This window comes from Zingiber officinale, chromosome 4B (assembly GCF_018446385.1).
Source record: "Zingiber officinale cultivar Zhangliang chromosome 4B, Zo_v1.1, whole genome shotgun sequence".
In the NCBI taxonomy this organism is placed as follows: domain Eukaryota; kingdom Viridiplantae; phylum Streptophyta; class Magnoliopsida; order Zingiberales; family Zingiberaceae; genus Zingiber; species Zingiber officinale.
The window spans coordinates 6,052,292-6,192,064 of NC_055993.1; the positions used below are offsets into that span (position 1 = coordinate 6,052,292).

Sequence of the window (139,773 nt, forward strand, 5' to 3'; positions counted from 1 at the left end):
CCACCTTTTTCTTCCAGATCTTTTCCTCAACAAGTTTCATTGGCGTTGAGGTTCTCAACTACCGATGTCGATGTTCCGGCCATCTGAGTTCGTTGATAGGCATTCCTCCGGCGATAATTTTGTTCCGCGATTCTCTACTTCCACCACATTCCGATGGCATTCCTCTGGTGACAGTGGCTCCGTCTTCCATCAGAGAGCATTGGCGGCGTTCCTCCAGTGCTACTAAACCCCTTCCGATGATACTCCATCCATCATCATCCATCCAACAGATCCAAAGAGTCCAGATCACAAAATTACAGATTTTCTGAGTTTGGCAGCTCGATTCTTCATCAGCATCACTCAGAGAGGTTTCCTTTAGTGCTGGTGAAGGTCGAGTTGATGTATAGTGGTTGTGAGTATCTTCTTCGATTGTCGAAGTGAGGTTTCATTAAGCTTCCTTGTGTGACGGCAAAGAGAGACTAGTTTGAGAAGTGGTTTGGTTTAGAGATGGTTTAGATTTCATTTTTGTAATTTCAATTTCAATTTCTTTCATTTCTATTTAGTGTTCGTTGATAGCTTGTAGAATTTGATTTGGTAATTTGAGTTTCTCTTGTGCTTAGTTGTTCAAATTTCTAGTTACGTTTGTTAGTTTGTTTTATAGAGTTTCAATTAGATTTACCTGCAATTAATCTATTTTCATTTCATTTAATCATTCCGTTGATGATTTTTATATCGTAGGATGACAATACGGTATGGATTCATTGTTGACTATTAGTTAGGATTTCATTCAAGCGTTAAATTAGTTTCCTACTTGTTTTGTCTTTTAATTCATTAGGTTTAGAATAAAAAAATCAAACAAACCCCATTTTAATGATGAAACGCCCCAAAATAATTCTAAGTCTAAGACAAACATCCAATTGTTAGTTCCTCGAAAGATTTGATCTTGAGCTCTTTATTACGACATCATTGTGTAGTTAAGGGTTTATTGGAATTACATTGTTAATTTGATAAGTATACTCGTGACGCTAAAATTTGATACTTATCAAGGAGCTGTAGAATTCTTTCTGCAATATTTCTCATGCTTCTTTGGAAAATAGAGCAGTTCCAATTCTGGAAAAAAATTATCTCATGTACGGCTTGTTGAAGAATGAAAAGTGATTTTGAATCTTTTTTCTGTTCTCCTTGAATTGACCTTCATTGACATCCTCATCATCAAAACCTTTCTCTACTAAATCCCAAAAATCTTGAGAACTTCATTTTAATACTCCAAAATTCATGGCACCCTCTTTTGAGAAACTCCGTTGATTATCATTACAAACAAATTAGGACAAGCCAAACTTGACGCTCTGATGCAACTATTAGATAACAATCAGAGGATGTTAAGAGGACAAGATGGATAAATGGAACATAATAATTTTTCCACTTCATAATTCATAAAACATAATCTATTTATAAGTTATTTAGATAAGTCACGAAAAACCACTAATTCCATAATTCTACTTCACTAATTTAATTATTCTATCCCACTAACGCAACTAATAACGCAACTAATGAGGAAGAGTATTACTTCCACTAATTACCATTTCATCACCCCACTAAATCAAATATTAATTTTGAGTCAGAAATGGGGATCCAGCGATGAACTTCCTGAGTGCTCACCGCCTTCGAGCTCCTGCACGAGCTACTCGAGGACGGGCGACACGTCTAGGCCATCCACCTTTGCGACTGATCCTGTCTGAGACCGGGGACCCTTCTCTCTTCCCTCCGGATCAGATCTCCCGCTTCAACGCCCTCCGAGGTTTGATCCTCCTTTCACCTCGGGATCGATTGGTTTTGAAATGTGTGCAATTGAGTGACAAGTTGGTTGATTATTAGGGTTATTACTAGGGTAATATAGTAATTCTGATTATTAATTAGTCGGTTGCTTTGATCTTTCCAGCAAGAGATGTGAATGAAGTTTCCAAAATATCAAGAAAAAAAAATCTTTTGGGGTTCAAGCTTGCGTGTCCGATTACGAGCTTTACAATGTCGTTACTTTCTCTGATTTTTGGAATCCATTAGCTGGACCTCTTCATTCCTGTTTCAGTAGTTCATTGGTTTAAATATTCTAGACCATCCTAAACATTCTTGGTCTAGGGAAGAATTTTAACTAGAAATAAGTTTAGTCTCACTTGACTCCCATAAAGATTTAGATGCATATTTCTACCCCTAAAAAGTTTGCAGATCCTGTAAAAATTCATTGACTTAATTCAATCACAGTTTGAAATTGTTCCTACATTCAAATTGTTGCTAAACTATTTGCCAAGAATTTCTCTTTGTTGTTACTTTGTACAAACAAAATTAGAGATAGACAGAATCTCTTCACCTCTGCAATCAATATGATGGAAATTATAATGAACAACTACTATCTCTTCACCTCTGCAATCAATATGATGGAAATTAGAATGAACAACAACTATCTTTCCCATATAATTCTTTAATCTTAATGGACTATCTTATCTTGATGCTTGTTATGGGTGATAAAGGGAATATATCGCTCTATTATTAGCTTGGCATATGATAAACAATTATTTGTGCAACTCTTTTACAACATTATGACTTCACAAACATTTAAACAATATTTGTTTTCCAATATAATCTCACCACACAAAACATAATTAAGAAATTACTTTGATCACAGATTACATTCAAGCCAAATGTTGTATAGGCTTGATTTTGTTTTATTGTTCAGAATACTGTGGAAAAAAAAATAATATTACATCATTTAATAATCTTCAAATGGCACTCTAACTGAATTCTGGTTTTGGTGGCATTTGCAGGTCCATGATGCTTCCTTCCAACATGTTGATAACCATGCTAATTGAAGGTCTATTTTCTGGCTTTATCTGTATGCACCATAACCCCACTATCATCATCTTTTTTGCAATTTCTTTAGTCTTAGGATTAGCATCAGTCTCAGGACTAACAAGACTGGCATCAGGAGTGACTAAATCATAGTACTTATTGAAATTGTCATAAACCCAGTCTGGAAAATAAATTTCACTGCTATGGTCTGCCATTGCTTTGAAGTTCTTTCTCCCTCCAACCATTTCTAATATCATCATTCCGTAGCTATAAACATCCGACTTACTGGATATCACTCCAAAGCTTCTAGAGAAGAGTTCTGGAGCGATATACCCTGGCGTTCCCCTCATAGCCATTGTTGAGATAACACTATCCTTTCGTAGGCACATCTTGGCCAATCCAAAATCTGAAATTTTGGGATGAAAATCTTGGTCCAATAAGATATTATGGGGCTTTATATCAAAGTGAACGATGCGGGTGTTGCATCCTCTATGCAAGTACTCTAGACCTTGCGCTATGCCTTTCGCAATATTATATAACTTCTCCCAGCTTAGTTGGGTATTTTTCATATCTGATTTGTTGCTAAAGATGAACTTCTCCAGGGATCCATTCTGCATGAACTCGTAAACTAGAGCTCTCTTTGATCCCTCTAAGCAAAATCCAAGAAGTCCAACAATGTTGACATGGGAGGTTCGACTGATGCTCTCTACCTCGTTGATGAACTCTTGTCCATCGCCTTTGGATTCACTCAGGAGTTTCACAGCAACCAAATGGCCATCTTTGAGTGAACCTTTGAATACAGAACCATAACCTCCTTTCCCAAGCATGTCACTGAAAGAATTTGTCATTCTTTTTATTTCTGAATATGTGTATCTCTTTGGAGTTGACTCGTACTGAAGCACTATGGCTTCGATAGCTTGGTTTTCTTTCTCACCTTGCTTTCTAAATCGTAGAAGCCAAATTGAGAGAAAACTTGAAAGGGCAACCATTATACCTGCAGCTGCCATGCTCATTTCATGATTATTGAAAATGAAATAATGTGCATAATTTTATATAATTGTATTTACCATCTTGATTGATCTCTGTTAAATAATAATAATGAATATTATGTTTATATAATAAAGTTTTATAATATATTTTAGTGTATTATTTAATATTTCAAAATTTAATGTTTAAATATTTTATGACCAGAAATTAAACTTAAAACTATGTTATGATATGGTAAATTATATTATAATTTTTTTTAAAAAAAATCTATTTAGAAAATTAAAATATTACTATTTAGAATATAATTGATACCAATAAATAAATAAAGAATATTATTATGTGTAACTAAATCATTAAATAGGAAAATAAAGCAGTGCCAATGTATAAAAACTGTTTGAATAATAATAACAATCAATCAAAAGATATTTATATTTAAAAATATTATAATGCATTTTTTATTAATAAAAAAAGTAAAAAATGAAAAATCTGGTACAAATATACAATCAAATTTAAAATTCAATTGATTTGTTTTATTCTAATATATTATCATTATTTTATTAAAAGCAACAAAAAAAAGTTTTTTAAAAATATACATTATTCAAGCACTATACATTGTAAAATTATTCTGTAAAAACAATTTTTATATTTTGATTACCAAATACTAAATGACACTCACAATTCACGCAATCATTTTAGCTTAAAAGCATATTTTGTAAATCATCTTTTGACTTGTAATTAAGTTCTAAATTATGTTAACAAAGTGCATTTTAGTATAAAGTATTTTTTTTCAAATGTTCTTTTGAAATGTAAATTTAATCCTAAACTTAATCGAAGATGGTGAAAACAAGTGTTAATAATTACCTACAACAACTCCAATTATCAATACTTTATTAGGCTTCCTCCCACCACCTGCACCATATACAAATAATTTCCTTTACAATATGTATTACTCAGTGTAAACCAATAATTTATCACAAGAAAATGCAGTCTTTGACCCATTAACTTTAATTTATTCCTTAATTGAATCATTGTTTAATTTTTTTATATCTTGTGACGGGTTATATGGAGTTCAGAGTCCCAGGTCGTCTTCCCCTAGTTCTATCTTGTTCCCTTACACAATTTCGATATTATTTTTGGGATGAATTCACTAAATGAAACGGCGTCTAAATCATATAGGGGACTAGGATAGGACCAGGGGAAGGGCTTGATTATGTGTTGGACAAACTAATTTATTGCTGGAAATATTAGGAATTAGTTGAATTTAAATATATTAAATTAAATTTAATTTATCTGTATCTGAGTAGATAATCTCAGGTTGTCAGCAGGAGTTGTTTTTACTTAGTGCTAAGCGCAGATTGGTCGAGCAGACAAAGAGGTCGACCGGGTAGATCGGCTGAATGGATCGGACAATATAGCTGACCGTGCTATATAGCAGATCAGGCAAAGCGACTAAACGAGCGAACGGTCGTGCAGCCAAGCGGAGGAAGAGGCTGAGCAAGCGGTCGGCTAGACGAACTGACCAAGCGAGCGAGTGAGTGGCTGCTGTTAAAAGAAGAATAGAAAGAAGATAAAATAGGAGAGTAATAATTAATCTTATTGTTTGTTGATATTTGCCCTCAAGACAATACAATATATAGGAATTAAACAAGTACTTGGTCAATTAACCAATTAATAAATAACAGAATAATTCTATAAATTATTCTGAGAATTATTCTAATAATTATAATAGAATTATTAGAATAATCCTAAAAATTAATTTGATTTGATTTAATGATTTGATCCGGTCAATTCTGGTAATTCTCTTTTATCTCTTTTACCCCCCGACAAACTTAACGGGAGATCTTTGATGTTGAGTTTACTTGCTAACTTGTTGAAACGTTGTCTGGATAATGGCTTAGTAAAGATATCAGCAATTTGATCCTCAGCAGAGATATAAGAGACGGATAATTGTTGAGTTGTCTCACGTTCACGAACAAAATAAAAATCAATCTCCACATGTTTTGTACGAGCATGAAAGATTGGATTTGCTGTGAGATATGTTGCTCTAATATTGTCACACCAAATTTTTGGTGCAATATTTGATGCAAGATGAAGTTCAGAGAGAAGTTATTAAAGCCAAATAATTTCAGACGTTGTATTTGCTATAGCTTTATATTCTGCCTCAGTACTTGAACGAGATACCGTAGGTTGCTTCTTCGAATTCCATGAGATAAGATTTCGTCCAAGAAATATTGCATATCCACTAGTAGAGCGTCTATCTTCAGGAGAACTTGCCCAATCCGCATCACTATAGGCATGTAAATCTCGAGACGATTGACGATATAAAAGAAGACCATGTAGAATAGTACCTTTGAGATAGCGAAGTATTCTTTTTACATTATCCCAATTTTGTTCAGTTGGAACATGCATGAATTGACAAGCACGATTTACTGCAAAAGTAATATCAGGGCGTGTGATAGTGACATATTGTAAGGCTCCAACAATACTTCGATAAATCTGTGGATCAGACAGAGCAGGAGAGGATGCAAATGGAGAGTTGTTTATAGCAATTGGTGTAGAGACCGGACGTGCTCCATCCATTTTGGCTCTTTGAAGAAGTCTAGTAATGTATTTGCTCTGAGAGAGAAGATAGTCATCCTCATGTGGAATAAGCTCAATACCAAGAAAAAAACGAGCAATGCCCAAATCTCGGGTAGGAAATTCTTGATTGAGAAGACTTAATAAAGTTATGATGCCCTTGTGATCATTACCGGTTATCAGGATGTCATCCACATAAATAAGAAAAAATATCATAGACCCATCATTATATTTGTGAAATAGAGACGAGTCAGTCTTTGATCCAGAAAATCCTTGAGATTGTAACCAATTAGATAGTCGATGAAACCATGCACGAGGAGCTTGTCGAAGACCATATAAAGATTTCTTAAGTTGGCAAACATGAGATGGAAATTGTGGATGAATGAACCCAGGTGGTTGCTCCATAAATACAGTTTCCTCAAGATGACCATGGAGAAACGCATTTGAGATGTCCAATTGGCGTACAGACCAATTGGAACTAACAGCTATCGATAATAATAGTCTGACAGATGTAATCTTGATGACTGGACTAAAAGTGTCATTGAAGTCAATACCTGGTTACTGACTAAAACCTTTGGCTACAAGTTGAGCTTTGTATCGTTCAAGAGAGCCATCAGCTCGATACTTAAGACGGAATATCCATTTAGAGCCCACAACATTCATTGAGGAAGTGCGTGGAACTAGACTCCATGTTCCATTGCGAAGAAGTGCATCAAATTCTGTAGCCATTGCACTACGCCAATTTGGATCCTTGTTTGCTTGCGTAAAACAAGTTGGTTCAATAGATTTTGAAGAAACCACTAGAGCCCGTGGAAGAGGATATCGAGTTGCATTTGGTGGGCAACGTTCATAAATGTCACTAATGGGAAGCATGCGACGAGGAGCATTATCATCTGAATCACTTGTTGATGGTGATAAGGAAGTAGGCTGACATGGTGATGTAGATGACGGACTTGCATTATCCGAGGATTCAGAACTAGAGAGCATATTATCCTCAACCGGCGAGGCTTCCAAGATTGGAGTAGCATCCTGAGGTGATTCTGATGGTATAGGGGAGTTATTAGAGAGCGGAGCAGGACCTAGGATGCCATCATTTCTGACAATATTAGGTGGTATTAAGAAGGTGTCACCTGTATCTGGAGGAGAGATCGAAGAAGATACTGAAAAAGGGAATAGAGTCTCATCAAAAGTAACATGTCGTGAAATATAAATTCGACCTGTTGGTATATGTAAGCAACGATAACCATGGTGCAAATTGCTGTAACCAAGGAAAACACATTGTAGTGAACGAGAGTCAAGTTTGTGTTTAGAGTAGGGGCGTAACCATGGATAACATGCGCAACCAAAAATTCGAAGGGAAGTGTAATTAGGAGTTTGATTATAAAGTGTTTCAAAAGGACATTTATGATTGAGCAATGGAGTAGGGAGTCGATTTATGAGATATACAGCAGTGGTAACAGCTTCATTCCAAAATTTACGTGGAACTGATGCATGATGAAGAAGAGCTAAGGCAGTTTCGACTATGTGTCTATGTTTTCTCTCAGCAGAGCCATTTTGTTCCGGAGTGTGAGGACAAGAGACTCGATGAACAATTCCACAAGAGACAAGATGACGATGGAGAGCTTGATATTCACCTCCCCAATCAGAATGAAAAGAAAGTATTTTACGATTAAAATATCGTTCAACTTGATTTTGAAATTTACAGAATATATTCAATAAATCAGATTTTCTTTTCATAGGATAGAGCCAAGTATATTTACTAAAATGATCAATAAAGGTAACATAATATTGGAAACCTTGGTTAGATAAAACAGGTGCAGGGCCTCAAACATCAGAATGAATTAATTCAAGTGGGAAATTAGAAACATAATCGGATGAATAGAAAGGTAGCTTATGACTTTTAGATTCCATGCAGGCCCTACATGAATGAGATGGAGATGAGGTAATGGAAGTAGGTAAACCATACCTATTGATGATTGACTGGACAATATGAAGAGAAAGATGACCAAGTCGAGCATGCCAAGCTGGTTTATTTGTGCGTTCACCAACAAAAGCTTTGATTGAAAAACTTTGAAGATAGTAGAGGCCATTTTTGATTCTCCCATGAAACACAATAGCATTTGTTCCTTTATCTTTTATAAGATAATGATTATAATGAAACTCAAAAATGACATTGTTATCAAGACAAAACTGACGGGTAGAAAGTAAATTTTTAGTGATAGATGGAACATGAAAGATATTGCACATGTGAAAAGTTCGATTAGATAAATGAATATATGTGTTTCTAAGATTAGCAATTTGCAAACCTGAGCCATCGCCTACTTGAACCGTATCTGAGCCATAATATGACATTACGTCTGTAAGGATATTATAATCCGATGTGACATGATGAGTTGCTCCAGTGTCAATATACCAATCAGTAGATGAAAACTCTGGGGTTTTACCGCAAGTAGGCACAGATGAAAGAGCTTTAGGATATGCTTGTGAAATAGACGGTTGTCTTGAGACTGTAGAACCACCAATGAAATTTGAGGCAAATCTTTGAGAGCATAGATTTCCAGGATGACCAATGATGTGACAAATTTGACATTTTACCCGAGAGTAATCAAATCTTTTAGGGCATAAATTTCCAGTATGGCCAATGATGCGACAAATTTGACATCGGACTGAATTTTGTTTTTGGCCTCCTTGATAGTGTTGAGTATTTGACATCTAAAGTAAAATAACTTATCTTGTAGAGAGACTGGATCGCCGGAAAGGGGGCCTTTCTCCTGGAGAAACTCCCCTTGGAGGAAATAGAAGCCTTAGCTGGAGCAACCACTTGTTGTCGATGTCGAGGTTTGGTCGGCGTTCGGTGGACAGCGGCGGTAGCACAAAAGGAGAAGCCCTTTTGTCGTCTTGTTTTGCAGTTCCAAAAGAAACTCCTCTTTTGTCTTGGGCGGCGGTAGAAAAAGGAAGGGAAGAGGATTTGTGAGGGAGAATTAAGAGAAAGAAAAGGAACGAAGGATCATGGCTCTGATACCATGTTAAAAGAAGAATAGAAAGAAGATAAAATAGGAGAGTAATAATTAATCTTATTGTTTGTTGATATTTGCCCTCAAGACAATACAATATATAGGAATTAAACAAGTACTTGGTCAATTAACCAATTAATAAATAACAGAATAATTCTATAAATTATTCTGAGAATTATTCTAATAATTATAACAGAATTATTAGAATAATCCTAAAAACTAATTTGATTTGATTTAATGATTTGATCCGGTCGATTCTAGTAATTCTCTTTTATCTCTTTTAGTTGCAAGTGGTCGGCCTAGCAGACTGACAGAGCGGGCAACCGGGCAAACGAGCGAACGATTGAGCGAGCGTGCAAGCAACCGAGCAAACTGAGTGGTCAAATGGGCAAGTCGCAGACCAAGTGACCGAGCGGCCAGACAAGCATGCAGCCGATCGAGTGACTGCAGAATTCGAGCGAGCGGATGGACCAAGACCTGTGAGGGTGGCAGTTTCCTTGAAACAGATTCGCCTTATCTCGGGTCGTCTGTTTTTCAAGATACAATGGTGAACCGCGGGGTTTGTTTCCTAGGATACAATGGTGAATCATGATCCCCACGAATCACAGATGGTCATGGCGAATTGAGAGGTACTCGACTGCTAAGAGAAGCGAAATGTAGGTGGAGAGCTTCAACTTTTTGAACGTGTAACCTTTTGCGGGAAGAATGATGCGGGTTCAAAAGAGCAAATTTCTAAAGGCTATAATTTTTTACTCAAGTATCAGAACGAAGTATTGTTTGGCTTGAATCGAAGCTTGTTCAGAGACTTAGATTTGTTACTATATGGAATCCGTAATCGGCCAATTTTCAGATCCAAAAAATATTGTTTAGAGTCTTTTCGGAGGTTCCGAACATCTTTTTTACTATTTTTAGTAATTTTCATATTTTTTGTATTTAGAGTATTTTTGGTATTGTCGTCTTGCTATTAAGTTTCGTCCTATTTAGTTGTTTTGAAACAATTTTGATTATTACTACTTCTAACTGTCATCTCCTTCTTGGAACGTCGAGTTTTTCCTATTTCCTGGTATTTCCTTTCGAATCAACATGTTGTAGATGGTTGCTTCAGGTATTCGTGAGCGAATTAACGGATTCAATAACTTGCATTGCGGCAATAAACAACTAGTGCATCAACCAGAACCTCCCAACACCATCCTTCTCAAACTAGTATACATGTGTATACTGCATAGAAGTTAGAAACTAGCTTCAAACACCAATTATTTTCCAAAATTACACGCATAACCAAAAACGGATAACCAGTATTCTAAATCTGACCAAAGCCAAAATCTGGCTTTGGAAGAATGGTTGGGCATTGAAACCATTTTTGTATGTGCATGTAGTGTCACTTGTTTTAAATTCATACTTCCCCCATGATTTATCTACTTTTTAATCCCTCCCCCTGACCAAAGCCAACAGTATCACTTGTTTTAAATGCATACTCCCCATGATTTATTTACTTTTTAATATATATATTGCCTCTTATGGTTTACAAAAGACTCCATGAATTTAATGTCATTTCTTTCCCATACAAACAATAACTTCTCTGTCACATGCGTTGCACATGTGACAATAAGCTGAGGGTATATTCACAAAAGTTTAAATGGTCAGATTAATTGGGTAGACGATTAGAGTTTTGGTCTATAGAGATCTTGTTTCTTTTGTCCAACATCTTGCATTATTACCATTCGATAAGCGATGAGCAAGTGAAGTGTTTACAACTAAAATGCCTCTTCTGTTTGAATTAATGGAACATGAAATGAAAAATACTATGCAACCAAATCTTATATCAAGGAAGAAAAACAAAAGGGGTGTCATGCCGAGACCCACTCATGCTTTTTGGATTTACCTAGTGGTTGGTATGTGGGGCCGGGCAGTCCACCTCCAGGATTAGTCGAACCGAAAGCCTGGATACCTAGATTACCAAAGAAAAGAAGAAACGGAAAAAATAAAAAGAGTTAAAGGAACACTTTTAAGATTTTCTTATAGATGCTTGCTCGTTTTAGAAGAGGCCTAAACAGTTCAAGGAAAAAAATGTTGAAGAGTAGAAAAGTTAGGAAACACGTCGAACAATTCAACAAACGAATATAAGATGAAATCATAATTTTATTCTTTCAGTCTCCTACTCAGTCTTGTCCATGTGCACTGCACATAGATGCATACTGTTCTATCAGTTAGTGTTGATGGAGGAGGGAATATTTTCTATTTTGTAAACTATGAGAGGTAAAATATAATATTTTAAACTGTTCTATCAGTTAGTGTTGATGGAGGAGGTAATATTTTCTATTTTGTAAACTATGAGAGGTAAAATATAATATTTTAAACTAGGCAAAAATGAAAAAACATATGAACTACAAAGAGCAACATGAAAATTTCTCTAAAGACGGGAAGGACAGCACTAACTGTCTACGTATTACACAGGAACTGAAGTTACCGTCATATCATCAATTGAAACTGCCATCTCTAGTCATAGCGTCTTGGTGGAGTATTCAGATGAGCAGATGAGAAATTAGTTGTATGACTATATTTCACTAATTGAACAATAGCAGGGGAAATTTCTAAAACGATCACGCGGAAAAAAAGTAAAATAACAGGGCAAGATATGGAAACGTACATTGGAATTGTTCAATTTTTCCGTCCGAGCAGAAACAGGCGGGAACGAGGTCATAGTTCGTTTTATTATACCCACACCGGCCACCTGAGCTCTGGCAGTCAGTACAATCTCTGTTGGCGTCACCTGACCAATTTAGTTCGAACCCCCTTTTCAATGCTTGTGCGTACTCAATTCTGAGCTGACCCGGATCTGTTGGTAGATGTGATCGCAGGACCGGCGAAACGAAGATTTCATTGCAACGCTGAGTAAAGGATTCCGGAATTGATCGAAAAACATAATTTTCGCCGGGAGGAAGGCAAGAAATCGAGTTATTGGTCCATTCACCATCCTCGGTGCAGTCGTAGAGGAAGGTGAGATTGGCGTCGTTGTCAGTGTAGGACAAAGACAAATTGGAAAACCAGGTGACGCTATGATTGACTCTGGAACAAGACTCTGACTCGGTGGAGATGATGAAAGCGTCATCTGCGAGGATGATGACTCCGGTTCTGTAGTTGATGTCTAAGACCCTGTATCTGTCGTTCCCGAGGAGGAGGATTGGGGTGTAGTAAGGCGACTCGCAGGTCACATTGAAGCCTTGGTAGCCGCAGTAGGTATTGTTGTTCTGGAGAAAATCAGATGATTTCCAGAAGGGATAGGAGATGTTGACCCCGCCGCAGAGCGCCGGCATGGAGTTTGGGCAGGAGTACTCGCTGCGAGAGGGGACAGAGAAGAGCACGAGGAGGAGGCAATCAAGGAGGAGAAGAGGAAAAGATACGGCTTCGCCCAACATCTTGGGAATACTTTGCCGAGGAAGGAACTGCTAATCACGAGGTGTCGTCAAATGAGGTTCCTGATTTGCTTAGGAAAATTACCAAGGCGTGTTATTCGGGATGGACGACGACTCGTGAAGTTGCCTAGTTGGACTTGACTCGGGAGTGATGACATCAACAAGGTGGGGTCGGGAGGCTTGGAAATATCTTGGAAACGACATGTGTATTGACTTTGACTAATCCAAAGAGTCTCCCACAATAATAATTTAAAAGTTACTTTATAACCATGAGAATTATTAGAGTTAGTAAGTTATGAATAAAGACCTGAGGTTTATTCAGCAGGTATCGGTCACGTCATTACGTCAATAATGACCCAGAGCCAGAAGACTTTAGAGACCCAGATTTAATTAGTCGTGAGTCACGCAAATAATTAAGAAAGAAAATCTCTGAACTCATTGTAAATAACAAGAACACGCACTGCGCTCTTCCTACATAAAATTTTCGATTTACCGTTCATTGATTGATTTATTAAGGAATGATTTATGGGAAAATTTACCTGCAGTCTTCATCGGTAAACAAATTTTTACATACAATTCTCATTCATGAAAATTTTTATTTTCACTCCCCATTCAAATATATTTATCTAATTGTCATGATATTTTTAGATACAAAAAGTTTAAAAATCAGTATAAATTCTCTTAAATTCAATATATTAAATTAGAATCTAATATATTTTGCACAGAGGATTAGACTGAAATTGCCAACTATCAATATCATAAGAGAAGAAGAATCGTAGCGTAGCCATAGAAAAGAAAGGTTTTGATTCAAAGGAATAAGAAAAAAAAAGAAGATTGAATATTCATAAAGGAAAAGAACTTTAGGAGAATTCTCATTCTCAATTCAAATCGAAAATGTTAGAGGGTGCCGGAGCTGCTACAATTGCTTTAGCGGGAGCTGCTGTCGGTATTGGAAACATATTCAATTCTTTGATCCATTCCGTGGCGCGCAATCCTGGCTAAACAATTATTTGGTTATGCCTGGGCTTTGCTCTAACCGAAGCTATTGCCCTCTTTGCCCTAGGCCTTTCTGATCTTATTCGTTTTCTAATCTAATCCATTCCTTCTAAGAAGGAAGAGGGGGCTAGGAACTATCAAATTGAGTACGTTTTTTTTTCATCTCAAAATATATTCAATTTTAATTTAATGTGCTGAATTTAATAGGAATTATACTCATTTTTAGACTATTGTATCGAAAAATATGAGGATTAATTTCGATAGAAAATATACTAGATCCTAGTATAGAATACTAGATTATAGTGTAAAGTGCTAAATTTAACAAGAATTATATTTATTTTTAGACTTTTATACCTAAAAAATAAGAGGGACAATTTTAATAGAAAATATACTCGATTTTTAATATAAAGTACTGACTTTAAAAAGAATTATACAATTATACTCGTTTTTAGACTTTTTGTACCTAAAAAAAATCTGAGGGGCAATTTATGTATCAATATTTGCATGAGGGAGTTGAAAAAAGTAATACTTTATATGCAGGGAGTGAAAATAAAATTTTTTGGACATGAAAATTATATGTAAAATTATCATTATGATTATGAATTTTTCTCTAATTTACCGATAATTTATCTATCTTTTTTTTTAAAAAAAAACTTGCCGGGCCAAAAATCAAAGAGAAGGTAAAAAATCAAATTGCATTTGTTTTTTTTTTTAAAAAAAATGTAGCTACGGAATCAAAAAGCAGGACGCCGCGTTAAACTATAAAGTTGCCCAACTCGTACACAAGAGAAAACAAAGTCGCCTCTTTTTCCCCCAATTTCAGTCTCCTTCCTTCCTTCTAACCACCCACCCCAACAGCCGATGGCTGCTGGATTCCGGTCACGGTCGCCCCCTCCGCCGCGTCTGCTTTCCCTCCTCGTCCTCGTCCTTTGCCTCCTCGTGCTCTTCTCTGTCCCCTCTCGCGGCGAGTACTCCTGCCCAAACTCCACGCCGGCGCTCTGCGGCGGGGTCAACATCTCCTACCCCTTCTGGAAATCATCTGATTTTCTCCAGAACAACAATCCCTACTGCGGCTACCAAGGCTTCAACGTGACCTGCGAGCCTGACTCCCTCCCAATCCTCCGACTCGGGGACTACAACTACACTGTCTTAGGCATCGACTACAAAACCAGAGTAATCTCCCTTGCAGATGCCGAAATCTTCAACCCCGGATCAGATCATTGTCCCAGAGGCTTGCATAACGTCACCTTGTCTTCCGACGTATCTTTGTCCTACATTAACAACGACGTCAATATCACCTTCTTCTTCAACTGCGACTACGATGAATCACAAGACAACTTTATTTCTTGCGCTAATACCGGCAAAAATTATGTTTTTGGAGAAAATATGGAATACGTTCCTGAGAACTGCAATGAAATACTCGTTTTGCCGGTCCTGCGATCAAATCTAGCAGATCCGGGTCAGCTTGGAAGAGATTTTGCATCAGTATTGCGGCTGGGATTCCAACTAAATTGGTCATACGACACCAACGGAAATTGTGCTGACTGCCAGAGCTCAGGTGGCATGTGTGGGTATAATAAAACGAACTATGACCTCGTTCCCGCCTGTTTCTGCTCCGACGGAAAAATTGAACAATTCCAATGTACGTTTCCATATCTTGCCCTGTTATTTTACTTTTTCCGCTTGATCGTTTTAGAAATTTCCCCTGCTATTGTTCAATTAGTGAAATATAGTCATACAACTAATTTCTCATCTGCTCATCTGAATACTCACCAAGACACTATGGCTAGAGATTGCAGTTTCAATTGATGATATGACGGTAACTTCAGTTCCTGTGTAATACGTAGACAGTTAGTGCTGTCCTTCCCGTTTTTCATGTTGCTCTTTGTAGTTCATCTGCTTTTTCATTTTTGTCTATATAGTTTAAAATATTATATTTTACCTCTCATAGTTTACAAAATAGAAAATATTCTCCCCTCCATCAACACTAACTGATAGAACAGTAGGCATCTATGTGCAGTGCACATGGACAAGACTGAGTAGGAGACTGAAAGAATAAAATTATGATTTCATCTTATATTCGTTTGTTGAATGGTTCGTCGTGTTTCCTAACTTTTCTACTTTTCAACATTTTTTTCCTTAAAACTGTTTTAGTCCTCTTCTAAAACGAGCAAACATCTATAAGAAAATCTTAAAAGTGTTCCTTTAACTCTTTTTATTTTTTCTATTTCTTCTTTTCTTTGGTAATCTAGGTATCCAGACCTTCGGTTCGACTAATCCTGGAGGTGGACTGTCCGGCCCCACATACCAACCACTAGGTAAATCCAAAAAGCATGAGTGGGTCTCGGCATGACACCCCTTTTGTTTTTCTTCCTTGATATAAGATTTGGTTGCATAATATTTTTCATTGCATGTTCCATTAATTCGAACAGAAGAAGCATTTTAGTTGTAAACGCCTCACTTGCTCATCGCTTATCGAATGGTAATAATGCAAGATGTCGGATAAAAGAAACAAGATCTCTATAGACCAAAACTCTAATCGTCTACCCAATTAATCTGACCATTTAAACTTTTGTGAATATACCCTCAGCTTATTGTCACATGTGCAACGCATGTGACAGAGAAGTTATTGTTTGTATGGGAAAGAAATGACATTAAATTCATGGAGTCTTTTGTAAACCATAAGAGGCAATATATATATTAAAAGGTAAATAAATCATGGGGAGTATGCATTTAAAACAAGTGATACTGTTGGCTTTGGTCAGGGGGAGGGATTAAAAAGTAGATAAATCATGGGAAGTATGAATTTAAAACAAGTGGTACTACATGCACATAGAAAAATGGTCTCAATGCCCAACCATTCTTCCAAAGCCAGATTTTGGCTTTGGTCAGATTTAGAATACTGGTTATCAGTTTTTGGTTATACGTGTAATTTTGGAAAATAATTGGTGTTTGAAGCTAGGTTCTAACTTCTATGCAGTATACACATGTATACTAGTTTGAGAAGGATGGTGTTGGGAGGTTCTGGTTGATGCACTGTTTGTTTATTGCCGCAATGCAAGTTATTGAATCCGTTAATTCGCTCACGAATACCTGAAGCAATCATCTACAACATGTTGATTCGAAAGGGAATACCAGGGAATAGGAAAAACTCGACGTTCCAAGAAGGAGATGACAGTTAGAAGTAGTAATAATCAAAATTGTTTCAAAACAACTAAACAGGACGAAACTTAATAGCAAGACGACAATACCAAAAATACCCTAAATACCAAAAATATGAAAATTACTAAAAATAATAAAAAAGATGTTCGGAACCTCCGAAAAGACTCTAAACGATATTTTTGGATTCGAAAGTTGGCAGGTTACGGGTTCCACCGAGTAACAAATCTAGGTCTATGAACGAGCTTCGATTCAAGCCAAACAACTCCTCGTTCTGATACTCGAGTCAAAGTTAACTTCTTACTTCAGTTAAGGTCTTCAGTGTGGCCCAATCTTTTACTACTTGTATCTTAGCTTTGTTAACTTCCAAACCCTCTCCTGAAATCATATACCCCCAAAAACCACCTTGGGACCATAAACACACACTTCTTTATAGCAACATAGAACTTTTCCCTGTGCAACACACTAAAAACCTCCCTCACATGTTGTAGATGTTGCTCCGGAGTCGCACTATATATCAGAATATCATTAAAATGCACCACAACAAATTTACCAATAAACGGCCGCAACAATTGATTCATCACACGCATGAAGGTACTAGGGTTATTGGATAAACCAAAAAGCATCACAATCCACTCAAACAACCTCTCCCTAGTCTTAAAAGATGTTTTCCATTCATCCCTCTGCCTAATACGAATCTAATATCACCCACTCTTCAAATCCAATTTGGTGAACACAGCTGATCCACTAATCTAGTCAAGTAAATCATCTAGACGAGGAATGAGAAAATGGTACCTTGATTTTATTGATGGCCCTGCTATCCACACACATATGCCAAGATCCATCCTTTTTTTATACCAAAAGAGTAGGTACAACACAAGGACTTATGCTTTCCCTTATATGACCCTTAACCAGCAAATCTTCAATATATCATAATTCTTCATGCTCATTCGGGCTCATCTGGTAATGCAATCTATGTGGTAGAGATGCCTCCGACTCCAAATCAATATGATGTTGAATATCTCGAGGAGGCAACTCGTCAAGTAGCTCTTCAGGAAAAATATCACCAAAGTCCACAATTTGTGCGTCCACTAAATTTGGAATAGTGCTAGATTCAGACACTTCCTTGCCCAACCCCTTTTCTGTCTTCTGCAACTCTTGTCCAACTGAGCCATGGATAATAAATCTGGCACTTCACCGATTTTGGTTGCTCCATCGCCTATCGGCAAGGTAGAAGTACAATTTTGATTCCTGCAAATACAAAACTATAAGTATTAGCTTGTCCATTATGATGCACCTCTCTGTCATACTGGCAAGGTCTACCTAACAATTAGTGATATACATCCATCGCTATCACATTACACCAAACAATATCTTTATATTTCAGATAAAAAGAAAGAACTCTTCTAGACACTGATACCACACCTCCCTTCTTAAGTCTTACTAAGTTATAAGGCTTGGGATGATTTTCAGTTTGAATATTTAACTTTTGAACGGCTTCAGCAGATATAATATCTTCACAACTTCCTGCATCTATCACAAAATGACAAACCCTACCTAGAACGTACATGCCAACTAAAAAATATTACTACGCGACCAGACATCATCTATCGATTTCGGTGTCAAACAGGAACATCGCACCACCAATGTTGTCTCGATATCTCCTTCCAACAGCACTTCGTTACCGGCCTCCTCATCATACTCGAGGTCATGTGAACTCTGCTACGTCATCTTCACAATCTTCGTTGTCCATAAACAGTGCTTTCTTTCTTGGAGCCTTCTTACACTCTGACTTCCTGTGTCTAGTCTCTCCACAATTGAAACACTTTAGGCTATCAATTATGTCACTTCCTCTATTAAATTGTCAAATGCCTTTATTGACTCCACATCGTTGCTACTACCAATAGTCACTATCCTCAGAACCCTGCTAGCACTTTCGTACTGAAAATTCCACTATTTCGATGTGCATGTTTCTCCCAAACCAACGCCTTCTGATGTGCAACAGACACTTAAACATGGTCAAACATATTGACAATGTCTTGGATATGGTATTTCAAATCCCCGATATACCGCGCCACCCACTGATCTTTTGTCTCTTGTATTTTGTTCCTTGCAATGAGTTGAAAAAAATCTGAGGTACATTCTTCCACTGACTGGGTACCTTGCTTCAGATTCTACAACCGTTGATACACAATCACTAGAAATTGTATGGTAAAAAGGTTTCTCTCATGAACTTCTTCTTCTCCTAATTGGTAACTTTTGCCATACCCAATCTATTTTGTATCAATTGTAGTTGTTGCTGCCATCAATAGTGTTCTAAAAATCGGCCTAAGCAGTCACCTAGGCGCCGCCTAGGCGCTAGGCGGCCCGCCAGCCTCATCGAAAACATGCTAGTCGGCTAGCCTAGGTAGTTTGGCGCCTAGGCGGGATTAGACGGCCCTAGGCGCCGACTAATTGGTCGAATCGTCTAGGCGCCATGGAAATAGTGTAGGTTTTCATGATTTGTTTTAATTTGGATTTTTAAATTTAAAGCTCAATTAAAAAAACTGAAATATAATATTGAGTTTGTATCCGATGAAGAACAAATTGTTGAAAATTATGGAAAACAAGAAGAAGTAGAATACATTTGTGATATTTTATTAGTTGTGTAATTTTGAACTCATTTTAAATTTGATGTTATTGTGTTGGAGTTATAAAATGTGATTTATTACGTAATTTATGTTGATATCGTGGAATCTGCCTAACGACGCCTAGTCTCCGCCTAGACGGCCTGGGCGCTAATCACTAGTCTAGCGCTCTACTAGCGCCTAGCGAATTTTAAAACCTTGCCGCCATGCAGTCGCTCTTCCGCACAATCTGGTTGCAACCAAGGGCACACACTTGTCTTCAGGCATCTCTTTAAAATCCAGGATTTCCTTCGTAGAGGCCAGCCAAAGCAAGAACACCTCTGGTTGTATACTGCCATGAAACTCAGGAATTTCAGTTCTCATCCCCATCTCCCAACGCGTACGATCATCCTCTACTATTGTTCTGCATCGCCTGTGGGGACCACTTCTTCAAAAGCCTCCTCTCTGTCATCCGTTTCCACATTCGAGTTTGCCCAATGATGGCATTGGACTAGATTTCTTCTATTTAGGTTTTCAAACATCGCCTACCATCTGTTCCATCCATGCATCTATACCTCAACCTATTGCTCCATATCACGTTCGTACATGTTGTTGTCAACGCATTGTTGTCTCCTCAACGACATGACTTCACAAGATTAGTTCGCCTCTGATACCAACTGATTCAACGCAAGCTATTGAATTCGTTGATTCGCCCACGAATACGGGAAACAATCGTTTACAACCTGTTGATTCGAAGGGGAATATCAGAAAATAGGAAAAACTTGACGTTCCAAGAAGGACACGACCGCTAGAAGTAGTAATAATCAAAATTGTTTCAAAACAATTAAACAAGACGCTTATATAAACCTAAAAACCTAATAACAAGACGAAAATACCCTAAATTCCAAAAATACAAAAATTACTAAAAATAGTAAAAAGAATGTTCGGAGCCTCCAAAAAGGCTCTACACGATGTTTTTTGGATCTGAAAGTTGGCCGGTTACGGGTTCCTCTAGGTAATAAATCTCTGAACGAGCTTCGATTCAAGCCAAACAACGCGTCGTTCTAATACCTGAGTTAAAAGTTATGATCTTTGAAAGTTTGCTAGTCGAACCCATATCATTTATCTTTGTTGAGAATGCTTCTGTTGGTATTTTCTTGTAGAAGCTGTTTACTTTTTGTTTGTGCCAAAAAAAGAATCAATTATGTTTTTGTGTCTAATCACGCCACTCTTAACTCCAAGTTGGTGCAGAAAATACATTTTAGTCTTTCTTAGGCTTCCATTCACTTCGACCCTGCACTCCCTATCGTGAAGTTGAGTCGAAGGTTGGATATAAGGTTAACTCATGAAACAAGTTTTATTCGGAACTATCTCCTTTTCTTTATGGATTTTAAGGTGAATATGTTGTCTTGTAGCAAAAAGGACTGGCAGAAAAGATAAAGAAAAAAAACTACTCTTCTGGCTTTCTTATGAATATGGATAACAATTTTGATTTTATGGTTATCCTAGATGATGCAATGTTCCACTGGGCTGAGATGAAGGGTTGTATGTGAGCTAACACATAGGAAATAAGAAATTACTTCACCATGGAGATTTTGGAATGAACCAATCAACCTAAATTATATTCATTTGAATATAGTGACATTTATGTTGTTATCTGTCTATACTTTTAAATGATGCTTTCCAGTAATATATCGAAACAGAAAAAAAGTCCAGTTATTAGACTTTCAAAGTTGATCATTATTTCATTACTAAATTCAAATTTCCTTGAGCTTGGGATGTTGCTGTCTCCTGTAAAAGCTTGAAGTGTTGGACTCTCTAAATCGTGTACGGCCTTGGACTATCAAAATAGTTTAGTCTTGGAGTTTGTAGTGTCAAATACTTGAGCCTACTTGTCACTGTTAGTTATTTGAGAAGGATTTACCCTTCAAACTCAATTTGGACATCTACTTGAGAAGGATTTCTTGTTGTTCTTGTTGTTAGGTTATGCATATTAAAGATTTAGAATGATTTGCCAATCTTCTTAATCGACATTATTGTTTCTGACGTTCTCAAAGAAATTATCTACTTGTCACTTGCAGGTCGACGGCCGAAGCACCACACAGGATTGATAATTGGAATTGCAATAGGCAAGTAACAAGTTGACTTAAAACTAATTAATATTCTTATTTAAGTTTCTAGTAGCTGTGAAAATACCTTTATTGAATGAATATTAATGGATAAAATACAACTAGTAAATTTCATGCTTCATTTAAGATAACTGTTGACAGCATTACAAATTCAAACTTAAAGGATAAAGATTGATTAAAATTGATAACTCATCCTATTTTATTAATCTAAAAAAAAGTATAATTAAAGTTTCACATGAGCTCTTACTATCCTCCTTCCATTAAAGAAAAAGTTATTTTCTTTAGCAGTAGTAGGGGAGGAAGAGCCGTTTGATAATTCTAGAGAAGATGAATATGATCCTCTTTTTAATGGTGCATTAGTTAGTGATCTTATTCGGGGGCGCTGGGGGCGAACGTATTCGTCTTTTGCCACAATTTTTATAGAATGGCTTATTTCAGGAGATTTGTATAATTTGCAGTACTTAAAGCCTTGTCTTTTATTTCTTTTACGTAGTCGCTTCTAGCTCTATGTTGCTCAGCATTGCTTCTCATACTCATGATAAATAGCAGGTGCTTTTGTGGTAGTTGGACTGCTCTGTGCTGGCATTCTCTTCTACTACAAGAAGAAACGGAACTATTCCGCATCCATGAAAAGCTTCATTAGAAGTGCCTCTTCGGGGCCATCCTCCAGGGACCCTGAAAAGTATAGTGTCCATCTCCAGTCCTACATCTTCTCATACGATGAACTACAGGAGGCTACCAATGGCTTTGTTAATGAACTGGGAGATGGAGGCTTTGGCACAGTCTATAAAGGTATAGAAGAAAACAGATATCTTTAAACTTACACAAACTGTATACACAGCTCAAATGTTTCTCTCCAGGCAAGCTTCAAGATGGACGTGTCGTTGCAGTCAAACGTCTATACGAGAACAACTACAGACGGCTAGAGCAGTTCATGAATGAGATTGAAATTCTATCCCGTGTTCGTCATCAGAACCTTGTTGACCTATATGGCTGGACCTCGCGCAACAGTAAGGAGCTCCTGCTGGTTTACGAGTTTATGCCAAATGGCACGGTGGCCGATCACCTCCATGGATCCAGGGCTAGAGAGGGGATACTAACTCTGCCAATGCGCCTAAACATTGCCATTGAGACAGCAGAGGCCCTTGCCTACCTTCATGCAATTGACCCCCCGATCATTCACCGAGATGTCAAAACTAGCAACATTTTGCTTGACAGTAGTTTCCATGTAAAAGTTGCAGATTTTGGGCTTTCACGTTTGTTCCCAACCAATGCCACACATGTCTCTACTGCTCCGCAGGGCACGCCGGGATACTTGGACCCTGAGTATCATCAGTGTTACCAACTCACCGACAAGAGTGATGTGTACAGCTTCGGAGTTGTACTGGTAGAGCTTGTATCCTCCAAACCTGCAGTGGATATTACTCGGCCTAGGAAAGAGATCAACTTGGCGAACTGGGCACTAAATAGGATTCAAAATGGTGAACTTGACCAGTTGGTGGACGAATTCCTGGGATATCAATCGGATCAAGCTGCAAGAAAGACGGTTACGATGGTCTCTGAAGTGGCATTCAGGTGTCTGCAAGATGATGGGGACATGAGGCCGCCCATGAAGGAGGTCCTTGAGGCATTGCTAGCAATTCAGAGCGAGGTATGCAAAGTATCAAAGGGAGGAAAGGAGCCTGGTGACAATGAAGATGATGCGGGATTGTTAAAGAATGTTGTGCCAATGTCGCCGGATACTGTCATGAACCAGTGGGTCAGTAACTCCACTACACCGAACACTAGCAAGGATTAAGTCGTGTAATGTTTCTCACCAGATTTTCCACAACAACATATTCCTTTGTGGATGTGCAGCACTGCGTTGTGTTTGATGGAGGGAATGTACATAGTTAAAAGAGTTTTATCTATGTTCTACGTATTGACATATATTTCCTTGTGGCAAAGTTTGATCTATGTTCCAGTATTTACGTATGTGTTTCAGATTTTATAGAAGAATTTAAACAGTTTGGATAAGAACGAAACATATTGAAAATATCGAAACTCTCCATTGCAAAAGCTATAAAAATTTTATGCAATTGGTTGGATTGTAAAGGAAATAAACGTTTGTGTTTGAGAGTTTGTTTATGGTTGTTTAACATTCACAAGGTGAATAAAATCAGTAAGTTTGAATAATTAAATGAACATGAACAAAGATGATGAAATATTTTACCGATAAAATTTATGAATGGTATTTATCACCACGGAATTTGACCCCTAGATTTCATATGGTAAATTATCAATCATCTACCACCTTAATTAAGTCCATAGAATCTGTTAGTTGTCCTCTCGGGACGATCTAGTGGTTAGCGCATGAGGCGTTATCATCATGAAGTCTAGGGTTCAAATTTCGGTAAAGCTGAAGTAAATGTCTCCCTTATATGTTAGTCATTATTCCAAAAACTAGTAATTGTCTGTGATTTACCTCCTCCGTGTTGGCTCTGTGACGGACTTTTTATCACCATGGAAGCCGTTAGTTTATCAAACAAGTTGGCTCCTAGATTTCATATGGTAAACTATCAATCACCTACCACCTCAATTAAGTCCATGGAAGCCGTTAGTTTGTGTCCCCTCGGATGGGTTTAGTGGCTAGCACATGAGGTGTTGCGATAATGAGGTTTGGGGTTCGAATCTCGGCAAAGCCGAGGTAAATACCTCCCTTATGTGCTAATCACTATTCCAAAGGCTAGTAGCCGCCCGTGATTTACCTCCTCCGTGTTGGCCTTAGGACGGGTTAGCGGGGGCGCTGGGGGCGAGCGTATTCGCCTTTTGCCATAATGGAAGTCGTTAGTTTGTCCTCTCAGTACAGTCTAGTGGCTAGCACATAAGGTGTTGTCACCATGAGGTCTTGGGTTCAAATCTCGATAAAGCTGAGTTAAATGTCTCCCTTACGTGTTAGTCATTATTTCAAAGGCTAGTAGCCGCCCGTGATTTACCTGCTCCGTGTTTACCCTGGGACGGATTGACGGGCCCGTGATTTACCTGCTCCGTGCTTACCCTGGGACGGATTGACGGGGGTACTGGGAGCAAGCGTATTCATTTTTTGCCACCATGAAAACAGTTAATTTATTATGAAAATATTTATCTCGAGTTAGTTTATCAAATAAGTTTAAACTTCAGATAACCCGAGTTATTTTTTGATATTGAATTTGAAAAACTCTAAGCCCGAACCCGAAATCCATTTGAATAAAGATCCGAACTTGACAAATTCTATTTCCTCAAAACGCCTTTTTTTTTCCTTTCTCTCCGACGAGATTTCCTGTTTACTTATGGACACTGGAAGACAGATTGCCCGGTTATAGAAAATTCTAGCGAACTCCGGCGCCAGATCGAGACTGTGGCAGTTGTCCTCTTTCCGTCTCCGACGCCGATCTACTAGAGAACGGTGCTGAGCTTTCAAACCTGCTTTAAAGCTGCGATTCGGATAATTAGGGTCCTGAGACCGCCCCCTTGATCCCGGAGACATGTACCAGTGGCGGAAGTTTGAGTTCTTCGAGGAGAAATCCGCCGGAAAGGCTGCGATCCCGAGTGAGGTCAGCGGAAACATCCAGTGCTGCTCGAGCGGGAGAGGACGAATTGCCGTCGGCTGTGATGGCGGCATGGTCGCCCTCCTCGATCGAGGGTTCAAGCTTTCCTACGCGTTCCAAGCCCACGGGACCTCCGTCCTTTTCATCCAACAGCTCAAGGTTCGTTCAAATCTCGCGTATGCTTCCTTAAATCGTGAAATACGTCAGATTAGTTGCTAGTCGGATGATACCAAGGGGAAAAGATCGTTTTTTTCCCTTACTTTCTTGGTTGATAAAGATGAAGTATTTAGATGAACCAACTGAATTTCAGGCATCTGTATGGACACTCAATGCATTCGGGAAAATAAAGGTTTTATTTTCTGGAATGGTTGAAGATTTCTCTATACCTTGATTAGAAAATGAGCATCTAACTGGAGGCCGTCGACTTTATCATCAACAAAATATTGATTTCACTGATACAATCAAGCTTATGCAATTGCCAGATTTCCTGTTCATCCTTCTTCCCATCTTATTATGTGTTCTTTTTTCAATCTGTACATCACTTAGATATAAGTTGAATCTTTAAATTCCTTGTTATTGTGTTATCCCAACATTCTTTTTTTTTTTCTTTTTTTTTTTTGAATCAATGATAACAAGTTCAGTTCTAGTTGAAGGTTTAGGTGCAAAATTCAAGGATAATGTACATTTTATCAAAATTAGTTATCTTTTTATTAATCACGATGAATTGGCTATAAGTGACACCTCCAGATTTCTCTCTCATTTTTTGGCAGTTTCATGGTATAGATCTTAACTTAATTGAAAGAATTGACCTTGATTTTACATAAATGTTAAGGACTCATCAGATTCGTAAACTACTTTTGGCAATTTTCTTCCTTTTTTCCAAACGTCTCCACAGTATGGGGAAATGTTTACTTTGTTTTCATTGGGTTTTGTATGGGGAAAGGTTCCCTAGTTAAATTAACACAAAGTATCCATCTTGCCTTGGTCTGCCTATGCACTTGCACGTCAACCTAATGTACTCACCTTATAATTAATAAGCCTCGTGTGGATGCACTATACCTCTCTAAAGTGTTTTCTCTAATTTCATCCTTCTAATAATCGTGATAGTGAAGTGAAGTTTCTAGTAAACATGGGCTATATAAAGAATTATATTTTTATGTTAGTATTTAAGTTTTGTTATTTTTTATGTAGCTCTAGTTGATTAGTTAATGTAAAAAAAATTATTTAACTATTATGAATATTATTAGGTACATTAGCATCACATAGCTCATGTAGTTGATCCTCAATAGTGTGGACCAGCACTGCTTCATGATAATGTATTGAGATACTTGAGCATAATGTAAGGGAAAATGAGACTCTGGAATCAGTCTTTTTTTCCTTCTTCAAGGATGACTTTGATCAGTCAGATTAATCTCTTTGATGTTGACATCCTTCAGTGATGTTTGGATCTATTAACGTTGAGTTTAATGAAAAATGTGTCATCTCTTTGTCCATGATTGTTATTCTATCAAGATGCTTGTTCCAGCTTGTATTGTAATATATTTCATATTGAATTTTCTGGTTTGAATGAAACTTCCAAAAATATGAGATTGTTTGTGTTTAATAGGATTAGTATCTCAACTTTGTTGTACTTTTTCTGTATATAACTTTTACTTGTAACTCTTGTTTCCATAAGGAAATCTGCTTTGAGTATCCAATTACCCTTGTTTTGTGAATGTTCAAATGATGTTACTTGTTTGTAGGTATTAGTTGGTAATTAGAGTGGTGCCTACTTTTAGCATGTTAATCTTGTAACCATCCGTATGTGTTACATGTCTTGCTTATTTTCTTGCTGAAGAGGTTACACAGGAACAAGCTCTTTATGCCTTTTCTCTTGGCTGTTGCAATTTTTTAGTCATTATAACAGTCTATTTTCTCTAGAATGGGCCGTTTAACTATTTTTAAGATAGAAAACTATGTCCAAGTAACCTAAGATGATAAGTGTAATTAATTTTAATACAAGGGATTACTAGTTATACCAAAGCCTTATGATGTTTTCGTCTATGCAACAGCAACGGAACTTCTTGGTTACAGTTGGAGAGGATGAGCAGGTATCTCCCCAGTTACCCTCAATCTGCCTTAAGGTTTTTGACCTCGATAAGATGCAGCCAGAGGGTTCAAGCACAACGAGTCCTTTCTGTGTGCAGATTGTGAGAATTTTTACCAACCAGTTTCCTGAAGCAAAGGTCCTTCATTTTCATTTATCTATATTTTACTTTGAGCTTATTTCATTGTATTATCCATGTATTATTAAGTTCTTAATTTCTAACACATCAATAATGGAGATATTTTGGTTAGTTCTTCATTTTTTATTATTCAAAGTATTAATGAGAACATGACCTCTGATCCCGCAGATCACATCTTTTTTAGTCCTTGAGGAAGCCCCTCCAATTTTGCTTATAACAATTGGATTAGATAATGGTTCCATTTACTGCATCAAAGGTGATGTCGCCCGTGAGCGTATTACACGATTCACCCTTCAGGTAGAGACTGGTGCAGACAAAAGCGTTAGTTCTATTACAGGACTTGGTTTTCGAGTTGAAGCTCGAGTTCTTCAACTCTTTGCTGTCACTCCTGCTTCCATAAGCTTGTTCAATTTGAATGATCAGCCACCCAGGAGACAGACCTTAGATCAGATCGGATGTGATATCAATGCTGTCACAATGAGTGACCGTCTGGTATGCTGATTCCAATTCTCACATGCCAAATTCTTTCTCTTAGTTACTTTTCTTCTTTTTTGTTTCTTTGGTGTTAAAAGTACAGCTTTTCCATGATTAATTGTGCAGGACCTGATTATTGGTCGTCCTGAAGCTGTATACTTCTATGAAGTTGACGGTCGAGGTCCTTGTTGGGCTTTTGATGGTGAAAAGAAGTTTGTTGGATGGTTTCGTGGATATCTGTTGTGTGTTATTGCAGGTCAAAGGAGCAATAGGGATATGTTTAACATTTATGATTTAAAGAACCGTTTGATTGCCCATAGTATGGTAGTTGGGAATGTTTCACACTTTCTTTGTGAATGGGGTTACATTGTGCTCATAATGAGTGACAAAAAGGTTCTGTGCATAGGAGAAAAGGACATGGAGAGTAAACTTGATATGTTATTTAAGAAGAACTTATATACTGTGGCAATAAATCTTGTACAAAGTCAGCAAGCTGATGCTGCAGCTACTGCTGAAGTACTACGGAAGTATGCTGACCATTTATATGGAAAGCAAGACTATGATGAGGCCATGTCACAATACATTCTCACGATTGGTCATCTAGAACCTTCGTATGTGATCCAGAAGTTTCTTGATGCACAACGGATACACAATCTCACAAATTATTTGGAAAAGTTGCATGAGAAGGGATTAGCTTCCAAAGATCACACAACTCTTCTATTGAACTGCTATACCAAGTTAAAAGATGTTGAAAAATTGAATAAGTTCATTGAGGATGGAGATGGTCATAGCGAACACAAGTTTGACGTGGAGACTGCAATAAGAGTTTGCCGTGCTGCTGGATATCATGAACATGCCCTGTACGTTGCTAAGAAAGCTGAGAGGCATGAATGGTATCTGAAGCTTTTGCTTGAAGACCTTGGTAGTTATGATGAGGCTTTGCAGTATATTTCTAGCCTTGAGCCAGACGAAGTGGGTGCTACCATTAAAGAATATGGTAAGATTCTTGTAGAACACAGGCCAGCTGAGACTGTTGAAACACTACTTAGGCTCTGCATTGTTGATCAAGACTCAACAAAAAAGACCAAAAACGGTATGCACTTAGTTATGCTACCCTCTCCAATGGACTTCATCAAGATATTTGTTCATAGCCCAAAATCTCTGATGGAGTTTCTTGAGAAATATATAGGCAAGGTCAAGGATTCACCTGCTCAAGTGGAAATTCATAACACACTACTAGAGTTGTACCTATCTAACACTCTAACCTTTCCATCAATTTCACAAGAAAATGCTGATGAAAGACATGACCTTGATGTGGGAAAATTTAAGCAAATTGCTAATGGTTCAAAGATAGAGAACAAGGGGAAAATGAATAATGCAAACAAAGATGTTAAAAAGGATAAGGATCATATTGAAAGACAGGACAAAGGATTGGCCCTTCTTAAGAATGCATGGACCTATGATATGGAGCAACCTTTATATGATGTGTTTCTTGCTATTATTTTATGTCAAATGAATACTTTTCGAGATGGTCTGTTGTTTCTTTATGAGAAAATGAAGCTTTACAAAGAAGTGATTGCCTGCTACATGCAGACTCATGATCATGAAGGTTTGATTACATGTTGCAAGAAGCTTGGGGACTCGACCCATGGTGGAGATCAATCTCTTTGGGTTGACGTACTGAACTACTTTGGTGAACTTGGTGAAGATTGCTCCAAAGAAGTAAAAGAGGTTCTTACATACATCGAAAGAGATAATATATTGCCACCCATTGTCGTCTTGCAGACATTATCTAGGAATCCATGCTTGACTCTCTCTGTAGTTAAAGACTACATTGCTAGGAAGCTTGAACAAGAGTCAAGGTTGATAGAAGAAGATCGTAGGTCTATTGAAAAGTATCAGGTTATTATCGAACCATAGTCCTAATTCTGATTTACCTTTTTGTCATTGATTGACATTGATAATTTGTTACGTTTCCTAGCTGCAACTTGAATTTAATTGTGATCCTACTACACTCATTATGACTGCTTTATGTAACTTGCACAGTGACAAAGAAATTGATTGGCCATGGAAATTTAAAGAACTTTGCTTTGACTGCTCTTTTGTTTCTGATTTATTGTTCTTCTAGCTTGGGTAATCAGTTTCATAATATCGAAGAGTTGGCTATATAGAATCCACAAATGGCCTTTTGGTTTAATACTGAAAGAACTTTCTTCTTGGTGATTATTGCATTTGTTAATGTGAAAACAGAAAAGAAATGATAAAAGCAATTTGTCATCATTCTTTTCTTGATGGATCTACTTTTCTCAATTAGATTTTACAGAGATAACACATTCAAAACAGTTATTGCAACCATATAGAACCTTTGAACTAAACAAACTGATCAACTTTTTCCAGAGTTGGCTTAGTTTGTTTGAACTGCTGCAGTTATGAAATTGCATACTTCAAAATGCTGCAGCATAACTGCTTTTGGAAATAGAAAAACTGATGTTGTGTTTGATAAAAGTGCATTAGAAAGAAACTTTGGGTTAAATTCTTTGGAGAAAATTTTGCATGTATCAGTTAAATTTGTAAAAATTCATGGCATGTATCAGTTAAATTGCCATTAGTTGGTACTAAAGTAGTAAATCTTAGTGATTATGAATTCAATTACAATGAGATAATTTATTTAGGTTATCTTTTAAGGTACTGAGGAGTGATTTTTCACACAAAAAGTTGTTTGCTAACTCAATTTATTATAGAACCTGCCTAGCTTCTACTGCAAAAGGGGGAAAAAAAACTCTTCAGAATTACATTTTTTCTATTGTGCCAAAGACACCCATGGTTTGGTTGACAACCAAACATTTTATAACAAGTTTTTATTTTTCAAACTCGAAATCTTGCCCATGATAGCCATGGATTCTTATCTTTTTAATTGTTCTTCTCAATGGTAAGTTTAATCTCATAAGTTTTTGCAACTTGATTTTCTTATATCTAGTGTGCCTCTGTGTTTGCTCATTATGGAACCTTTTATCTAGATACCATATATTTACAACTTATTCTATATTCTTGCAATGGCTTGATTGTTATCTTTATGAAATATTGGCATGATAAATTAGCAAGTATTTTTCGTTGTCAGTGTCTATGTTGTCTGTTCAACAAATGTTACTGTTCGTCAATTCCTTTAGTTAACTAGTTTTGATGAATGATGCAGGAGGGCACTGCTTCAATGCGGAAAGAAATACAAGATCTCAGGACAAATGCAAGGATTTTTCAACTCAGCAAGTGCACAGCGTGCACCTTCACCCTCGACCTTCCAGCAGTGCATTTCATGTGCATGCACTCGTTTCACCTTCGTTGTCTCGGGGACAACGAAAAGGAATGCCCAGAATGCGCGCCCGAATACAGATCCATCCTGGAGACCAAGAAGAACTTGGAGACGAATGCAAGGGATCAAAACTTGTTTTTCCAGAAGTTGAAGAATTCAAGAGATGGGTTTTCCGTCATTGCCGACTATTTTGGGAAAGGCATAGTGAGCAAAACTACTATTACCTCACCCGAAACTCCGCCGACGAACAATACGTAGGAATTATCGGCTTGTCACCCATACTGGCTGGTTGTTTTATTGAGTCCTAATCATCTAGCAGCCTTGTAAAGGCCTTGATTTGTTAAGCTTTACATGAGGCTTTTTCCTGCAGATCCGTCTGAGTTGCTTGTCTCCATGATCGAGAATATCATCAAACTGTGTTCCGTTATTCGTTAGTTTGTGTGGATAAGTATCTGTGAGGACAAAAGGATTCCTTTCGATTCCTACTGCCGAATCGAGTTCGTGTACCGGATGATAATTTTTAATAATCTTGTTCAAATGGTCGACAATCAAACACCTCCATATTTGTCCATTTCTGTGTGAGAAAAATCCTGAAAGATTTGATTCCATGTACTCAGTTTTGTTCTTTATGTGCCGAATCTTCTCATAGCAGTAAACACAATCTTAAAAGAGTCTCTCCTGGTAAATCGTATCGTACAACATTTCTTCTAGATGGAAGAAAAAACAAAAATTTTACAGACTCAAGACGCAAAAGAGAACGACTGACGGAGAAAGATTAACTGAAGAAGGAGAAGAAGGGAAGAACAGAGATTTACTATCATGAAACAGAGACTTGAGAAAGAATTTTCGTAGGTTCTGTCAAAAGGTTTCAATCGTGTGGAAATGTATTAGAATATGAATTATCAATAGGAATAAACTTTTCTGATATATTTTTTTTTTCCAAAATTAGGCATCTCCATTAAAATATTCTACAACTTTTCATAGGTCTGAAAGATTGCCTTTGCCTCTACGTTATAAGTACAAACACCTTCAGACTCGATCCAATGCAGAAATTCATGGGATGTTCCCCTCTCTCTCTCTCTCTCTCTCTCTGACGAGCGTGCAGGTGAATCTAGTTAATTGAGTAGAAGGATCCAAAAAGAACATGTCGGAGATCCATCGGCAGAAAGCTTCCAAGGCCACCGCGAGCGCGAGCCTCAAGCTCTTCGGCTTCCCCGTCGTGGATTCCAACGATGTTCATGCTGTCGACGTCTCCGCTTCCTCCGTCGGCGGCGACCGGCGGAGGTACGAGTGCCAGTACTGCCGCCGCGACTTCGCCAACTCGCAGGCGCTGGGCGGCCACCAGAACGCCCACAAGAGGGAGCGGCAGAGGCTGAAGCGCGCCGCCCAGCTCCACCGCTCGCCGCCGGCCGTTGCTTTCTACCAACATCGGACGGCCCCCGCCTTCGCGCCGCCGCTCCTCCTCCCACCTCCGCCGCAGCCGAGCTGGTTCTACTACCCAGTCGCCTTCGCGGCGCCGCACCAGGTGCACGCGTCGAGCCCCTGCCTCGTCCCAAGACTGCGGCTTCCCGCTGACTACTCGTGGACCGGCGACTTCCACCGCGGCGGAGCCGCGGAGCGGGCCGGCGAGCGAGTTCCAGAAGCAAACGAGTTGGATCTCCAACTCAGCCTCGCCCCCTCGAGTTCGTGACTCGGGGCCAGCCAGTATATTCGGCATGCTTCATATCTCCATGAACAAATTCTCCCTGTTACGTTCCATGATTTCTCTTCTGTAAATCGCAACTTCTCACTCGATTCCTGCGCCTCAATTCTTCGTAAAATATTCCAAATTCAACAAGAAAAAAAAAACAATGAGCGATCGATCGATCGATCGAAACCGAGTCAGCACTGAGTCAGCTCGCCCGATTTTAAGGTCGAAATCAAAGGCTCCACATTGCGCGTCCCCATCAGCTTCCCCAGCCCGATACTCACCCTCCAACCCACAAGATCTTCCAGCTTCGTGAGTTAGATTTTGCTGACAAAATCTCGTACGGCCTGGAATTTTAAATAGGATCGAAGTCATCGTCCTCTACAGGACAGAGTTGTTCGCACACAGCACATTGTATTGAATCTCAATAGATGGGACTGTTCCTTAGCCACTGCCACAAGAATACAATCAACTTCAATATGGCAGCCAATTTTTCTTCCTCCAGTGGGACCTTAGCAAATAGCCTCGACCCATCTTTGTCAAGACTTAGGTTGCCTTTTCCACACGAAGCACAAAAATCTAAGCCCCGACGGCCCTACCTCAGCTTTTGATGGCGAGGACCTCAGGACAAGTCACCAGACAATGTGACCCCTGTGGTTGTTCCTAATTGACTTGACCTGCCAACTACACCTGCAAAATTCTTCGAGCACAACTGTGCATTCAGACCGAACTCCTATCAGACGTCAGGAACATGTGAGGTGATCAGAGTGCCAGGAATCTGAAGAATTCCACGACCAACGTAACTCCTCTTCCATTGGAAGTAGGAACGTTCCTTCCTAGCTAGTAACAGTCGTCGAGTGAGCAAGTTGCGACAAGGTTGGAATGGGTCGCTTTCTGTTGCAGGGAGGATGCGCACTGAAGAGGCATATCTACAAAGGCAAGATATGCACTGAAGAGGATGCTCGTTTCAGAATTAGGTGCAGTAAAGTGCAGTGCAACGGAGACAAGACGGGCCCTCGTGGAAGACATTCTGGAAAGACTCGAGTGGTCCAGAGAGATGGGAGGAAGGAAGGATGAGGCAGCGGAGGCTTTCAGTTTGACGCGCACGCCAATGAAACATGCAACTCCAGTCAGAGAGAGAGCTCGGAAAGGATAAAAGAAGGGAGTTGCTTGTGTGTGCCGACATGCACAATCCTGTGCATCCGTAACACTAATTCGTTATAATATTTATCATCTCATAAAAAAATATAAGATCTACTGTTACATACTCATTATAATAACATATCTCTTTCACTCACTTCTCTTTTATTAATTTTTTAAATAATATTAAAAATTTAATAATTTAAAAAAGAAAAAATATATTAAAAAATTAAGAGAGAGGATGTTCAAACTTTTGAACATCTTCTTTTCTCTCTTTTATGAATGGACATTATAATACCTACTCACAATAAAAAAAGAGATATTCAATAAATATTATAATACTCATTTAATACCTCATTGAGAATGCTCTAAGAGAATTGGTGTGAACACACCCTCTTAAGCTTTTTATTTTTATTCTCATTTTTTAATAAAGATTTTAAATAAACAGATTGAAAGTTTGATTGATTTATTTATTTTATAAAATAGGATTTTGTAATCAATTTGTATGAATCTGCAAGTTAGGACCTCATAGTTAAAATTGCTGAATACTCAGATCGCATAGATAAGTTTTAAAATATATTTATATTTAAAAAATTATTATATGAGGTATATATAGAAATAATATTTAAAGTCATGAATATAATGAGAATAATTAAAATATAGGACTTTATTTTATGTCATTTCAAATTCTTTAGGTATTAATCGATTTTAATCCAAATTAATTAATGAATTTAAAATTTTCAAAATTAAATTAAATTAAATCTTATATATTCGTCTGATTCTACTTCCACATATATATATATATATATATATATATATATATATATATATATATATATACTCAAATATTATTTCTATATATCATACCGAGAGTCGTATTTTGTTGTGAATGATTGATTTGACTGTTACTGTCAATGAATAACGTTATTTCTGTACTATAATAATTAAATGAGATAGACACAAGTAAATATGGAGAAGTAAAAGTGAGAAATTACATACATGATTTAATAATTTTAAAATATACCTATATAATTTAAATATTTAATAATTTTAATAATAAATTGATTGATCATTAGAAAAAATTAAAAAATAAAAAATAATTTAGAAATTCAGTATCCTTATACGTCCTATTAAAAAAAATTCAATAAATTCACCGGATCAGATATTCAATAATTTTAACTACTTATTCAGTAGTTTGCCGTTTATGAATGGAGTGTTTCGGCTCCGGATTAATCATAGGGCATCGACCGGCTTGGGAGTTCGGACCAGTTTAGTTATCGAGCCGGTTTGTTCACTCTCGATCTGCTCCTTCACTTCTGCTTCGTTTTTTCGATTGATCTCTTGACCAAATCGAGGAGCTCAGGTCGCACGAGTCACGATGATGTCTCCGAAATCTCCCAGTTCCGATGCGCGCTCGGTTGCTTCCAGTTCAAGGTGAGTCCCCTCGCTCTCGTTTTGGAGGATTTTTTTTTGTTTTTTGGCGTTGGGGCATCAAATAAGCGTTTTTGTTCTCAGGATTTGTGAGTGTTATTGTATGCCCTTCGATTGACCTTATGCAGCAGTCGTGTAATTGTTGATTGAAACCGTCTGAAGAAGGATACATTGGGATATGCGTGCAGTGGGAGAGGGGGAAAAAAAAGAAATCACGGAACTTGACAGAAGAAAGCATAAGCCGTTACACTTTAGAGGCACTACTTTGCCATAATTTTCTTCTGCAGGGCACCTCGATTGACCTTATGTGACAATTATACTATATTTTGGAGGTCCCATTCGGGGTTGATTTGTTTTTGATTCTCTAAGAATGTTGATGCTAGGAAATTTCTAAATGTATTGGTCTAATGATTCTTGAAATAGCTACCTGCATCATGTTTTTGATTGTTTAGCAGCAGTCGTGACTATAAATAACCTTATTGTTCTGAAATTGATGCTCCAAAGTCAAGAGTTTACTATTTGAAAATTGATGGAATCTGTTTGTGTTGGTTTCTGTTGCCTCTCTCCTTGCTGGGTAGAACTATGAAAAATGGTCTTAGATTCTGCATTGTGGGACCTCATGGACATAACTCTTTCTTCATGAGAATGTGCAAGTGAAGCTGGAGCTATTTTAGATCTGTGAGATTGGGGCACTTTTTTTTTATGGGCACTTTCTGTGCTAAGGTCTACTACAATTTTTGGTGCGCAGATAATTCCAAATTCGAGTTGGACTGGATTGAATTAGTGCACTTTTTTCATAGCTTGAAATCAGGAGTGATTGCCAGTCTAAGCCCTTTGGTGTTGTCTGATGCTGATTTTTATAGACAGCCATGTTGAACTACTATTGTCAATCTTGTCTAGGTCACATCAGAATTACTGAATCACCTTTGGGAAATTTGTTGGCTTCGTTTTTTTCCTGCTCATTCCATCCTTCCATAACAATACATAATATTCCTACATGTTAGTATGTTACTGACACAAGGAGCGTTGCTGAAGGCTAGACTCTTTTATGAAACCCACTGCTGGAAATATTGACCAGAGATTTGTTAGAGTTCCAAAAATCAGAATAGAGAAACACACATAATTTTATTAGGGTTAACACAAACAGTACAACAAAAAACACTCAAATCTGGTTAAAAAAACTCTCCCCTAGCCAAAGCCAATGCTCTTTTTTTGACAATAATTCTCAGATCCTCCCCCCTCTAACATCACACAAACTTATAATCACACACATACTCTAAAACATGCTAACATAACTGCCACAAAGACATAACTACTCTAAAACATAAACTGTCTACTATATATTAATTTTGTTCAGGTCCCTTTTTGTTTTGCCCCTTCTGGAATATACAAGCCAAGCATCCAACACCTAGTCCACATGTAGAACTTGGTTCCTATCAAGATTCTTCTAATATAAGGAATACTGGGGTCTTTTGTAGAGGCACAGTGAATTTTTTGTGGGCAACATTTTTATTTATTTTAGCACCATAATTCATAGAATGCTCAATTTAGAATTCCTAACTAGTGTGCAGTAGCCATTAATTTAGCATAGTAAATGGTGATAAGTGATTTTGAATATTGCTATTAATAGCCTGGATTTAGTTTAATTGAAGGATAAGACATATGTAGCCAACTCCAAATAGTCGGAACACACTTGACAATAATAATGGTGATGATGATTCCCTGTTTGTATGATCTTGTCATAAATGAACCTTTATGTATATATTTTCTTACTTCTTGTTTGCTAATGCTATCTTCTGCTTGAAATAGACTCAATTTACAAACTTATCCTTCATACTTTTTTGGAATTTGCTTTCTTAGGCAAGCTCCCTTGCAGATAATACATGTTGTTGGGAACTTCATGAGAATATGGTCTGTTTACTCCTTGTACCATTATCTAGCCCATCACGGAGACAGTGTAGTAGCTTTCATTTTCAGTTGCCTGGTTCCAGCTTCTGTTATATTCCTAGTTCTGCAAAAGCCTTGGAAAGGGAGGCCTCTGCCAAATTCTCAGGTGATGTAAGATGCTTTTTCATTGTATGCCAAAAGTGAGCTACCTACTTATCTAACTTCATGAATTCATTGTTAGTCTGACTTTTAGCCATCTTTCAGGTAATACCAACTGTGATTAACGGTGGGATTATGGCATCATATTTTGTACTATGGGGAAAGGGACTTCAATCATGTGGGCCACTGATGTATGCTTCAGCTTAATTTAAATTTTGTTTGAACTGTTTCTTGTGTAGAATTCTGCTTATCACTAGCTGAAAAACAAGCAAAAAAATGTTTTCTAATTGTAGAATTGTACCTAACTTTAAAAGGATGAAAATTGATATAAAAAAATACTTGGTTTCATGATAAATAATGGAAGTTTATCTAGGTAAACAAGTGCATGAAAAATAGCTAATTAATTTTAGCTTACAAAGTTCAAGCTGAACCCATGACACAGGAAACCTAAGCCAATCTTATCCTGTCATGCATGAAGGTCTAATCAGCTATCTTGTTGAATTAGGCATTTGATAGATTGTTTAAGTTACCATCTGGTCATCCATTTGAAATCTTTGTTGGAAGTACAAAATTATTATTATTTTTTTTGTTTTTAGCAAACAAGAACATTTTTAATGAGTCGCCATTGCCATAAACAACTTCTGTGTTAAAGTATCTATTGCCAGATTTGTCTTATGAGTTATGAGTCACCCCAAACTCAAATTCTCAACACCTGATAAACTCATTTTATTTCCATGTTCATTCCTGTGCTGAGATCTTATTGCTCCTCTTTTCAATTTCAGTGCTCTACTGGCAGAGTATGCAGGTGCTGTCCTTGGGGTCTTATCTGCAGCATTATATGGACGGAAAGTACATATTTGGAGAAAGGTAGGTTGCCTCCTTTAATATTAAGAACTCCAAATAGTCAATACTGGAGGATAATTTTTTTGCCACTTGTTCATTTTTTTTACTTAACAGTTTCACAAAATCTTGAGTGAGTACTTGCTGAAGAAAGACTCCGTTGTCAAATTCACTACCTGATGCATTTGAGCTAGTACTTAGTTTCTATAAATGGTTCAATATGCAGCTATGTGATAAGATTTACTTCTGATATGTCTTCTGAAGTTCTAGAAAGATAAGAAGCTCCTCAAAAGCAAACAATAAAGAAGGGGAGAGTAACACCTAAGGTTTCTCACCTTCTGTTCTTTCATATGTCAGTAAAGTCTTCACTTTGTTAGGATAAATTATTTACCACTGTCACCTTGAATCCTAACAGGATTACAGGAGTGGGCGTGGTCAGTTCTCTATTTCTAATTTAAATTGAGTTAAACTGCTTTCCTATTTATGGCAAACAAAGGTCTCTCATTAGCTGATTGCTTCACATACGGTTTCATTCTTTCTTACTGGATTTCCATATTAATGTGTGATTAGGTGGCCAGGCAATTAGGAGATAGGTAACACTTTAAAAAATTCCTCTTCAAATGGCTGGCAAGGCTCAGAGTTGATTAGCCCAGTCTAGGTTAGAGTTTGTGTCAGGAAGAACGTCTTGGTTGTTCCATAACAAAATGCCAGATGCCTTGCATACACATTATGATTTTGTTTACAATTATTCTTTCGTCTTGCATAAATTCAACAAATTTGCACAGTAAAGTCTCATGGGTGTTTTCTGGGAAAATTACATGCAAACATCTAAAACATGGAACCTTTCTCTTAGGTAGACTGATATGCCTTTCTGCAATTATGTGGTATTTGCTACTGATGTTTCGAACTTTCCAGGTGGGTGGACTCTTTGCAATGTTGGCATCCTACTATTTACTCTTGAAAGGGTGGGCTACAGCCCCCACGGGCGGGATCAACCGGTTATGACATGGTATTCTTGCAACATGGGTCGGGAGGTCGAAGGTCTGCGGCAGCAATTGCGATAACATCAATATCTGTCCGTGCTAAACACCTTCGACCGCCATGTCATCGCCGGGCCCGTATTCACCGTGATTTACTCCCTCTCATACTCGTGGGGCAGGGGTGAGGGGGCCGCTGGGCGGCGGGACCCGCCTTTGCAACTTGAAAGGGTGGGCTACAAGAACAAATTCACCATTTTGTATCCATTACAAACTGAATATTTTAACTTAACCTTCAGCTTCTTTTGTTGTCTTTTTTTTTGTGTGTGTGTGTGTGCTCTCTCTCTCTCTCTCTCTCTTGAATTGTAGCATTATAACATGGTCATTACTTTTTATAGATTTTTGATGAACTAGAAGCAAATGCTACTTGACTTATTAATGGCACTCAGATAGCTTTGACAAAGAATCACTTGGACATGCAAAACCAGCTTTAGAACTCAAAGAATTAGTGGTGCCCATTTCGGCTGGTATTTTATCAGCATTGAGGAGGGTCATTGCACGGCGTATATCTCTCAAGGTACTATTAGTTTGTCTTTATAAGGAAAAAATCGTTAGCTCTTAAATGAAAACTATTTATCATCTTTATTTTTTTTAAAAAAAAGTTATCATCCTTGCTAGATTTTTTTTTTTTATTCTGTCAAAAGTGTAATTTTACTAGAAAACTATTTGCCATTTTTATTAAAAAAACATTTACCATCCTCATTGATCTTATATGTAACTAAAGGTTAGAGATTTTCATTATAGCTAATCATTTATTAATATTTATTGTAGAATCAACTTAAAAGGAGACTTCATGCAATGAGTGTTGCTTCTGCGACATGCTTTCTTTTTCCTCTTGCCATGTGGGACACAATATTAGTAAGTGTTAACTGAAGGCAATCATGTGTTTTTGTGTGGTATTTACACCAAAGTAACCCAGAAGTTGTGTTTTGGTTTGGTCTGTTAATATTCACTTTTAATTGATTGGCTGCAGGGATCAACGTCTGATAGTATTATTAAGTTTCAGTTTCCAAGCTGGGCATACTTGAGTACAATCATTTTTGGAATTATTTTCATATTCTATGCCGATAACATTGCTGAAGAAAGGTAAATTGCCTATGGAACTTCTTCACAATAATATAACTGCCCTTAGAGAAACTCTTAATGATTAGCTATCACTTAAAGGTCATGTTTATCTGGGTTCACAAGATGTTTGCATATCTTATCTTTCATTCTTTGTATGGAAATTTCTAGATTGTCCATTGACTTTGAAGTGCAAAAAACTGAAATCTCTTGCCATTGTGGGGTCTTGGGAGAGCCAGTCTGCAATGTCCTCTTAATTCACTGCAAATAAAAAGAAACATCAGGGTTGTTGTTGTTAGAGTTGGACATATCAATGTCCTCCACAAGCTTTGAGCCACTGTATTTTTCTGACTTTTTTTGCGGACTTAAACTGAAAATAATAAAATCACCAATTAAAAGTTGAGATAGAAAATATTTTGTTTTAGTTATGCTAACACCTATAATACTACAAAGTTAGCTAATTGATAATATAGTTCATTATCAAAATAGAAACTGAAATAAAAAATAACGAAAGTATTGTAACAGCTTAGGTGAACAAGAATAATCAATCATAATTCAAAGAACTTAAGATATTACAGAATCTATGTTAATTCTGAATCAGTCAAGCTAAGTTCAATGACTATTGCTGTATGTTCATACTGCTATAATTGTTTTATGCTACACGCATGATTGACAATAGAACACAACCAAGAATAGTAATGATTTTCTTAGTTCTCATAAAAGATCTGTGGCTGAACTGTGAGTGTCATTATAATGGTCTATCATGGGTCTTTCTTGTATTGGTCAATGATCTCTCTCCTGATCTTTGTTTTGACTTTTGTTAATACCTGTCCACACTTTTTTGTTGAACATTTCGCAGGCTGCATCTTGTTTTTTCTTCTCCAAGGCATCTAATGATTTCAGGAGGAGGAATCATTATCATGGAAATCTTGTATCAAATGGATTTTTCTCTTATGGGTTTTGTGATTTGTTGTTCAATTTTGGGATTTGGTATGCTTCAATCTCTCTCTTGTTATAACATACTCCATTTTCATACCGTATTTAGTGTCTAGAATGACTTCTTTTGTGATTAGAAAGTGGACAAAGTTTTGATAAGTTGATATATGGTCCAATAGATTGGTGTCTTATATACAACGATGCCCCTGTATTTTTTATACAGTATTCAAAGGATTAAGTTCACAGAGAATGCCCATGTCTTCAGGCAGAATTCACAATGATCCCACTTATAACTCACTAGCTTTTCCTTTATGTGTATGTGTTTTTGCGGTGTTATCATATATATTCCTAAATTTAATGTGATCAAGACCAATGAATCATGCTACTTAGGCAATGTCACAATTGTGTTCCAGCACCATAGTTTCGTGCGCGCGCATGCGCACACACACGAAGTTAACATAGCAGAGATGAAAATATTAAAATAAATGTGTTGAGCTACCAGAAAGAATATAATAAAAAATTGAGAATAATTATATATAGCTTCAATAGATAATAAGATGAGAATATAATAAAAAATTGAGAATAATTATATATAGCTTCAATAGATAATAAGATGAGAAACAATATGTTGAGATGATATGAACATGTTTAAAGGAGAGTAAGAGTGGAATCTATGAGTCTAAAGTGCATGGAGCAAAATAAAACATTAGTTAATGTAATAGTGATTTAATTGATTTGAATAGTGATATAACTTTACGTGAACTCAACAGAAGCTCCATATGAAAGGATAATATTCATCTGAGCTGGCCCCAATAATTAAGACAAATAAGGCTTGATGATGGTCACTTGCTATTTTGTGTCACTGGCATGCATAATACACAGTTGAAATGTATGAAATTGAGCCGCCAGTCCCATTTTGTTTAACTCTTTTCTTTGATCATGATCATGTTAAAATATAACTAGGTATTTTTGAAGCAACTTCACTTGGAAGATTTAGAAGAGGTTCTTTGGATTCTCAGCCTGGATCAGAAGGAGCACTTCAAGAAAATATTCAGATGTCTCCACTTCCAAGCTGATGTATGTTCATCCTTATTTAATCTGTTACGGAATGACTTTTTTTTTTTTTATCTAGTATTTTTTTCCCTTGTTTAATCGAAATGGTTAACTAGTGATATTGTGCCTTATAAATTACAAGTCTATTTATTGTAGGAAGATTTGGCCTCCTTTGCCATATATTACTTATAATGAATGACCAGATGCAAGCTATTTCTCAATTCTTTGGTGAAAAAAATGCAATTCTTAAAACATAATGTTGAGAAAGCTGATTTCAATCCACCATTTATGCCTTTTGTTGTGTGTTGGACTTTTTATTAATACATAGACACATATAGTCGGCTCTGTCCTCCTGTGCCGTACACTTTCTCACTGAAATATATCCAGTTGAACAGCTAACCTATCTTGTTTACTACTTAAGCTTTTCTTCCTATTTTGAGCATCTCGCTCATATATAATTTATAATCATCAGTGGCCTTAAACATTCAAGTCAGCAGCATCGTCTTCTACTGTATGTCTTGTATTTCTTTAATCTGGTATTTAATGTTATGCTGAAGGAGTATTTCTTTCTAGTTTAATCTTGTATAATACATATTTGCTTCGTTATTCCCTACAATTCCTTCCCTTTGCAGAATCAACCATCCATATCGATCGGGTTCCCCTCGGTTTAGATGGACTCGATGGGGTAGCAGCTAGTTGCGAGAGAGTTTCTACAAGTCACTGCCCATCACCTCAACGTCAGCCATGACGCTCAAAGTCTGTTGGAAACTAGAAGAATTTCAGAAGATTTTTTCAACAAATTCCTCAAGATTGCTCAGATTAGAATTGGTACTTCGATAACGATTGATGCAACTTTTTGTGGTTCTCATGTAAACAGCCATGCAATGAAAATTGCTTTTTACTCGACAATGCTAACATTCATGTACACAGTGAGTTACTTTATGATGTCCAATTAATCCCCACGATTGTACAGTCGTGATATATATGTCAAAATGAATCATTTTGCCTTTTGATTTTCCTTTGATTAGATAGGTGCATTGTTACGGCAGTGTATATTCTCCAACTAATGATCATTTGACTTTTCAGTGTAGCTACTTTACGTGATGGCGATTTCCCCACTCCCAGCAGACTGAACCTGATCGAGTCCTTTTCAATAAAAGTGTTGGCCTGCAGTTTCCATCAAAATCATCGTACAGGGAGTGGGAAGAACTGATGAGCTCACGATGACAAGAGCAACAAGTTTTCAATCAGTATTCATGTGTTTTAGTTGAGATGAGAACAAGAACCATAAAATGAAATATATAAAATTAGGATAGAAATTAAAGATATTATTGTTTGAGTTTGAACAACAGATTGATTGAGATTAAATTAATTTGACGATATGAATGTGGATTAATATAATGATTAGGCTTATTTTTGGATAAGTTAATGAGATGGAGTTGAAAAGGCACCAACAGCTGAATTATATACATAGAGTAATGTTACATTGCTGATGCAGATCAATATAAGAGAACTTAATTTTTAATGAATCTTAACTTTTGATTTAGAACTCAAAATCAAGTTATGTTTTATGCGGGCAAAACTTAAAATTCTATGTTTGTTATTAGGGAATCTATAACAACCAAGTTTCAAGATAAAAAAAACAAAGTTTAGGATAATTTTTCGAGGCTACAAACTTTTTTCTACTTTTTAGTAATTTTTATTTTTATAATATTTAAGATTTTTTTTAATGTGATAATAATCATCGGTTGTTAAATAAAATTTTTATTTTTTGAAAAAAATTGGACGATGATTTTTTTTTATTATTTTTTTTCTCAATTTTAACTTCCAGTCAACCTTTAGGATAATTGCTATCCTACTTTGCATAGTTAGCCGACTCTCCGTGCATGACTCTATCTGCAACTGACTCACACTTCTAGATGCCTTGCACACTCAGTCGGTCATGGAAGTTGGGCATGGAGACTGAGCAACATACCAAAATCATGTGTGTGTGTGTATATATATATATATATAGTGTTTTGTTATACTGGACGACACACGTGGGCACCTCACGCGGGGAGGCGCCTCCAATGACGCGCGTAAGAGGCGCCCATGCGCGTCGCCCATCACATCAAAACTAATATATATATATAAAATGATACCCTGTATGAGTTATCTGAGTGGTGGTGGGTGACATCCAATGTTGATCATCTCACGTAGCCAAAACTCTTTTTTTTTTATTTCCCTCTCTCATTTGCATACAACACTTTTCTCTTTCCTATATGCAAGCAGCTCTTTTCTCTCTCTTGCATACAAGATGGTACTAGTTTCTATAAACTAACACCAACTGGTGTGGTGCTAGTTTGAAACCAACACTAATGCTGATTTGAAACCAACACCAATGTTGGTTTGTACAAACCAACATTATCTTGCATGCAGGAGAGAAAAAATAATTGCAGGTAGGAGAAAAAGAAAAATATTACATACAGATGATAAAGAGAAATAAAAAAAAATAAGTTTAACAGCTTCAGATCATCTACATTAGATGTCGCCTACCACCACTCAAAATAAATTGGAGAGGGTATGTGTATATATATATATATATATATATAAACAGATACATAATTAGGCCTTTTAAATTGTTTTTTCCCATAAGATAATTACATTCTCATCAAAATTTAGATAATTTTCTTGATGCACAATTGTTGAATGATCAAATTTATTTTATCTTAAATTTACAGATATGCACTGATCTTGATAAATTCTTTAAGACCATTTAGGTCATCTCTCTAATCAAAATATTTAATCTTTGTGTTAAAAAAATAATTTTTCCTTTCCAATTTGACGAGTTCAACCTAAAATAACAAAATTGTTTTAGGGTTAATTAAGAATCGGAATCTTCTAACTAACTGTACATTATGTGGAAATAAAGACAATACAATTGCTCCGCAAATCTTTGTGCCCTAGATTAAGGAGATGGATTAATTAAGAATCGTAAGAAGATTTTCCAATGATTCTTGCACATAAAAATTATAATTTTCATGCACCATTTGATTTCTACACTTCTGGCAATTGCTTCTCGCGGAGCAACGAGATCTTTCAAGATCCAAGAGATTTCCTATGGATCACACCTTTCACAATGTACGAGAACATTTCAACAACAACAACAAAACAAGATATTGAAAAAAAAGAATTAAGTTGAAAAAAAAAACAATTATTGTGCTTTAATTAAATAAAATGTGGAAAGAATCTTCTCGTGGCAATAGCTACTAGCTAGCTAGCTGTTATTTAACGTTTATAAATGGGCCCCAATAACACATGAAAATATATCATAAATGGAGCTAAACTTGGGGAAGGGAAGGAAAATTTTATTCATATGGAACATTTTATTCAAAGGAACATTGAGTTACAAATCCATTAAATCTATCATTCTACCAACAGCTGTACATTGCCATAAATTCCAAATTATTGATATTCATCTAGCTACATTTTTTCAATCTATAAATTCCCTAAATAAATTTGAAAACCGAGAAATATTAATAAGATCGTTATTATTAATATGAAATATGAACATTATTGTTTTACAACACTAATCAAGATTAATATAAGTTAATATTATATTATAGTATTTGAAGGGGAGTTTTAGCGTAACAGTAAAGTTGTTGTCATGTGACCAAAAGGTCACGGGTTCAAATAGGGATGAGTATTGGGTTAATTTGATATTAATTTTGTATAAATTTTTTTTATTGTTATTTTAAACAAATTTAGTTAATTCAGTGTTGAAATAACTAATTCGGTTAATTCAGTTTTAGTAAAACTTTGATTTGATTCGGTTAACCAACACTAAATCGATTTTCGGTTAATTTATGGACTGAATTAACCGAATGCTCACTCCTAGGTTCGAATCCTACAAGAGGTAAGATAAGACTATGTATAATGGATCATTCCCGTTGATTGTCTTTTTTTTTTTTTTATTGTTATATTATAGTATTTATAAATTATTATAATGCAGGGATCATAGCCGTTACAATAGTAATTCCTATACAGCTATTTCTATGCTATAGCTGTGCTGTGACTTGTAATTGCTAAAATAGCGCCAAAATCCATGGCAGTTTCGTCGGCGGAGAAGAAGACAAAAATTTGAACTAAGTGAAGAGCAGAGGAGGTTGTACGGTGCGCCGGTGGCCGTGATCGTGACGCTGGCTGTTGACTTCGCCGGCTTCCTTGAGGAACTGATCCACGGCTGCGGCGGCGGGGACCGCCACGTCCCTCTCCCACGCCTCCGTCGCGGACCCCACCACTGCCGCGGTGGCGTCCAGCCTCCGCAGCGGCCACCCCATCTCCCCCAGCCGCTGGATCTTCTTCACCTGACCCTCTGCTAGGCGCCGTGTGTTCGCCTTGACGGCTGCCATCGCGGCCTCGAATGCCGCCGGCGTCCCCCGTCCCTCCCCCTGGAAGTACTCCCGGAACTCCGCCACCCCGATGGCCTTCCCTAGCCCCGGGTGCCTCCGATCGCCCGCCGTCGACGCGGCCTCCTCCTCGAAGTACCTTCTCAGCTCCTCTACCATCCCCGCCGCCGCCATCTCCTCCACCCGCCGGTCGAGCTGCTCCCCCAGCTCCGCCGCGTCGACGTCCACCCACAGGAAGCAGCAGCGGTACCGCAGCGCCGCCGCCGCCTTCCTCCCCTCGCCATCCTCGAACGGGCTCCGCCGCGGGTCGAAGCTTCCGACCACAGCCGCGTGTATTAAGGAATTCGAGCCTCCGGCCATCACCGGCAGCCTCCCACGCCCCGCAATCCCATCGATGGCGCGCGCCGCCATCTCCCGGAACGCTGCGGGAGGCAGCTCGCCCGCCGCCGGATCGAGCTCCCCCAACAAATGGTGCGCCACGCCGCGGCGCTCCTCCATGGGCATCTTATTGGTGGCCACGTCGAGACCGCGGTACACCTGAATCTTATCCGAGTTGACCACCTCGCCGGCGAACTTAGTGGCCAGCTCAACAGCTAGCTTCGACTTTCCGGTGCCCGTGGCCCCCATGACCACCACCACGCTCTCCTTCCCCGCATCGCCATTGCCTCGAACGCAACACCCTCCCGGGCGGCACGAGCTCCGGCGCCAAAGGCTCTGCTGCGGCAGCAGCGACGCCGCCGCGCCGACGAAGAAACCGCGGCCGGAGGGAGACGGCCGGCGCCGGAAAAACAGAATCGCTTCGCTGCCGCCTCTACTGGTTAGAATTCTCATAAAGCCCGCCCAGACAACAATCAGCTGCGATGCAAAGAAGACGATGGAAGAGAAGAACAGAGGCATGCCACAAGAACAGAGTGGGAAACGATTTCGGGGATTCGAAATGGGAAACGGCGATCGATCTTCTCAATTGAATTGCTGCTATATCGTGGTTGAAGGATCATTTGCTGCATTCTGCCTCATGCTCTTATTTATTCAATGAAATGCCCTGCCTCCTTAATTTTTTAATTAATATTAATGATTGCACCTCGCCGTCTCCATGCCAGATCAGGCCTACCACTAGCTTCAAAGTCATCTTCATAAACAATTGCATCAAAGAGTATTATAATGCTATCAAACTAGCTATATGTTTACTGACTTGTATTATAATGCTATATATTAAAAAACCTTTCGAATCCAATTCATTTTGCATTAAATTAAGCAATTAACTATTTGTCAAGATATACAAGATTTAGTAAACCCGATCGCATGATATGATCCACACACACATACATATAACTGCAGCTTGAAGTTACTTATTTTCCACTTCAAATTCATATTCTGACAAACTAGCTAGATACAGAGTTTCTGAATAATACGCTATGTATGATTGTTAAGCAAAGGAGATAATCATCCTTATCTTAATGAACTAAAGAAATATAAATAAAAAACACTGTAAATGGCTATAACAAATTAATTAATGCTTCAACTTGATCAGGATCCTTCCATCTCTTGAAAAGTTGGTGGTGCTGCAAATGCACAGAATTAAGCTACTATGCATATCCCTTCATGCATGATCTTCGATTAGTGCATGCATGAATGTGGACCTCTACCATCAGTTTTAAGTATCTCCATTTTTGGATGTTCAGACTTGAGCTCCATCTGCCCATTTGATCTAAAAAAAGAAAGTTTTAGGTGGAAGATTTGTCTTCTAGGGTTTTGGTGCACTGCATCTGATCTCAACCACTAGACACTAGTTTTCTGCTCGCCAGTAGCTGTTTGTATGTGTTTAACTCACTCCAATTATTAGCAGAAACTAGACAGGAAGAAAGATGATGATTAGTGGTGCCCTCATGGTCATTATGATGCAGTTTGTCGTTGTTAATTATATTCTTACGTGGAACGTTGACTAATTATATTCGATCCACATATGATTTGTTCATAACATTCTTAATTGGAAAGATTAGAACAGTAGTTATTTGACTTTGGATTAGTTCAGCTCTTGAAATATTATATGGGCCTGGCCCATGGGCTTTACGAGCTAATATTGTTGGTAATCCAACAAAAATAATCTAAAAGAGAGAGGGGAGAGAGAAATGTGGAAAGACGCGTGTCAGCTGAATAAATGCTGTTGACTGCCGCTGTCAAATTTGCGCGGGAATGCATTCTGGCGGGAGATGGCTTCGCGCGCTTTCTAGTTGCGAGTTGCCACCGGGGCGGCGCGATTGGCGGGAAACTGGTAAGACCCCTTGCTTGGGCCCCACGCCACCTGCTCGCCTTCCGCGACGCCCATGCTCGCTCCATAATTTTAATTAACCGACGTGGGAAACTGCATTGTTTTCGCTTACGTGGACTTTTTAAATCTCCGTTAACGGCGTTTAGGACAATCCAGCGTAAACTACATTGACTCGTGAAAGCGTGCTCACTGACCAACCTGGCAATTGAATGGCTGCCGTGGCCGGTCCCACATAGAACCACAGTATGGGTATCCCAGTCGGGACACTACGCCGTTCGACCGCTTCGTAGACGCCGCCAAGGGAGGGGCTATAAGAGTTCGGCGGCGAGTGGAAAAGTCGGGCAGAGAGGCCTCTTGCCGGTTCTTAGAATTCTGAGAAGCAATCGATCGTTCTACTGCTGCAAAAGCAATACCTTCCTGCTCAAGTTGGTGCTTGGTGCGCTCGATCATTGAAGGGAGCTAAGAAGTAGAGGCAAGAGTCGATACAGGTGATTTATGTCGGTTCTTGGCTATCTGCCTTCGATTCTGCTTTTCAAACGAAGAACAGCTGTATGCCGGACGTTGCGGTGGCTCTTCTGCAATCTGCATGAGAAAGAAGCTCGCTTTCCTGGTTTCCATGCGCTTCAAACGCTCCTGGTAGGGATGATTCGAAGTGAAAAAGTGATATTTTGTGTTGCATGTCGATCGTTTTGAGTTTGTATGATGAATTGTTGGATCGCGCAGGGCTGGATTTGGTTTCGGAGTGAAGTATTTCGGATTTCTTCACATATTTCGGCGTTTCCCTCGCGCCCTCACTTGACTGGAGAAGACTGGTTTCCGTTTTGAACCTCGTGCAGTTGAAAATTTCAACTTGGGCGTTTCGTGTTGTTGAGCTGAAGAAGGGAGAAGCGAGTGGGGTGCTTTGGTTGTTGGCAGGATGAGGAGTAAGAGGAAGATGATGAAATTGGAGAAATTTGGCATCTCTGTTTTGAATCCTGTTGCGGAATCGGAAGGTTCCGCGTCGGTTGATCTCAATTCACCAAGAATGTTGAGAAGTTCGGCGAGGATTAGAAAAGGGGTCAAGGAAGTTCGAGTCTTTTTCACGGACCCCGACGTCACCGACTCTTCAAGCGAGGAGGAAGATGCAAACCATGGCGATGGATCTGAGAAAAGAAGACGAGTTACTTTCGTGATTCCTCTAGGCGCTCCAGCTGCTACTCGCAAGCCCCCAAATCTGTCGAAGCCGATGATGACCTCCGCCTCCATGAAGCAGAAGGGAATACGGCAGCGGCAGTGGGGAAAATGGGCAGCGGAGATCAGAGACCCCATCCGTGGCGTTCGGCTCTGGCTCGGTACCTTTCCCACCGCCGAAGAGGCGGCCGAGGCATACCGGCTGGCCGCCATGCGGATTGAGGAACAAAAGACTGCAATGCTGCGTGAACACTTGGACTCCAACGACGCCTCCTCCGTCGATCGCTCCATTTCGTCTTCTTCGTCAGCGACGGTGGTAGAGGTGCTGAAAGCTCCCGTTTCACCGTCTTCCATCCTTGACATCTCCTCAGCGGAGGACAGTGCTTCCGCCGGCGCTGCTGCGGTGATGGCGGCAGAGGAGTGGTTCGGGGACATGGCGACGCCGACGGAGGTGGAATTTGGGCTGGATGAAGAGCCGTTTTTGGTCGGCGAGCTCGACGAGGACTGCATCGGGCTCGCCGATTTGCCTATGTGGGAGAACCAATTGGACGGCGGAGATTTTTCGTTTTTAGATCTTTAAAAATACCGCGTCCATTCCAAAATGGACGGTGATCTTGTTGTTAAGATGAAAGCGTAATCTGGATATGTCTGCAGTTTTTTACTATAAATGCCATTTAATCTTTGATTAATTTCCGAGTTGTGTTCGTCCCTCTAGCTCTTCACAATTTGTCGATCGATGGAGTCCTTAGGCTTCGATTACCTTTGTCTTCCCAGAGAAAGCTTGCTCCCTACATGTTTACCTCTTCGAATCCTAGTACATAAAAAACATGTTTTGACAGAAGGATAGTTCACGATATCATAAAAAAAACAAGTTTTTTTTACAGCACAAGCATAATAGTAATCCAATTTCAATAGACAACACCACAAACTTAGTGGGTTCTAATTTTAATATGTAACAAGTCTGGAGCTGCAACTAACTTAGATCATATTTATATGTAGATTTTGTATTCAGGCAGTCTCATGAACACAAATTTTCAGACGATACACTTGGAACTGGTTAAATTAAGATGCACAACATCTTGACAGTAGCACTTGCTCATCTAAATAGGTGAGGCCGGTTCTGCTGCTCCCACCTCAGATCCTCGCTGAGCTGCAACATGGCAGCTCTTGGATCACCATCAGAAGTCGATAAGTAGTACTCAGCAGTTCCATCATCCACTTGCATACTTCTTTTCACAGAATTGAGTATTTTCCGCCTGGCTTTTGCATAGATTGTGTTGTTCATTGTTTGGGTTGTTTTTCCATCAGGGCCACCTTCCAAGTACAGAACCGCAACTTCTCTTTTTGAATGTTCATCCAGCTCGATATAACAGGTACTGTCGATGAGAAGCGACAGTTTATTAATAGGGATCAGCAGCCTCTCTCTGGAGTATATACCATGTTCGCTCATCATGTTGTTCAATCTTTTGATGTCCATAACCTGCAAGTTTTATGATAATAAGAAAATTCACAGAACAAAGATGGATTATTGCAACTATAAATAAGGAGTTATAGAAAGAAGCAAAGTGTCGTGGCTAGGATGAGTACAAATGCTAAGTGCAAAGCTATCACTCCTGATCTATGTGAGTTTATTTGACTCAAACAATTAATACCTGAGCTAGATAAGGCTTTTAGTGCGCTGATGAAATTATATCATGCAAAACAAATTATCAAACGCATTTCTTCCAATTCTATAGTTCATGAGGAGAAAACATATTGTGATTAATTGTCTACTCGTTAAAGAAGATAAGCAATCAAAGGAAATCCTCAAAAATAAAGATTTGTCTATCCCTTTGTTTCTTTTTTTCCAAGACCATGCTCTATCAAAGTTGCATCTTCAACATATACAAGTATGTGAATAACTTTCTACAAGCAATATTTGAGTTTTAGAATAGAATGTTTGAATTGCTTCATTGAAAAATTAATTTGCAAGTAAGCTTGAGTGAGAAGCTTAAACCTTGTGCCAGAGAATATTAATATATTTTGGCATGTATTTCCACTGTTGTTAGATCTGACAGTAAAGCGTATTAGTCAGAATCCTAAAGAAACATTATTATTTTAGTTGTTGAGACCCTTTTTCATTCATAATGAAATTCTTGACAGGCATCAAACCCGTACTCTAGCCAAATAATTAAGATGACTATATCTTTTCCTTAAAACCACTTCTAGCCCAAGTTTCTGCAATTTTACTGTATGTAACAGTTGAGTAACCAAACCTCTGTGCACATTTCATATAAAATCACTACCATGAATAACTACAAAATATACAACCTTGATTAATAAGACAGTAAAAAATGCATCCAAATATTTGAGCTCCAAAAGATGGCATGGGAAAGGGTCTGTAAGTGCCTGTATGTGTGCTGATGCCAATATCCACATGGGATCTTATGGCTCACTAAGATATCATTTCAGCTTCACATAGAACATGTGTTTGAGATTGGTTCATGTACTGAAATAGCTTACTAGGCTTTTTTTTAACCTAAATCTAACTCCTAATTTCTACAGAAGCACATCAACAAAATCTCTCAATCATGGTAGTAGGCCACCTGATGTTTTGCCCTGGACCAAAATAAGAAAGTGACAAGCGACCAACTTCAACAATTAAGAATGAAGTTTTAACAATCAACCTGACCAAAAAATTAAGTACTACTGAAGTTTTGGTTATCGACAAACCACTTAAACTCTCTTTAGGCCCTATTTGCTTAGGAGGATGGACAAGAACATTTTGTGAAATCAGGCAAATGATCAAAACATTTACATGAACAATTGTAGTCAAGACGGGCTGTAAATAAGCCAAGCTGAGCCAAGCTTTGTGATATTCAAACTTGTTTAATAAGATAACCGATCTAAGCCAAGCTTAAAATGAACCAAACTGTTAAAATGATTGTTCAAACTTGACTTAGTTTCTTTTTTATGAACTTGAGTTTGGTTTGAGCTTGGTTTGAGCTTGGCTTGAGTTTGGTTTATTTAGATGTTATCGAGCTCTCAATTCAAGCTTTTTTGATTGTTTGAAACTTCTATATTTTAAGCTTGTTTGATTAATTATTGATATGATAATACAAATTTATTTGTTCATTTTGAAAGTTTCTTTATTTATTTAGCAAGTTGATAAGAGTTTTATTGATGAACATGATTTATGAACATTGTTCACAAACGTTGTCAACGAACATTGTTAATGTTGTTCAGAATGTTGTTCACGAATGTTGTTCAGGAACATTGTTCCCGAATGTTGTTCATGAATATTAATGAGCTGAACACATGTGTTCAAGCTTGTTTGTTTAGTTAAACGAGTTGTTCAAACTTATTCATTTAATTGATTTTATGTATATTGAACGGACATAAACAAACTCTTACCAAGCCGAACATCAAGCTTATTAACGAACATTCAATTCATTTACAATCCTAGTCAACAGCTCTTCCAAGGTATTAATAATTGCTTTTGCTATGCTTCTCAATTAGTAATCATAAAGATCTATATCTCGTTTATGATGGTAGATTGGTATTGATAATCAGCTTCACATAGCATCATTTTTGTATTCGATATTGCGGTGAAATATAAGAAATGGAAAAAAAAATGAATTACTAAAAGAAAAAAAAAATGCAGTCGAATTTCATCATGGTCATGATCAGAGAAAAAAGGTTGGACAATTGCTTTTGGATGCATAGGTAGACAGAGGAGTTAAGATGGACGAAAGCAGGGATTCAGGTAGGATTAACCAATTCAAGGTCCCAAAATAGCACCATGTTGGTTTTGCCTATGATAAAAACAGAGAAATTAAAGTTTCTATGGTTAAAGGAAAAGAAAGTCTCTTTTGACATAACCGACGGATTGACACAGATTCGGTTATTTACGGATCATAGATCGCCTGCCGAGGAGCGGAAAAAAGAAATAAAGAGAGAGCCGATGAAGTACAATACCTGGACGCCGTACCTCAGTGCAAGACCAGCGACGGAATCACCGCGACTGAGGCGGTGGGAGATGGCGAAACGATCGAGGCTAGGGTGACGCCAGAAGGCCGAGGAGGACGGCTCGCCTAGGACTCGGCGCACCTTCCAAGTAGACCGGAAGATTTTCTCCTTCATCTCCCGGTCCGAGGCAAAGTCCCTCCACAACCGGCAGACGCAAGCCGACCGGGCAAGGTCGGACGGCGGAAGGCGTTCGAAAATCGACCGAAGGAGGTCGCCAGAGACGACGATAGAGAAATCGCACATGGGGGACAGCATCCTGAGGAGGAGGAGGAAGAGGAGACACAATCTTCAAGATCAGGGACGATGAGGCGATCGTGATCGTCGTCTCCTCTGCATCATCCGTGACGTCGACGAAAATGGGGCGTGGAACTCTGAAATCTAGAAACGAATAACGATTTTAGTCACGAAATCTCTCTTAGCCGGATTCAAAATCAGATAACGAATCGGACCCTATTGAATGAGACACGGAGTCGAACCCGCCTTTAGGTTGTTTTACTTTTTTATGTGCATATTTTACATGTATTTTGGTGTATGAAAATGTGATTTTGAAAATCATGTAAGATTAGAGATGTAAATGAGTCAAGTCGTTCGTGAGTTATTCGAAACTCGATTCGATAAAAGTTTGTTTGAGTTCGTTTAATGAGGCTCGTTAAGATAAATAAATCAAGCTCAAGTTTCACAATATTCGACTCGTTAGCTCGTGAATATGTTCGTTAAACTCATGAATCAACTTTTAAATAAAAAAATAATGGTTTTGATATTGAATTTATAAATTTTACACTCTACTAATGAAAAACATAGATAAATATATTAAATTTATTTATTAGAATAAAATTATAAATTTTAACAAAAATATTATAATTTTTTTAAAATATATAATTTATTTTTTTAATGAATATTTAAATTTATAATTTATATTTATTAAATTCATTTAAATTTGATAAAAGCTCGAATAAGCTCGTGAGTCATGAATATATTCGTTAAATAAAATTTGAACTCGACTCGATTATATATAAGTCGAGCTCAAACATCTAAGGATTCAACTCGATTACATCCCTATGCAAGATTCCAATAACCGCCCAACAAGACTGTCAATAATCAACAATTCCTTCTTTCTATAACTTCGTTTTTTAATCTAATTTTTAAAAAAACACTCAAATACCTAATCCGATTGATCATTTTATAATCTAATTTAATCCAATACTATAAAAAAATTTCACTCATAATTAGAATAAAGCACAAAATGCTCGCATCAAAATGTCCCAACATTCTTATATCAATATCCTATCCATGGCGTAGCTAGGGTTTTCACTCAGGAGGAGCAAAGCGACAGAGTCGGTGAACGATGATGGTGATGCTGCAGCAAACAATGTCGGTTGAGCGAAAGAAATCATTCAAGAAAATTTCACCTCAATTAAAAGGTATTTTTTTATGGAGCATCGTCGAAATGACGACGTTAGCCAAGTGAAGATGATGACCATGCAACAAATGATATCAACGATGGTAACAATCGGTGTGTGACGATAGTACTTAGGCTATAACGATAACGACATGTCGCGAAAGATTTTATAGGTAAAATTAGAATTAGGAAAAAAAATATGAAAGAAATTAGAAAAATAAAAAATAAAAGAGGAAAATAAAAATTCACAATTAGAGGAGGAAGAAGAAAAATTGACAGAGAAAAAAATTAACTTAAGAAAAGAGGAAAATGAGTTCGGCTGAAAGGATTTTAATTGAAACTTTTTTTTTTTGCTAAAAAGACAAAAAAATTTCAAAATTTATGATTATATATTTTTTTTAATTTTTTCTTCATCATATTAATATTTTCCTGAATTCTAAGAGGTGCGACCGCACCCCTTGAGTCTTATATAGCCTGAATTCTAAGATGTGCGACCGCACCCCTTGAGTCTTATATAGCTACGCCCCTGATCCTACCCTAACTTACTATCTTGTATGACTCTTTTTCTTCACTCAGGACAAAACAATATTCCCCTAAAAACCAATTTAGATATCACAAATGTCACTTTCTCCTTGAATTCATAGGAGCTCCACTTGTTCACGCTAATTGCACAAAAATATCCCTCCTTCAAAAAAGAAATCGCCCAAAATATCTGTCCATCTTCACCTTCCTCTCCATCCTCTCATGGCTGCCTCTTCATTCACTCTTCTTCTTCATGCAGGACAAAGCAATCCCCGCCACTCCATCGCCCACGCATCCAGACCGAAGCAAACCTTCCGCTGCCACAGCTACCTGTCCGCCGGAGATGGCGGTCGGAAAGAGGAGCAAAGTGACGGTACAAAGCAGGGGAAGAGGTGGCCCATCTCGCTGGTGAAAATCTATGGTGAGGCTGGGAAGCTGGGCAGGGAGCTGAAGGACTGCTTGTCGCCAAAGCAGAAGGGTGACTGGAAAGACCTGGTGCTCATGAGCTTCTCCTTCGCTGTGTACATCTACATCTCGCAGAGGATTGTGTGCGCCTATTGTGCCTGGATGTCCATGATCAGTCGCCCTTGACTTGATGCAACTGCCTTTCTTCTTACTTAATTGTGTATATTCTGCAACTATTGCTCATTTAGATTATTCATAAAATAAGAGCAAGTGGTCTATAGTAGTGTTACCAGTGTTGGCAGTGGCTTGTATGCATATCAGTTGCTGGATCTCTTGCTATGTTACACTTCAGTAGATATTCAGAAAGACAGCTAATTTTATGCTGGGTGGTTGTCATCTAACTGAAACGGAATTGCTTTCAAGTGTTGTGGATCATGTTGGACTCCATGCTCCAATTATTGATCTAAGAGGTTGAGAAATGTTGTTGATATTAAGCAATGGTAAGCGTCTATTACTGGTCTGTGACTTCAAGTGACAGGGTGGAGCATGCTTCTCCTCCTCACTTGAGTCGAGCAATTTCCTCCAGCGCCTTTTGATACACAACTCAGTGTGCTGTGGAGAAGAGGAACTGGGAGTACCAGGAATCTTCTTCCACAATGATTGGAGCTCTTTCTCATGTTGTAACACAAGGTTCTGCAGATCAATTACCTTGCACTCAGAAGATTGGGCCTTTCGCTTCCACTTGAGATTCTACATAACATGAAATGGGTGAAGTAAATTGCTCAAAGTTATCGGGACGTATTAGTTTCTACTTTCCTGACTTTTTAGGATAGCTTATTTAAATGATACTAAGAAGTGTTTGTAGGAAGTGTGACATTTTAGATTTTATCTAGGGATGTTAGTTTAAGCCAATATCTTGGCTTCCAAAGAACGAATGGATCACCAAGGAGATACCTGAGTATGTAGGATGTGGAAATTGATCTCAGCGGCAACGGCTTGTCGCTGCCAATGGTCTCTAGAAGATCGGATCTCTTCCATTTCTATCTTAACTTGCTCCAGCAGCTGTTGCATCTCACTCCATTGCTCAGACTCTGCCCACACTTGCAGCCTTATCCTCCCAACAGCTTCCATGCAACTACAGCATCTAAACTCCTGCTTCTCAATCTGCAAACAAGCACGATAACTGAAACTCCCATTAAAGGCTAAACCTTCTCTTATACATATGCCTTAAAGAACAAAAAAAAAGTGCATGTGCTCCAACAAGAACTTCTAGCGAAGTTCTCCTTTATGAAAAAACAAAGGTTTCAAAAACACATCCATATTACTCATTTTTCTTATTAAAGCTAGGTTGAGCAATTTTTAGGTTCAAAATTATTCCAGGTGAGTGGCAGATATCTGATGCATAAATTATACCACAAAGTGAAATGCATGCAATCGTCCTAAATCTGCTTCATATTTAAAGAAAATATGTGATCTTATATTGTTCAGTTGACAGAAGACAGATGGTGCAGACGCAATACACTCAGGTAGTGTCAGAAAGAAGCTATGTAGAGTTAACACCGCCTGGGACCTAATGATTTAATCAACCAAATAAAGTTAGAACTTAGATGTTTGGTAAGTACTCTGGTAAAGAAAAGCAGAAAATCAAAAGATGTGAAAAATAAATGAACCTCTACCAAGAGGGGCCTGGTTAGCTATGCTTCCAACCAGAACTAGAAAATCATCAATGCTTGATATAGATGGAAACAGTGGATCCTAATACAATAATTATTGTGTTATTGAGGTTGTCTCGTGACTGAATTGTATTAACTTCAAAGTTGTTCGTCTAAAGAGAAGACCAAAACAATATAGATAACAGATGAAAAATAGATCTGAGTACATTGTCGTGCACATCCATTAGAAATTTGACAAACAATTTAATGGTAAAAAGGAATATAAATTTGTTAAATTGATGAAATAAATTTTCTTAATAGCAACAAATTATAAATTATTTTACTATTCAAACATGAAGCTTCCAATTTGCTGACCTCTTTCTAGTGTGTGCAAAGCAGGGCCCAGACATGGTGATTCAGAGAATACACTTGCCACATTAATCACTAGGAACAAGAAAGATCCAATACATTTTGTAAGTTGTAACTTTGTGATCAAATCAAGCCTGACAAATCAATTCATGGCGTGCCCAAGTTCAAGTGACTCAAGAATGAAGCAATTCTATAGATAGCTAGACCATGGTATTATTATTTGCACAGGGAATAAGGTATGAATGCACCATAAAAACTAGGACCACCAAGCGTTTTGCCATCGAAGATGACCAGACTTTCGCTAAAGAAAGACAATACAGCAAATTATTTTTTAAAATTTTTCATCATTATTCAAATTATAAGCTCACTGTAGATAGCAAATCTACAGTGTAGAAGGCAAACGAATTGAACAATGTCTGCATGCACTTTGTAGAGTATTAAAGAAAAGCTTAATGCTACCTGGATGATGGCATGGGCGCTCACATGGATGACATGTATTTTGAAAGCAAATCAAGGGTTTTTTTTGTGTCAGTTTCAAAGCAGGTGAGATTGTTTTGAATTCTCACCGACTTCTCTTGCCGCAGCTGCTGCCGAAGGTGGAGAAAAGGCATGTGCTCTGCTTCATTGTATGAAACAATGTCTTGACTGCTGGTGCTTTTAGAAGAGAGCAAATGACTACACTCCTCGATTCTCTCAAGCATGCCCCTCGACAGCCCCTCCATCTTCCTCTTCAGCATCACCATCTTCATTCATGCCGAATAACAACAATAGCAAAGTATTTAATGAATCCAGAATATAGATTATAGATGAAGATGGACGCTTCTTCATCTTCTTGGGCGGAGTAACGAGTACTATATTTCAAAGTAGTGCCAACCTTTTCCTCTTCAACATCTGGACGCTTCTTCCCTAATACGGCTAAATTGAGCAACGACGCCTCTTTTATGCCCTTCAAAATCGCTGCGTCTTCCTTGATCAGTACCATGTCGCGGCGGAGCACAGACGACTGCCGGTGGAAGTACCTTCTTCGGGAAAGCTTCATGGAGATTCCTTTGCTCCGGCTTCTCCTCAGCTTGAGCCCCTGCATCTTCTCTTCGAGATCATCTATCCCACCCTCTAGGTCTCCCTGATCGCCCGCTCTCGCATCGATCTTCTTTCTCCCCTAGTTAGCATCAAAAAGTGATCAACAAAAGAGAAGCAGCGGAAGAAGAAGAGAGTCGATTGAACAAAAAAACCAATCATTTTGCATACCGGTACCAAACTGTTCTCATTGGATCGCATCGCAGCATCCTTCCGCGCCCTTTCTGGCTCCTGCTTCCCAGTAGACGACTCCAGATCCATCCTGGAGACGCTCTGCGCCGGTGCCTCGAGGTCTGATAACCAGAGTCGATTTGAAATGATATCGTGAATGCTCAAATCTCCAAAATATCCTATCAACTCAGGAGATCTCACTCGGTAGGGAGGGTAAATTGGGAACTTCAAATTTCGATTACCAACCTCACGACAATTCCATTCTATGCAGAAGCCAGAAGACAGGCGACGCGCCAGAAACCCTCCATACCACACGTGGCGCAGTCGGGGAGCTCAACTCCCGAGACTTCTCGACTGAGTGGGTCCCCTGTTTTCAGCGAGTCATGGACGCGGTATGCCATGGCCGTCCCGGGTCCGGTTCAACCCAGCTTGCACTGCTCGTCGTTCATGTCATCCGCCAGTCTGACGTGTAAGCAGGCCGTTGGATGGATTATCCGCTGTGATGAGACCCCTCAGCGCCCGCTGCCGGAGCCTCGTCGTGGCAAAGACAGCCGCGCCAAATCGACGGCCATAGGGCGGTGATGTTCGCCGCGGCGGCTGCGGCTTCGGCTGCGGCGTGCGCCGTCGGGCAGGGGATCGCGGTGGCGGTAGAGTGTTGAATCCTCCAATCCCACGAAATGGGCCCGAATATCAAAGTATGACTGGTCCAACGTCCAATCGTTGGACCGGACTCCACCCCGGATTCAAATCGTGTTCAATCCCCACACCACGCGATCTTATCCGGTCCCCGGCTTTACTTACCCACGCGTTCGTCTTATTCTCACAGCTTCACTATATCATTTATCATCATCTACCTTTGTGTCTACCCGCAACATTATTGGTGACCAATTGGACTCCAGCTTTTAAATCCATTAACGGCAAAAAAATTATATTTACAATTGGAGTGACGAGCCGTCAGTGGGTGAAATTCGGGTGCCACTAATCTCGTGCAGAGTCGGCGAGGAAGGGGTAAATGCGCGAAATGCAATTTGACGGTCCCGTTTTCTTCGTGTTTCATTTTATTTCATTTCAGTCGAGAGCCGCCTACCTCTTGTATCGGCGAGGTTTCTGCGAGTCGGCTATTGAGCTGTGGAGGCGGCGCTGAGTCTCCCCACTAGCACGTCGGTTCGCCGGAGAGATCGCGTTGTCGTCGGCCGTCTCTTGTTCAGCCGATTTTTCTTCGTTGGATAGCTGAAATATCGGCGACTCGAGCTCATCCCTGGTGCGTTGCTCTAGACTTCTTCGCTTGTTGCCTGCTACCCTGTGCTACTTAAGAAAAATCTACTAGTGTTCTTAGTTTTCGTTTCGGCGTTTTATCTTCGTCGCCTAGCCGCTTTACTTGATATTTCCGACGCTTCCTGTTAAAAATAACGAGATGGGGTCCGTTGTGTTCAGGCTATGCAATTTGTCATTGATTTGTGTTAGAAATAGCGTTTTGATCTGTTTTTGGGATTATTTCAGCGGAGTGATTCGGTAAACGCCTGAGTGTTCCCGTTTCTTTTAGTTTTGGATGATTGTTTGATGCAAATCTGTTTTGCCACATGAAGACATTGCTGTCGCCGGCGTTCATAACATATTTTGGTTTTGGCGTGGATCTAAATTTTTTTTCTTCTTCTTTGTCGCTGAGGTACCTAAAGGAGAAAATTGTAGAATGAAGAAACTTTATTTATTTTTTTTTCTGATTTTGATCATCCTTATTGTCGAAAAGCTCTTTTTTTTTTCATGAATTCCTTGACCAAATCTTTTCCCGTTTTAATTTCTTACTCAGTAATCGATTTGAAGTAGTAAGAATGCTATTTTTATCTCTCCTTTCCAGGAGTACTTCCATTAAGCTGCAATAATCCTAATTCTCGCTGGCAAGGTCACAACTTGAAGGAAAGAAATAGTTCTCTCCGATCATCACAATGCATAGCTGCACTGTTAAGGTCGACGACTCGCTGTCGAGTCTCCTTGAGTTCGCAGCCGACAATGATGTGGATGGCTTCAGGCGATGCCTCGACCGCAATCCATCAGCCGGCGATGAGGTCGGATGTTGGTACGTCCGTAGTAAGGGTTCCAATCGCATAGTGCTGGATCAACGAACTCCATTGATGGTATCTTCTACATATGGAAGTCTCGACGTCCTCAAGCTCATCCTGTCTCTGGTTTCTATCGACATCAACCGTCATTCTGGATCCGACAACACCACCGCCCTTCATTGTGCTGCATCTGGTGGTTCCTTGACTGCCGTGGCTGTTGTGCAGGCTCTCCTTGCCGCTGGTGCTGATCCCACGGTGGTTGATGCTGACGGAAACCGTCCTGCTGACATTATTGTTGTGCCTCCCATGTCGTCTGATACCAGGAATTCCCTTGAACAACTCCTTGGTAAGAATACCATTGCTTCGAGTTGTGGTGGGAATCACAATGATATTCCCCTGCATGTGAAGATTACCTCTTCAAATCCTTTGCCAGCTGATGAGGATGACTCAACCTCGCCTCAGGCAAAGTATCCTGACCTTCCACTGCTGATCATGCCAACTAAGAAAGAGTATCCTGTAGACCCAACGCTTCCAGATATCAAGAATGACATATATGCCACAGATGAGTTCCGCATGTTCTCATTCAAGATCCGCCCTTGCTCTCGGGCATATTCTCATGACTGGACAGAGTGCCCCTTTGTCCATCCCGGTGAAAATGCCCGGCGGCGTGATCCTAGGAAGTATCACTATAGCTGTGTACCTTGTCCTGATTTCCGGAAAGGGTCTTGTAGGAGGGGAGACTTGTGCGAGTATGCACACGGGGTGTTCGAGTGCTGGCTTCACCCGGTGCAATACCGCACACGGTTATGCAAGGATGGAACCAACTGCTCCCGTCAAGTATGTTTCTTTGCCCACACAATTGAGGAGCTCCGTCCACTTCACATGTCCACTGGATCTGTCGATCGCTCCCCCAGAGCGTCCTCATCTGCCGCAATAGAGATGGCGGCTGCAATGGGTTTCTTTCCTAGGTCACCTTCTGCTGTTTCTGCTGTTATGTCTTCCTTCACACCACCCATTTCTCCTTCAGCCAATGGCACTGGGCACTCTTTAGTTTGGCCTCAGCCAAACATACCAACATTAAATCTTCCTGCAAGCAATGCTCAATCAAGCAGATTGCGGTCATCTCTCAATGCACGAGACATACCTGTGGATGATTCACTCTTATCTGAGTTTGGTTCTCTGCAATCTCTGAGTGACATGCACTACTCTCATCTTAACTCCATGGCAGTTGCTGGGAATTCCTCGGTCAGAACTAAATCCCTGATTCCTGCAAATCTAGATGACATTTTTTCTGCAGAAATCAGCCCATCTCCAAGGTGCAATTCTGATCATGGGGGCTTATTTTCTCCATCTAACAAGAATGCGATGTTGAGTCAGTTGCACAATCTGCAGCAACAGCAGAGCTTGCTCTCCCCCATCAACACAAATGTATATTCACCCAAGGCAATGGAATCTCAGCAACTTTTTTCTCACTCGCCTCTATTACAGCCGTCTCTTAAATACTCTACCCCTGGTGTTACGTCTCCTCGAAGCATGGAGCCTATTTCTCCATTGAGTTCTCGCCTGGCTGTTCTTTCCCTGAGAGAGAGGCAGCAACAGACGCTACGCAGCCTGAGCTCACGTGATCTTGGTCCTTTCTCATCTACAGTGATTGGCTCTCCTGTTAATTCATCACTGACCAGTTGGGCATCTCCTTCTGGCATTCCTGATTGGGGGTTAAGTGGCGAAGAGTTGGGACATCTCAAACGAACATCTTCATTTGAGCTCCGAGGAAATGCGGATGAGCTAGATGTATCATGGGTCCATTCTCTGGTGAAGGAATCACCCCCTACTGCAATGGCATTTCCCGAGTTTGATGGTGAGAACTCATACAGATGATCCAAAGGATGGGCTAATTCAAGCTGCAGTACTTGGTGAATGGTGAAATTTTTTCTCTAGAATGTTAGATGGAAGGAAATTAGCACTAGGTTTATCAACTTCAGCAAACATTATTTTTGTTAGGTCGATTGCATTATGCAATTGATCGAAAGTAAAGTAGCAGGCAGTGATGTTCAACTTCAGATATTCTTTTATTCTGAACAGGCTTATTATAACTACAATGTGTTCAGTTAACTCAAAGATCAAATGGCTTTCCCTCGTGGGTTATCTGTATTTTGAACCCCTTTTATTCTTTCTTCTTCTGTGGTTACTATGTTGGATGGCTGTGAGATTCTAAATTCAGATGATCTCAAAATGTTGTTAAAACCTAAACAATTCATACATTGAATAATTAGATTGAATATTTCTTTCTTTAAAAAAGTACTTAGACATACTTGGCAATTATGCTTGACTAGACAATACAATCTAGATAATCCAGATTATTTCTTTCAAGGTGAATGCAACAACACCACAACAAAGAATTGAATAAAACTATGGGAATTGAGAGCAGAATATGACAAAGGGAGTAAAAAAGCTTTACTCCGCATGACTGCAAGGTTTCAGAAACCAAAACAAATCAGCTGAAGCCGCCTCTGAATTGCCAGCAACAGCAGCACTGCTGCAACCTTGTTCATCATCCTTCAGAGCTAATAATGCTTTCTTCTCTTCTCTGTCTTGAAGAATTGCCCTTCCCTAAATCGGACCGTAATAACCAAGATTTATTAGCAACTAAAGATCAAATTATCTGACATTCGGAGTGAAAATGAGCATTCTTGATCATGTTCTCCTAATTTTGGAGACTGCAATTACTCACCAGAGTTGTTGATTTAGGAGGCTTGTTGTGGAGAGGGGACCTTCCGTTGGGAGTTGCCTTTGGGTTCCTTGCACCGCGAGGTGAAGGGAAACGCTGTGGCGTCGGAGGATTTGCTCTGACTTCTTTCAGTGGTATCGATTTTTTTATCTCAATCTTCAGTTTTCCCCTTTTCTGTGGAGATTTATCGTTCTTGCTGCAGAATTTTGTATGATGAGAAGCGAAATTTTAGTTAAGAAAAGTTGGAGTTTTGGTGTGTGATTGATTACTTTGGAGTCAGCAGTTTTGTATCATCTGCTGGTTCTGGTTTGTGGAGGTTTTCAGCAGCCTCCTTGACCTCCTTCCTAGCCTCTTCTCTGACGGGAGGAGTCCTACTTCCGACCGCCATTTTTTTGAGTTCGCGGTAGAACTCGGAGATCTGGCTCAAGATATCCTTCCCGGAGAACAAATTTCTCGCCGACATCGTGCTCTTCAGACGAGGTTGTACCTTCTTCTGCTTCGGGCCCTCCCTTTTGTCCTCGACCTCCTCCTTGGTGCTTGACTTGATTATCTCTTTCACAGGGTTCCTCGTCTTCGGCGGGCGGGTGGGACGAGCCGGCGTCGATTGATTCGGGTCTTGGTTCTCAAGATCCACCTTGGACACCTTCGAAGCGGTGGTCTTGGGTTTCACTGGAGACGCCGAGAGGAGCGGAGCAGCGACGACGCCTACTCTTTTCTTCAGGTTGTTCTCGTCTCTAAAACATGGTAATCAAGAAGTTAATTACCATCTTTGAGCTTTCACTGTCCCTTCTTGAGGTAATCCAGTTAAAACTACATCAAAATGTAAACTTTTGGCCGGATAACACAAATTCAATACCGTCGATTGCTGTTTCTTTCTCCAAATGGTAATCGCTCCGAGCTCGATCTCATCAGCTTCGCCTATTTCGCCCCAATCAACCAAATCCACCAATGAAAACGAAGATTAACGGGAATTAAAGAATATTTTACTCCGAACCTTGGGGCTAGGCGTGGCTGAAAGCTTGAAATCTTCGGCGGTCTTGGGGTGATTGCAATCTGGGAACCAAGAAAGCGAAGCCTAAAAAAACAGAAATTCTCGAACGGAGGAAAAAGAAAAATGAAAGATCTTATAGCGGAGCAGCTACCTGGTCGGCAAAACCAAGCGGTGTCGTCGACCTGAACGTCGCCGTTGGCGGCGGCGAGGTCGAGCCACATTGGGGCGTTGATGTTCTCGTAGGCCTCGTCCCGGACGTACCTCGAGTCGACCCTCTTCCAGTCGATGACGGTCGGCTCCATGGCTCGCTCTTGGAAGAAGGAAAGCGGCGACGGAGATGGAAACGCAAAGGGAGCAGAGAGAGAAGTGATGGACGGCGTCGTGGGATCGCAGGAAAAGAGAAGTTCCTGGTTCTATCTGCTGGCTGCGGAACGTTACGCTTCTCGTGCTAATTTTCCGACCGTTGGTGGTGGGATCGCGGATTTTCGTGTGGGCCCACCGCTGGTTAAAATAAATAAATAAATAATAAAGAAACGAAGAAGTGCGCTTTATTAAATTTCATTTTGGACCCTGAAGTTCATTGAATTTTCAAAAATCTCCTCAGTCGTTAATTGGAAAAGAGGGCTCGAACGACTTGGCGGTGCGAGGACTAGGCGGACGACGGCGGCCACCTGCCTTCGGAGCTCTCCGAATGCTAAAGAGGATCGGCTGAACATGATGATCCTGACAAGCTTGACGGTACAATGATCTCCGCTTGCGCTTGCACCAGATGCCAAAGATGGACTCATCTTTACAAGCTCAGCCACATTCACGGTAAGCTGAGGCTTGATCTAGTGGAAGTAATTATATTTAAAGAAGTAAATGACGGCACTGTATAGGTCGTCGATGGCATAGTAGAAGATTAAATTGGTGCGGTATTTTTTTGTCCCTATAATACCATATCTCTATATAAGTAGGTAGAATTGGTGTATGCAGAAGGCATTAAAACTAATCCTCTTATTCTTCTTCTAGCTGGAATTGTCAATCCTTAGAAATTTTGTTTTTTTAAAGTGATATGCTTAGTTGACGGATGACCAATTCTTGACGTAGAATGCGGGATGTTGTGTTAAGTAATTTGCTGAAATTTCACGTGTTTTCTCAATTTTGTTTCAGGGAACAAATTCCAATTCTTTGGTTGTGTTTTTTCTAGAGTTTCGGAGGGAAGGTTTGGCTGTGATGTAATAGAGGTTCTATTTGGATTTCTACAACCCTATGACTTTGATCTTTGAAAGTTTGCATCTTTCTACTCTTCCCCTTTACCTTTTATGGTGTTTAGATAATAGGCAAGTTTCAATTTCTTGTGAAAGTTAGGTTCAGGTTCTTTATTCTCCCTAGATTAGGGCTTGTGGTTTAATATGTGTATATATTGGTGGAATTTGCATTTGATGGAAGGAAGCAATATTCATGGTGATAGATACCATTCTTCCATTTTTTTCTATTACTTTTCATTAGTGTAGGGAGTTGTTGGATTACTGGTTTTGATCTCTAATGTGTAAAATGTTATCTCTCATCTAGCTTTTCTATATCTTGTTTCAATGCCGAAAGATGTACCAACTGAGAATTTATACAAATCAATATATAGTTTCTATACTATTTTGCGACGGTGTTTTTGATTGTGTCGAGCCTTTATACCAATCCTCATGTTAAACAAAAACAACTATTGAAATGGTTGCTGATCAGTGTTTCTGGTTAGTGCAGTCTTGCATGAGATCCTGGAGGAGGCCATAACTCTGGTCCTTCTGTACAACACACTTTTTTTTTTTAAGAAGTTTAACATTTTGTTTTGGACACAAGTAACAAACTTTGTGACAATTGTCAAGTTTCACACTTTCCTACTTTTTCTGATTGTTAACAGTTAGCATGAGTTACAGCTATATTATTCTTTGAGATTTACAACTAATTTAGTTGACTAGAAAACTCTTGGAATACTTTGGCAAAATGATACCTACTGAAATTGAAATTGTCAAATGCTTGTGTTCTACCATACTACTTTGTGGATTCACATTATTGATTATTGTCAGATATTCCTCATCTTACTCTTCTTTTTTTCTCATAGCTGTCTTTATGTTGCAGAATTTTATTCTTCACTCATTATTCTGTCAAAAGTCCGATTCTGTGCATCTCCTATTGATATACAATGTTCACACTGAAATATCTTTTCTGTTATATGCTTCAGTTGTCAAACCAGTTAAAACACTATCTTGGTGTTCATACAAATATTTCTTTCTCAGCTAGATAATTACAGTCAAGAAAACTGCAAAGGAATTTTAATCTGTCAGTTGATTCTAGTTTTATAGATTCTCTACAAGCTATAGTATATAGTGGTTATACTTCAATGTGCAAGCATCTACCAATTATTGCATTTGACAAATTGTAGTCCTGTACAAGACTCCATGATTTCCAGAGCGCTGAATCTCAGTTTAGGCCACAAACCAGTAATCTATTCATTTTTTGTTCTGATGAAAGATAGATCATATGCAGTTCTATATACTCTTGAGTCCTCCGTGCCATACACTAATTATACTATGCACCATTCTCAATTTTGAATTGCTTGTAGACTTCCCTTGTCACCTGCTTTACATGCCAGATGAGAATCTGAGCGCAAAGAACCACCAGGACAGGGCACCTTTGTGGATGGCCAAGAGGTCCTGTCCAAAGATAGTGACACTTGTCGAACAGGAATCCAACACAAATGCTTTTTCATTTCCCCCTACATTTAGAGACCCTGAACTGTTATACTGCTATGTAGAGCAGCATAAGAGAAACATGACGTTACACCCCCAATACACTATTAGATATATTTATATCCATGAAGATTTGTGTAGATTTTCATTGATTTAATTGTGATCTTTAGTTGATCTCATTCCTTGTAAATAGTTGTTTAAATTAGGATTTTATTCATGTCTATCTTGTATGAAAACAATTGTATATAATCTTACCGTTGTGATTAGTAATATGGATTCTCTCTCAAAGTCTCTTATGGTATCAGAGCAATTCGGCTCATGCCCCTAAATCCTCCAAACACCACACCAATAGCCTCCTTGACCTCCTTCGCTGTTTCCACCATCACCACTATGATGACCAGTGCATCGCCCCCTTCACACAATCTCATCGCCATTAACGTGGCAGCCCAAGCTCCTTTGAAACTCACCATCACCAATTACCCTGCCTGGCTCCAATTTCAATCTCTCATTATTGGTTATTATCTCATGGGTTATGTTGATGGCTCCAATCCATGCCCGCCTCCCACCATCTCTTAAGATAATTCCATGGTCTCCAACTGTGACCATTTGCTTTGGATATGTCAAAATCAATTACTTCTCAACGCTATCATTGGTGCTCTATCGCCCACCTTGATTCTGTTCACTGCTGCCTCCAAAACATCTCTTGATGCTTGGACCACTCTTGCCAAGACCTACGCTGCTCCTAGCCGTGGTCGGATTTTGCAACTGAAAGCCCAGATTTCCAATCCTGTCAAAGGATCGGACCTCTCCAGTACTCTCGTTGGATAGTTACAATATTATCTAATTTTTGTTGACCACTTTTCCAAATATATTTGGTTTTATCTAATGCAAATATGGTGCCCTCCCTGTTTTCACCAACTTTAAAATTCTCTTTGAAAATTATTACAATTTGAAAATCATCTCACTTTAAACTGATAATGGGGGTTAATTTTTTGCCCTAAAATCACTCTTGCTAGAATCTGGAATCTTCCGCCTCACTACCTCACCTCATATGCCTAAACATAATGGCTATGCCGAACGACGCCATCAACACTTTGTTGAAACGGGTCCCACTCTTTTACACCAAGCATCGATCACACCCACCTTTTGGCCTTACACGCTTGCCACCGCGACCTATCTAATAAATCGTATGTCCAAAGTCAATTTCTCCATACTCTCGTCTGTTGAAAAACTCTTTCACCGTTCTCCCAACCTTCACAAGCTTTGGATATTTGGTTATCTGTGTTACCCTTGGTTATGTCCCTACACCAAGCATAAACTAGACCCTCGTTCGTCTGCTTGTGTCTTTCTTGGGTACTCTCTTACTCAAAGTGCGTACTTTGCCTTGATATTTCCTCTTCCAAGGTCTTCGTCTCTTGGCATGTTCGTTTTGTTGAGTATGTTTTTCCCAATGCTAGTTCTCCCTCTATTGTCACACATGACCCTTATCCAATCCTGACTCCTCTAGTATGAACTACTCTATTCCATTCTCGCCTATGGCTGAACTCCCACACACGGATCCTGACTCGTGCTCCACCTCGCTCGTGCTCCTTATCCATCGCCACTTACACCTCCCCATACATCACCCAATCCACCACCACCCTCATCCTCTGTCACTCATCCCATAACCATCCGATCCAAACATCATATTACCAAACTCAATCCTAAATACTCCCTCATCACCAGTGCTACCCATGTTGATCATGAATCTACATGTGCCACCACTGCTCTTCATGACCCACAGTGGTGATCCACCATCTCCGCTGAATTTGATGCTCTTCTTCGTAATGGCACCTAGGTTCTTCTTCCTCCTTAGCTTACTCAGAATCTCGTTGGTTATAAGTGGGTGTTTCACATCAAACGTCATTCTAATGGATCTGTTGAAGGCTATAAAGTTTGTCTTGTTGTCAAAAGTTATCAATGTCCTGGGATTAATTTTCATGACACCTTTAGCCCTGTGGTTAAGTCAGTCACTATTCACACTATCTTAAGTCTTATTGTGCAGCATGGTTGGCCCATATGACAACTTAATGTAAATAATGCTTTTCTTCATAGCTCCTTGGATGAAGAGGTTTTTATGGCCCAATCCCCGATATTTCTTGATCGCAACTATCCCACCTATGTTTGCAAGTTAAATAAGTGTATTTATGGTCTTAAGCAAGCACCCCGTGCTTGGTTTCAGGAGATGCGCAAATTTCTCCTTCATCTTGGTTTTTCAAACTCTCAGTCTGATGCTTCTCTCTTTATTCTACATCGTCAGGGGCACGCTGTATATTTTTTTTTTTTTGTATATGTTGATGATTTGATTCTTATAAGTAGTCATGCGCCTCTCATTGATGATATTGTTAAATAACTTGTGTCACATTTTTTTATCAAAGACTTGGGGCACCTGCCATATTTTCTTGGTGTTGAAGTTCTTCCTTGTTCTCATGGGATAGTAGTATCTTTATGCAGTTGATCTTCTCACTGAGTTCAACATGCACAATTTGAATCCTGTGCAAACGACTCTTGCCACCACCATTATGTAATCTCTTCATGATGGTGCTGCTCTCACAGATGTCACACGATACAGGCAAGCCATGGGCAGTCTTCAATATATGCTTGTCATGTTGAAATCATAAGATTGTTTTGATGTGATCAAATAAGTTAAGATAAGTCCTGTGGTATTTTAACTCTGTGTTTAAGTGAGCAGGAACTTAGGAGCACAGGAAGTCGAGCGGAAGACATGGCTAGCGAGAAGGACGACACAGGGAGAGAGCCGACGGGCTTGGTGCACCCGAGGGACAAGGCGTTGCGGAAGAGTACACCGACGGACGAGAAGGAAGCGTGCGGTGTTTCCGAGAGACGAGAAGCCGGAATGGAAGATTGCTCGGGGAGCAAGAGACGCAGCTAGCGAGAAGGTCAACACAGGAGAGAGCCGACAGGCTCGGTGCGTCCGAGGGACGAAGAGCTGCGGATGAGTACGCTGGCGGACGAGAAGGAAGCACGCGACGATTCCGAGGGACGAGAAGCCGGAGCGGAAGCCTGCTCGAGAAGGCCGGAAGTTGGGTTCGGGTGAACCCTATTCCGGATGGCCGAGATCACCCAAGCAAGCGGAGCCGGAGCGGAAGACTGCGGAAGAGTCGGACCGAGGTGAGCTGAACCGGAGCAGAGGGCCCAGACCGAAAAAAGTCAACTTTGTTGACTTTCTTGGTCCGGGCGCCCAAACTTGGATGCTATCCAGATCGCGGTTAAACGCGATTTATGTGAGAAGGGATAAAGTTTTATCCCCTCTTAAGCGCTTGGAATCCTTCCAGGCGCCCCGACCAAGGCTATAAATATAGCCTTGGTCCAAGAAGCTCAATAGGACAAGCAATTCTAATTACAACACTTGTATGCTTTCATTGTTAGTTTAGCTTCTTATTTTCTCTGTATTTGAATGCTATAAGAGGCTTCTCCGTCCGAAAGGAGATATCTATTGCGCTTCATTCTCTTTGGATTAACAACCTCCCCGGTTGTAACCAAGTAAACTCTCTTGCCCCTACTCTTTTAGTTTATTGTTTTTAAATTAATGCAAGTGTTATTTTGAAAGTCCGAGAAGGGTAATTTTCTTTTTTTTGCAGGGCTATTCAACCCCCTTCAGACCGGCCAACGTGGTCCAACAAGTGGTATCAGAGCAAGAACGCCTCGGGAGGACTAACCGCCAACTGAAGCAACAAGATGACCGGAGCTAGCATCTACCCACCAACGTTCGAGGGGGAGTTCGCTTTTTGGAAGCGACGAATGCAGGTTTATTTTAAAACTGGCTTTAATATGTGTCTAACAATGAAATATGGTTTTGAAATGCCCAAAAACAAAGAAGGAGAAGAACTTGAGGAGCATCAATGGACTGACGAGCAACGTAACAATGTTATGGCAAATGATAAGGCTGAGTCCAACCTTTTGAGCGTACTACCTGCCAAGGATCTCGACAGAGCCGGAAAATACAAAAGTGTAAAAGAACTTTGGGAAAAGTTCTTGAAGCTCTACGAAGAACCAGTTGAAGTCGAATCCAACTCATCGATCGACACCAAGTCACCGTCAGAAGAGTCCGAGATTGTGGAAATTGCCGGGACAACCCTAACAGCCGAATTCCATCCCGAGGACAAAGAAAGAGCATCAACGAAGTGGGAGAGTCTTCGGAAGAAAACAACTCAACAGGGGGAGAATCAACAGCCGACAAGGTAAGTCAGGTATGACCTCCACCTCCTGACCAATTGATTGTTAGGATCGTTCGTACTCGGCTAGAGAGGGGGGGTGTGAATAGCCGCCCCAAATTCTCGCGTTCTTCCTACAGTTAGGGTTAGTCGCAGCGGAAATACAAGGAAGAAACTAAGGAGAAGAAAAACAAACCGATGTAACGAGGTTCGGAGATGAACTCCTACTCCTCGGCGTGTCCGTAAGGTGGACGAAGCCTACCAATCCGTCGGTGGATGAGTCCCCGGAGAACCGGCTAAATATGAGCTCCTTATGGGTGGAGAAACCTCGCCACAACTACTTCTTGCAACAGCAAGATAAGGAGTACAAATACAAGAGAAGCAAGAAGTAAATACACAGCAAATGTAAACAACCCTTGCCTTCTTGTCGACTGTTGAAGAAGCAACAGCTTCTCAGACGCCAACCACAGCAGCAGTTCAGTCGGAGTCCCAGCCGAAGGAAGAAGCTCACGCGAAGCTTGCGAAGAAGAGCTCAACAAAGCTCAAGCACCAGAACAGCAGCTCTATAGCAGAAGAGAAGAGAAAGAAGAGAGAGCCAGCCCTGTAGCCCTCGACCTCTTTATATTACCTGTGCCTGCGAAGAACCTGCAACGAAGACAGAAGACGCAGAACCTAGCCGTTGTCACTCACAACGGCTAGATCCAGACCGATCAGGCTTCACCCTGATCGGTCTGGGGCTTGCCTGATCGGTCGTGGGGACCGATCAGGCCCTGTGCTGATCGGTCCCCAGACCGATCAGAAGGCTTCACAGAGAGTTGCCCAACTCTCTGTGTGGAATCTGATCGGTCCCCGGACCGATCCCAGCGTCCCTGATCGGTCCCGGGGACCGATCAGGCTCCATGCTGATCAGTAAGCCCACAGAACCTTCTGTTTGTTATCTGATCGGTCACCAGACCGATCAGATACACAAACGTATCACTGGATCGGTCTGCAGACCGATCCAGAGCTTGGTTTTTGCCCAAACCAAGTCCCAAACCTTCCAAACCAATATCCGGTCAACCTTGACCTATTGGTACATCATGCTTAGCATCCGGTCACTCCCTTGACCTGCTAAGACTCCCCACCAAGTGTCCGGTCAATCCCTTTGACCCACTTGGACTTTCCTCTTCGTGCCAAGTATCCGATCACTCCCTTGATCTACTTGGACTTCCCAACACCAGATGTCCGATCACCCTTGATCCATCTGGATTTTCCCTTGCCCGGCTTAACTCACCAGGACTTTCACCTAGCTTCACTCACTAGGGTTTTCACACTGCCTAACATCCCAGTTAGGACTTTCTCACTGCCTGGCTTCACTCACCAGGACTTTCCAACTGCCTAACATCCCAGTTAGGACTTTCCCACTGCCTGGCTTCACTCACCAGGACTTTCCACACTGCCTAACATCCCAGTTAGGACTTTCCCACTGCCTGGCTTCACTCACCAGGACTTTCCACCTGCCTAACATCCCAGTTAGGACTTTCCCACTGCCTGGCTTCACTCACCAGGACTTTCCACCTGCCTAACATCCCAGTTAGGACTTTCCCTCGTGCCAAGCTCCCTACTTGGACTTCTCCGTGCCAAGTCTCCATACTTGGACTTTTCCAGTGCCAAGTCTCCATACTTGGACTTTTCCCGTGCCAAGTCTCCACACTTGGACTTTTCGCGTGCCAAGCTCCCTGCTTGGACTTTTCCAGTGCCAAGTTCCCTGCTTGGACTTTTTCCGTTGCCAAGTCTCCATACTTGGACTCTTTCCCGAATCAGGTCAACCAGGTCAACCTTGACCTACGGTTGCACCAATAATCTCCCAAACATCTATTCTTGTCCCATATCAAGAATACAACTCTTCCACGAGTGTCAAACATCAAAATACAACTCAACTAGGTCAACCTTGACCTAAGGTTGCACCAACAATCTTCCTAAGTCAAACATCAAAATACAACTCGAGTCAGGTCAACTCGAGTCAGGTCAACCAGGTCAACCTTGACCTATGGTTGCACCAACATTGATTACTTCAATCAAAACGTTGTCGAAAGGTTTTTTCGAACTAGAAATTATATTGTCGAAAGATTTTTACAAAACAGAAGTTATATTGACGAAAGATTTTTTTGAATTAGAAACTTAAAAGTTATTAACAAAGAAGAGCGAGTTAAAAGAAACTCTAGCAACAGCTTGTCGATTAAAGAATCTTGACAAACTAACAATAGAAAATGACATGTTAGAGAAACAAATACAGAGTTTAAAATTTTCTATATGTTCGAAATTCTCTGCTTTAAATTTGAGAAATTATAATAGACTAAAATGGAAATTTAAGTATCACAAAGAAAAGAATTGACAATAACTTAAGATTTTCTTGTTTTCAAGAGTATGCCAGCATTATTCTTTTCGATTTTTTTTTTACAAAAAATTCCGTTTGAGTTTATACAATTGTTTTAAAGGTTTATCTCTGTACAATCTGTTTAAATCTTGAAAATGTATTTTTCTTCTGTCAAAATGCATGTTCTATTTTTCAAAAAATATTTCAAGATTTCAAAAATTGACTTAAGGCTTTCACTATCATTTTTTACTTGTTTTTAAGATTAACATTTTTTTCAAGTCATTTTAACTTGATAAATTCAGAGTCTAAATTCTCTTATTTATGTACCCTTAGATTTTTCTTGGAACCCCATTTTTTATGTGATCAAAGGGGGAGAAAAGGGAATATTAAGTTTAGGGGGAGGTAGCTCTTTAAAATTTTTATCTTTTTGCATTTTAATTCAAAATTTTATTACTCTTAATTTATGTTGGTTACCCTAGCTTAACTTGGGTTGCTCACATCAAAAAGGGGAGATTGTTAGAACCCCAAGGTTGTTTTGATGTGATCAAACAAGTTAAGATAAGTCCTGTAGTATTCTAACCCTGTGTCTAAGTGTGCAGGAACTTAGAAGCACAGGAAGTCGAGCGGAAGACGCGGCTAGCGAGAAGGACGGCACGGGGAGAGAGCCGATTGGCTCGGTGCATCCGAGGGACAAGGAGCTGCGGAAGAGTACATCGACGGACGAGAAGGAAGCGTGCGGTGTTTCCGAGGCGCGAGAAGCCGGAACAGAAGATTGCTCGGGGAGCAAGAGACGCAGCTAACGAGAAGGTCGACATGAGAGAGAGCTGACGGGCTCGGTGCATCCGAGGGACGAAGAGCTGCGGATGAGTACGCCGGCAGACAAGAAGGAAGCACGCGACGATTCCGAGGGACGAGAAGCCGGAGCGGAAGCCTACTCGAGAAGGCCGGAAGTTGGATTCGGGTGAACCCTATTCCGGATGCTCGAGATCACCCAAGCAAGCGGAGCTAGAGCGGAAGACCCGGACCGAGGCGAGCTGAACCGGAGCAGAGGGCCCGGACCAAAAAATGTCAACTCTATTGACTTTCTTAGTTCGGGGCGCTCGGAATCCTTCCGAGCGCCCGGACTTGGATGCTATCCAGATCGCGGTCAAACGCGATCTATGCAAGAAGGGATAAAGTTTTATCCCCTTCTAGGCGCCCCGACCAAGGCTATAAATATAGCCTTGGTCCAAGAAGCTCAACAAGACAAGCAATTCTGATTACAACACTTGTATGCTTTCATTGTTAGTTTAACTTCTTATTTTCTCTGTGTTTGAATGTTGTAAGAGGCTTCTCCGCCCGAAAGGAGATATCTATTGCGCTTCATTCTTCTTGGATTAACAACCTCCCCGATTGTAACCAAGTAAACTCCCTTGCCTCTACTCTTTTAGTTTATTGCTTTTAAATTAATGCAAGTGTTATTTTGAAAGTCCGAGAATGGTAGTTTTTTTTTTTTGCAGGGCTATTCAACCCCCCTTCTAGCCGACCAACGCGGTCCAACATGTCACTCGTCCTGATCTCGCCTTTATTGTTAATCGCCTCTCTCAATTCATGCATGCTCCTTCCGAACACTATTGGGTGTGGTCAAGCGTCTGTTTCGCTATCTCCATGATATTCTTGCTTATGGTCTTCATATTTGCCCTGGGGCCTCACTATCTCTTTATGATTTTACTGATGTTGATTGGGTTGGCAATCCTGATGACCAATGTTCTACTGAGACATATGTTATCTTCTTGGGCTCCAATCCGATCTCTTGGAGTTGTAAGAAACAAAAAACCCATTGCTTGGTCCTCTACGGAAGCTAAATATCGAGCCATTGCATTGGGTGCTACTTAAATCTTTTGGATTTGTTCTCTTCTTCGACAAATGCGTGCTCCTATTTCGTTGTTTTCACTCTCGTATGAAGCATATTGCCTTGGACTACCATTTTGTTCGCAAACTTGTCCAAGGTGCCAAGCTACGTATTTCTCATGTCTCGTCAGGAAATCAACTTACTAATGCTCTCACCAAGTCATTATCCAGCTCTCGCCTTCACAGTTTGATATTCAAGATTGGTGTTTCTCCATAACCGCCATCTTAAGGGGGCATATTAGATATGTGTATATCCGTAAAGATTTGTGTAGATTTTCATTGATTTAATTGTCATCTTTAGTTGATCTCATTCCTTATAAATAGTTGTCTAAATTAGGATTTTATTCATGCCTATCTTGTATGAAAATAATTGTATATAATCTTACTTTTGTGATTAATAATATGGATTCTCTCTCAAAGTCTCTTATACCTTAGGATATTATGACCATTATCATCCACATAAAATGCTATAGAACATTAGACATCAAGAGCATAATAAAAATAAAATCTTTTTATCTAAAACAAAACAGTTAGAAAGTGTTCGCAAGTTTGAAAATTAGTCATCCGATGTTAATACATAGGTTAAACTAAAAAATAAGATAACAATTCTCTTGGACTATCTTGTTCTTTTTTAAGATATTAAAAAAAAATATTTCTGCAATTGGCACAATCCTTAAGTAGGGGTTCTCTTGAGTCAAGATAGCCCACAAGAAAGAATGAATAAACTGAATTTAAATTTCCTTGCTTGCAAGAGGGCAGAATTGATATTATCCAGTCTGATATTTCTAGTTCCATTATCCTGCTTTTGATTTTTCCACGCCCCAAGGACATGAATTGAGATGTCTTTGACATTTTGCAGGGATTTATATCTGAAATAGGAAAAGAGAAATACATGATATGACATGCCACTGAAGCCACCAACACAAGACATCCATTTTTTTATAATGTAAGACTGCTGAAGCAATCACAATTTACAGATACAATTTTTATGGTTAGCTAGTAGAATTAATAATGCAGACCCCTGATTAATTACAATGTCATCCACAGGTCATGGAACAACAGCAGCACCAATCCATTTACACACCAAAAAAGCCAGCCCACTCCATTATTGTCATGTAATTGTTGAAGTCATGATCATGCATGAACATCAGCTCGGCTTCTCCTTCCGCCCCCAACTCCCCAGCTAATGGAAGGACGCTTGAGAACCATGAGCTTGGGCTACTATCATCGGCTACAGTGATGGCATGAGCAGCTGCATTCATGCCTGAGGAGAGCTTCCTTATCTGCTCCTCTGCTTCCACAAGCCTTTGTTTCAGTTTAAGCACCTGCAATTATAATGAACACAGCTCAGCCATGTCTGCACAAGCATCAGTAGAACTACTATGAGTTCAAACTGGACCTCGTTCTCGAGGCGGTATTTCTCGACGACGGCGGCATCTTGGGCAGCCTTCATCTTGGCGTAGTCCTCCACCACTTGCTTGTTCTTGTGCCGGGCCCGCCGGTTTTGGAACCACACCGCCACCTGCTTGGCATCCATCCCAAGCTTGGCGGCCAGCAGGTCCTTCCTCCCCGTCTCCAATTTCCTCTCCTCTGTGAAACTCCTTTCCAGAAACTCCACCTGTTCCTCGCTCAGTCTCCTCTTCTTCGCATCCCCGTTGTCCTTGTTCACCTTCTTCCTCCTCCGGCGAACTCTGGTCCTCTCGCTTACTGTTTCTGAAACGTCAACAAATCCTAATTGCAATGCATGATAACATGAATGTTGAAAACAACTGATTTTGAGAAAGTGGATTCCGTGCCAACCTTGGTAAGGCATTTGGTAGCTGAGTTGGGAGGAGACGAGCATTTGTTCTTCCACAGTACTCATGCTTGCTTCGCTCATGTTCTTCTTTCCTCTTCTAAATGCAGCTTCTGAGCTTGGGAATTCAACAAGGAAGAAAGAATATAATTAACTTACTGCTGAAAGGAAAGACTATTTGCTAAATGCTGCGGTGTTTAACTCGCCAGGCTTATTTATAGGCGGTAGGTGGTGGCCACAAAGACCCTTCGAGGAAGGCTGGAATGACATCAACATTAAATGAAGGTAAAACTGTGTTGAGAACATTTCATTCATGCTAATTTTCACTTAGTTAATTAATCAATATCTTGATTGATTGGTTTGTCATCGCATCCCAAGATCCTTTAAGGAAAGCTAGTTATGATATGAGTCAGTCATTCACGTGATTTTATATATTTTATCTTATTAGTCCACACTGAGATGAAAAAGAATAGCATGCTTGATCGCTTGGAAACATTATAATTTGTTTGCACTTAAAGACACTGGAAGCCGCAGTATGTGGCGTGTTTAGACTCCTTTGCATCATTTTCTTCTTTCAATGCATGTCGTGAGCCATTGTCCTTCTTCCCTTTTTTGTTGCAAGCCGTGCTCTTACGTCTCTCTTCTCTATATAAAGAAACAAATTAGTACTGATTAGTGATCCATGGTAATGCATTGTTGGTTTAAGCTTTTCCTCTGTACCTCCTCGTGGTTAATGGTGCAGTAATTGATTGCGCATGTGCAGAATTAGCATGTTGGATATGGATGAGCATTACATTAAGGATTAAACTTCCATGGTCTAATTAACAATATGTTTCTTGATGTACGCATGTGTTCGACTTAGTAGAATACAATTTCCTCGTGCTGAAACCAGGAAAAGCCTTGTTTTTGTTTTCAAAGAACCCACGTAATGCCTCTGTAATGTCTCTATCTTATCTTGCATTCCAAATTTAGGCACAAACTGAGGTTGATTATCTAATAAATCCACTGATGCAATTTGTTAATCTACTTTTGCAAATGGTGATTAGTTGATTTAACTACTGCACAAGAGTGTGAAAACTGAGAAGCTCAAGTACAGGTGAGGAAGACAAGTTCAGTTCAGAAACTGTGGTTAAATTAGTTTCTGACTGTGGCAAGGGAGTGAAAGCTGAAAAGCTTTTTGAAGTGCTGGTGGGGAAGACAAACTGAAGGAATTCACATGGGGAGCACCCCACAGGTTTCACTTTGAACACGCGTCACAATGTCCAGGTACTCGGCATCTCATCTTGCTTACGTTGCTATACCTATTCCCTCCTGACAGAAGATAAACATCATCCATTTGAATCTTCAAGTCGAGTGATGATGGCTTATTTGGATTCCCTTGTGGATTCTGTGGTCAAGCCTGCACTCTGCACGCTTGCTGGGGGCTTAATTAGTTACTGCTAGCTCTTGCTTGATTTGGCCTAATGCAGCAAGTGCCTTTTTGCTAACCTCGCTCGAGAACAGTGGGCTTTTTTTGGCGCATGCAGTGATGTAGCAATCAGCTTTGGAAACCTCAGCAATAATGGTGGACAGAGCCGTCTCCCATTTGTTCAGCCACTTCGTCTCCGCATCTGATTCAAAGATTTTGTGCGAGATAACATCAAAAAATATTCAGGGTGAGGAAGTGGAAACTTGGGAGGGTCCCCTTGGCCTTGCTGGGTTGCGCCTGGCTTGCCTCTCTGGGTAAGCCAACTATCTTCTCCACCTCCAACTCCATCTTTTTTTTTCCCCCCCCCTTCTCTTCCTGTTACAATACAAGCAAATCTTATCTCCTCCCTCCCACTCATAGTCATGGAAGGCTACCTCATCACCTTTATTGCAAGTGAACTTTAGCTGGAAGGATTAGCATGACTAAGAGTGGCATTGTGGGCTCCTAGAAATGGGGCTCTCGGCTCTGTCTCTTCTTCCACCTATAGGCCATGGCAGTCACCTTTCAGGGAATGTATCTTTATATTGATGTGATAAGCAGGAGCCAGTTGAGGATCCAAAGTCTTTGGCTGAGGGTGGCACTGGGACTGCCACGGCAGTGGGCTTCGTAAATGGGCAAGTTCAGAAGGAGGTGGGGAATGCCTTTGCTGGGAGTGCAAAGCACCTAGTGGCAATGCCTGTGAGACACCTCCTCCATTTCTGGGTTCCTTTTGACCTCCTCCTTTTTGTTGCAGTGAATGTGGATAAGGCACCAAGCCTCTGACTCTTGTCAGCCTTTGCCTAGCTGCTTTGCGAAGAGGCCAGGGCCTGGACAAGGGAATATTGTTAGTACAATCTGAAGCTACTTTTCACTTAAAGAGATATCTTTTCTTCGCCTTTACCAGACTCAGCTCTCACAGTCGTCCCTGTTCATTGCACTAGGAAGTTGGAATCTGAATTCATCAGTTATCAATCAGCTGAGGCCTGGGATTAAACTCATAGCTTTTGTACTATTTCATGACCATATTTATATCATGTATCATCTTTTTTTTTTTTTTTTTTGAAATGTTCAAACAATTGTTTCTTGAGAATATTTTGAATATGAAGAATGAATATGGCAGTGGTGAGGGAGCTCCTTCACTTTTCCCATGGAGCAGCTCCCTGCTCTCTTTTTTAATTAAAATTATTTTTTAATTATATTTTTTGTTAAAAAAATAAAAGAGATGTTGAGAGGTTGTAATTTTTTAAGAAAGTATAGGATCATAAAAGAATTGTGAAGAATTTGTTTTTTTTGGCTGTGAAAAGATGAGTGGAGTTTTTTATTTTTGATGTGGTACTGTGAGATGTGAGAGCTATTGGGGTGCTACCACCGTTGGAGATGCCCGAACTCTTAAAGCTCTTGAGGTCCTCATGGAGAAATTTAGTCTAGTCGCATGTATGAAATTCACAAGGAAATTTAGACATAAATTTAGATTCTCGCACAAAATTATGACTCGATAAAAATGTAGATTTAATGTAGAGACTGTCCTTTGTATGTGATGGAGTCACATGTAAAGGAGGAGATTCATCATTGCACACTTCCATTGTCGATTGTTTTTAACCAACAAGCTACCAATTTTGACCAGCTAGCAACTAAAATAATCAGCAATTTGTTTATTTTACAAGGTGCACTACTTTAGTTTGGTAAACGAGCTGCACCAAACTGTTGTTCTCTAAGAGGCTGTCTGTACTTGTTTACCTTAAAGTTGGCAGAGTAACTTGATAGAGTGTCTAAAATAGATGTGCCTTATTCCACAACCAAATGCCTAATCACGTTAGTTGACTTAATTCCACAACCACATGCTGTAGCATCTTTATCCCAGGCACCATTGTCCCCAAGACATAGTATAGATGGAGGGTGCATGATTTTGTGATCAAAAGGCCCAGGGATCGATCCCCGAAGTATCATTGTCTGAGATTAACGTCTCCGCCATGTACTTTCCACTTGAATACCTGTATTTACCTCCCTCTATATTCGTGGGACCTATTTTAAGGGACCGCTGATGTGACGATTCCATTTTTTTTTTTTTTTATCCCAGGCACCATTAGACTCTGCTTCCTAGTTTCTTGCTTTTTGAGGTGCTCGTAAGTCATACCGAAGCCTCCAATGTTCAATCCATTCGACGAGTTTACCCAAAGATGGTTTAACTGGTACTGCATCATGCCTAGCAGTCAGTTGGCAGATCACTAATATATGTAAGCTGCTTTGTCTAGTTTAACGCAACAAATTGGAAGGATTTAGAAGACCTTTAAACTGGAGAAGGTTAATAGAGCTATCAAGAAATTTTCACTAGTCACATCCATTCAAACTCCAATGCTAGAAACATCTTTTAGTGAAAAAAATTAAAAGAAATTCAAGAATAAATCAAGCATGGACCCTTCCGTGATTAAGTCTGTAATCTTCACATAAAAAACTTCCCCCGTGGAATAAATTTATCTGTATTAGCACAATACGTTCTCATGGGAATCATTAAGTCATAGCACAACTTAGTCGCTGAAGACCAAGACAATGAATGGGGGCACTAGAACAGCACACAGAATATCTAGACAACAAAGAATCGATCCTGAACTTGGAAAACAGAATGCACACTAATAAAGCTTCAAAATGTGACGTTTCACTTTGGGGTTGCAACTCCGATTCCCAAAGTGAGCTGAATGTCATCTGGTCCAACGTCGTGAATCTTCTCGCCCTCCCACGGCTTCACCCACCTATTCTCAAATTCAAACTCCGTGCCTTCTTGTTCCCTCTCGGATATCCCTCCTGATGTGAGAACAGCAGTCCCCTTCATCGAACCAAAGGGCTTGACAAGGTTGAAAGTCGGTGACCCAGGGACTGCTGTCTGGGAGCTGGCCCCCCAGCCGGAGTCAACAGTCGATGCATCAGACTCGTCGCATTCAGGTATAGTGGCAGGTTGGACATGGTGGTGGCCTCTAGTGGGGCTAGAAGGGGCAGACATAGCATACAGTGAGTGGCAGAATACATTGTCAAGATTCTGGATCTTAGGTGGGCGAGAGGCAGTAGGGGATGATAGTGGAGGGGTCACCGGGGCACTATTTGATATGCGAAGCGGAGGAAGGGAGGTGAGATTTTGGAGAAATGGGAGGAGATGTGAAGGGTTGATGCTGGGGTTATGGATATTATCATGGCGACTGGGGCTTGGGAAAGATGATGTCATCGGGCTTGCATGGTAGGAAGGTGCGGGACTTGGGAAAGATGAGGAGAGCGGACTCAGCAGAGGGGGGGAGGAGCATGGACTTATGCTTGAAGATGGACCAGCAACTACAGGTTCAGGAGGTGGTGGTGGCGGCTTGCAGCCCTGCCAATAGATCCAACATGAGTCAGTATTCATACATTACAAATCTACAAGCTAAAGGAAGCAAAGATTTGAGAACAAAATATTGTTGTTTAGGTTCTCTCTATCGCTCAACTAAACCAAGTTTGATTTCATGAACATAATGCTCGTCTTTGTCACTCTACTCCACTAAATCAACAGTAAAGTGGGTAGTGCTTTCCAACTATTGCATTTACCCACAAGGATGAGAAAAGTGTTAGGTGTTATGACCTAGCATATGCCCACCCATCAATCACTGAATCTTTTAGCATCTATCTTTCTTTATACACAAAATTGTATAATTTTATATATAGAACTTATACCGTCGATATATTTTTTTTTTCAGCATTCATATATTTTTTCAGTCCACAAAGTTGTCATAGTATCAAAGCCAAATTTTCCTTCAACCTTCATAAATAACCCGTGGTCACGAGTAGGCCGCAGGAATGATGCTGATTGTGGCCCTCTAATTCAGCATCACTGCACCATCTCTCTTCCCCATTTATATATACATCACTCACTTCTTCTGATTGATGACCCTGATGAACTTGTATGCATGATTGCATCATCCTTCTCAAAAACCATTGTTGAAGATCTAGCTCTTGCTGTGAATAGAATCACTCTAGCAGATCCTGAAGACCTCCCATCTTCTACAACTCTCACAACCAACAACGACAACAAATTAAAGGACCTACAACAGCAGACACTTTTGTAGCTGTTTTCTATCCATCTAATAACTATTGCATTACATGCCTAGATAGTAATCCACCAATCTCTACGACAATATCATCATCTTATGGGCCAAACGTTTGTTGAATATGTTTCCGATCTTTTAGTATTTATCATTTCTTCATATATAAAATTCAAAAGCATATATATCTTCCATAGGTATGTATATCACATTGACTCCCTCTCTAAAAAGGGAACAGAAAATCAATGGAAGCAAAACCCAACTTAAATCCTTGAGAAAGTTATGAAAATGAGGTAGTTAAAAAATCCATTAAAGAATGCAAATTTTCAGAGGGATGAAATGGGATGGAGTTTCTTACCATATCAACTATTGAAAACCTAAAGAGAAAGACATAACCAGTGCAAGAAAACACCCCAAGTCTAAGTTGATAGACAGGAGAGGCCAATTAAGTGGCATCTTTATGAACAGAATGAAGCAAAATAAGCACTAGAAGGTCTAAACAGACATCACACGTTGTCTCTGCACAAACACATCATATGCCAACCACTGAGAAAATGACCGGAATGAAGCGAGGAAGCACTACAAACCCTAGAAAATGATCAGAACCACAACAGACACAAAGATCTATTTGGTTGCACATGAGATCTACCATCAAAAACCACAACTTCACTCTCCAAACCAAGCTATACCACGATAAGAATAACAGAATAGAGAAACACGAGACAGACGAAATTCGAGAAAATTGGAGGAACGATACCTTCCGGTAGGTGGTCCCGTCCTCCTCGACGATCCACCCGGCCTCGCGGCACAAGGCCTTGAGGACCTCGTTGTTGTCGCAGTGCTTAGGGAGCTTGTAGTTCCCCGTCGCCCGCAGCCCGGTGAAGATCTTGGCCGCGATCGCCCGTCGCCGCCGCTCCCTCCGTTTGTTGTTTTCTCTCTCCTTCCACGTCGGCTGCCGCCCTCCTCCCGCCGTCATCCCTCCCGCTCTGCCGCCGATCGGATCCGCCCTAAAAGAATCGAACCTTTGCCGCTCCTTCTCCACCTCTCCGCCGTCGCTCAAACCCCCCCTTTCCTCGCACACGGAAGAGATCGAGGATGGAAGAAAGCGGAATTCCTCTCTCAGATCGCGCACGAGGTCGGCAAGGCTTTCATTGATCTATTGCAAGTTGCCACTTTGAAAGTACCATTTTTTTTTCCCCAAAAAAAAAAATAAATAAAAGCACAAGCGGAAAGAGATTCCCCGTGTGACAGAGAAGCCTCCCGTGCTCTCTCTCACTAATAACTATCTGTTTTTATTTCTCTCTGATAATAAATTAAGAACTTAAAAATATTTAATACGATAAAAATTAAATATAATATGCGAGCTCTCGTGTAACACGCTTTCTTGCGTTGACTCCCGGTCAACGGGCCGGACATCCTCTTAGTCTGACAAATGGATTCGCCAATCGAACGGTCCGTTGAAGGTACGTCGAAAGGGTAGGTTTCCTACGCAAGAAAATTATTTAATTTCGTCAAACCACGTGGAACTTTATAATAATAATAATAACAATAATAATAATAACTTATAACTTTATTAATAGGATTTAAATTTATTAGGAAGTACACAAAGACAGGCAAGTGCACGTGCATCCGCTGCTCTCACTCGTTACGTCACGTCGTCACCATCCATTTGCACGTGGACTACACGTGCGTGATTGGCGTCCCAGGGAAAATCTAAAATAAACAAATCGAATATATATTATGATAAACTCAATCAGGCTCAATCAACAATTCAACATATTAGCAATCATAATCAGGACTTTAACTGAACAAATGGGTTATAGTAAAAAAAAAAACAGTATAGAAATTGTATGTGCTTACATGTGAAAATACTGCTCGAGGCATTTGGTGATAGAAAACTGATATCAGAGGAGCTTTCAGATCAATTGTCTGAATTTTTGTTCTTTTTCCATGAAGTAGGTTGAGTCTTGGAAATGAAGCGGTTCATTCCCCCACGAGGTCCACCCGGCCACCAGTTCTCTGGCAAAAAGTTCAATGCACTTGGAAGGCCGAGGACCCGGTACAAGATCAATCAACAATTCTGATATTGGTCAAGCTTTGATGAGGATACAGAAGGAAATAACTGAACATAACCATATGATTGTCAGCAGGAGACAGCATAACCTGTGCAAAATTGTACTCTCGTATATCAAAGCTAAAGACTAATAAGAAAGGATACCGCCAAGTGGTGGCTTCCTTGAGTAATCACCAGGAATGCTGACGATAACTCGGTTGCTCCCGAGACAATGAGATGGAATGGTTTTTGGATCATCATTCTGTGGAAAATTGTAAACGGATAACAAATCATCACAAGTATGTTGGCAATTATGTAATCACAGAATCATATATTAGCAGGTGATGAAATTAAAAAGTAGTATCAGCAAATGGCCTATCTGAAATACTACAAGCTGAACTGACCTGCAAATTTATGTACCCAAGAAGCAGGCATTCATATGGTCTGTGATGAAAAAAGTCCAGTTCGCCGATCAAGGATCCATCCGATCTCACCTATAGATGTTTCATAATTAAATTACTTTTTATCCACTGCTTAACCGACAATGAAGTTTGAAGACCATTATTTGAACATGGCCATTAACATTCTTTCTCTTATAACATTGGTCAAATCACAGTAGAATAAGAAATAACGAAATCAAGAAAGCTATTGCTAGACTATGGTATTCTGAAATCACCTTTAACCAATAACACACAGAAAAATCTCTCACGCCCCAAGCAGGAAACAGATCCTTCTCGACAAAAATTCTAAGTTTCTCCCGATTCGTAATCCAGAGTGCAACAAGGGCTCCTTGCTCATGTGCAAGTTCCTTGATAGGAAGATAAAGAAAATGTCTGTTAGGTAAAGTTGGGTAACTGCGAAAAAAATTGGAACCCATTAGAAACTCATTATAAAATGAAATTGTAATGCAAGCAAGGAACATAAGCGTTCAAATGACCAAAGATGAATGAATGACAAGGCAATAAATCTGAGATTTTCCAAATTTCAATTAGAAGTATAATACACATGTTGATCAACATTTTGCAAATAATATGAAGTGTGACTGCCAAAAATGTTGCAGATGAAGATGCAGCACCGTGCCAAATTTATCTCAAAATATACATGCCCATTGATATACTTTGGTTAGTTGGTGAAAATGCATTGTTAGATATAGCTAATAATAGTTATTACTTTTGGGGAATAATAAGTCAGCTTCCTCAATCAGAAACATTTGCAGAATGCAATGCTTTACTGACAAACTATTGGTATTTAAGGGAACTAAATTGTTCAACTTCTTGGAAGATGTGGGCAAATATGCGAGTTTATCATCAAAAAAATAAATAAAAATAAAAATAAAAAATCAAAGAGACCATTCTTCAATAATCCACATTGCCAAACACTATACTAGTCTAAAATTTACAACAAAAGGCTGCAACTTTTTTGTATGTCAAAGGATAAGTTAGAGGTTGCAATGCATGCTCATACATCTAGAAAGATAGATTGTGAAGCTTCTTGTTTGCTTACGATATTTTTGTCAAGGTTGTGGAGTGACACTTACTAGAAGAACCAAATAATGATTTCTAGACAAGTCCAATGTGGAATTTGCATAAAATACTAAAAGAACAAGAATTCCAAAGAGTAGGCGATGAAACATACACTTCTTTCTGGTTGGCACTCCCATTTTCCCAAGGAGGATCAATCACAATAAAGTTAAAGCCATCTTTTGAGTGAGCTGTAAAAGTATTAATTTACACCGCCATCAAAAAATAGAGAGAGAATGCTTTTATTTTATGGAAGCAAGAGAAAGCATAACTATCAGCAACTAAATACCTGGCTATTAGAAAGGTTGATGTGGTTCAAAAATTACCTGGTATGAGATTGCGGATTTGTCTCAAGTCAGACTTTCATTCAGCCATCATATCATGGCATCCAACATAAACATACAAAAAAGAAGTCATATGAGACATTGTAAGTTGAAGAATATTACAAAACCCTACAAATATCTGACTGAAGTCTGAGCTTATGGGTCAACTAAACAAATATCCTAATGACCAAAAAATTCATTGCACAGCAAAGACAAACGTGAAAATGATACCATGTAAAAGCAGCTTCTTCTGGGCAATATATAACAATTTTCTAGAATCTCAGCTTCTACATCATCATTTGTAACATTATAAATCAAGTTATTGAACAATTGATGTGCTGCAGATCCATCATTCTCACCTTGTTCATGACCTGACAAAATAAAAATTAACAAAAATTACTTGATTGTACAGCCAAGTTATCGTTGGTAAGACAGATGCCAGATATTGATAATAAAACAATTCTGCAAAGTAAGATTCCAGATGATCATTATCCCTTATTTTCTTGACCATTTAATTCTGTAAAATAGCAAAATTGCATAACAAACTGCTTGAGTTTAAAATATCAATATTATAGCTTTACTGGCATTATAGTCTTGCGTAAGTTCCATGAAGGAACAAATACTTAGGACTAACACTACTTGTTGTATTAATATCATGTTCGTCATTGACATAAGCACAATCTTTGTTCACGTTCATGGTGCTACAGCACATAACACCATGATTTAAAATACTGACCATGCCGGTCAGCACGGCTGAAACATATCATTCCACTAGACAGCTAGCATGTGGAAAGCACAAAGAGTGAGGTGGTTTTAGAGAGTTGCAGTCACTAAACATGGCTTCCCTCCAAGTTCATCAACTCACCGAGGACTGCACAACGTGGAGAACACAGCTGCATCAGAACAGCTCCGACTTCACCTATCAAGGACAAGTTTCTACCTCCTTGTACAACACTTTTATTTCTGTTAAGCAAATGCCTACAATTACAATGAGAATACAACAATCTGATAACAGACAAAATTGACCATTGTTATCTTTATTAACTTTCATGCTTGGCAAAGCACATTTTTGAACATGACAGTATTAGTTTTAACAATATCAAAAAATAATAATGATGATAAGAAATAGCACTACTAGTTAGGTTATTTGGTTATTATCAAATAGTTAAGTAATAGAAATAGAGATTTACATAATCATATTTCCAGAAGCCACTTCTATCATCACCTATTGGCCACATTTGAATAACAGTTCAGACTGGCAGTTCTGTACTAAAAATCGGCTCAGCTCAAATGCAACTCCCAAATTCATTTCTTCAAAATTTAACTACGATTATTACGAATCGAATCATACTAAAAAAAAGTAACTGGTTTAATTATTTTATGTTCATTCATTCATGCATTTATTTATTTATCGTCAACTGGCTGTCCACTGCTTTATATCAATTAAATGTTCACAAAGCAGTAAAAGGTGGACTTACAGGGAGACTCATTACTTCAATTGAAATAAAGAAAACCAAAGAATTTGCTCAAGCAGTTGGTGCCACTCGTCTACATTTAAAAATTCTGACCTCCTGTCTCATCTAACACCTCCTTTCTCAGACGAAGAGATATCTCGTACAGAGGCGCTTGCCATAGGCTTCCAAGTTGAATAAAATCCAATTCAACAACTTTCCTCGCAAGCAAACAGGTTTCGCATTTCACCAATTTGGGAAGCAAAGCTTGGAGTTCCTTAGCTTGCACAAACGCTTTGTGCGCGTTTAGCAACAAAGATCTTGCTTCCTGATTGTCAGGAAAAAAAATGACTTTTTTATTTCAAAAGAAAGAGAAATAAATCAATCTACCACTAAGTATAAGGAAAATAAATACTTGATGGCGCTTCTCCGCAGCCTCTTCCCTCTCATTGAGATCGCGAGCAGGCCGTCTTTTCTTCCTCTTCTTAGTCACTTGGAAAACCTTATCCTCCTTGCTTTCATCTCCATCCGTGGAACACCCGAAGGAGCGAGAATAGTAAGCCGAAGGAGAGATCTTAAACCGAGAGAAGGAGCGGTTGAGGACACGGACGGGGTCGAGGAAAGCCACCTTCGACCCGTCCACATCAAGTCGATAGATACCGGAGTCCAAGAAGGATTTAAGCTCGTCCGACATCTCCCGTCGCATTGCTAAACTCTGCACGGCGCTTGCACTCAATCGCCAATTCGAGGCTGGAGTATTGGATTGCAAGTTCGCAAACGGAGCAGAGAGGGAGGGAGAAAGAACGATATCAGTCCGCTGCCCCTTCTGTTCTGCCCTAAGCGGACCTGCGCACGCGACCGGTCGCTGCTTGCTCGATGTTATTAACCGAAACCAGATCGTGCCGTCACAATTTCGGCTAAATTTGCGGGTCCGCATCGAGCGCGTGTTTTTTATTTCCACCATCTTGTTTTCGGACCCAGACGCGGGCAGCGTCAGTCCGTCAGATCCGGCTCCGATTAATCTCAGTCGTTCTAGAAACGCCCATTTGGCCGTAGCTTTCCCTCGCCGCTCCCATGGCGATGGCCTTACCCAGAGCGCCCCCTCCTCGCTCCCAGCTACCGGCAGAAGCTTCGCAACCGTCGACCGCCCAGAGGTCTGCGTCGTTCCCCACCATGCCCGACATCATCGCCGCCTCCCGGGCGCAGGGCCTCCGCCTCCGTCTCCAGGTCCTCGGGCCCTTCTTCCGGGTCCGGGCGGAGGGCGAGGACGGGTCCGAGCTGGGGAGGGCGGAGGGCGTCGTACGCCCGTGGGTCGCAGGAAAGGTTCTGCACCTCGACTCCATGAGGCTCAGCCGGGACACCCTCTCCATGGATCGCTCCATCTTCGGCCTCGGCCTCTTCGTCGGTGCCGCCGCCGTCCGCCACGGCTACGACCAGGGCTGCCGCACCGCCCAACTCCTCGCCATCAACGATTCGCCCCTCTTCCACTCCAAGGTCAGAATTTGTTCCGCTCGAATTTCCAAACCAAACCCTAGAAACCTTAGAACGCGAAACTTTACGGCTACCGTCTTCCCCCTGTTAAACTCTGCTTGTTTCTGCGATCTTAGCTTGTGAGATTCTACACGAGGATGGGATTCAAGGTGGTTCATGAAGTGGATGGATCGTCCATGGGGGATTTGGCTCACATGCTGGTGTGGGGAGGGAGAGGAACTCGAATGGATGCCGACATCGAGCAACTTTTTCTCAAATGGGCCAAAAAATTCAAGGCTTCAAGGTCGTAAGGCAACAATTGCACGGATCTGAAACTTCAACTAGAAATAGGCAAAAACAATCTTTAATCTGTTCTACCGATTGTTGCGATTGCTTTCAAAAGGCAGACAAAACTGGTGACTGCAAAATCCGAAGATTCATTCGATAAGCAAAACAGAGTTGAAGCTAAAACAAGGAGTGATCGATGAACTTCAAGTTCAAACTTGTTTTTATATGTTCCTAAGTTTTCTATTTGGAATGTAATGAATTCCCTTATTTTGGCAATTTCCCAAAGGCGTACTCACTGTTTAACTAAAAATATGGTACATGTATATAAACATGAATTTGAATCTTGTCAAATATCCTCCCAATATCAAGAGTCATCCTCTCATATATGTATTTATTGTGAATTTTCCATATAATATATATCATGCTCGAAATATCAAGGTACTGAGCCTTTGCTTTGCGGTTGTCTCCTTTATAATGTTGTCTGAAAATTTACAACAACTCCCCTATGATCTGAAGTCATGTCTTAGCTCCAACCATGACTTTACCTTCCTCCATAGCTCACAAGCTGAGGCATTCAAATAACAAATGTCCATTTGACTCATCTTGTTGCCGACAAAGTATACATGCCTTGTTCAATTCATAGAGCATTATATCCGTCGTTTGTAGCTTCTCATGTGCAAGTAGCCAGACAATGAATCAATGCTTTGATAAGATTTTCGACCTCCATATCAAGGATCCCCAAATCACCGAAGCCCCTTTCAGTCTAAAGAAATCATAGGCATTTGCTACCCCTTTCTTCTTCACCGCAAACCACTCAATCATCTTCATATTTGCTGCCTCATATCCATTCATAGCTACTTGAATCTTGGTCCGAATTTCCACAAGTCTCTTAATAAGCAGTGAAATCTGAAGCCTTGGTCTTCCATTGCCAAAAATCAACCCTAAGCGAGTTCGTCTTTGATTGAACTTTCTAAAGGGTTTTGCTTAATAGAGCTTCATTCTATGCACTTAGATCTCGGAGGTCATAGCCAGAAACCATCATGTTTAGGGAGACAAAAAGTGGCCCATGCAATTGGGAGGAACTTGGTAGATCATATAAACATCTGGTATATTATTGCTTTAATTTTTTCAATGGCTCCTTCAAGTATAGGAAGCATAGAAAGTCAATAGCACTCCATACCCTGTAGCATTGTTCTCACCAATTCAAGTCACCCCCATATGATAATGTATGTTTTGTCCAAGAGTTTATCCTCTTTGTAATACCTTCAAGTAAAGGGTTATAGTTGGCAATCCACAATTTTTCCATCGCAAGTGGAATACCCAAATATCATAATGAAAAAGTTCCTTCTTAAAATCCAGTTAACTGTAGGAGTCGGGCATTCATCCCCTCATTAACCCCCATCATTTATATGTGAGATTCCAAAGGATTGACCCTCGACCCCGCCTCACATCCAAATTATGTCAAACAACCCACTAAAATGTTGACGAAGGTCTCATCCGCCCGTGCAAACAACATCAAATCATCAGCATAGGCTAGGTGAGTGATGCCAATTTCCTTGCACATAGGATGATGGTGAAAAGAGGGCGGAGAGCAAACAACCTACAACCTTCTTGAGAGCACTTCTATACATAAACCAAATAAGAGATAAGATAAAGGATCACCTTGCCTCAAACCTCGCCATCCATTGAAGTATCCATAAATGTCACCATTGAGGGAGATTGAGTAAGAGGTCGTAGTTACACATTCTCTAAACTATCCATAATACCATTGGGGAAAACCAAAACCAACAAGTGCCTCTATAAGAAATTCTCAATCGATCATGTCAAATGTCTTCTTCAGATCAACCTTGATCATGCACTTTGGTGATATTCTTTTTCGCGAATACTTCCTTAGGAGTCCTTGGGTTAAATTAATATTATTTCCTATTGATCTTCCTTGCACAAATTCCACTTGAGCTAGATCCAACAAGAGGCCCAAAATCGAAGCTAATCGATTTGCCAAGATCTTGGCAATCACCTTATAGAAAACGTTGCAACATGAGATAAGTCGATAATCTGATACCCCCGAGCCATGATCTGCCTTTGGTATTAAGGTGGTCAACGTATGATTCCATTGTTTAAGCAATTTCCCTTTTTGAAAGATCTCCTAAACTACAACGTATTGACTATTTTAGATTTTATAAAAGGTGCATTCAATATTGGGATTGCCCAAAAGGCGCCCTTTATTCCACTTTTACCCATTTGCCAACTTTCCATTTCTATTTTTCTAAGTATCTAAGCCACATTTAAAAAATAAAAATGAAAAAAAGCTTTTGTGATACATAAAGAAATGCTTAGTCATGTGATTACCTTACCTATTTATGTTTAACACACAACTCTTCCATTACATTCCAGTGGAATTTCAATAGACAATAGAGGAAAAATATCGACGGAAAGAATAACCCTAATTCTTGATTCTAAAAAGTGATGTAAAACTTCAGCTCTATTAAAACTTTGAAGACTTGGTGTTCTCCGAAGAAGACTCATCAAGGTTTCAGCATATCAGCTCCTTTGACATTTTCTCATCGATTCTCTTCAAAATTTTCTCATGGATGTATTATACCGAATATGATAAATGAGTTTTTCCATATCAAAAATTTATAAATTTAAATCCCTAACTCCATTAATAGATTTCATTTTAAATCCACTTATGGACTAGCAAGGTCCGATCGAACTCATTCGAAGTTTTGTAGGTTTCTTCATTGCTTCTTAGTCCAAATGTGTCATCATTTATCATCTCAAAGCATTCCTGCCATTGATTAAAAGGTTTTTAAACTTTCAGAATACAGTGTGCTGGTTTAAGAAGACTAGCACATAAATACCTCAAGGGAATTGACACGTGCACATAATGTACCCTAGGGATGTTAGAATCAAGAATGTGTTGAGGTTCAATCAAAGTCTCACATTGGAAAGATTTGGTAAAGATCATGGGTTTAAAAGGATGTAAGATATCTCTATTGACATGAGGCCTTTTGGGGAGAGCTCAAAAGTAAAGCCATGAGAGTCTAGGCTCAAAGTGAATAATATCAAGAGAGTTTACCTTTTGTCAGACCGGTCCTCCAGACCGACTGAACTTTTGCTCAGTGCCCGAAACTTAAGGACTTTCCCGCTGGATGTCCGATCTCTGACTCCTCTAGTCTTTCACCTGGTCCACGACTACCAGGATTTCCACCTAGAGTCCTCGACTCTAGGATTTCGCCCAAAGTGCTTGACCTGCTAAGACTTTCCACCTAGGGTTACCACCCCCTATAACTGTTAGCTAGAGCCCTAGAGTCAATCATTTGATGATTGTATTTTGGACTTATTATATCATATTCTATATAAATAAAGGCATTTTGATTTTGATTATTATACTTACTTGTATTGGTGCCAAATAAACTAAGTATAATAATGTCCTTGAGTAGACGGTTCTCACCTATATCAATCGGTTAGTTGAACCGATAGTGAGATGATATAGGGAACACTACTCTTAATCATTCCTAGTCAAGTATTAACATTCAGGGATAATGTTAATGCAATAAGACTAGCATGTAGGTCAACTCGATGACTTGATCTCACAAGTCATGGATATAGAGATATCAAGTTGACACATGGGTATACATTAGAGAATGTATACTGAATGGCCCGCCATGAGAAAGTATCATGGATCGTTATATGAGTGTCATATACTTTCTCATGTGACTATTAGTATGACTACTAGTCCTTAGACCTGAAGTCACCATAGATCCCTACATAAGGAGTTATGTACTTTGGTTTCGTCAAACGTCACCCGTAACTGGGTGGACTATAAAGGCGATTACTGGGTATATAACAAATTATGCAGAGGGATGTGAGTGATGTAGATGGGATCTATCCCTCCTATATGACGGGAGAGACATCGGTATTCTTGATAGAGTGAGACCACGAAGTGCATGGTCATGCCCAAATGAGTCAATATAGGATATTGAGCTCATTTGATTTAGTGAGTCTACTTGGAGTTCAAGATTTAGATTGGTTAGAGGATGACACGGTCTATGCCTCACATTGATCAATCTAGATGTCTAGGATAGAAGGACACTTGTCATATTTTGTGAGGAGTCACAATTAGTAGTCACAAGGTGATGTCGGATCTCGACATTCTTGTAACTTGGGTAGTAATGATGTGTTGCTAGATACCGCTCATTACTTATGCTCCTAAATGGGTTTAGGGCATTGCCAACGTTACAAGAACCTATAGGGTCACACACTTAGGACAATTAGATGGAGATTAGGTTCATATGATGAACCAAGAGGATTAGATTCATTTGATAAATCAAATTGGATTAAGAGTAATCCTAATTGGGCTAACTTGAGTTCGACTCAAGTTGATTCATGTGTTCAATGAGTCTAATTTAGATTTTGACTCATTGAATCAATTTAATTAAATGAATTAGATTCATTATATTAAGTTGGCTTGAATCAAATGGTTGGATTCGATCAACCATAGAAGAGATTTGGTCAAGTTTGACTTGACTTGAGAGGAAGATTAAAAGTCAAGTTTGACTTGACTTTATGCCACCTCATTGGTGAGTTGGCATTGATGTGGACCAATGATGTTACTCCACATCATCATGGGTGTCACCTCATGGAAGTTACAAAGTCATTCTCTTTAATGGCTTCACATTAATTGCAATTAATGCAATTAATTTGGGGTTACAATGGAGAGTGGCCGGCCACTATGGTTTTGAATGAGAATTCAATTTTTCATTCAAATGTGTGCATTTTCTTCCTTCTTCCTCTCAAGCTCTCCCTCTCCTCCTTCCTTGGCCGAACCACATAGGTGCTAGCACACCTTGGTTTTTGGTCATCTCCACCTAATTAGTTCGTGTGGATACTTCTAGAGGAGTGTCTATTTTGACACTCTCGAGATCCGGCACCGTTTGGACGAGCGGGAACGCGAAGGGCTTCGCTACAAGGGTAAATTTATAAACATGTAGATCTAAGTGTAAATCTAGATAGTAAACTCGTACTCGTAAATTTCGTAAATTTTCTTCACACGGATCCATGGCTAGGGGCTTTCGGGGTTTCCGCGACGCGAAAAAGCGGTTTTCGCGGCCCGAAAAATCCAACAGTGGTATCAGAGCCACGTGCGAAGCTTGTACGAGTTTAATTTGATTTTTATGAAAAATTAAAGCTTCTGTACATTTCTGTAAATTTATAATTTTTATAGTTTTAAGAGTAATATTTCTCGTAGAAGCGAAGCCCAAGTGTTTATACACTTGTAGGCTTCGACTACCGAGAAATTTCCCAAAACGACATCGTTTCGACCCAAATCTTTTTGGGACAGCGGGATAAGGTGCTCTTGGATCGCTTAGGAGCAACTCGCGATGGTTAGATTGCGGGTAGGGGTATTGCCCCTAACCCCGCAAGGGGATTTGCTCCGCGATTGCGCCCGAAATCGCTAATCGGGACCGCCGGGAAAAATTTACTCATAAAATCTGTAAAATTATGAAAAATTACAGAAATATATAATTTTGAATTATATATTAATTTTGTGATAGTCATGGCCCAAAGACCCAATTCGATTGGACAATTGTGTTGTAATTCATAATATGGCCTGCGTGCCGTTATGTGATGTGCGTGCTTGTATTTTATTTTTATTTTATTTTTCGTGACCTGCGCGTCGTGCCTTTCTTTTATTCTGGTTGTAAATTAGATTTAGACTCGAATGTAACTCGAGTTTCAAAATTGTAATGTACAAAAAAATTGGAGCTGTGGAAGGTCCACTCGAGACGGAGTTACGAGGAAGACGCGAGCAACACAAGGTGGTCAAAAGGAAGGCGCTTGAGAAGTTGACCTTAGGTTGACCATCCGGTCTTCTCATTGGCTTGAGAAGATCGTAGTAGGGCCATGACTAATCACAAAACTTAGTTAATTACTTGTGTATATGATGCATGTTTAATTAAGTAATTAATTAGTGCCTAGCGATTAAGATTAGATCCAAATCGTGCACAAGATGCACCCTTACGATTAGATTAGATCTACATCGTGTACAAGATGCACTCTATCGATTAGATTAGATCTATTTCGTGTATATGATACAACATCATTTAGATTAGATCTAAATCACGATAACTCAAAATGTCTACCATGCCGTGATACCTACCACTACCTCGATCGCATGATGTTGTTGAATCTGCCAAAGCAGAGCAACACATACTATCTTGGTAGGGTACGGAGGGACAATCTTGGTCCCGCCTATCAACGCATGGGCGAGTACAAACTCAATTAGATTGAGTATTCCTAGTTTACTCGGTTGGATCGAGTACAACTATAGGCATTCTTCCAATGGTTGGAAAGGTAGGACAAAATCACGTATATATTAATTCTCAGGCGTATTAGCCAAAGCTAACTCGAGTTTTAATATAAATGCGGATTTCATCCTATAAACAAGAGTTGCATAGAGATGTAATTGGCAATCGTTACCTACCGATCATACTAAGTCTTGGGCGTATTAGCCAAAGCTAACTCAAGGGTTAGTATGATGTGGATCTTGTCCCACATGAATTATAGAATTCAGTGGGAGCATCATTTAGTTAAAGGCCTAATTAAATGATTAAGAATATGATATTTATTTCTGCTTTTATTCTGTTGTAGATAACCATGACGTCAAATACGAACACCTTCTCCCTGCGATCTGTCCTTGAGAAGGACAAGCTCAACGGAGCAAACTTCCTGGACTGGTACAGGAACCTGAGAATAGTATCTTCAGGAGCAGCCCATTCCGGAGGCTCCTCCTGCCACTGCCCCGCGAGCTGACCGAGATGCTTTTAAGAAGAATCAAGATGACGCATTAGATGTGTCCTGTCTAATGCTCACGACCATGAACTCTGAGCTTCAGAAGCAACACAAGTTAATGGGCGCTTACGATATGGTTGAACATCTTCGTCAACTATATCAAGGACAAGCGAGGCATGAGAGATTTGATATCTCAAGGGCACTGTTTCAGTGTAAGATGTCAGACGGGGCTCCTGTAGGCCCATATGTACTCAAAATGATTGGGTACGTAGAGAACCTACAAAAGTTGGGGTTCCCACTTGGCCAAGAGCTGGCCACTGATCTGATCTTGCAATCCTTGTCGGATAGCTACAGTCAATTCGTTCTAAACTACAATATGAACGAGATTGACAAGCCACTGCCCGAGCTGCTTAGCATGTTAAGAACTGCTGAGCTAAACCTTAAGAAGGCTAAGCCCAACACTGTTCTGATGGTTCAGAAACATAAGGGCAAGGGCAAGCCCAAAGGCAAAGGAAAGTCCCAAGCCAAGGGCAAAGGCAAGGCACTGAAGCCTAAAGGAGGGGTCGCCAAGGATGCTACATGCTTCCACTGCGGTCAGACCGGGCACTGGAAGAGGAACTGCAAGGTATACTTGGAGGATCTTAAGAAGAAGCGAAGTGAGACTTTCACTTCAGGTATATATGTTATAGAAGTCAATCTATCTATTTCTACATCATGGGTATTAGATATTGGATGTGTTTCTCACATTTGTACTGATGTGCAGGCGCTGAGAAATAGTAGGGCATTGACAAAGGGCGAGGTGGACCTACCAGTAGGCAATGGAGCACGGGTTGCTGCTGTTGCTGTAGGGACTTACTGTCTATCTCTGCCCTCTGGGCTTGTACTAGAGTTAGTCGATTGTTGTTATGTGCCTGCATTAACTAAGAACATTATATTAGTTTCTTGTTTGGACAAGAAAGGTTTCTCGTTTACTATAAAGAACAAATGTTGTTTCGTCTATTTAAACGATATGTTATATTGTAGTGCACCTCTGATAAACGGACTCTATATTCTAGACCTTGAGAGCCCTATCTATAACATAAATACCAAGAGGTTCAAGTCAAATGACATGAACCAAACCTACCTCTGGCACTGTCGCTTAGGTCATATAAATGACAAGCGCTTATCCCAGCTCCATAAGGATGGTATGCTGGACTCATTTGATTTTGAATCATATAAGGTATGCGAGTCATGCCTACGAGACAAGATGACCAAGACTCCCTTTAGTGGGCACAGCGAGAGAGCGACTGATTTGTTAGGGCTCATACATAGTGATGTATGTGGCCCTTTCAATGTCGCTGCTAGAGGCGGTTACAGGTACTTCATCACATTTACTGATGATTTCAGTAGATATGGTTATGTGTACTTGATGACACATAAGTTTGAATCCTTTGAAAAGTTCAAAGAATTCAAGAATGAAGTACAGAACCAGCTTGGCAAGAGTATTAAGATACTTCGATCCGATCGAGGTGGAGAATACCTTAGCCATGAGTTCCGTGACTATCTAGCTGAGTGTGGGATTCTATCACAACTCACTCCTCCTGGAACACCACAGTGGAATGGTGTATCCAAAAGGAGGAATCGTACCCTATTAGATATGGTACGATCGATGATGAGTCACACAGATCTTCCGACATACCTTTGGGGCTATGCTCTAGACACAGCAACTTTTATACTCAACCGAGTTCCATCCAAGGCCGTGATAAAGACACCATATAGGATATGAACTGGGAGAGATGCCCAAGTGTCTTTCATGAGGATTTGGGGTTGTGAGGCTTACGTACGACGTCAAGTCTCAGACAAATTAGGACCCAAATCCGACAAGTGTTATTTCATTGGATATCCCAAGGAAACTAAGGGATATTACTTCTACATTCCCAGTCAGTACAAGGTAGTTGTGGCAAAGACTGGGGTCTTTCTAGAAAGGGACTTTGTTTCTAGAAACACTAGTGGGAGCGCGTTCGATCTTGAAGAAGTTCAAGATGCGAACAATAGCACTGATGCCTCGATGGAAATTGAACTGGAACCATAAAGTGTTGTGGATGATGTTCCACAAGGAGTTGAGGAACAACAACCAGTTCAAGTAGACATTCCTCTTCACAGGTCTGATAGGGTACGTCGTCAGCCTGAGGGATACCCATTTCTCTTGTCTGACCATGATGACGTTGTGCTCATAGAGGATGAGCCTACCACCTATCAGGAAGCTGTGATGAGACCAGTGATCCTGTCCGAATCGCTGAACCAAAGGACGCTAGGCACGTGGCGCGCTCCTAGTCGATGGAGTGGATATCCGGCTGGTCAAACGAAGCTCCGGCGATCCTGCACCAAAGTCGAGCCGGGAAGGGATTCCCGGCGGCGACCCTCCGACGCTCAAGTCAGGTAAGTGGTGGAAAAAGTGGCTGCCAAGTTTGTATTATGCGTACCTTTGGCGGAGTAATGGGCTCTTTATATAGGACGGAGAAGGAACTAATGAACGTCCACCGAGGTGCATACGTGTCAGCAACCCATACCCCGGTATGCACTTGTCAGAGAGCTTACCTGACACCATACTGCTACAGTCCGAGCATGTTCCTCGATGGGACAACAGGACCCCCCGTTGTCAGACTAGGAGTATGGCGTAGCCATACGACTTGACGGCTGCCAGAAGATGTTCCCGTCTTTTACCCACCGCCTGACTGGAACGTCCGGCCGGCCGGGCGGCGAAGAACGTCGTCCGGACGGCCTTAATTCCTTGCGCCGGCCGGGAGGCACGTCCTTCCGCTCGGTCATTATGTACTGCTTCATTTGAGCGTCGGAACCCTGGTCCCTACCAGGGTGCCTTTTACTATCAGATTTCTCTTTCTTCCGAGTCCGGTCGGCTCGTCCCTTTCCGGCGAGCCACTGGACCCTTTGACCTCCCCGTGGCGTTGACCTCTCCTTATGGGGTTCCGGATTCTTACCGCCGGATCACTTTCCTTCCTCTCGAGTCTAGTCGAAGGAGGCAAAGTCCGACTGACTGGACTGCCGATCTGGCTGAGCAATGATTATTGTATTAGGCCGCTCGGCCAGGCATAAGGATGCTTATCCGTGCGGCGGTATCTGTCCGTTCGGCGATATTTTGTCCATGCCTTGTGTTTGCTTGGAATCCACGCCCGTTGTTCTCCCATGCTACCATCACGTGCTCTGCTCACGGTAAGGGGAGCTCATTAAATGCGACTAGTAACCGGCTGACACGTGGCGATCGTGCATTTGTCAGCGTATGGCGGTTACGTCACTTCCGATGGGACAATCGCCGTTTGAAATGGACGGCTAGATGACAACCTTGATATCAACGACCTGGATCGGATGGTGGAGATCGCTCCCGGGCGGCGATATAAAGCCCTTGACTCCATTTCCGCCGCATTTCGCCCTCTTCGTTTCCAGACCCCTGTCGTTCCTCCTTTTGCCGGCGACCTTGTGCTCAGGCTTTCCGACGACCATACGGCTTCTTTCGATCATCTTCCTCGCTTGTAAGACCTTTTTCTTGCTCCCGACGCTTTCTTCTTTCTGTTAATCATCTTTTTCAGTCGGTTTTCCTCCTACAACAAAGTGAGGCTAAGACATCACCCCTAAAGTGTTGTTTTTGACCATATAATTGTTGCATTATACGTAAGGTAACGCTTTTCATTATATCTTATCAGGTCCTGTCATGTTAGATATAATGCAACGCTTTTGTCATTTTATGCAACACTTTCTCAAACTGTCGTGATATATAGCAAAGGCAACACTTCTTTATATGCAACACTTTTTTTTTCCAACGCAACACTTTTTTTTTGTTACTCTTAAGCAATTACAACACTTTTTACTATTAATAGCAACACTTTTTATAATTTTTTAACCTAATAATGCAACACTTTTTCCATTAAATGCATCACTTTTTATTAAATTTTTCACCTCTTAAACACATCACTTATTGATTCATACGCAACACTTAGATTTGTGTTTTATTTTAAAATGTAACACTTTTACCCATTAATAGTAACACTTATTTTTTCACCCATATAGTATTGATAATATAATTTTATTATCCAATTAAATACATTTGTACAAAATATATTATTCAAAATATGATCATTATATTGCAAAAGTTGTACCACACTATATTCTAATTAAGAATTTTACAAAAGTTGCATCTAAAAGTGTATAGCCAACTAAAGCAATATACAAAAGTCAACAATTAATACCTTCATGAATCCCCAAAAAAAGGCAACTATATATATACATTTACAAAAAGCCAACAAAAGACAATATGTGGTTGACTTTATTAATCTCCCAAAAGTCATTTGTCCATGCATTGAACGTGTCCACCAAAAAAGACATAACAATGTCCTGCCAATCATGAAAACAAAAAAGAACACACATTAATCAGTAAAGCTACGCAACATAAAGAATATATAAAAAAATAATTCAATTCTGCCAATAAAAATAAACATACTTGTGCAGTTTCAATATTAAACCGGACATTAGCATTGCACATAACATGGAAGATCAAGCAACAAAAAGAGAGAACCATGGAAAAACCAGACAAACATATTAACACATTCACTAAATAAACTAGAATAGTTTTGATGTTGGTGCTTGTTTATGATAAGAAATAGTGAGCAAATGAATGGTTTTTTTGAAAGTTATCTGTGCTTGAAACATGCAAAACGCATGATGCAGTTAGTTTACCTCTTCTGGATGTATTATGGACATAGAAATGGTTTGGATGCATTTGGTGTTTGCCATGGTAACCAGAACCTTTTTTCCTTGCATTTCTTGATAAATATGTGCAATGGAAGATTTCATGTGTTGCAACTTGCAATGATGACAAAATACCAATTCAACAATAAGAACATCATGAACCAAAGATAATACATTAGCGGGGAAAGGATAAAAAAAAGGCTTCTCAGTCCATCTAACCATTATTAGTTTATTGTTTCACTGATCTAACTAATCAATTCAAAAATTAGATAATACTCTTACAAAACTTTGGTGTAAGAGTTGCATTTTGAGGTAGCCAATGGGCATGGTGGCTAAGATAGAATAAGATAATAAAGTATATAACTCATCAATTTGCTAATGCAGGAAGAACAAAAGCATCATGGCTTCAAACAAATTATGCCCTCTAAGAAAAAAAGGAAAGTGATTTAGAAAAAAAGAAGTACAACCAAAACAGGATGGAGAAAGGAGAAATAGAGCAAACCAAGTAATTGAAACATATACTTAAGAAAATATATTAGAGAATTGAAGCAGATTTCAATAGAAAAATAACTAAAACATAAGGAATTGAAGCAGATTTCAATAGACAAACATGATGTTTACCGGGGAATTGAAGCAGATCAAGTAACTGAAACATATACTTAAGAAAATACATATAAAACTATAACATACCATAGGAAATATATTTTCTTGCAATTTTTGGAGGTAGTTTTACAAGAACTTTCTGGACTGTATCTTCAACAATTTTTTCCCGTTGAAGGTCAATGTCCTTTTGCATCTCTTCCAGTTCTAACCTTTGTCTTTCATTATTAGCTTCAATTTCTTTTACCAGAATCATTTTCATTGGTGTTTCATACTCAACCTTTCTCAACAGAAAATGTCAATCATTGGTAACATATAAAAGCAAGTATGAACTAAATACCAGGATTTGAGATCCCTGATGTTCAGTACTCACAAGAAAAAAAAAGAGAATTTTCCCAAGAATTTTAAAAACATTATATCATCAAGAAAGACATAAGAAATGAATTACCAAGGGATACACTTGTTCAAATTATACCAATCTACCATAATATGATTAACCAAATATAATCACAATTAGGATTAGAAAACCTAATTGAATTAACTTAATTATTCCACATACTCACCAAATCCGTGGTGGCTACTGGTTGCTCATGACCGAAGAGGTTAACAGCTGGAAATGGTAGTCGGAGATGTGAATCACCCACAAACAGTGATGGCCGGAGCTGTGGATCTGCTCAAGTGTGGCAATAGGGCACACCGATGATCAACAGAGAGAGTTCGAGAGTATGAAGATGTGCAGAGGTTGTGCCGAGCCACCTGTAATGCTAGTACTACTAGGTGCTGGTGCCTATGTCTGCGATACAACTTCGACGAATGAGATGGTGGTGGAAGGAAAGCTAGGGATCCGCCGCTCATGATCCCTCAGATGGTAGCAGCCCCTCCTCTCTGACGTCAGCCCCAACAACCAACCACAGCCCCTTCCCAAAATAGAAAAGGGCATCTCGACAATGGTGGCGATGGTTGTGGACACGATTCGGTGTCAAGTACCCTCCGAAGATGGTGTCATTGTAGATGTCGGTCTTGTCACGCCCTATTGTAGATGGCGGTGATCAAGGGCAGAGACGCGAGCGACGATCTAGGGCAGAAGGAAGAAGAGAAGCTGCGACTCTCGGGCGGCAGTGGATCAACACCTGGTCGCACAAGTTTGACCCCTGCAACAGCCTCGCCGTCGTCTCCGGGCCGTGCCCAACCTCCGTCGTAGGGAAGCAGTCTGGCGAAGGAGTCGGTGCACAGAGATGAAGAGGAGAAGACGCTTGGCCGGCGGCTTGTACGCATGGGAGAGGAGGCAGATTCGAGTCGGCGATGAGATGAGAAGAATCAAGGCGACGTGAGGCTCGGGAGAGAAGAAGAAGAAGAGAAGAGAGGAAAGGTTCGGCGGTGCGGCACGGGAAGGAAGTGAAGATCGGGTTTCGGCGGTTTTAGGGTTCGGGTAGGGAAAATAAGAGAAGAAAAGAAAATGGAAATAAATTAAAAAGGAAAGATAATTAATTTAAGAAACTTAGGTTTAATTTAATTAAAGCCTAAGTTATTTTCTTATCAATTCCTATTTTAATTGGGTATTCTAAATAGACTTTTCCCATGCCTATTAATTCATCCCCACAAACTACCTCATACGAGCTCTAATTAATTCCCAGAAAATTTTTAAAAATTATTAAAAAGTCCATTAAGATTATTCGTCCATTAAACTGTATTATTTAGTTATAGTATTTTACAGGTCTAGGGGACGAATCCCTCTTTGTTGTCGATGCCGAGGAAAACAGATGTGCGCTCGATGACGGAGAGAAAAGGGGCAAGGGCAGAGAGAGGGAGATCAGTAGCCGACAGCCAGGCGTGCTCCGAACGATCGATGTCTACTTCGGTGCGTGGTAGCGTTGTCATCGTCCAACATCTCTGCTTTGGGTCGATCGGTGATGGGCGGTCGGCGTCGAGTTTCTCAGCGAGGAGAGGCTTGAAAGAGGGTGCAAGTCACCGATGATGGTCGGTTGGAGACTATGGAAGAGGGGAGACAAATTACAATTGAAATCGGGAGGGGGAGAGAGTGGTGATGGTGATCTACGAAGAGATCGGGAGAAGAGGCTGGCGGAGGTTGGGAGGAGAAAAGGATCGGAAGATTAAAGGCTAGGTTAAATCATCACCTAAGTTTATATATAAAAAAATATCCAAAAACTTTGCCCCAGGTGCTTAATTAAAGAAATAGGCAACACTTTAAAAAATGTTACATATATAATATAAAAGTGTTGTATATTCTTATAATTATTGCAACACTTGTAAAAAGTGTTGTATTTATACAATAAGTGTTACATTTTCTTATATAGGCAACACTTATTTAAAGTCTTGCAATTTTTTAAGGAAATTTCTCCTATTGTAACAGTTTAAAAAAGTGTTGCTTCTAAAGTGATGTCTTACCCTCAAATTGTAGTAGTGTCCATTGCTTGAACCCTCCTCTTCTATCCCGCATTCTGGCCTTTCGATCATGACCAGTACCTCGCAGTCGACCGGCGGTACTCCGGGTCTTTGGTACTCGAACATGGAAAGCCGGTTCGACGAGGAAGACGCCTTGCGCCTCACTCGAGCATATGACCTACCGATCGACCACCAAATAGTGTTAGCCACACCGTCCGATCGGCCTCACGATCCACCGTCCGACACTGTTGTTTTCTTCCGGGACCAATTTCTGGCTGGCCTACGTTTTCCACCCCACAAGTTTTTCTTAGAAGTTTGCAATTATTTCCGCATTCCGCTCGGCCAGGTAGTTCCCAACTCTATTAGGTTGCTGAGCGGAGTGATAGTTTTGTTCAAACTGAACGGCGTTCCCTTAACCCCAAAAATCTTCCACTACTTCTACTATCCCAAGCAAGCCGAGTGGGGCACTTTTGTTTTCCAGTCTAGGATAGGCTTCGTCCTTTTCGATAATATGCCGAGCTCCAACAAACATTGGAAGGAGCATTTTTTCTATATACGTTTTCCCGAACGGCCAACTTTTCGCACCAAGTGGCAGACGGCGATGCCATCGCAACCGGAGCTCGGCAAATTTAGAGGTGACGCGGCCTACCTTCATGCAGCCGAACGGCTAGTTGGCCAGCGCTATCATATTGACAAACTACTCCTCCCGGGAGTAATGCACATATTCGGCTTGTCCTCTACCACAGCCGATCTGCCCTGCAGCATGAGTAAGTTTCCTTATCTTCCCATTTGTTTTGTTCTAACTGATTTATTTTTTGCTCCTGCAGCTGAAGTCATGTGGCGCGCCAAAGCTACCGAGAAGCTCAAACTGAAGGCCGCTCAGATTGAGGAGGTGACGAACAAGGAGGCCGCCGAACGGGGCCTTGCTCCGGCTGATCCGGCAGGCGAAGAAGGTGAGGGGATGCCAACTGTCCCCGAAGCCTCAGACACCCCAACTCCTCATGATGAGGCCGCGGCCGACATAGAACCTCCTACCGAAACTGAGGTGGAGGGTCGTTCGGCCGATGATGTGCCGCTACGCACTAGGAAACGCCGACGACCGGAATCCGCCCCTGCCTCTACACTTGATGAGCCACAACCCGAGCGGGGCGCGGATGCACCGGTGCAGTCTGGGACGGTTTCCCTCGAGAGTACCCCGACCCCTCAGGGTTCTCCGAGGGCCAGTTCGAAGGTGCCGTCTTCCATCCCTTCAAGAACTTTGCGCCGTATCAGGCGTTTAGGCAAGCTACCCTCCTCGTCTGCTGGTGGGCCGTCTCAGAGCGAGCCGAGCGGCCAGAATTTACTTAAAACTGTTCTGCGCCTTCCTTCGGAGGAGTACATGGCTGCTGCTGATCGGCTAGTGTTTCCTGAGCAGATGATCACCCTGACGGGCCCTCTCGCCCAAGCTTGGTTGGATGCTCGGCGACGAATAGCCGCGCTAACTCCCGGGCAGCTCGGCGACAGCAACCTTCAGTCAGCCACCGGGGTATGCTCTCCCCCTTTTTTTTTCGTATATTTGAATTAAGTTTTTAACCTGCCCACGTTTGCTAGCAGAACTGGGTGGAGCAGATCGCCATTAGCGATCGGTTGGCCGAACTGGAGGATGAACTGAAGAAACAGAAAGCAGCGGGGGAGGCCAGGCAGTCGACGGCCGCTCTGGAGAAGTCCCAAAAACTGCTGGATGCCGAGCGGAAAAGGGTGTCCGATCTGGCGAGCAAGGTCGTTCGGCTTGAAACAATGATTAAACAACGAGACAAGGAGATCAAGACGGCGACCACTCGGAAGCAACAAGCCATTAATGATATGGACCGCATGAAGGTGGAGATCCGGGGGCTGGAGCAACGCATCAAAGACTTGGACGCCCTGCTGACCACCGAGAAGGAGAGCCGCTCGGCTGATCTCCAGAGATTTGATGGGGACTTGAAGGAGCTTCAAGCTGCCAGTGATGCCGCCCACTCCGCGCTCAAGGAATACCAAGAGGGGGAGTCGGCCCGCTCGGATGAAGTGAGGAAGGCGTTCCTCCGTTCAGAAAACTTCGGAGAGAAGTTTACCGACAAGATATCCCTCACTTTCGAAGAGGCGATCAAGGCGGCGGTGGGCTATCTGAAGACCAAAGGTCACCTGTCTGCCGAGCTGACCATCCCCCCCCGAGGATCTGGCGAGCGTGATGGACACCATCCCCGACGCTCTTTTTGATTTTGATGTGTGAGGAGCGTTTCTGTAAACTTTTTTTGAATTCCCGCCGTTCGGCCCCGTTTATCTCTGTAATGACTTTTTTGGCTCGCATATTAGATAATCTTCTGTTCCTTTCACTTTCTATTTTGGCAAGAAATTTTTCCCTCGTCGCAACTTTAAGTGTTCTTTAAAACTCTTCCGCTCGGCACCACGCTACGCCAGATAAGCGAATTGTCTTTAATGTCTTCCATCATGCGACTAAGCAGCCGCTCGGCGCACGGACGGCGCTCGTTCACTTGCTCGCATTTTTAATTCTGATTAACCATCTTTTGCTTCGCACCTCGCCTCAAAGGGGTTTTTGCTGGATTTTCGCAAGGCCTTCTGCTCGAACGTTTATAGACGCCGGCTCGATCTTAACGCTTGCTCGACGCGGATATTTATAGCCGGTCGGGCTCTCGATCTTTAACGACGGGCTCGTCGGCGCGGACGCTTGTCGGCGCCGCTCTCGATCTTTAACGCCGGAGCTCGACGCGGATATTTATAGCCGGTCGGCGGCTCTCGATCTTTAACGACGGGCTCGTCGGCGCGGACGTTATAAACGCCGGCTCGTCTCTCGATCTTTAACGCCTGAGCTCGACGGCGCGGATATTTATAGCCGGCGCGGCTCTCGATCTTTAACGACGGAGCTCGTCGGCCTTCGGCGCGGACGTTTATAGGCGGACTCTCGATCTTTAACGCCGGAGCTCGACGGCGCGGATATTTATAGCCGGTCGCGGCTCTCGATCTTTAACGACGGGCTCGTCGGCCTTCGCTCGGGCGTTTATAGACGCCGGCTCGCCTCGATCTTTAACGTCGGAGCTCGACGATATTTATCGGCGCGGCTCTCGATCTTAACGACGGGCTCGTCGGCCTTCGCTCGGACGTTTATAGACGCCGCTCTCGATCTTTAACGCCGGAGCTCGACGGATATTTATAGCCGGTCGGCGCGCTCTCGATCTTTAATGACGGGCTCGTCGGCCTTTCACTCGGACGTTTAGACGCCGGCTCGTCTCTCGATCTTTAACGCCGGAGCTCGGCGGCGCGGATATTTATAGCCGGTCGGCGGCTCTCATCTTTAACGACGGGCTCGTCGGCCTTCGCTCGGACGTTATAGACACCGCCTGCCTCGATCTTTAACGTCGAGCTCGACGGCGGATATTTATAGCGGTCGGCGGCTCTCGATCTTTAACGACGGGCTCGTCGGCGCGGACGTTTTATAGACGGCCGCGCTCTCGATCTTTAACGCCGGAGCTCGACGGCGCGGATATTTATAGCCGGCCGACGCGGCTCGATCTTTAATGACGAGGCTCGCGGCCTTTCACTCGACGCGTTTATAGACGCCGCTCGTCTCTCGATCTTTGCGGATCTTTACGCCGGCGGATATTTATAGCCGGTCGGTAGCGGCTCTCGATCTTTAACGACGGGCTCGTCGGCGCGGAGACTTTTATACGCCGGCTCGTCTCTCGATCTTTAACGTCGGAGCTCGACGGCGCGGATATTTATAGCCGGTCGGCGCGGCTCTCGATCTTTAACGACGGGGCTCGTCGGCCTTTCGCTCGGACGTTTATAGACGTCGGCTCGTCTCTCGATCTTTAACGTCGGAGCTCGACGGCGCGGATATTTATAGCCGGTCGGCGCGGCTCTCGATCTTTAACGACGGGGCTCATCGGCCTTTCAAGGCTAACTCCTTACCAGGCCGAGCGGCCTTGGCCTTCGTATCATATCCCGTGCTCGAACAATATTTATGCCCGGCCGACCAACACGGGCTATTTGCTTACAAAGTCTTTAAATATATAAACCTCCCGGCCGATCGGCTCGGGGGCCTTCACTTAGTAAGCCATTCGACGGAGAATGCTCAATGTGTTTTCATCTTTTTGCTTCCTGCATTACAAGTATACAGGCGACTAGCATATACACAAAGATGGATTACATTCGTGCACCTTTCATCCAGCTCGATAAGGCTGGAGATGATTTGCATTCCACGGTCGATCCAGCTGCCGCCCGGATTCATCTTCCAAATAATAGGCTCCCGAGCGGAGCTTTTCAATAACTTTGAAGGGCCCTGCCCACGGTGCCTCCAGTTTACCTACGTCGCCGACCGGCCTGACTTTCTTCCAGACGAGATCGCCGACCTGGAATGATCTGGGGATTACTCGACGGTTGTAGTTCTGTTTCATCCGCTGCCGGTATGCCATCAGCCGGACGGACGCCTTGGCCCGCTCCTCTTCGACCAAATCCAGCTCCATGTTTCTCCGTTCGGCGTTACCATCATCATAGCTCTGGATCCGGACGGACTCAACGCCGACTTCCACCGGAATGACTGCCTCGCCGCCATACACCAAATGGAAAGGCGTGACGCCCGTTCCTTCCTTTGGAGCCGTTCGGATGGCCCACAAGACGCCCGGCACCTCATCTGGCCAGCTTCCTCCGAGATGGTCGAGCCGAGTGCGTAGAATGCGAAGGATTTCCCGATTGGTCACTTCGGCTTGACCGTTGCTCTGGGGATAAGCCACGGACGTGAAGTGTTGCTCAATCCCATAGCTCTTGCACCAATCTTCAAGCAACTTCCCTGTGAATTGCCGCCCGTTGTCGGACACAAGTCGACGCGGGATGCCGAACCGACAGATGATGTGTTGCCAAATGAATTTTTTAACCATCTGTTCGGTGATCTTTGCCAACGGCTCGGCCTCCACCCACTTGGAAAAATAGTCGATCGCCACTAGTAAAAATTTCCTCTGCCCGGTCGCCATCGGAAATGGACTGACAATATCCATTCCCCATTGATCGAACGGGCATGAAACGGTTGATGCCTTCATTTCTTCGGCCGGTTATGATATTTCTGGCACGAAAGGCATGAAGATACTGTCCGAGCGGCGTCTGCTTGTAAAGTTGGCCAAAAATACCCGGCCAAGAGGATCTTCTTGGCCAACGAGCGGCCGCCCGGATGCCCCCCGCATGATCCTTAATGTACTTCCTGGAGGATGTAGGCCGAGTCCTCCGAGCTCACGCATTTCAGCAGCGGGCGAGAGAAAGCTTTCTTGTAAAGCTGATCGCCGATGAGTGTGAACCGACCGGCCCTCCTTCTTAGCAACCGAGCTTCATACTCACTGGATGGGGTGGCTCCCGAGCGGAGGAACTCTATGATAGGTGTCCGCCAATCTCTTGGAAATGTAAGGCCTTCCATCCGGTCGACGTGCGCTACTAACAGTACTTTTTCAATGGATTGCTGAATGGCGACCGGCGTTATTGAGCTTGCAAGCTTGGCTAACTCATCAGCTGCTTGATTTTCTGCTCTGGGTATCTTCCGTACAATAACTTCTCTAAAATCAGCCTTGAGTTTCTCGAAGACTTCAGCGTAGAGCTTGAGCCGAGCGCTATTGATTTCGAAGGTACCGGAGAGCTGCTGAGCGGCCAACTGCGAATCCGAGTGAAGAGTGACCCGACCGGCTCCCATATGCCGAGCTGCCTGCAAGCCAGCTATGAGGGCCTCGTACTCGGCTTCATTGTTGGTAGCTTTATAATCCAGCCGGACGGATAAGTGTATCTTTTCTTCTTGAGGGGAGAGTAACAATATCCCAATCCCGCTTCCGAGACGTGTGGACGACCCATCCACATATATTCTCCACATAGCTTCTGGTTCTGACCTCTGCACCTCAGTCACAAAGTCAGCCAAGGATTGCGCTTTGATCGCCGAGCGGGGCTGATATTGGATATCAAATTCACTCAGCTCCGTCGTCCATTTGATGAGCCGTCCGGATGCCTCTGGATTTAGTAGCACACGTCCGAGCGGGCTGTTGGTTTTGACAACGATTGTGTGCGCCAGGAAGTATGGACGAAGGCGTCGAGCGGCCAGAACCAGAGCGAAAGCTAGCTTTTCAAGCCCGGTGTAGCGAGATTCAGCGTCTTTTAAAATGTGACTAAGGAAATACACAGGCTCTTCTCCGCTCGATCTCACCAAGGCTGAGCCGATTGCATGCTCGGTTGAAGACAAGTACATATGAAGTGGCTCACCTGCAGTCGGCTTGGCTAATACTGGGAGGGAGTTCAGATATGCCTTCAAATCTTCGAACGCCCGGTCGCATTCTTCGTCCCAGTAAAATTTTGTAGCTTTGCGTAAGATCTTGAAAAAAGGAAGGCTTCGGTCGGCGGTTTTGGAGATAAACCTGGATAGAGCGATTATCCGACCGGTCAGACGCTGCACCTCCCTTGTATTTCTTGGAGGCGGCATGTCTTGTAGAGCTTTCACCTTGCTGGGATTGGCTTCGATGCCCCGCTCGGTCACTATGTATCCCAAGAAGCGTCCTCCTTTCGCTCCGAACAGGCACTTCTGGGGATTTAGCTTGACTCCGTACCTACGCAGCGTTTGGAAGGTTTCTTCCATGTCTTTGAAGAGCTCGGCCGCTCGGACGGACTTAATGAGAATGTCGTCCACATAAACTTCTAGGTTCCGCCCGATCTGCTCTCTGAATACTTTATTCATCAACCGCTGATATGTGGCTCCCGCATTCTTCAGTCCGAACGGCATCACATTATAGCAATAAGTGACGTCGGCCGTCACGAAGCTGACTTTTTCCTGATCTTCGTGGGCGAGCGGCACTTGGTGATAACCCTGGTAAGCGTCGAGCATACAGATCAATTCACATCCGGCCGTAGAGTCCACCAGCTGATCTATCCGGGGCAGAGGATAAAAATCTTTTGGGCAAGCTTTGTTGAGGTCCCGAAAATCTATGCATACTCTCCACTTGCCGCCCGGCTTGGAGACCAGCACCACATTAGCCAACCAGCTAGGGAATTGGACCTCGCGTATATGCCCGGCTTCCATAAGCTTTTCTACCTCCGCTCGGATGATGGCATTCTGCTCGGCGCTGAAATCTCTTTTTCTCTGCTTTACCGACCGAGCATCCGGTCGGACATGTAACTCGTGCTGCGCTATGCTCGGCGAAATTCCAGGCAGTTCATGTGTTGACCAGACGAAGACATCATGATTTCTTCTGAGGCATTGGATCAGCCCCTCTTTCTGCTTCTCCTCCAGATCGGACGCAATAAAGGTGGTGGCCTCCGATCGGATTGGATGAATCTGCACTTCCTCTTTTTCCTCATAAATTAAAGTGGGTGGCTTTTCGGTGATGGTGTTTACCTCAATCCGAGGCGTTTTCCGAGCATAATTGGCCTCTGCTCGGACCATTTCGATGTAACATCGCCGAGCTGCTAGCTGGTCTCCTCGTACTTCTCCCACTTTGTCCTCCACGGGGAACTTGATCTTCTGATGGAAGGTTGAGACGACCGCTCGGAATTCGCTGAGCGCCGGTCGTCCCAAAATGACGTTGTAGGACGAGGGAGAATCAACCACCACGAAGTTTATTATTCTTGTCCTCCTGAGCGGCTCTTCTCCTAGCGAGGTAGCCAGCCGAATCTGTCCAACCGGCTGGACTTCGTTGCCCGTGAACCCGTAGAGCGGAGTCGTCATGGGTAGCAGCTCGGCTCGATCAATTTGCAACTGATCGAACGCCCTCTTGAATATGATGTTGACTGAACTCCCTGTGTCAACAAATACGCGATGAATAGTATAATTGGCTATTACCGCTTTGATAAGCAGAGCATCATCGTGGGGTACTTCGACTCCTTCCAAGCCCCCTGGTCCGAAACTGATCTCCGGTCCGTTCGCCCGCTCTTGGCTGCAGCCGACTGCATGAATCTGGAGTTGCCGGACGCTCGCCTTTCTAGCTCGGTTGGAGTCTCCTCCGGTCGGCCCACCAGCAATAACGTTGATTTCACCTCGGGAAGTATTGCTCCTATTTTCCTCTTCCCGAGCGGACGGTCGGGACCGTTCTCTGGACGCTCGGCGATTCTCCTGCCTTGGAGAACGACGCCGATCGGGAGTCTGTTGCTGCTGTGGCCTATCAGCTCGCGCCCGATCGGCTCATGTGTTCTCTGTCGCCTGTCGACTGAGGGCGACCGTCGTCCGACATTCCGAGGAACAGGATGAGCCACGAAGGGAAGACTTCGACAATCCCTTGTGTTGTGCGTATCCGTTCGGTGGAATGAGCAAAACATCGGGGTCCATCTTTTCTTTGGCTTGGGCCGAGCGGCAGCTACCTCTTGTACATGTGATCTGCCGTGGGTGGATCGGATGGCTTCGGCCCTCGGTCCTCTGGGCGGCTGATGAACGGCATGCTGTTTACGCTCGGCAGGCGGAGCCCGCTCGGTTGGGGCTTCTTTCTTCCTAGCCGCTTGTGCCTCTTCCACGTTGATATATTCGTTCGCCCGGTGTAGCATGTGATCATAGTCCCGGGGCGGTTTTCGGATGAGCGATCGGAAGAAATCCCCATCCACTAGACCTTGTGTGAAGGCATTCATCATGGTGTCCGAGGTGGCTGTTGGAATGTCCATGGCCACAGTGTTGAATCGTTGAATGTAGGCTCGGAGCGATTTGCGGGCTTCCTGTTTGATGGCAAACAGACTAACGCTAGTTTTCTGGTAGCGCCTACTGCTAGCGAAGTGGTGAAGGAAGGCCGTTCGGAAGTCCTTGAAGTTAGTGATTGATCCGTCCGGCAGTCTCCGAAACCACCGTTGGGCCGACCCGGAGAGGGTGGTGAGGAAAACTCAGCATTTTACTCCATCTGTGTATTGATGGAGAGTAGCTGTGTTGTCGAACTTACCCAGATGATCATCCGGGTCGGTTGTCCCATTATACTCGCGTAGTGCTTGGGCAGAGGATCTCGTAGAATAGCCTCCGAAAATTGGCGATTGATCCGTTCGGGAGATGCGTCCGCTCGGGGGGCTTTTCCTTTTCGTTCATCTCGTCTGGGCATTTCATCCGAAGAAGATCCCCTATCTTTATGAGTTGGTACGGCTTTAGGGGTGCGGAATAGAGCCCGATGAAATGCAACGGTGGCCTGCGGCGCTTCCGCTCGGCCACCAGACGTAGACGTTGCCTGCTGCTCCGGCCGCTCGGCTGTTGTTTTCTGTTTTTGCTCCACAAGCTTGGCGGCCCTAATTTCGACCAGAGCGTCGAGTTCCTCGTTCGAGAGCGCCACCATGTGTTGTCGTCCAACCTTGTCCATTGTTTCCGATCGGATGCAGGAGCGTTCCCACAGACGGCGCCAAATTGATCTTGTCCGAATCGCTGAACCAAAGGACGCTGGGCACGTGGCGCGCTCCTAGTCGATGGAGTGGATATCCGGCTGGTCAAACGAAGCTCCGGCGATCCTGCACCAAAGTCGAGCCGGGAAGGGATTCCCGGCGGTGACCCTCCGACGCTCAAGTCAGGTAAGTGGTGGAAAAAGTGGCTGCCAAGTTTGTATTATGCGTACCTTTGGCGGAGTAATGGGCTCTTTATATAGGACGGAGAAGGAACTAATGAACGTCCACCGAGGTGCATACGTGTCAGCAACCCATACCCCGGTATGCACTTGTCAGAGAGCTTACCTGACACGATACTGCTACAGTCCGAGCATGTTCCTCGATGGGACAACAGGACCCCCCGTTGTCAGACTAGGAGTATGGCATAGCCATACGACTTGACGACTGCCAGAAGATGTTCCCGTCTTTTACCCACCGCCTGACCGGAACGTCCGGCCGGGCGGGCGGCGAAGAACGTCGTCCGGACGGCCTTAATTCCTTGCGCCGGCCGGGAGGCACGTCCTTCCGCTCGGTCATTATGTACTGCTTCATTTGAGCGTCGGAACCCTGGTCCCTACCAGGGTGTCTTTTACTATCAGATTTCCCTTTCTTCCGAGTCCGGTCGGCTCGTCCCTTTCCGGCGAGCCACTGGACCCTTTGACCTCCCCGTGGCGTTGACCTCTCCTTATGGGGTTCCGGATTCTTACCGCCGGATCAACCAGATTCTGAGAAATGGCTAGAGGCCATGAGATCCGAGATGGAATCCATGTACAAGATTCTGAGAAATGGCTAGAGGCCATGAGATCCGAGATGGAATCCATGTACACCAACCAAGTTTGGACTTTGGTTGATCCACCTGAAGGAGTAAAACCCATAGGGTGCAAGTGAGTCTTTAAGAGAAAGACTGACATGTTTGGACTTATTTATAAGGGTCGCTTGGTAGCTAAAGGTTTCAAGCAGATTCATGGTATTGACTATGATGAGACCTTTTCTCCAGTAGCGATGTTTAAGTCCATTCGGATCATGCTTGCTATTGCAGCCTACCATGACTATGAGTTATGGCAGATGGATGTCAAAACCGCGTTTCTGAATGGAAACCTGCTCGAGGATGTGTACATGACACAACCTGAGGGTTTTGTAGATCCACAGCATACTAGTAGAGTATAGGTCCATTTATGGACTAAAGCAAGCTTCTCGGAGCTGGAATCTTCGATTCGATGATGCAATCAAACAGTTTGGTTTCATCAAGAACGAAGATGAACCTTGTGTCTACAAGAAGGTTGTAGGGGATATAGTTGTCTTCCTCATATTGTATGTGGATGACATACTACTCATTGGGAAGGACATCCCTATGCTTCAGTCTGTTAAGACCTGGCTAGGGAGTTGCTTCTCAATGAAGGACTTAGGTGAGACATCTCGTATTCTAGGGATACAGATCTATAGAGATAGATCTAAGAGATTGTTTGGCCTAAGTCAGAGTACATACATTGACAAGGTACTCCTTCGGTTTGTCATTCAGAACTCCAAGAAGGGATTTCTGCCGATGTCACATGACGTGAGTTTTTCGAAGACTCAAGGTCCCTCTTCTAGAGAGGAGAGAGACCGCATGGATCAGATCCCTTATGCCTCAGCCATAGGATCGATCATGTACGCCATGCTATGTACTCGACTTGATGTCTCGTATGCTTTGAGCATGACGAGCAGATACCAGTCAGATCCAGGTGAAAGTCACTGGATAGCGGTCAAAAATATTCTTAAGTACTTAAGAATGACTAAAGAATATTTCTTGATATATGGAGGCAATGATGAGCTAGCTGTAAAGGGTTACAGTGATGCTAGCTTCCAGACCGACCAGGATGACTATATATCGCAGTTGGGGTTCGTATTTTGCATTAATGGTGGTGCTGTCAGCTGGAAGAGTTCGAAGCAGGATACAGTAGCTGATTCTACAACAGAAGTCGAGTACATTGCTGCATCAGAGGCAGCAAAGGAGGCAGTTTGGATCCGCAAGTTCATCACTGAACTTGGGGTGGTTCCCAGTATCGCTGACCCTATTGAGCTCTATTGTGACAACAATGGAGCTATAGCACAGGCGAAGGAACCTCGCTCACACCAGCGGACCAAACACATACTACGACGCTTCCATCTCATTCGAGAGATTATCAAGAGAGGAGATGTGAAGATATGCAGAGTACCTACAGAGGCTAACATCGCAGATCCCTTGACCATGGCTTTGGCACAGAGAAAGCATGATGGTCACACTAGGTCATTGGGGCTTAGAGCCTACACTGATTGGCACTAGTGCCAGTGGGAGATTGTTAGTTAGAGCCCTAGAGCCAATCATTTAATGATTGTATTATGGACTTATTGTATCATATTCTTATATAAATAAAGGCATTTGTGTTGGTTATTATACTTACTTGTATTGGTGCCAAATAAACTAAGTATAATAGCATCCTTGAGTAGAAGGTTCTCACCTATATCAATCGGTTAGCTGAACCGATAGTGAGATGATATAGGGAACACTACTCTTAATCATTCCTAGTCAAGTATTAACATTCAGGGATAATATTAATGTAATAAGACTAGCATGTAGGTCAACTCGATGACTTGATCTCACAAGTCATGGATATAGAGATATCAAGTTGACACATGGGTATACATTAGAGAATGTATACTGAATGGCCCGCCATGAGAAAGTATCATGGATCGTTATATGAGTGTCATATACTTTCTCATGTGACTATTAGTATGACTACTAGTCCTTAGACCTGAAGTCACCATAGATCCCTACATAAGGAGTTATGTACTTTGGTTTCGTCAAACGTCACCCGTAACTGGGTGGACTATAAAGGCGATTACTGGGTATATAACAAATTATGCAGAGGGATGTGAGTGATGTAGATGGGATCTATCCCTCCTATATGACGGGAGAGACATCGGTATTCTTGATAGAGTGAGACCACGAAGTGCATGGCCATGCCCAAATGAGTCAATATAGGATATTGAGCTCATTTGATTGAGTGAGTCTACTTGGAGTTCAAGATTTAGATTGATTAGAGGATGACACGGTCTATGCCTCACATTGATCAATCTAGATGTCTAGGATAGAAGGACACTTGTCATATTTTGTGAGGAGTCACAATTAGTAGTCACAAGGTGATGTCGGATCTCGACATTCTTGTAACTTGGGTAGTAATGATGTGTTGCTAGATACCGCTCATTACTTATGCTCCTAAATGGGTTTAGGGCATTGCCAACGTTACAAGAACCTATAGGGTCACACACTTAGGATAATTAGATGGAGATTAGGTTCATATGATGAACCAAGAGGATTAGATTCATTTGATAAATCAAATTGGATTAAGAGTAATCCTAATTGGGCTAACTTGAGTTCGACTCAAGTTGATTCATGTGTTCAATGAGTCTAATTTAGATTTTGACTCATTGAATCAATTTAATTAAATGAATTAGATTCATTATATTAAGTTGGCTTGAATCAAATGGTTGGATTCGATCAACCACAGAAGAGATTTGGTCAAGTTTGACTTGACTTGAGAGGAAGATTAAAAGTCAAGTTTGACTTGACTTTATGCCACCTCATTGGTGAGTTGGCATTGATGTGGACCAATGATGTTACTCCACATCATCATGGGTGCCACCTCATGGAAGTTACAAAGTCATTCTCTTTAATGGCTTCACATTAATTGCAATTAATGCAATTAATTTGGGGTTACAATGGAGAGTGGCCGGCCACTATGGTTTTGAATGAGAATTCAATTTTTCATTCAAGTGTGTGCATTTTCTTCCTTCTTCCTCTCAAGCTCTCCCTCTCCTCCTTCCTTGGCCGAACCACATAGGTGCTAGCACACCTTGGTTTTTGATCATCTCCACCTAATTAGTTCATGTGGATACTTCTAGAGGAGTGTCTATTTTGACACTCTCGAGATCCGGCACCGTTTGGACGAGCGGGAACGCGAAGGGCTTCGCTACAAGGGTAAATTTCTAAACATGTAGATCTAAGTGTAGATCTAGATAGTAAACTCGTACTCGTAAGTTTTTCGTAAATTTTCTTCGCACGGATTCATGGCTAGGGGCTTTCGGGGTTTTCGCGATGCGAAAAAGCGGTTTTCGCGGCCCGAAAAATCCAACAATAACATAGGGTTACCTTCCCCCAGAGTTTTTCCACCTGCTTAAAATCTACTAGAACTTTTGCCTAAGAACACTTAGGACTTTCCTATAAGTTCATTTACACTTATTAAATAATAAGACATCTTAACTTTGGACTATTTGTCATAATTAAAACTTAGGTTTAATCGTCTGGTGCTCTCTGCACCAACAGAATGGACATCGTAAATACCTTCTACAAACTCATCTCCTCCGTTACATGTCAACTTTTCAGAAATCCAAGTCTTTTAGGTCCATTAATAAATTTCAATCAAAACTCATTCATGGACATAGATAGTCCAGATTGGACTCATTCCGACTCCTATTTGTTTATTAGATGTACCAAAGTCTAAATGTGCCCTCCTTTATTTTGTTAAGGCATTCACAACAATAATCAAAAAGTTTTGAAGCTTTTAGAACTCAGTGGTCTTATTCTTATAAGAAGAGCACCATAGTGTGTTGATCTTCGAAAACCAGCACCACCCTGTGTAAGAAGAACATAACACTATAGTATTGGTTTCTTAAGACCAGCACCACTATATGGTGCTAGTTTCGCAAGAAGAGCACCATAATGGATTTGGCCTTCAAAAATCAATATCATCTTGTGTTAGAACATAACACTGTGATATTAGTTTTGGGATGCCATCACCATAGTGGTGCTGATCTTTCGAAACCAGCATCACAGTGTGTGTGTCAATTGACACACAACTATAACTTCGCTTATGAGTCTCAAGACTAGGATTTCACACCATATATATAGCCTTCTATACATTCACCTCTTTCATCTCGTGATAAATTTCAAAAATTCAATCCCCCTAGGTCCATCAATGAATTTTGAGTTAGACATAAAGAGCTAGAGAGCTCTAATAAAACTCATTCCAAGTCTTGTAAGCTTCTTTAGTGCTTCTTAGTCTCACTGTGCCCTAATGTCTTAGATTCAAGTCATTCATAGTTGGGCACAATATGTTACCAACACTCCTCTCTAAGCCTCCAAGATCTGGTGTGTGTCGGTGAGCTTGGTGGAGAAAGTCGCATGAGGTTTTTGGGATGAAGCTCATGATGAACTGACGAAGAAATGGCTCGCCAACGGCTTTAACCTGTACAACCGTCACATCCCAATCTATTTACCAATCAATTGGGGAGGCTTGAATTGATCGGTCGATCGATTCAGAGTACCTCTGTGCTCTGCTGGAAATGGCCTGAATTTATCGCCCGATCGATTCAGCCTTTATCACGTCGCGCGTGATTTCCAGCTGCCAATTGATCGACTGATCTATTGGCGGTGCCCAATCGATCAGTTGATCGATTGGGAAGGCTTCTATGCGTGCGATATAAGCTCTCAATCAATCAACCGATCGATTGGGCTGCTACTTATCGTACCACTCTCCTAATCGATCGGCTGATCGATTGAATCGTGATCGATTGAGATTCGGTTCAGTCGATCGATTGATCAATTGACCACCCTTGACTTGTTTAACTCAAGCTCAAGGGCCCCCAATTCCAACATTTGGTCAACCGTGACATGTTGGAACTCCTCATACTTAGCATCCGGTCAACCTTGACCTGTCGGGACTTCCTTGCCAAGTGTCTGGTCAATCCTTTGACCCACTTGGACTTTTCTCCTCGTGCCAAGTGTCCGGTTAACGTTGACCCACTTGGACTTGTCGTCTCGTGCCATGTGTCCAGTCCTCCATGACTCACTTGGACTTCTTTCCACCAGATGTCCGGTCACCCTTGACCCATTTGGATTTCCTTGTGCCAAGTATCCGGTCACTCATTTAACCTACTTGAGCTTCCCAACACCAGGTGTCCGGTCAACCTTGACCCACCTGGATTTCCACGTGTCTGGCTTCACTCACCATGTCTTTGCATCTACTTAGCTTCACACACTAGGACTTTCTATCTGTCTGACTTCACTCACCAGGATTTTTCACATAACTTCACTCACTAGGATTTTCTCACTACCCGGTTTCACTCACCGGGACTTTCACCTGCCTAGCTTCACTCACTAGGTCTTTTAACCTGCTTAACTCACCAGGATTTCCCAACTGCCTAACTTCACTCACTAGGTCTTTCACCTGACTTCACTCACTAGGATTTCCAACTGTCTAGCTTTAGTCACCAAAACTTCCCCTTGTCTAACCTCCCGTTAGGATTTTCCCAGTCAAGATTCGGTCAACACTTTGACCTACTTGACTCTTATTCACATCTAACTGGTTAATTCTTGACCAAAAGAGAATTGTATCACCAATTTCTTCAATCGGATAATTACATCAGCAATCTTCATGTATTATCAAATATCGAAACTCAAACATCAAAACTCAAGTTTGAGTTAACTCATGTTTAGTCAACCAAATAAACTTTTACCTAAGGATATTACACCAACATATAGGAGAACATTGTTGTATTAAATTTTTTTATTAATCTAATTAAAAAAATTTCAAATTTAATCAAGATTTACTATTATAATATTATAGTAAATAAGGTTATAATTGTATTAGAATAAGGATAATCTTTAAACTAAATATAAAATAAAATATATTTTTAATAATTTTTCTATACATTAATTCTTATTTTTATTTTATTTTATTTTTTTTTTAAATAATCAAAATTGAAGAAAAAAATGGTTGTCAACGAATAGTCGTCCTGTACAGCGTCCGACGAGAGCGACTCACTCCACAGTCCCCGCTTCACAAGCTAGAAAAGACGACGACTGGTACGCGCTTGGTGGAATTCTAGGGTGTGCTTAAACATATTGAATCTGATGGAGACAGTCAAGTCAAGGTAAGTGGGTTAGACGTGGAGTCGGAGAGAATCAGGGATGTCAATTCGGATGGGTCGGATCGGGTTGGGTCTAAGGATGTCAATTCGGGTAGATCGGGTCGAGTTGGGTCGGGTTGAGTTTTTTTTTTTTTTTAACCCAACCCGAACCCGACCCGAATCCGAGTTCAACCCAAAACACCTCAACCCAAACCCGAACCCGACCAACCCGATCAACCCGAACCCGACCCATATAACCCGAAAATCTAATTCAAAACGATTTTTTTGGGCTATTTCCCCTATAATTTTTCACTTTTATCTCAATACTCCATCATTATCATACAAACATGATATTAATATACATAAAAACATCTAAATTTTTAAAATAAAATTTAATTTAACCCCAAAAAACCCACAAAACCTTATATTTAAGTCAACCCGGGTCAACCCGGGTCAACCCGAACCCGACCCGACTCAACCCGAAAATTTTTTACTCTCCAACCCTCCAACCTGAACCCGACCCGAACCCGAAAATGGCCAACCCGAACCTGATTTTTTTCGGGTCGACTCGGGTTGGGTCGTCGAGTCGGGTTTATTTTTGACACCCCTAGTTGGGTCGGGTTGAGTTTTTTTTTTAACCCAACCCAACCCGAACCCGACCCGAACCCGAGTTCAACCCAAAACACCTCAACCCGAACCCGAACCCGACCAACCCGATCAACCCGAACCCGACCCATATAACCCGAAAATCCAATTCAAAACGACTTTTTTGGGCTATTTCCCCTATAATTCTTCATTTTTATCTCAATACTCCATCATTATCATATAAACATGATATTAATATACATAAAAAACATCTAAATTTTTAAAATAAAATTTGATTTAACCCAAAAAAAACCCACAAAACCTTATATTTAAGCCAACCCGGGTCAACCCGAACCCGATCCGACCCAACCCGAAATTTTTTTACTCTCCAACCCTCCAACCCGAACCCGAAAATGGCCAACCCGAACCTGATTTTTTTCGGGTCGACTCGGGTTGGGTCGTCGGGTCGGGTTCATTTTTGACACCCCTAGGAGAGGTCCATATCTCCTGCACGCGGCAAGATTTCTGGCATGCCAGTTGGCAAAGGTCATAGTGGGCCCACAGAAAATGTCCAATGGCTGCGATGATCCTCTACCCTATTTAATGACTTCTCATCACTACTTCTTGCGTCGCCATGAACAATTCGCTGATTTCTCTCCTCCTGCTTTATGGAGTCTGTCGTGGCGCGCGGTGGCCCACCGGAGTTCCGCCGCCGCATGGAGCGGAGATGCAGCAGCAGCAGCAGCGACTCTGGCAGCGTATTCAGCGACTGTCGCAGCGAACGATCCGACGACCTCGCCCTCCCCGAATCTCCATCTTGCGGCGTCGAACCCTCCTCCCTTCATCGCTTCCTCTTCTCCTCCTCCGGATGCTCAGACGATGATATCCAAAGCCTCGTTTCCGACCTCAAATCGATCTCCGTCGAGTCGCAGCGTCGAGCCGCGATGGGGCTCCGCCTCCTCGCCAAGCCCAGCACCGAGACCCGGATCCGCATCGCCGAAGCCGGCGCGGTGGCCCCGCTCGTCTCCCTCGTCTCCCACCCGGACCCACAGCTCCAGGAGCACGCCGTGACCGCCATCCTCAATCTCTCCCTCTGCGAAGAGAACAAAGCCGCGATCGCCGCCGCCGGCGCGGTCCCCAACCTCGTCCGTGCACTCGGGACCGGCACGCTCACCGCCTGCGGGAACGCTGCCTGCGCCCTCCTCCGCCTCGCCGACCTCACCGACCTCCCCGCCGCCATCGGCTGCTGCGGAGCCATCCCTCCGCTCGTGGATCTCCTCCAGAAAGGCGGCGCCCGAGGGAAGAAGGACGCCGCCACCGCCCTTTTCGCGCTGCTGGCCGTGGAGGAAAACGCGGCTCTCGCGGCGGAGGCCGGGGTGGTCCGCCCCCTGTTGGAGCTCATGGCCGATCCGGAGTCGGGGGTGGAGGACAAGGCCGCGTACGTGCTGCTCCGGGTACTGGCGGCGCCGAAGGGCCGGGCGGCGGCCGTGGACGAAGGGGGCGTGGCGGTGCTTGTGGATATGCTGGAGATGGGCAGCAAGCGGCAGAAGGAGGTGGCGGTGCTGTCCCTCTTGGAAATCTGCGAGGAGAACGAAGCCTACCGGATGATCGTCGTCCGGGAGGGAGCCATCCCGCCGCTCGTTGCCCTCTCCCACTCCTCCTTCAGAAGGGTTAAGGAAAAGGCCGGTACCTCCACATTCCATCCATCCATTTCCTACCGTTTTTATTTAATATTTTTTTATTTATTATTTTTGGGCAATTAAATAAACACAGGTAACGCGATTGGTTGCGTTGTTGCGAGGAAGCACGGGGCGGCTACCGTTCAACGTTGAACGGAACAGTCAATACTACAGCCGGACGGCGATGAAGTCACGAGTTCAGTAGCGGCTGGAGGAGGCGAGAGGCGCGATCAACCGTAACCGCATGGCCCACTATTCGATCTGCTTTGTTTTTATTTGGGATTTCTCAATACCGGCACGGTTTTTCCCCAATATTTGTAGAAAAATATCGGAGGAATTGGGATCTCTCAATGCTAAAATATTATCTCAAAATTTGTGTCAATTTAATCTGTTTAAAATAATTTAATTTTTCCACGGGCTCTCGGCGGCGGCCGAGACAGTGACACGACTTCTTCTTATTTATTTTTAAATATTTAAAAATTAAATTTTAATTTTAATAAATTAATAAATATTTTTTTTTTGATTAATCTAAAAACCATTGATTGATAGACGTTGACTCTTAACACGTTTTAATTTATCCTAATAATCCGTAATCCTAAACGTAGTCCGAAAGGATCATCCCAAAATTATCTACCTAAAATGGATATGCAATGTCAATTGACGTTTGATTCTTTCCTAAAAAATTAGAATAAGAATAGATATCATAGTATTATGAAATTGGAATGGATATGAGCTTGGATATCATTCTTAAAAATGATGTTTAGTTAGTTAAATATTTTCAATCGGAATGAACCTAAATTTTCTTTTTTATCCTTACAGGAAAATAAGAGAAAAAATTAGATGGGAGAGAAAGTTGAATGTGAGATAAACATATGATGAGAGAAAATGATGAGAGAGAAAGTGTGTTGGAAAAAATAAAGAGAGAGAAAATATGATGAGAGAAAATGAGGAGAGAGTGCATGATAGGAGAGATTGTGAAGAGAAAAAGTATGATGAGAGAGAAAGTGTGCTGAGAAAGAAAGAGTGATGGAAAAAATTGAAGAGAGAGAATGTATTATGAGAGAAAATGAAAGAGTGAAGAGAGAGAAAGTATGATGAGAGAGAAAGAACGATGGGAAAAAATGAAGAGAGAGAAAGTATGATGAGAGAATTAAAATGAGAGACTGAGGAGAGAGAAAGTATACTGAGAGAGAAAGAGTGATGGAAAAAATGAAGAGAGAAAAATAGTATGAGAGAAAATGAAAAAGTGAGGAGAGATAAAGTATGATGAGAGAGAAAGTGGGGTGAGAGAGAAAGAGTGATAGGAAAAATGAAGAGAGAGAGAGTGTGATGAGAGAAAATAGGGTGAATTACATTTTACCCCCTGAGGTTTGGTTAAAGTACGAAACGATCCTCGTGGTTTCAAAAGTAACAAAAAAATCCCTTAACTGGTCGATGATAGTAGTCAATCGATAAAGATAAGAAAAAGACATATATACCCCTGCGTTTCAGTGGGGAAAAAAAGTAAAAAATTAACTGAAATAGCTGAATTTTTTTTTGACATATATACTGAATGCAATATATGTCTGTTGATGTTGAATTAAGTGAAGAGGATGATATATTTGTGATAAGTGATGATGAAAATAACCATGATTCTGTTGATGACAGTTGGTTTAACAAATATTGCATCCATGAAACCAAAAAAATTTAATGTCTTTACTTAATGTCGATGGAGACATATATACTATCTTTTTGTATAGCTAAAAATTAAGTACTCATTTTGGTGGAATGAAAACATCTGTAGGTTTTTAATGTCTTTGTGTGGGTTGTTGTTTAAATCATCAGGTTGTTTTGCAATTACCTTTCTTTTGTTAAAGGGTAGTATTGTCCCGGATTTAAATTCACTGCATAATAAGGGTATTATTGTCCAAAAAAAGGAATTTATGATGACATCAGTATTTTAGTGTGCATTCCCAGCGTCAAAGAGTTATAATGTTACAATGTTACCGGTCAAGGGACTTTTTTGTTACTTTTGAAACAACGAGGATCGTTTCGTACTTTAGTCAAACCTCAGGGGGGTAAAATGTAATTCACCCAAAAAAAGAGATTGGGGAGAGAGAAAGTATGATGAGAGAGAATTAAGAGAGAGAAACTGTGATGAGAGATAGTATGCTAAGAGAGATTGAGGAGAAAGAAAGTACGATGAGAGAGAAAGTACGATGAAAAAACAAGGAGAAAGTGTATAATGAGAGAGAAAGTGTGATGGAAGAGAATGAAGAGTGAGAAAATGAGAAGAGAGAGAGTATGATGGGAGAGAATATAGAGGAAAATGATAGAGAATGTGTGATGAGAGAGAAAGTGTGTTGAGAGAGAAAATATGATGATAAAATAAGGAGAGAGAAAATAATATGAGAGAGAACAAGGAGATAGAGTGTGAAATTAAAAAAAAATGAAAAAATATACTAAGAGAGAAAGTGGTTAAATGATGGGATTCACTATAGGTATGAGTTTGATAGTAGGGTGGAATGGAAATAAGAATGGAAATGAAACCCATCAAGTTATATGAGTTTGGTTGATTCCCATAAATCTAGTAATCATTCCCAAACTCACAATCCAAACACTATCTTTTACTATCATTCCATTCCCTCATTCTCAAACCCATCAACCAAATACCCCCTTAATTCACAATATTCTTATTCCATCAAAACCCAAGGTAGGGGGTGGATTTCATCCATACCCAAGTTTTTGGGTTTCATTCCAAAATTTTGATTCTATTCCTATCAACCAAACACAAGATTTGAGAATAAATTCATTCCCTCATTCCCAAACCCATAAACCAAGCGCTACCTAAGTTAATCAAAATTATTCATAAAAATTCATCTAAAATTATTATCAAAATTAGTTCTTAATAAAAATAAAAAAAGAAAAGGCATAGCGTCCATTTTTATTTATTTGTAAAAGTACTTCAGTCTTATGTTGATATATTTTACTTTTAAAATTTTTTCTTATTTTGTATACTATTATAGTAATTATCAATTCATAATACCTCTCCACTATATAATTATAGTAACTATAATTTCATAATTATTATAACTACTTAATTATAACAGTTATGATTCATGGTTACTATAACATAATACTAATTAATCATCATCGTAAACATGCATTACATGTATAATATAATGCGTGAATATATATAAATTTGTACTCCAAGTTCATAAATTAGATTTGATAAGGGTGTGTCAGGTCCATGCGATAGTACAACACAAAAGCGATGCTCAAGAACCCCAGCAGTAAGATATTGTACTGGCCTCCCTTATAAAAAATTAATTTAATATTATAGGATCGAGAAACAACGCTAGAGGGAGGTGAATAACACTAGTGGTTTTTTCATAAGAACTCGAGAGATAAAAGACAATTTCAATATGGTTGGTTTTACTTGGTTCGGAGCTTGTGATTGTTCCTACTCTATGGCCTGCGATCGTCTATTGCTTTCATTATATTGGGCAATCCACTATCAGTTTGAATGTTACACAATTTGAGTATGAAAATATAAGTATTGCTCTAAATTAAAATACTGACAATTATAAATTTTTGGTGAGGAGTACGATTGTCGAAGCAGTGTCATAGCATAGTAGTGAGCCTTCGAGTGTTCAGTTGCTTGTGGAAGTTGTATTCAACTGCTGGTTGAACCCTCCTTATAAAGGAGGATCCAGACACCTCTATGCCATTGAGGCTCTTCAATCGAAGCTTATCTGATCCGCACTCGTCGAGCATTAACCATGTCCAAGCGCCTGGATTTATCCCGTGGCAAACGTTGACTGGAACTCCTCCTGATCGCCTCTATACTATCACAGGCTCCTCAAATCTCTTTGAGGTGCCTGGATCTAACGTGTACCAACCAACCATAAGCTAACACATCACCTTGCTCCGCGTGCCGAGGCGACAGAGGCGCTTGTATCTTGAGGCGCATGGATCCATCTAGGTGCCTGTATAAGATAATCCAAGCTTAGTTAACTCTGTAAAACTGACTTAGCACAAACAAATATATAATATAAAATAATAACATCTTTATAGTCTCGGAATATCCGATCATGGCTTTTAGGTTTTGAGTGAAACCTTACGTCGGACCGACGTCTACTGTTCCCTCACTGAGAAAATTATCCTCGCCTACTCCTCTCAAGAGAGATTACCTTTACCAAACACCTATTTGGACTTTTGCTCAACTCCGATCTTGACCTTTGGGACTTTCGCTAGATGTCTGATCTTCGACCCGTCTAGACTTCCATCCGATGCCCATGACCCTTAGGACTTCTACTTGATATCTTCAATCTGCAAGCCTTTTGTCTAGTTCACCCCGACCAAGACTTCATGCTCAATCCCCTCGACCATGACTTCGTGCCCAATCCTCTCGACCAAGACTTTGTGTCCAATACTTTTGACCAGGACTTCGTGCCCAATCCTCTCGACCAGGACTTCATATCCAATTCCTTGACCGTGACTTCGTTGTCTAGTCTCAACTAGGTCTTACTTGTACATTCAGGTAAGCTTGTTAGATCACAACACAATTTAACTTTGAACCTTTTGCCATTATCAAAATCAGGTTCGATTAGCTGGTACTTCTAAAATCAACAATTTTCTCCTTTTTGATTTATGGTAACATGGTTCAAAATTAAATAAAAACACAACACTTAAAAGAAATCTAATACAAAAGAAAACTCTTAAACATAAGTTTAGGTGTTTAAAAAAACTTTTTAGGATTTAAGAATAGTTATTTTTAACCTAGCTCCCCCTTAATTTAAAAATACCTAACTTTTAGTCTATCTCTCAAAATACTTAATTTTTAACCCATCTTTCCCCTTGAAATTAAGGTAAAAAAAATACTTAATTTTTAACTCATCTCGTTTCCCTTGACATATATCAAAAATAACATTGGGGGTCCAAAAAAGTAGGAAGAATATAAGTCTTAAAAGAATAATTTGAATTGAGATTAATGGTTAGTTTCCAAAACATCTAATGAAAAACTTAAAATACTTAGTTTTGAAAGATCTGCATTCATTTCTTAACATTTCGAAAAATCAATATTAAAGTCAATGTAAGTTTTGAAATTTACTAAAGATTTTAAATTTTTTAAGCTAGAAAAATAAATAAAAAAGATTTCTATGTAAATAATAAATGATTCCCTTATGGTCCAAGCATGCAAAGTAAAAGTAATTTTTGTTAAAATATTTAACATAATCATCTATTTTTCTTATAATAAATGTCTAACTTTTAATTACTAGCTAACTATCAGAAAATAAATAGTCTTTACTTGATTAGTCAAGTTAAGTAAAATATCTAGTTAGTTTATATACTATAAATGATTACTTAACTTGATCAATATGAATTAATATTTTTCATCTAAATTTTATATTGATGCACTGATATAAGCATATGAAAATTCAGGTAATACCCTATGTATCTCACACAATTTTAAGTTTTTTCAATACACAAGTAAGGTATACCTAGTGTACTTATAAGATGTTGACTTTCTAAAACTATAAGATCATATTTTCTAGGGGAAAACTTAGGCTAAATCTAATATTTTAAACCCTAGGAAAATGATATTTTTTGAAAAATATGAATAAAGATCTGGTCAATCCTTTAACCTACTTGGGCTTCCCAACACCAGGTGTCTGGTCAACTTTGACCCACCTGGATCTCCACGTGCCTGACTTCACTCACCAGGTCTTTTTTTCTGCCTACCTTCACTCAGTAGGGCATTTTATCTACCTAGCTTCACTCACCAAGATTTTCTATCTACCTGGTTTCACTCACCAGGACATTCACCTAACTTCACTAACTAGGGTTTTCACCTGGCTTCACTCACTAAGATTTCCAAACTGCTTGGCTTCACTCACCAAGATTTTCCCAGTCAAGTATCCACCCAACCATTTGACATACTTAACTCTTCTTCACGTCTAACTGGTTAGTTCTTGATAAGAGGAGAATTGTATCAATAATCTCCCCAATCAGATAATTGCATCTGCAATCTTCATATATTGTCAAACATCGAAATCCAAACATCAAGACTCAAGGTTTAGCCAACTCAAGCTTAGTCAACCAGGTCAATTTTGACCTAGGAATATTGCACCAATAGTGTAAACCAAGTCATCAACTCCAATTAAGTTGTTGTATAGCTTGGCACATAATCCTGTGTTAACTGGGCTAATACAACAAACAAGATTACCTAGCTAATAATAATCTACTATCTCTACAGTAGGAATGCATAATCGATGATAGAATATCCTATCAATAGACCTAGGAGGTTGCGACCTAAATGATGATGACAAAAATCTAATCCTAAGTTTCTCAGTAGGAAATCTAGGGTCAGTGCTAGGAGTACTAGAGGACCCAGCCGCAGGAGCCTTTTCCTTAGCTTAATCTTATCACAATTAAATAATTTAAGTCTAACTATTTAAAATAAGAAAAAAAAATATAATTTAGGGGTATTTCAAGTATTTACCTTGTCATTTTGAAATTTATATAGAAAATGACAACCTAGGTTGATTAAACTTGGATCGGGATAAAAAATAATGCGAAAATAGGAAGGAGAAATTGGTTAGAGGTGCCTGTAAACTAATGGCTCAACCTCCTTTTAAAGGGTTATCCAAACGCTTGTATTTATCTAGGCGCCTAGACACGTCGCGGTATTGAGGCGCTTGGATTGGTTCAAGGTGCCTTAATAGTGAAAATCGTGGGTGCTGCGGTTAAAAACCATAGGTGCCTGAAAAAATGGGTTAGGACGCTTGAGTTAAATTTATGCGCCTCTATTGAATTTAGGCACCTCTATTGAGGCGGTGTGAGGGGCTTGTATTAGTTAACGTTGCAAATTTTAACTTAATTTATTAAAAATTTTGAAAATTGGAAAAAAAAAATTATTAAGTTTTGAAAAGTTAATTAATTTATTTAATTAAGAGTATATAATATTAGGTTAATTTGATTAAATTATTAGATTTATTAAGTAATTAGTTTAATTAAGTGAATTGGATCGATTAAGTTAGAATTAATTAAATTTAATTAGTAAGTTATGTTTGGAATTAATAAATTAAGTGGTCATTTAATTAAATTTTGTTTAAAAAATTAAGGAAGATGCTTTGAGGTTGAAAATTTTATAAAGTTTTGAGAACTTGATTAGAAAAAATAATTAAAGTTTTAAAAATAATTTAAGTTTACAAAGTTAATTATATTTTATAAAACTAAGTTTTGAAAGTTAATTAAGTCGATTAGATTAATTAAAATTAAGTTTGATTAGATTAAATTGAGTTATATCTGGTATAACAACCTAACTTTAACCTTAGCGTTTCACACATTTTAAGTTTTCAAACAGGAAATCTTATAGGTATCATGAGATAATTATTAATTTTATCTTTATTAATTTAATTTTAAGGGGGCGTTTGGTTAAATGATGGAAATCACTATGGATATGGGTTTGATAGTAGGGTGGAATGAGAATAGGAATGGAAATGAAACCATCAAGTTATATGGGTTTGGTTGATTCCCATAAATCTAGTAATCATTTCCAAAATGTCATTCCCAAACCCACAATCCAAACACTATATTTTACTATCATTTCATTCCCTCATTCCGAAACCCATCAACCAAATTCATGTTTAACTGTATGTCAATTAAATACATATTTCAAAAATTAGCCTCCAGACTATGATAAGACACAAGGGTTTTTTAGGTATCAGAATAAAGACCACTTCTAGACCAAGTCTCTTTAAGAAATTATATATTTAATTTTCCTATTGAAAAACCTTGGTATAACTAGGGATGACAATTTTTCCCGCGGGTTTGGGGCCCTGCGGGGAAAACTCAAAATGGGGATGGGGATCCCCGATTTTTCGGGGATGGGGTGGGGTATGGGAATGTTATCCCCATCCCCGAACCCGTCCGAATATTATTATTATTAATATTAATAAATAATAATATGATTTTTTAAGAATATTAATAATAGTGTTAATATTAATATTAAAATTTTCAAAAATATTATCAATAATACTATTATTAATATTGATATTATCATTAATAATAATTATTAAATAATAATAATAATATAAATTAAATTTGAGAATGAGGCGGGGATGGAGACGGGGATGAGGATTTGATCCTTGTGGGTTCGGGTTCGGGGAATCCCTGAACCCGAAAAAATGAGAATGGGGAGGGGATGAGAATGACAAACCCGCCCCCGCCCCGCCCCACCCCATTGCCATCCCTAGGTATAACTAGTCTAGGATGTCGCGATGTAGCTTCGGTTAGTTAGTTCCACTTAGCTAAGTAGACCAAGTAGGGTACATCTTACCCTCCTTAACTTTTAGATCAGGCTTCGCTAACGTATTATCATCTCGCCCTACACCGGTACTAGGTTGAGCAAGTCTCATTCAAGCCTAAGTTCTTATCTAACCATTCTAAATTAAGCAAATAGTAAACTAAGCATGCATATAAAAGCAAAAAATCAAGCAATCAATCGAATTTATCAAATTTTAAAAAAGGTCTTTCTATTGGCTCCCCCTGGATCATAATCTCGATATGATCTATCTAGGAAGTGAATTTGATCCTTGGGGATCCAATATTAGTTTAGTCTAACTTGATTAATCAAGTTTATTTTAGAAACTCATGCTTGGACTTGGTTTCTATTTCGGTTCATAATTGACAAGTAAGATTTAAATTGCACATTAGCTTTGTATCCTATTCCAGATCAATTATATATGACCATTTGTTTTCCATGAATGATGTCAAGATTCTTGGAACTCATAGTGAACCATTCCAATGAATCCTTAAGTTCTTTGACTTGAGTTTTCAAGACAGAATTTTCTTTTTCAAGTTGTTGGACTTGAGTTGAAGTTCCACTTTGAACTTATTCAGTTAAAGAACTTGGGTTAGTCTCTTCCTTAAGGACTATTACCTCCTTTTGGAGTTGTTGGTGCAACCTTAGGTCAAGGTTGACCTGGTTGACCCGACTCAAGTTGACTTGACTCGAGTTGTATTTTGATGTTTGACTTGGGAAGATTGTTGATGCAACTTTAGGTCAAGGTTGACCTAGTTGAGTTGCATGTTGATGTTTGACACTCGTGAGGGAGTTCTATTCTTGATATGGGACAAGAATAGATGTTTGGGAGATTATTGGTGTAACCGTAGGTCTAGGTTGACCTGGTTGACCTGATTCGGGAAAAAGTCCAAGTATGGAGACTTGGCACCGGAAAAGTCCAAGCAGGGAGCTTGGCACTGGAAAAGTCCAAGTATGGAGACTTGGCATTGGAAAAGTCCAAGCAGGGAGCTTGGCACGCGAAAAGTCCAAGTATGGAGACTTGGCACGGGAAAAGTCCAAGTATGGAGACTTGGCACGGAGAAGTCCTGGTGAGTGAAGCCAGGCAGTGGAAAGTCCTAACTGGGATGTTAGGCAGTTGGAAAGTCCTGGTGAGTGAAGCCAGGCAGTGGAAAGTCCTAACTGGGATGTTAGGCAGTTGGGAAGTCCTGGTGAGTGAAGCCGGGCAAGGGAAAGTCCAGATGGAGCCAGGGGTGAAAGTCCCGTGAGTGAAGCCAGATTGGAAATCTGGTGAGTAGGCGGTGAAAATCCTAGTGAGTGAAGCTAGGTGAATGAGAAAGTCCTGGTGATGTTAGGCGGTGAAAATCTGGTGAGTGAAGCCGGTGGAAAGTCCTCGTGAGTGAAGCCGGGCAAGGGAAAATCCAGATGGATCAAGGGTGATCGGACATCTGGTGTTGAGAAGTCCAAGTGAGTGAAGCTTGGCATATGGAGTCGGAGAGGGCTCGGTAGCTCGTTCTCCGAACTAGGTTAGAGAGGGCACTCTAAACCGAGGAGTTGGATCGGTCCGTGACCGATCCGGTGATCTGCGTTTGCCACGATCGGTGCGGTGACCGATCGAATTAGATCGATGGCTCAATCGATCGATGCGGAGACCGATCGAGGCAACGCAACCTTGCGAGAAGAAAACCGTGGATCGGTCTACCGACCGATCCATGATCGGTCGGTGACCGATCAGGAACGATCAATGGCGAGAGAGGAAGCTGATCGGTCTATGGACCGATCGGTGGTTCCCGATCGGTCCACGCACCGTCGGGCTTGATCGCGACACCGATCGATCCGGGGACCGATCGGTGACAAAAAGCTTCACGCGCTTAGGCCGATCGGCCGATCGATGTTCTAGCGTTGCGATGCAACGGCTAGTTTCTTCATTGTTTCTTCTTCGCAGGTATAAAGGTGAAGAGCTCTGCTGCTACTTCTTCTTCTTCACTCTTGCGACCGAGCTTTGCTGAGCTCTTTACTCGTGAAGCTTCGTGTGAGCTTCCCGGCTGGTCACCGCTGCTTCTTCCGTGAAGTTGATGCTTCGTCAACGGAAACCATCGAAGGCAAGCTAGTGTTTGTTTTTACATTCATATTGCTCTTGCTTCTTGCTGTATTTCTTGTACACTTATCTTGCTGTTGCAAGAGACTCTGTGGTGAGGTTTCTCCACCCACAAGGAGTATATTATTAGCCGGTTCTCCGGGGACTCATCCACCGACGGATTGACCGGACTCGTCCACCTTACGGACACGCCGAGGAGTAGGAGCCCTAATCTCCGAACCTCGTTACATCCATCGAGTTTGAGGTTTGATTTCTTTCCTTGTCGCTTCTATTGTTTTATTTCCGCTGCGCTAACTCGACATTGTAGAAAGAATCGAACGAATTGGGGTCGGCTATTCACACCCCCCCTCTCTAGCCGTACGAAAGGATCCTAACAGGAGTAACTTGACCTGGATGTTGGATTTGGCTAACTTACAAGTTAAATATGAAATTAAATTATACAGTTTCTTAACTAAAGCTGGACTTACAGTGGTGTTTGGCCCTTCAAAATGGATACGAATTTGGGGCTTCTCTTGAACTCATCTTTTGACTCGGAGTCATCTTCGGTTTGGTTCTTGGACTCAGAGTCGATTACTTGTTGTCGTGCTGGTAGCGCGAGAAAGCTCACTTGGACTTATTCTTCTTCATCTGACTCTTCCGATGATGATTTGTCCCATGTTACTTGCAGTTCCTTCTTCCTCTTTTGCTCCTTAGTGTTTTTTTGTTTTGGACATTCCGTTTTGAAATGCCCTTTCTAGTTGCATCTGTAACATGTTAACTCGAACTTGTTCTTTGGAGTCACGCTTGGTTCTGATTGAGTACTCTTTGATTTGAATGCCTTCTTGATTTCACGTTTGGAGAGCTCTTTCTTCTTTTTGCACAATTTCCGAACTAAGTTGACTAGTTTGGCGATAAGTTCATCATCTTCTTCGGAATCCAATTTGTCTTCAAATTCAGGTTCGTATCGGGATTTGAACTTTGGCTTCTTAGACTTGAATTTACTTACAAGTAAAGCAGCATCTTTCTCGGTCGAAGTAACAATAGTTTGTTCATGAACTTTAAATTTATAAAACAGTTCATCTAATTTAATTTTAAAAGATCCCTTGAAACTTTGTAAACATCTACCATAGGTACCCACAAAGTATTTTTTGGAAATACTTTCAAAGTGTACATGATAACATTCTAATTTTCAACTTGTTGTCCGATTGCATGTAGTCCATTCAAAATATCTTGAATTCTGATATGTAGCTGACTTGTCGATATATTATCCTGCATTTTGATGTTATATAATTTATTTAAATATAAATCTTTTTTTGATACCTTAGTGTCGAAACTTCCTTCGTGCAACTTTATTAGTTTCTACCACAATTCCTTGGTGTCGTTGAACAAATCAATCTAGTTCATCTTTTCTTTGGTTAGGCCGCATTATAGGGTCTGGGTAGTTTTGACGTCGGCCTCGATCTTCTTCATCATGTGTGGATCCCAATTTTCATATGCCACTAATGTTCCAGTGTCGTCGAGTGGTAGTGAGAAACCTGTTTAGATTATGATCAACATCTCAACTTGGGTTTTCAGATAGTACTCCATTCACCCCCTTCCATTAGCTGAAGTTCTCACTGAAGAAGAGAGGCAGACATGCGACGTTGTAGCCTTCTTGATGGGTCATAGAAAATCTTGCACACAACAAAACAAATGGAACTATTCTAAGACTTGGTCTTGAATTTAGTAGTGCGGTAAGAAAAAGTAATAAAAAATTACTCGAGTGGTGTTGTACCAATTTTGAACACCGAAAAAATCCCGAACAAAAAAAATTATTAGAAGGGGTGATTGCACCGATTCTGATTAATTATAAAAAATCAAAAAACAAAAAAAAGATAGATCTGCTACCTTAGCGGCTCCCCTAGTGCCAGCCCCACAGATATGAAAGGAGGTAAATGCATGTACATATGCAATAGACACATAGTGGGGTAAATCTCAAGTCGTCAGTTCTTGAGAATCGACCTTTAGCTATTATGCCAGAAATACCATGCGGCTATCGTCCGCCCTACGTCCTAAGGTAAAAAAAAAAAACAGCAGAATGCACTACAAGAAAATAGATCTATAGTGATGAAAAATGTCATCATTAAATGTTCAAAACTCGTCATCAAATAAGTATAATGACGGGAATTTATCTGTCATGGACCTTCATTACTGCCCTCCTAGGTAAAGGTAATTAATGACAGTAAAGTCGTCCCGTCATTATTGTTGCAATATTTTTAGTGATGAGATTATACCGTCATTAAAATTAATTATAATGACAAAAAAAGACGTCATTATACTACCATTTACTTCTCATTAAATAATATTTTAATGACATTATATCTTCTCATTATATCATCATTTACCCCTCACTAAAAATCGATCTAATAATAAAATTACCCCTTATTAAATCATTAATTACCCTCATTAAAAAATATTTTTAATCGTGATCAAATTTAAAATAATTTTTATATCAATTTGTCATAGATGACATTACTAATAAATAGAATTGCTGTTAACAAAATATTTTATATAAGCATGAGTTCCAAAATATACAAAATTGCAATTTGTTCAAAAATATGAGTTCCTTGAGGAGTACAAAAATATTTGAGAACGATAAATGGTGATGACTTGATAGTTACTTCAAATTATCATGTACTATATAATTTCTTAATTGATCCTTGCTTGAATTCTTCTTTAGAGCACGCCATCCGATAAAGGCGGCCTATTAACTTCCATCAGGGCATCATCTGTAAAATATAAATAGAAAAAATTAATTAAAATAAAGATATAGTCAAACAATTAAATGTCCAAGTCGAAAAATACAAGTATTACATAACAATTACAACACTAGTCATCTAAAAATGATGTCATCTATTAATCAACACTAGTCATCCAAAAATACATCACAAGTATTAAACTCACCTTCACCATACATTGCAGGTTCATCTGAAGTTGGTTGGTTTTCATTCTCGATTTTGGCTAATCTACGTTCAATAATTCCATCATGCGTCTCTTAAGGTTATTATTTTCTTCTTCCTTCTCATGGAGCTTAGCCTCAAGATCTTTAATATAAGCAGCTTGTGAACAATTAAAATGTTTTCTTTCATTCCACCTCCGAAACCAAAGACATGGCTATGTCGTTGTGGTCCAAAACACTTTTCAACAACCTCAATATGTGAGAGTGATGCAGTAGACTGAATAGTCTTCACAATCTCATCCTACAAAGGTTCATCACTCAAACGTTATTTAAATAAATGATAAATAACAAATTTAGGCTAAAAGGTTAAATAGTGATAGTTACATATTTTTCTTGCGCTTTTGGCTCAACAAACTTTCCATTTTTATGTCGAGTCTCATAGAAAATTTTTGCAATGTCAAGTGGATTATTATCCTTGCCTTCCTGAAAGATATATGAAAGGAAAGTAAATTATATATGTTAATTAAATAAAACATCCTTGATTGCCGATGTATTGTGCTTTTTACAAGAGTCATAAATTACAATGTCTACATAAAGTTTAGAGGTTTACCAATTCTTCCATTGCCGATGTATTGTGCTTTTTTCTCTTCAACTTGTAGCCTTCGAATTCCCCCTATACTTTTGTAGGCGGATGCATTTCCCCTATACTCTTGTAGGCTGATGCATTTCCTGGATAATTAAAGAATGATATAATTATATCAATCACTAAAACTCTAGAAAAAAATCTAAAATATCAGGTTAGCAAAATTGGAAGTACCAGTAGAATCTCCAACATGTCTCGTTCTATATCTATATCCACGCTCCTTGGCCAACTTACCAGGTGCTAAAAATTTTACAGGCTTTTGAATATTACCTACACTGCTTTTTGTAAGCATTGGTTTCATCTGTTAAGAGAAGCAATGTAACATATTAGTACAAATAATAAAAATATGAAATGAGCCCGAATAAATAAACAACTCACACATAAAAAAATGGATATATTTATCAAATGAGCTATCAAATGAGAATATGGTTACAATTCACGGATTTCAAACACATCAACTCAAATGCTTGTCTATCACATTCAAATAAATGGGCATTTAAATCCACGGATTTCAAATAAACAAATCATATGAGAATATGACTCAAATTAATTATAAATAAACAATTCACATTCAAATCCACGGATTACAATCCATGCACTCACATTCAAATCCACAGATTGTGCACTCACAATCCATGCACAAACAATTCACATTCAATCCATGCACTCACATTCAAATCCACAGATCCATGCACTCACATTCAAATCCACGGATTGTGCACTCACAATCCATGCACAAACAATTCACATTCAATCCATGCACTCACAATTACAAAAATATCAACTTGCCTATCACATTCAAATGCTTCACACGAACAAATCACACGATCAACACCTGCTACTACAAATCCATGGATAACATGAACATATTAGTACAAATAGTAAAAACATGAAATGAGCCACTCACACATAAAAAAATAGATATTTATCAAATGAGAATATCATAAAAAAAACAAATATGATAAGTTGACACTACTTTTTTATTTGTTTGATTGCGAAGACATGCAACCCACCAAATATGATGAGTATGACTATTGGCTTTCCATCTAGAAGCACCACATATTTTGCACATGTTAGACTCCTCTTCTTCCTTCCAATACAACATACAATCATTGATACACACATCTATTTTTTGATAAGAGAGACCAAGATCTTTAATATTTTTTTTTTTGCATCATAATAGGATTCTGGCAAATTAGAACTGATTGGAAGTATTTGTTTCAATAATTGTAGCAACATATCAAATCATTCATTACTCCACCGACCAATACTCTTAATGTGTAATAGCTTGACAAGCACAGATAGTTTTGAGGTGTCACAACCTGGATAAGTTGGTTGCTCAAAGTCCTTTAACAATCTATAAAATGTCTTTGCTTCGTCATTCGGTTCCTCTCCATTCTTATTCTTTGATGAACCAAT

At 40.7% G+C, this 139,773-nt stretch overlaps 16 protein-coding genes and 1 long non-coding RNA gene across 27 annotated transcripts; 9 read left to right on the forward strand and 8 right to left on the reverse strand.

The window, feature by feature from the left end:
• Positions 1-2,606: 2,606 nt before the first annotated feature.
• LOC121974564 (LEAF RUST 10 DISEASE-RESISTANCE LOCUS RECEPTOR-LIKE PROTEIN KINASE-like 2.3) lies at positions 2,607-12,917 on the reverse strand. 2 transcript variants are annotated; one of them, XM_042525676.1, is made up of 4 exons: positions 12,049-12,917; positions 11,284-11,349; positions 4,672-4,719; positions 2,607-3,817 (listed from the first exon to the last, which is right to left on the reverse strand). In XM_042525676.1, exons 1-4 carry the CDS (start codon positions 12,815-12,817, stop codon positions 2,766-2,768), a joined length of 1,935 nt encoding a protein of 644 aa, XP_042381610.1. In that variant the 5' UTR covers positions 12,818-12,917; the 3' UTR covers positions 2,607-2,765. The 2 variants fall into 2 exon arrangements, with proteins under 2 accessions (XP_042381610.1, XP_042381609.1); XM_042525675.1 differs by having other exon boundaries at positions 2,607-3,823.
• Positions 12,918-14,610: 1,693 nt separating this feature from the next.
• Positions 14,611-23,699, forward strand: LOC121974565 (LEAF RUST 10 DISEASE-RESISTANCE LOCUS RECEPTOR-LIKE PROTEIN KINASE-like 1.2). 2 transcript variants are annotated; one of them, XM_042525678.1, is made up of 5 exons: positions 14,611-15,452; positions 16,063-16,128; positions 21,657-21,704; positions 22,254-22,496; positions 22,565-23,699. In XM_042525678.1, the coding sequence occupies exons 1-5, from the start codon at positions 14,672-14,674 to the stop codon at positions 23,500-23,502; spliced, it is 2,076 nt and encodes a 691-aa protein (XP_042381612.1). In that variant the 5' UTR covers positions 14,611-14,671; the 3' UTR covers positions 23,503-23,699. The 2 variants fall into 2 exon arrangements, with proteins under 2 accessions (XP_042381612.1, XP_042381613.1); XM_042525679.1 differs by lacking the exon at positions 16,063-16,128.
• A 1,277-nt stretch (positions 23,700-24,976) lies between these two features.
• Positions 24,977-31,845, forward strand: LOC121974566 (vacuolar protein-sorting-associated protein 11 homolog). Its single transcript, XM_042525680.1, has 5 exons — positions 24,977-25,429; positions 27,322-27,495; positions 27,664-27,987; positions 28,096-29,871; positions 31,163-31,845. The coding sequence occupies exons 1-5, from the start codon at positions 25,208-25,210 to the stop codon at positions 31,532-31,534; spliced, it is 2,868 nt and encodes a 955-aa protein (XP_042381614.1). The 5' UTR covers positions 24,977-25,207; the 3' UTR covers positions 31,535-31,845.
• A 575-nt stretch (positions 31,846-32,420) lies between these two features.
• LOC121978064 (zinc finger protein GIS3-like) lies at positions 32,421-32,966 on the forward strand. The gene has a single exon (XM_042530451.1). The coding sequence runs from the start codon at positions 32,421-32,423 to the stop codon at positions 32,964-32,966; it is 546 nt and encodes a 181-aa protein (XP_042386385.1).
• A 2,363-nt stretch (positions 32,967-35,329) lies between these two features.
• LOC121974567 lies at positions 35,330-43,567 on the forward strand. The gene is made up of 12 exons (XM_042525681.1): positions 35,330-35,537; positions 37,395-37,587; positions 37,686-37,771; positions 38,363-38,447; positions 39,336-39,418; positions 39,641-39,657; positions 39,847-39,974; positions 40,229-40,315; positions 40,431-40,543; positions 41,379-41,509; positions 42,419-42,532; positions 43,141-43,567. Exons 1-11 carry the CDS (start codon positions 35,482-35,484, stop codon positions 42,529-42,531), a joined length of 1,092 nt encoding a protein of 363 aa, XP_042381615.1. The 5' UTR covers positions 35,330-35,481; the 3' UTR covers position 42,532; positions 43,141-43,567.
• A 2,872-nt stretch (positions 43,568-46,439) lies between these two features.
• On the reverse strand, positions 46,440-47,831 carry LOC121977341 (adenylate isopentenyltransferase-like). Its single transcript, XM_042529924.1, has one exon. It carries the CDS (start codon positions 47,791-47,793, stop codon positions 46,633-46,635), a length of 1,161 nt encoding a protein of 386 aa, XP_042385858.1. The 5' UTR covers positions 47,794-47,831; the 3' UTR covers positions 46,440-46,632.
• Positions 47,832-49,491: 1,660 nt separating this feature from the next.
• On the forward strand, positions 49,492-51,024 carry LOC121977342 (ethylene-responsive transcription factor ERF069-like). The gene is made up of 2 exons (XM_042529925.1): positions 49,492-49,801; positions 49,889-51,024. Exon 2 carries the CDS (start codon positions 50,082-50,084, stop codon positions 50,913-50,915), a length of 834 nt encoding a protein of 277 aa, XP_042385859.1. The 5' UTR covers positions 49,492-49,801; positions 49,889-50,081; the 3' UTR covers positions 50,916-51,024.
• Positions 51,025-51,303: 279 nt separating this feature from the next.
• Positions 51,304-54,722, reverse strand: LOC121974568 (F-box protein At1g55000-like). Its single transcript, XM_042525682.1, has 2 exons — positions 54,293-54,722; positions 51,304-51,815 (listed from the first exon to the last, which is right to left on the reverse strand). Exons 1-2 carry the CDS (start codon positions 54,596-54,598, stop codon positions 51,432-51,434), a joined length of 690 nt encoding a protein of 229 aa, XP_042381616.1. The 5' UTR covers positions 54,599-54,722; the 3' UTR covers positions 51,304-51,431.
• A 1,608-nt stretch (positions 54,723-56,330) lies between these two features.
• On the reverse strand, positions 56,331-60,030 carry LOC121974572. Of its 2 annotated transcripts, XR_006110022.1 has the most exons (6): positions 59,939-60,030; positions 59,565-59,849; positions 59,257-59,433; positions 57,624-57,833; positions 56,960-57,419; positions 56,331-56,896 (listed from the first exon to the last, which is right to left on the reverse strand). XR_006110022.1 is itself a non-coding variant. In XM_042525686.1 (5 exons), the coding sequence occupies exons 1-5, from the start codon at positions 60,026-60,028 to the stop codon at positions 57,102-57,104; spliced, it is 1,080 nt and encodes a 359-aa protein (XP_042381620.1). In that variant the 5' UTR covers positions 60,029-60,030; the 3' UTR covers positions 56,331-57,101. The 2 variants fall into 2 exon arrangements, 1 of the variants encoding a protein (XP_042381620.1); XM_042525686.1 differs by having other exon boundaries at positions 56,331-57,419.
• Positions 60,031-60,965: 935 nt separating this feature from the next.
• Positions 60,966-64,146, forward strand: LOC121974569 (zinc finger CCCH domain-containing protein 24-like). The gene is made up of 2 exons (XM_042525683.1): positions 60,966-61,199; positions 61,794-64,146. The coding sequence occupies exon 2, from the start codon at positions 61,882-61,884 to the stop codon at positions 63,871-63,873; it is 1,992 nt and encodes a 663-aa protein (XP_042381617.1). The 5' UTR covers positions 60,966-61,199; positions 61,794-61,881; the 3' UTR covers positions 63,874-64,146.
• A 193-nt stretch (positions 64,147-64,339) lies between these two features.
• Positions 64,340-66,191, reverse strand: LOC121974570 (muscle M-line assembly protein unc-89-like). Of its 2 annotated transcripts, none has more exons than XM_042525685.1 (6): positions 65,866-66,191; positions 65,718-65,776; positions 65,580-65,641; positions 64,993-65,457; positions 64,727-64,919; positions 64,340-64,615 (listed from the first exon to the last, which is right to left on the reverse strand). In XM_042525685.1, the coding sequence occupies exons 1-6, from the start codon at positions 66,014-66,016 to the stop codon at positions 64,547-64,549; spliced, it is 999 nt and encodes a 332-aa protein (XP_042381619.1). In that variant the 5' UTR covers positions 66,017-66,191; the 3' UTR covers positions 64,340-64,546. The 2 variants fall into 2 exon arrangements, with proteins under 2 accessions (XP_042381619.1, XP_042381618.1); XM_042525684.1 differs by having other exon boundaries at positions 64,340-64,605; positions 65,866-66,189.
• An 11,580-nt stretch (positions 66,192-77,771) lies between these two features.
• On the reverse strand, positions 77,772-78,892 carry LOC121974573 (homeobox-leucine zipper protein HOX14-like). 2 transcript variants are annotated; one of them, XM_042525687.1, is made up of 3 exons: positions 78,698-78,892; positions 78,297-78,610; positions 77,778-78,222 (listed from the first exon to the last, which is right to left on the reverse strand). In XM_042525687.1, the coding sequence occupies exons 1-3, from the start codon at positions 78,774-78,776 to the stop codon at positions 77,974-77,976; spliced, it is 642 nt and encodes a 213-aa protein (XP_042381621.1). In that variant the 5' UTR covers positions 78,777-78,892; the 3' UTR covers positions 77,778-77,973. The 2 variants fall into 2 exon arrangements, with proteins under 2 accessions (XP_042381623.1, XP_042381621.1); XM_042525689.1 differs by having other exon boundaries at positions 77,772-78,222; positions 78,297-78,834.
• On the forward strand, positions 78,560-81,275 carry LOC121974574. 3 transcript variants are annotated; one of them, XR_006110025.1, is made up of 4 exons: positions 78,560-78,701; positions 78,803-78,977; positions 79,789-80,414; positions 80,521-81,274. It is a non-coding gene; the product is annotated as an uncharacterized LOC121974574 (long non-coding RNA). The 3 variants fall into 3 exon arrangements; XR_006110024.1 differs by having other exon boundaries at positions 79,739-81,275; XR_006110023.1 differs by having other exon boundaries at positions 79,789-81,274.
• Positions 81,276-82,578: 1,303 nt separating this feature from the next.
• Positions 82,579-85,685, reverse strand: LOC121974576 (protein BZR1 homolog 1-like). Its single transcript, XM_042525692.1, has 2 exons — positions 84,958-85,685; positions 82,579-83,494 (listed from the first exon to the last, which is right to left on the reverse strand). Exons 1-2 carry the CDS (start codon positions 85,174-85,176, stop codon positions 82,793-82,795), a joined length of 921 nt encoding a protein of 306 aa, XP_042381626.1. The 5' UTR covers positions 85,177-85,685; the 3' UTR covers positions 82,579-82,792.
• On the reverse strand, positions 85,560-90,545 carry LOC121974575 (methyltransferase-like protein 2). Of its 3 annotated transcripts, XR_006110026.1 has the most exons (11): positions 89,963-90,545; positions 89,665-89,875; positions 88,328-88,467; positions 88,100-88,133; positions 87,889-87,964; positions 86,930-87,107; positions 86,658-86,747; positions 86,419-86,515; positions 86,061-86,280; positions 85,770-85,913; positions 85,560-85,685 (listed from the first exon to the last, which is right to left on the reverse strand). XR_006110026.1 is itself a non-coding variant. In XM_042525691.1 (9 exons), the coding sequence occupies exons 1-9, from the start codon at positions 90,509-90,511 to the stop codon at positions 86,291-86,293; spliced, it is 1,377 nt and encodes a 458-aa protein (XP_042381625.1). In that variant the 5' UTR covers positions 90,512-90,545; the 3' UTR covers positions 86,160-86,290. The 3 variants fall into 3 exon arrangements, 2 of the variants coding, with proteins under 2 accessions (XP_042381625.1, XP_042381624.1); XM_042525691.1 differs by lacking the exons at positions 85,560-85,685; positions 85,770-85,913 and having other exon boundaries at positions 86,160-86,322; positions 86,449-86,515; XM_042525690.1 differs by lacking the exons at positions 85,560-85,685; positions 85,770-85,913 and having other exon boundaries at positions 86,160-86,322.
• LOC121974577 lies at positions 90,527-91,689 on the forward strand. The gene is made up of 2 exons (XM_042525693.1): positions 90,527-91,041; positions 91,155-91,689. The coding sequence occupies exons 1-2, from the start codon at positions 90,622-90,624 to the stop codon at positions 91,326-91,328; spliced, it is 594 nt and encodes a 197-aa protein (XP_042381627.1). The 5' UTR covers positions 90,527-90,621; the 3' UTR covers positions 91,329-91,689.
• Positions 91,690-123,359: 31,670 nt separating this feature from the next.
• On the forward strand, positions 123,360-124,823 carry LOC121974578 (U-box domain-containing protein 4-like). 2 transcript variants are annotated; one of them, XM_042525695.1, is made up of 2 exons: positions 123,360-124,416; positions 124,504-124,823. In XM_042525695.1, exons 1-2 carry the CDS (start codon positions 123,399-123,401, stop codon positions 124,560-124,562), a joined length of 1,077 nt encoding a protein of 358 aa, XP_042381629.1. In that variant the 5' UTR covers positions 123,360-123,398; the 3' UTR covers positions 124,563-124,823. The 2 variants fall into 2 exon arrangements, with proteins under 2 accessions (XP_042381629.1, XP_042381628.1); XM_042525694.1 differs by having other exon boundaries at positions 123,360-124,412.
• Positions 124,824-139,773: the final 14,950 nt, after the last annotated feature.

Bases quoted from the DNA above. Each gene is read 5' to 3' on its own strand.
- LOC121974564 (XM_042525675.1), bottom strand. From the start codon at position 12,817: ATGTTGGGCGAAGCCGTATCTTTTCCTCTTCTCCTCCTTGATTGCCTC. The intron at 11,350-12,048 runs GTACGTTTCCAT...TTGGTAATCTAG, and splicing joins AAAAATTGAACAATTCCAAT to GTATCCAGGCTTTCGGTTCG. The intron at 4,720-11,283 runs GTAAATCCAAAA...TATATGGTGCAG, and splicing joins CCCCACATACCAACCACTAG to GTGGTGGGAGGAAGCCTAAT.
- LOC121974565 (XM_042525678.1), top strand. From the start codon at position 14,672: ATGGCTGCTGGATTCCGGTCACGGTCGCCCCCTCCGCCGCGTCTGCTT. The intron at 15,453-16,062 runs GTACGTTTCCAT...TTGGTAATCTAG, and splicing joins AAAAATTGAACAATTCCAAT to GTATCCAGACCTTCGGTTCG. The intron at 21,705-22,253 runs GCAAGTAACAAG...GATAAATAGCAG, and splicing joins GATAATTGGAATTGCAATAG to GTGCTTTTGTGGTAGTTGGA.
- LOC121974566 (XM_042525680.1), top strand. From the start codon at position 25,208: ATGTACCAGTGGCGGAAGTTTGAGTTCTTCGAGGAGAAATCCGCCGGA. The intron at 25,430-27,321 runs GTTCGTTCAAAT...TCTATGCAACAG, and splicing joins TTTTCATCCAACAGCTCAAG to CAACGGAACTTCTTGGTTAC. The intron at 29,872-31,162 runs GTTATTATCGAA...TGAATGATGCAG, and splicing joins GGTCTATTGAAAAGTATCAG to GAGGGCACTGCTTCAATGCG.
- LOC121978064 (XM_042530451.1), top strand. From the start codon at position 32,421: ATGTCGGAGATCCATCGGCAGAAAGCTTCCAAGGCCACCGCGAGCGCG.
- LOC121974567 (XM_042525681.1), top strand. From the start codon at position 35,482: ATGATGTCTCCGAAATCTCCCAGTTCCGATGCGCGCTCGGTTGCTTCC. The intron at 35,538-37,394 runs GTGAGTCCCCTC...TTGCTTTCTTAG, and splicing joins TCGGTTGCTTCCAGTTCAAG to GCAAGCTCCCTTGCAGATAA. The intron at 41,510-42,418 runs GTATGCTTCAAT...AAATATAACTAG, and splicing joins TTGTTCAATTTTGGGATTTG to GTATTTTTGAAGCAACTTCA.
- LOC121977341 (XM_042529924.1), bottom strand. From the start codon at position 47,793: ATGCCTCTGTTCTTCTCTTCCATCGTCTTCTTTGCATCGCAGCTGATT.
- LOC121977342 (XM_042529925.1), top strand. From the start codon at position 50,082: ATGAGGAGTAAGAGGAAGATGATGAAATTGGAGAAATTTGGCATCTCT.
- LOC121974568 (XM_042525682.1), bottom strand. From the start codon at position 54,598: ATGCTGTCCCCCATGTGCGATTTCTCTATCGTCGTCTCTGGCGACCTC. The intron at 51,816-54,292 runs GTATTGTACTTC...TAAAACTTGCAG, and splicing joins CACTGAGGTACGGCGTCCAG to GTTATGGACATCAAAAGATT.
- LOC121974572 (XM_042525686.1), bottom strand. From the start codon at position 60,028: ATGGATCTGGAGTCGTCTACTGGGAAGCAGGAGCCAGAAAGGGCGCGG. The intron at 59,434-59,564 runs GTTGGCACTACT...GCATGAATGAAG, and splicing joins CAGATGTTGAAGAGGAAAAG to ATGGTGATGCTGAAGAGGAA. The intron at 57,834-59,256 runs GTGAGAATTCAA...GCTTGTTTGCAG, and splicing joins AGCTGCGGCAAGAGAAGTCG to ATTGAGAAGCAGGAGTTTAG.
- LOC121974569 (XM_042525683.1), top strand. From the start codon at position 61,882: ATGCATAGCTGCACTGTTAAGGTCGACGACTCGCTGTCGAGTCTCCTT.
- LOC121974570 (XM_042525684.1), bottom strand. From the start codon at position 66,016: ATGGAGCCGACCGTCATCGACTGGAAGAGGGTCGACTCGAGGTACGTC. The intron at 65,777-65,865 runs GTAGCTGCTCCG...CTTGGTTCCCAG, and splicing joins CGCTTGGTTTTGCCGACCAG to ATTGCAATCACCCCAAGACC. The intron at 64,606-64,726 runs GTGAGTAATTGC...GGTCCGATTTAG, and splicing joins CTCCTAAATCAACAACTCTG to GGAAGGGCAATTCTTCAAGA.
- LOC121974573 (XM_042525689.1), bottom strand. From the start codon at position 78,776: ATGAGCGAAGCAAGCATGAGTACTGTGGAAGAACAAATGCTCGTCTCC. The intron at 78,223-78,296 runs GTCCAGTTTGAA...TTATAATTGCAG, and splicing joins AATACCGCCTCGAGAACGAG to GTGCTTAAACTGAAACAAAG.
- LOC121974576 (XM_042525692.1), bottom strand. From the start codon at position 85,176: ATGACGGCGGGAGGAGGGCGGCAGCCGACGTGGAAGGAGAGAGAAAAC. The intron at 83,495-84,957 runs GTATCGTTCCTC...ATCTATTGGCAG, and splicing joins ACGGGACCACCTACCGGAAG to GGCTGCAAGCCGCCACCACC.
- LOC121974575 (XM_042525690.1), bottom strand. From the start codon at position 90,511: ATGGTGGAAATAAAAAACACGCGCTCGATGCGGACCCGCAAATTTAGC. The intron at 89,876-89,962 runs GTATTTATTTTC...CCTGACAATCAG, and splicing joins CTGCGGAGAAGCGCCATCAA to GAAGCAAGATCTTTGTTGCT. The intron at 86,516-86,657 runs GTCAGTTCAGCT...AATTTTCCACAG, and splicing joins TTGGGTACATAAATTTGCAG to AATGATGATCCAAAAACCAT.
- LOC121974577 (XM_042525693.1), top strand. From the start codon at position 90,622: ATGGCGATGGCCTTACCCAGAGCGCCCCCTCCTCGCTCCCAGCTACCG. The intron at 91,042-91,154 runs GTCAGAATTTGT...CTGCGATCTTAG, and splicing joins CGCCCCTCTTCCACTCCAAG to CTTGTGAGATTCTACACGAG.
- LOC121974578 (XM_042525694.1), top strand. From the start codon at position 123,399: ATGGAGTCTGTCGTGGCGCGCGGTGGCCCACCGGAGTTCCGCCGCCGC. The intron at 124,413-124,503 runs GCCGGTACCTCC...AAATAAACACAG, and splicing joins TCAGAAGGGTTAAGGAAAAG to GTAACGCGATTGGTTGCGTT.